General features: G+C 44.4%; 1 protein-coding gene and 1 pseudogene across 2 annotated transcripts; one reads left to right on the top strand and one right to left on the bottom strand.

Moving 5' to 3' along the window:
* Positions 1–51,226: 51,226 nt before the first annotated feature.
* PLEKHS1 (pleckstrin homology domain containing S1) lies at positions 51,227–115,528 on the bottom strand. Of its 2 annotated transcripts, none has more exons than XM_086922862.1 (17): positions 115,296–115,528; positions 108,267–108,325; positions 106,810–106,895; positions 106,600–106,718; positions 103,834–103,968; positions 99,604–99,676; positions 91,307–91,408; positions 87,700–87,783; positions 87,060–87,167; positions 85,790–85,861; positions 82,215–82,330; positions 80,901–80,975; positions 79,125–79,334; positions 72,379–72,477; positions 68,708–68,843; positions 64,352–64,431; positions 51,227–52,654 (listed from the first exon to the last, which is right to left on the bottom strand). In XM_086922862.1, the coding sequence occupies exons 2-16, from the start codon at positions 108,304–108,306 to the stop codon at positions 64,363–64,365; spliced, it is 1,524 nt and encodes a 507-aa protein (XP_086778988.1). In that variant the 5' UTR covers positions 108,307–108,325; positions 115,296–115,528; the 3' UTR covers positions 51,227–52,654; positions 64,352–64,362. The 2 variants fall into 2 exon arrangements, with proteins under 2 accessions (XP_086778988.1, XP_086778987.1); XM_086922861.1 differs by having other exon boundaries at positions 106,600–106,736; positions 115,296–115,526.
* Positions 59,499–60,234, top strand: LOC147712096 (ubiquitin-conjugating enzyme E2 E2 pseudogene; annotated as a pseudogene).
* Positions 115,529–144,179: the final 28,651 nt, after the last annotated feature.

Here is a 144,179-nt window from a genome sequence, read left to right as displayed (position 1 = left end):
CAGCTGCATTTTTGGGGTTGGAGAGAACAGGCACAGACTCTCAGTCAGTCCTGGAGCGCACATCATTGGCGCTCAGGCCAATCCTGAAGCTGCTCTCATGTGAGAGCAGCTTCAGGATTGGCCGCAGGGCAGGCTGGGAGCCTATAGTAGCAAAGAACCAACGGCGAACTCCAGGAGCCGCACCTCTTAGCTGTGTTCCCTTATTAGTTTGTAACAGTGTAATAGACGGTGTGCGCAACCACGATGTATGACGTTACAACGCATACCATTACAACGCATTTTTTACAACGCAACATCCATTACAACGCATTCCATTACAACGCATGCCATTACAATGAATTTTTTAAAACTACCTTTACCACGCATTCTATTACAACGCATACTACCTTTACAACGCATGCCATTACAACGCATACCGTTAAATTGCATGTATGGTAAGTATTGGATAGTGTAGGGGTAAAAATTACTATTCTAACTCCAGGGGGTGCAACAGTAGGGTAAGTGTTGGATAGTGTAGGGGTAAAAATTACTATTCTAACTCCAGGGGGTGCAACAGTAGGGTAAGTGTTGGATAGTGTAAGGGTAATGGTGTGCATTGTAATGGTATGCAGGGTAATGACTGCGTTGTAATGACATGCGTTGTAGTGGTATGCATTGTAGTGTCATGCGCTGTAATGGTTGCGTTGTAATGGCATGCGTTGTAATGGATGTTGCGTTGTAAAAGTTTTGTTGTAATGGTAGTGCATTGTAAAAGTTGTGTTGTAAAGGTTGTTTCCCCAATCAGCTTCTGCACCTGCTGTTGAGAGATGCAAACTGCTGGGCAGTTGCCTGCCTGGAGCTGCAGAGAGGAGTGGAAGAGCAAGAGGCCATGCTGGAGGGCAGCAGGTAAGTTTTCTTTTTTCTTTTATTGTATTCTTTGTCCCCCTCAGCCCCTCACCCACCTCTTTTGTACATTTTTTTTAATTTCCGTTGTCCCACGTTAAGTCCCTCCCCGGTCCCGCCTCTTTTCCCCAATACCAGCCGCTCCTGAGCAAATTCGGATTTATTTCCAAGAAGTGTTCTTTGTTTGATTTGCCTCCGTACTCCTCACAGATGAGACAATGTCATGGAACATCTTCCTGAGCTTCATCAAGTCGGAGAGCAAAACAAAACTAGAGAAGCGGACGAGCACAGTGCGGGCGCCCAGGAGCAACCAGTGTTCATAGAGCGGCTTTTCTAGCTATGTTCATCTATCTCTACATAACATATATTTGTAAAGTGCACGTTCAGCCAGAAGGGTATGTTGGAGCTGAATAGCAGAGGTCTAATGTTGCACAACTCAATGGTACTCATTTTATCGACTTCAGACAGATGAAAGGATGGGTAGACCTGCCTGGATTTTGAACCTGTGACCATGAGGTTAAACACAGGCCCCTACAGTAGACGGAATAGATCACTAAGCCAACAGACCCAGCTGTACATGTATTTATGCATCTTTCCTCTCCTAACTCTTGTGCTCTGTCTCTCTTACACCTTTTTACTCTTTCTCGTCTTCCCCATCTCACCCTCTTTTCCTTTTTCATTCTTCCTATCTCTCTGCATTAGTCTCCACTTTTATCGCTCCCTCGTTTTCTCTCTCTTTCTCTTTCCTGCTCTCTCTTTCTCTATCTCTCTCTCTCTCTGGTTTGTTGCCTGCCCTTCCCTTCTCTGATTCTCTCTCATGATGTCTACCTCCTTCTATATATCTGTATCTGCCTCTCTCGCTACCTCCCTCCATGTTTACTTTAAATTGTCTTTTTGCCTCGTACCCTTCCCTTTCTTTCTCTGTAGATCCTTACCTTCTGTCGCTTCCTATTTCCACCCTTTCACCACTTTCTTTCCCTCCAATTTAATTTCTCTTTCTTTGTCTCACTCTGTTCCTGCTTGTAACTCTGTAAAATGGTGCTGCCATTCTAAGCACAATACATCTTATGCTCTACTTGTCATCACTGGACTATGCAGCGCCAGGGGCGAGGGCTGCACAAAAGGCTGCCAGTGGGAGGGCTGCACTGGTGAGCTGCATAAGGGAGGAACAGCGAGCGAACACACACGTGGGTAGCTGCAAGCAACCCCCCTGGCTAGATGGCTGTTACCAGCCAGGCCTGTATCTTTACGTCAACGACAGGAAAAACAGGTAAAATCAGTGACATGTGCCATTTCTTCCCATTACAAATATGAATCTAAAAAAACAAACACAGAAAGAATTCACTTAAGAATAATTTGAAAGCTGTCGCAGCTGTATATGATTGATTGTTAAAGCAAAGCGAGGGATAGTTGTCATGTTTTTAAAAGAATACCAAGTATTTTACACAAATTCTTACTACCTCTTGGCCATTGCAGAATTGCAAAAGGTAAACACAGGACGGAATTGTTTTCTGAGAAAGGTGGCTATCCCCCCACTGACAAAACACTTTCAACCTGTCCCAGGTCTTTCAAAGCACTTTGATTGCTGGTATTTTTTAACACAACATTTATGAGGGTAAAAGAGAAACAAGAGGTGCTAGAATACAAAGTGCTACTGGTGCAAACCAGACATTTTCTGCAGAGTCACATATGACGTGGGACACTTGGCAGCTATGTTTGTGGAATCTGTTGAGGTTTGTGCACTCGAGGTGATACTAACTTTCTCTAAACTTTCTGTAACTAAGAATCACCCAGCAGGCTCCGTGCACGTGCAGTTGCTAGCTTACGTACTCCCGGTAAGGGAATATAGAACTCCACATTTACTTCTGGAGCTGTTGCATAGAGAAGAACAGAGTCCCATTGGAAGAGCTCCCCTTCCCATGATCCCCCTCTTTAAAACTTAAAGGAGACATGGCGTTGGTCTTCGCACCCGATATCCCAACATGCTGCAGCCTCCGCAAGCACCAACCCATTGCAAATGATTCCCGTGCTGGCAAATAGTGCCCCTGTGACACGTCAGATGTCTGAAAGAAAGCAATACGTCCTGTGTGCTGTGGTGGGGGTTACCCAGCCTTTGAGGCACATGTCTGATTGCCGAACTGAAACGCACCTTCCGTCATCCAAGCAAGTTCACTGGTGCAGGCTTAATTGACAACGCTCACAGTGGTCGCAAGCTTAAACAGAGACACACAGAGGAAACCTCTGGCCACCCCTAAATGACGTTCATGGACATACGCACCCTGTAAGCTAAGCTTGCCAACTATGTAGTGCTACAGGAGCACGCTGGGGCAAACGGAAATAAAAAATCTTAAAACATTTAATTATTACAAGGTTGTGGCAGATTTTTGCAGCACAGCTCCCAGGCCCGAAAATACACCTGGGGTCCACCAGCAGAGGAAGGCCAGGATGGACTACTGACACAAATCCTTGTATTTCCCTGTTCTGTCTCTGATGCACTCCAGTCCATTGAAACACACCAAAGCCTGGAGCCTGCAGGCCATGGGTATTCATGCTGGTGGAACATGGGGCCTGGGAGTCCTTGGAGGGAGCCTGATAGGCCACAGTTTACTTGATGGGACAAACCGAAACAATTTCAAGTTTGAATTGTGACTGTCCCCGGCGACAACAGCTTGGAGCAACAGCTGGTGCACAGAGGGCAGACAGAAATATCCCAAGGCTATTTTTATTTTATAACATAAAAATGGTGCTTGTTGTGCAACGTGGGGACCGAGGTCGCAAGGAGAGTGCCATGAGAAACGAGATAAACTAGTGGAGTCACAGCTGCGACACCTGGCGACCCTTAACTGAGATCCATGTAAATGTCTGAAGGAAATTCAAACCCTGCATTATGAACTTGTTCACATCTCTAGCATGATGTGGTACTAATAAAATAACACAACTAATAAAATCGAATTCAAAGTCAACATGTGCCACCACCGTGTACCTTTTTCTAAATACCGCTACTTATACCCAAAGCTATATAGGAAAATAGTTTTATTTTACTTTTCCAACCCATAATCCTGTCTTGTCGGTGGCAGTCAGTCTTTTCCTCTCTCCAAGTCTTTTTTTTCTCCACAGGTAGCTTGGCAGAAAAGTTTGCCATTGAATCTAATAATATTAATGATGAAAAATGCTAGGAAATAAAATTGATTTTGTTTTTAAACATATAATTACATTTAAATGCTTCACTTGCTGCTAACAGGAGCATGGAGTCATGCATGGTATCAGTACTGCCCTTAGATGGGGTGGGGTTGGTGGGGGGTCACGGGTTGTACGTCCTTAGCAGTCATTAGAGAAATTCTGCCTGGATTAATTTGTAAGTTTTTGCCCACTCTATGCCATTTTTAAAGCAAAATAGTGTTAACATTCAATTCATACAGCATAAACAAGGAAACATATATGGCACACTTGTGTCCTGTCAAGAAAGATCTCGGTATAGTCCACTATAGCCTTATTGCCCGCCGTAGTGGGCTATACTGGCCAGTAAAGGCCTGAGCTGAAGCAAGGGCCTTTAAAAAGGGAGCAGGACTTTAATGCCGGTGTGGCCCAGCTACTGAGGGCTATAAGGCTATTAAAACATGTTAGCACTAGAGGGCACAATGTTCTAACACAGTGTTTCCCAAACCTGGGTCCACGGACCCCTAGGGGTCCGTGACACATTCCCAGGGGGTCCATAAGTAGCAGTTTTAAAAGCACAGCAAAGTTTCTTGTATAATTAGCTGTTTTGGAGAAACAATAAAAGTGTCAAGAGAATGCCAGTGATTCATGTACCTGCTAGAGAGAGAGGAGAGTTTTTCTCAGTGGCAGATTTGATTTAACTAATGTAGCACAGAGGGTTAATGTGCCTACTGCAAAGAACGTGTAACATGAATTATAAAAAACAGTATTTTATGTTCATAGGTCCGTGGTTACTGCTTTTGTCACAGGTCACTGCTTTTGTCACACAGATTCTTTTGTTACTGTGCACTTCATAAGTGACAATTGTAAACTAACAGAGGGACCTATCAACTGTCATCAAAGAGCTGCTTGCAAACTGCATGGTACCAGTTAGTAACTTATGTTTTTTTCCCAGTCATTCATTATCCTGATGCTGCTAAAAAGATTTATTTGGGTGGAAATACATTTTTAATGTTAAAGTCAGTGCTAGCCACTGTGTTATGTTCTGAATCCCGAGTTTGTGCTTTTCCAGACCAAGCACTCTCTAAAAATGCCTACCAGTATGAATGACATGTGAATACTACACCTTGTAGTCCCCTTTACCTTATGTAACATTTTCTATACACTGATTTACATGTATGTTTCGTTGTCTGTATATGTGTGTGATGTAAAGTGGTCTGACATCCTACAAAGGTATGAGAGATGCTATAAACAAATGAAATACATGTGCCAGAGGGGCTATTCCTTCAATATAAAATACTAAGGGCCAGATGTACGACCCGTTTTTATATGCGCAAACGGGTTCGCAAATCTGTTTGCGCATGCAAAAACCTATTGGGCCATGTACATAGCCTATTTTGCGAGTCCTACATTTTTTGCGACTCACTAAATAGGTTTTGCAACTTGCTATTTGGAAAGGGCATTCCCTTACAAATAGCGAGTCTCAAAACCCTGTACCAATGTTTTGCGACGGCAATTGCGGTCTCAAAACACTCGCAATTACCACCTAATGCATTCACAAATGGGAAGGACCCCTTACTCTTTGCAAATGCATGCAAAATAATTTTTTAAGGGCAGGCAGTGGTACCAGGGACCACTGCCTGCTCTTAAAAAATGAAACAAAAACGTTTCATTTTCTTTTTTTTTAAATGCATGGAAAACGGGCTGCATTTAAAAAAAACGGCTTTTTTTAAAAGCAGTCCCAGACATGGTGGTCTACTGAGCCCAGCAGGCCACCATCCCTGGAAGGGCTGGTATTCCCAATGGGCTCACAAATTGCGAGAGGCTCATTAATATTAATGAGCCTTGCAATTTACGACTCCATTGGGAATCCCAAACAGTGTTAAAAACACTGTTGTACATTTCATTTAGCAACTTGCAATTTGCCACTCGCAATGGGTCGCCAATTGCGAGGTGCTAAATGAAATGGTCGTACATCTAGCCCCAAAAACCTTAGTACTTTGAGTATTTGTTTTGTGTGCACATGTGTGTTTTTTTTCAAATTACTGTTTTAATATTTGAAATTTAACTCATACAAATTGCTTCGGGGTCCCCGGCTTCCAGTGGTGACTCAATGGGGGACCTCAGGAGTCAAAAGTTTGGGAACCATTGTCTAACAAATAAAACAAAGGCCTCACAGAGCCCAAGGGGATTGAAATACCCTTGAGCTCCAGTGTTAAAATGTACAAGGCAGCGTTAAGCCAAGTTAAGTGGCTTAACGCTGCCTTGTACATAAAGCAAGGCCCCTATAGCCACGAGAACTACACAAAAAGTGATGTTCCCGTGACGATAGGGACTTTTATATATGCCCCCAAGTGCAGTTCCTTGTAGACGCGAAGACCAGGAGTACACACATGGCCAGGAAGCCTATTAGGAGTAGCTCCTTGAAGCTGAGAGCTGAGTCTCTAACATCCTGTTCCTATCTGGAATTTTACTTTGGCACATCTCTCTTGACATTGTCCATGTGTTCTGCTACCGACCGGTCATAAAACTGCCAGTCTAAAAAGAAATCCTTGGTGGGGGATTGCCCATGAATTGGTACTGGTTTAAATAGTCTGCCAAACTTCATATGTTGGATTTTCACTTTTTCTGCTTTTGCTCTCCTCTGATGGATTGTGCAACTTTATTATGCACTGCTGACACGTGGTTCCACTCGTTGCAAAGACTCTTTTCTAAAGCTCCCACAAAACTGATCTACTGCCATGGAACTCCCCGTTTCAACCACTTATAATGACCCACTGAACTGGGTGAAGATCTGTGAAAGTCGCAGCAGAAAATCAGTGTTAGAAAAACCGTTTATCCTATGGCAACCAAGTGTTCTACTTTATTCATTGCAGGTTTGTTTATTGCATTTGAGGTTTTTACTGTTGACCAAAGCACTTAATTATAACCAGCAATTCCTCCTGTCTGATGCCATGTTGAAGTTTGCCTTGTGACAATCGTGAATTCACTCTGTTCATCACCACCCCCTTTTCTGAATCGTTTTTGGCCACTATAGGTGTGGCAGGGTATACTCAGACATGAGTCCCTTTCTCACTGCACCATCAGGATTCAAGCAAGCCGGGCCGAAGAAGGCTGAAATGCCAGAAACCGGTCCCTGGTAGCTTGTCTCCTTTCTGGTGATGAATTGGCTTGGTAGTTTAGTCTGCCCTGTTCCCATGATGCACTGGGCCAGGGACAGACTGATTTGCATATAGCCAGGTTCTGAGCTGGGATGGTGCAGTGAGATAAATAACGGTGATGGATCAAGCCCTGATCTTTGGACTGGGTAAGAGTGGTCTGCTTAATTCAGACACTCTGTTCATCACCACCCCCTTTTCTGAATCGTGAATTCATAGGGCTGTGCTTCAATAAACATGTTGACTGCAAAGTATGTTTTGCACTGGACACAAGTCCCAGTGCATGCCATCCTTGTGGCTCCTGGCATAATTGTTTCACTAAACACAGGTTTTGTGGTAATGAGAATTTCTATGGTAATGGATGACCCTTCTGATTTTATTTGATCATTGTTTATTTGTAATACCAAGGCAAGTCGTAGGCCAATGCAATCAAGGAGGACGGTTGACTTGTAATGATTGGGACAAGAACGAATAGGGGTAAGAGTAATGAAGATTTCCACTAAGTCATCAGACATTACCTTTATGTCCCTCATCCAAGTCATTATTAAAAAATCACACACATAAGCGACTGTCACTAATGCAGGACACCAAAAGACCTTTAATGAACAACACACATTGCAAAAGGATGAATAACCACAGCAAAGTTCTTCCCATCACAATCCCATCTCTAAATCCTCTAGAGGAGGACACACGTGTAAGATGAGGCCTAGGTAGCAGGTTTGCAAATCTCAGCTAATTGAACACCCAAAACCACTTTGCAAAAAGCAGTCAAGCCCCACGAGATCTGCTTTGAAAGCCCTGTGGCAGAGGAACCTCAGAGAGAGAACAATCCAAATCAGTGGTGGACGAGATCCACCAACCGATGGTCATAAAGGAGGCTTTTCTACTTTGACCCACTGCCCCTCAGATCACAAACAAATGATCCACCTGATAAAAGGGACAGGATTATCCCAGATAGATCAACAGAGAGATTCTCACATTTAATAATGTTAACAACTCCTGCCAGGAGGCCAGGGAAGGGCAAATAGCAAGCATCACCACCTCCTGATTCCTATCTAAAGCAGAAGTGACCTTTGGAAGGAAACTGGGATCAGCTGAAATGACCAGCCCACTATACAGGACAAACAAGAAGGGCACCTGACTGACACCCAGTTCCCCAACCTTGCAAGCAGAACTGAACCACAACAATTACACCACCTTCATCTTTAGAATTTCACTACCCATTGAGGGCAAAGACTTAAAGGGTTGAACCTGAAACGCTTGAAACAACAAAAGCTGCTCCCAAGCAAAGTAGATGGGTCACATGACAAGACAAAAATAATCTCTCCAAGCCTCAAATTGCCAAAACCTTTCCATTACTCAAGCTGCCCAAATAGCAGCCTACTGAGCCCTTAGACTGGAGTTACAGAGATTCAGCTCAAAATCATCCCACAGGAAGTGACAAACAAATAGGGAATTGCAGTCCAAGGGAGACATGAAGTGTACTGATCACCACCTCTGGGATGCCTAGGAAGTACTCTTATCACTTCAAGATGGAAGACCTAGGGCAACTCTGAAGGTTTCAGCTTAATAAGGGGTAAGACTCTTGGGGGCATATGTATTTTAGAGAATCGCTATTTGGGAATCGCAAAACGAGATGTAATTAAAAGGTAGCAAATATTTTGCGATTCCTTTGCATTCCTTAATTGGAACTCGCAAATTGTGAGTCGCAATTAAGGAATGGCTTCCCATTCATTTCTACGGGCCAAGAGGTTCATAGAAATTAATGGGAATTGCATGCCCAATTTGCGAGTACCCAATAGGTACTTGCAAATTGTGTATGCAATTTTAGGGTGCAAGGATTCCTGTTGCACCCCTGAAATGTGCATGTGTGCACATGTGGCATGTATGTGTGCCACAAAGCACTTTGAAAAAAGCAAAAAAGTGCTTTTTTCAAAGAAATCGCAATTTACCACCAACTTGAAGTTGGTGGTAATTTGCGATTTCTTGTGACAAAGTCGCACAACTTGGGTGCTTCATGCATTGCATTTAAGGAATCGCAATTTGCGAATCCTTAAATACAATCGCAACATAGGGAGTCGCAAATTTTGCGATTCCCTATTTTGCGATGGCCTTTTGGGAAGGTACATCCCAAAGGGCCATTTCCCATTCGCAAACGGGCCGATTCTGAGAATCGGCCCATTAGCGCACGGGAAAAGGGCTTGATACATATGCCCCTTGGTCTGCAAATCTCCTTTTTATCTAAATCAAAAGGAGCCTCTTGTCAGAATGTGCTGCTGAACAGGCCACCATTCAACAAGGGCTGTGACCTACCTGTTGTGGTTGTAGCATGTACCACTCTCCCTTGCACTCACTCTGCCCTCACCAGATGCTAATAAACACAATGGTGTCGGCTGAACATAAGGGGAAGGAGTGAGGAATAAACAAACTAAAACAAATGGCTAAAATAAGAAACTAAAACAAGTAATTAAAATAACAAATGTACTGGAGAAGGTTCTTCAAGTGGTCCCCAAGGAACCTAACTGGTTAGTAGCGAGCCTCTGAATATTTACAGACGGCAAGGTAGTGTATCTGCCAAGTCAGACACTGTCATTTGCTACCTTACTGTCGCGCCCAGCCCAGGTTACGGCACTTGGAATAAAGGACATTCCTGTGTTATTAGGTCACACATATCTGGGCCGTGCAGCAGCATGGCACAGTATAACATAACATAACATAACATAACATGCAATATATATTGAGTGTTTCTAACGGATACCTCCTCTCTATTGATACGCCCAGGAATAGAGGCCAGTAACACCTTATTCATAAAATTACAGAACTCCCATGTAGTCCTATCGTAAAGCAAAAATCAAACACTTTACATGTTGTCTTGTCATAACCACAGGATAGTAAACATGACACATAAAAGAGTATCTTACAGCCTATTGTTGTCTCTGAAAATATTCGCTTGAGGCATCCTATAACAATAGCCCACGTCCCTTTCTAGTCTAAAGGTTCGTAGAGACAAGTCGGCCAGATAGTTACGACCCCAGCCTCCGTGGTTGACTAGTAGGCCTAGAACCAGTGCGGTGCCCATGAATCAAATAGTAGGTGTGTCCTTATCACAATAGTCCTTGCAGGCCTCCAGAGATACCATAATGAGAGATTTCCAGGAGAGTTTCATGAGCAGATCCATTGTGCCTGGGTTCCTTGATGCAAAGCATCGAGAGTTCAAGAACCCGGGTATGAATAGCCTGAGGATTAAAGATGGTTGCCGAGACAGGAAGTCTCGCGGGAGTTCAGCCGGTAGCCTACAAGGTGTGCTGGAGCCTTTGCCTTCACTGAAAATGGCTCCAATGGTCTGGGACAAGGAGTCAAGCGATTGTGCTGAATAGTGTGAAGTCATAAAGAAAGATGAACAGTCCACAGCATATGGGTTACGAATTATACTTCTATAACACCTAGTTATCCGTGGGTCTCTCAGGCTTCACCGAAACCTTAAAGAGCTATGACACAAGCAAAAGAACTCTCAATCATTCATTGCGGAGAGTCCTTAAAAAAGGATGGAATCCCATCACCCACCGAGGTGGTATGCTTCATCATCTGGGATTTCTCCTCTTAGCTGCAATGCCTAATGCAGCCAAGGGCTACAACCCACAGTAGGCTGAGCATGCCTGTGCAAAACTTAGTCACAAATCTCCATCCTGATCCTCCTCAATGACGGAATCCATGAAAGAAGCTGAGCTGAGTATAGCTGCCTCGGACTGGTTTGCTCATCATGAAGCCAGTGGAAAAGCCCATAAGACAAAATATGACAAAGGCTGACACCACCATACCCAGCAGGAGGCTTAATTCAGATAGCACGGCCCCCAGCATTTGGTCAAGTCCCAACACAGCCATACATTAATTCTCAGGCTCCCTCATTGCACCGCAAACTCACAGGGGAGAATACTGGAGACAAAAGTGAGGTCCTAAGCAGAGCAGGATCCCAACCCTCATCTTGGTCAGAAACAGGAAGATGCTTGGAAGGTCAGTGCTCACTTAGGGGTGCTGCAGTAGAATCATTTTCCTGGACTTTTCCTGACTTCAGGTGGGATACACCTCATAAGTAAAGACTGGTTGGAGATAATACTACAGCTGCTAAACATTTAACAACTTAGGGCCTTAGGGCTGATCTCTCATCTTGCTTGTAGGGAGTGGGTGCTGTGTTCCCCATCTTCGTGAGGCTTTCTGCTGTAGGCTCAAGGAAGTAGGAAGCACAGTTGTAAATAAACCATGAAAACACCCAGGAATGTGCGTGACTCTTATTGTAGATTGAGGAAATGAGTGCCGCTAGATCCATGTAGTCAGACTGCATTTCATCTGACAGGGGAGTGGAGAGAGTGGCAGCCAAACCTTTTCTGTTTCCATGGAGTGAGTCAGAGAACCAGGTAAGTGCAATGTGGCTTCTCTTCTTATCTTTGGTGAATGGCTGGAGATGCTCAGAAAGGCATGACAGCGAACGATGTATTCAATCTTCATGTACATTATAAATGCACATTTCAGATTTTTTAAATCCAGCTCAGTTTGCACGATATTTTCCAGGATTCATGTTCACACAGGCTAGTAATAATTATGCAAAAACAGGTAAAGATGGTGAAAACGGTGTCAATTGCTTTTTTGAGGGATGAGGGGTTTAAGCAATAACACTTTTCATAGAACATTTTTCTCTGTGATGGTGCAAAATCCCTTTAGAAAATGAACTCCAGATTAGGGATGAAATAAGTGGTCTCCTCAGCTCGAGTACCTACTTTTGAATTGGTGTAAATCCACTGTTATGACTTATCCTCGGATACCTAATAAGAATGCTACAGCATCAGCATCCCCTACCTGGGCTGTGGCATAGGATAAAGCAAGGCAGAGGTGGCCAAGGTGATGTTGGGTCTAGATCTTGCGAATAGCCTCTCCATCACACTGACTACAAAACTAAAGAGCAACCTACAAAGAATCCAGAACGCACAAGCCAGACAAATCCTTAAGTGAAATAGACAGGACAGGATCAGAGCGCCTTGAGACCCTTACGGGTGAGTAGTCGCGCTTTAACAAACTCCTGATTGATCCTGATTGACCCTTGCTATAAAACCATTCCGCCGTTTACCAGGGGTAACACGACAAGCGTTGCAGGGAATAACACTAATCTTTTTACAAGCTAGACTCAGATTATGCAGCCGAAATAAACACTTCTAATCAGGAATGGTCCAATTCCTAATATTTACCCCTTAAAAAAAACACACTTTGCTTCTCTGTCCAGGTATGCAAGCTGAGGAACACACTCTCAAAGAGAATAAAGGCAACCTCTGAGAATTCAGAAGAGCAGTAAAGGCTTGGCTTTTCTCAAAACCAGGACCTGGGCGACTCTCGGAGCACAGCTCTGACCTTTCTCTATATAGAACTTGTAAAGCTATCCTCACATCCCTTTGTGCTGCCACCACATGCACAAGACGCTCTTGCATGCCGCTGTGACAAGTTTCCAGGCCTCATCTACGACACCTAAACCAAAACTTAACATGAATAGATTGATGGACCTTCAGCCAGCACCCTTCTCCCCCAAGTAAAAGTTGGAATTAATAATCTGGTCTTGAAAGTGCTTTGAGGTCTCGATAAGGGGTAGGAATGAAATGCTACGGCAAAATTAATGGACTGATCTGCAATCTAGAGTCACTCTGGAGCTGGAAAGGTTTGAATGATCTGCCATGTTAAATTTGTGGGTCTGCAAATTGAAAAAGTGGGCGAAAAGGTACTGTACAAACATACAATTGCTGCCGCACCTGTTTTTGCCAGGGTATAGTAGATGTAATTTAGCGAAAACAATTTTGTGGTGGGATTACGTAAATTAGTAGAAGCGCCTAAGACATGTTGAACCAAAAGAAAAGTTAATATGGAAATTTTTGAAGGACTGTGAATACCGTTCCTTTTAATTAATCTTCACCAAACTTTCTAGAATAAGTGTTTGGGTAACTAAAATGCCTATTAAAAGTTGATCAAATGTTGTCCAAAAGAAATCCACATGTATAACATCCTGGGAGAGTATTGCTGGTATATATTTTTACTTTAAACATGCTACATCTGTGCTCTTATTTTACCTTTCTTAGGGAATTTTTTATAACTTCAAATTTCCATTATTATGAAATTAACACACACACATGTAAATATAGTTAATTATTGGCACTGCATCTCTACTTACATTGGAATCTAGACCACAGTGTAGGCTGCATTGTCTTCCTTTAAGAAGTGTTACAGATGCATGGCGGCAAAAAGGATGGGACGACATGTTGTGTAATTTGTGTAAGAGTGATGTACAAATGTTAGATCTTATTTTATTTGTTTGTCCTGCTTCAAAACACCCCAGATGTATATTTTTAAAACGTCATTTTTATAAAATGTGGTATTAATTCAGCTAGAGCAGCAACTCAGATGCTTTACTATCCAGCAAATGAAATGATGTGTTTCAAAGTCTTTGTTTTTTTAATGCTTTTGCAAAATGTACTACGTTTTGACTTGTGTATGTCAAATTAATGTTGATCTCTTTGTAGATCTAAATCTTTAATAACAATCTTGAAATGTATTAACTATTGTTTGCCCTTGCACTCTCTACATGGTCACTACCAAATGTTTAGCCTTACCCCTCCATTTTTTGCTGAGGTTGTTTCGCAGACGCAGCGACCCAGGCTGTGCAGACTACTCGCTACCTTTCTTTTATCAAAGTTGAGCTGATTAATAGCTTTTAAAGCGGTCTTCCGCATTTAGCGCTGTGTGTATTTTTACATTATTGTTATTTTAAATTACGAAGTGGTTTCTGATTTCGTGATTAGTGAGAGTTCTCACCTGCCTCCTCACGCTCTAGACCCCGGTCCGCCCCGGCTGAGTGCCGTTTGCGCGGAGGGTCGCCTTGGAGCGCCATTCACCCGCCTCCTTTCTCCACTTCCGCCCTGCCTCATACAGCGCAGGTTAGCGGTCTAGTGGTTGTTGATTGATTAGTATAAATCACTGAGTCTTGCGGGTCACAATTGACAGACGCAGCGACCCAGGCTGTGCAGACTACTCGCTACCTTTCTTCTATCAAAGTTGAGCTGATTAATAGCTTTTAAAGCGGTCTTCCGCATTTAGCGCTGTGTGTATTTTTACATTATTGTTATTTTAAATTACGAAGTGGTTTCTGATTTCGTGATTAGTGAGAGTTCTCACCTGCCTCCTCACGCTCTAGACCCCGGTCCGCCCCGGCTGAGTGCCGTTTGCGCGGAGGGTCGCCTTGCAGAGCGCCATTCACCCGCCTCCTTTCTCCACTTCCGCCCTGCCTCATACAGCGCAGGTTAGCGGTCTAGTGGTTAAACGCCCCTACATAAAATGGCGGCTTGGCGGAAGCGCAGCGGACGAGCGCAGCGGGAGCGCCGACTTCGCGCCGAAGTCAAGCCAAAGTCCTGCCCGTCTGCGCCCGTCCGCGGCCGGTCGCGCCCTGCGGCCTCTCACCCTGCCCCAACGCTCCGCTACTCGTCAGCGGACTTATGTTCTCTACAACATTCAGTTCCACTGCCCCCTGAGGCCATTAGGAGGGCCCAGGAGTGCGGGATTTTTACCTTTCCTTGCACGGTGATCCCTCCCTCGCCAGGACCTGTTCCCTCCCCCGTCCCCGCTGACTCCCCTTCTCCTATACCTGCCACAGGGAACCCTTAAGATCCTTTACCTCAACACGCGCTCCATGGTTAAACACCAACTTGAGATCTACCGCCTATTAGACGATACCAATGTAGATATTCTCTTTCTGTCGGAGACTTGGCTGACAGAAGATTCAGTACCCGATATCCTAGCCGCTCTTCCCAACGGCTACTATATCCTACATGTCAACCGTCCTGGAGGGCAAGTTGGTGGTGGAGTCGCAGCCATTATCCGTAAAGAACACGTTTTTTCCATCTTAGACTGCACTGCTATCCCCAACTCCCAAACCCTTGTCATCCAGCTCCGCTCAATTACTACCTCCCTCATCTGTGTTCTCATGTACAGACCCCCCACCTACATGCCTTCCTTTGCTCTTTCAGTCGGGGAACTTCTTTCCCAGCTTCTTATAAATCACTCTAGAATTCTCTTCCTGGGCGATTTCAATTACTGGCCCTCCGACCCCCAAGAAAGCCGACTGTCTGAACTATTCACTGAAACCCTTACTAGTTTGAACTGTCAGCAACTGATTTCTACTTCCACTCACTGTAAGGGTCATATACTTGACCAGGTCTGGGTAGCCAATCTTGACTTTTCGCCTCCACTGATCACCCCTTGTACCTGGTCAGACCATTACCTTATCTCCCTTTCTGTTGACCTTCCCAGTTTTCACCGCCCTTTGCGCCCTGCTGGCATTACGGCCCGCAACTGGAAAAACGCCAATATGACTACACTTCATTCTCTTCTGGCAGCCTCAATTCCTCCAGCTTCTGAATCTGTTTCTCACCAAGCCTCCACTCTTGTGCTCTGGCTGAAGGTAGCTGCCGATGTTGTAGCTCCTCTAAAGACTATCAAAATCTCACGCCCCCATGACGCCCAGCGATGGTTTACTGACCAGCTGAAACTTGATAAGCTAGCCCTCCGACAGGCTGAACGTCGCTGGCGCCAGAAGTACGATCCCGCACTCAAGATTGTATTTACGACCTTACTAAATAAATATAAATCTTCCATTCTAGAGGCTAAGACTTCCTACTTTTCACGCAAAATCCTGGAGTCGGCTTCAAAAGCCAAGGACATCTTTTTAATTGTCAATGAGCTCTCCCTTCCCGATCGCATTACCCTCCCGCCCGTTCCCACCCAGGCCTTGTGTGATGAGCTCAATGCCTTTTTTCAGGACAAGATTTCCACAATTAAAAACAATATCTCACCTCCTTCTCCGTCCAAATCATTTCCCCTCCCTTCTGAAAACGCCCATAAATTCCACACCTTCCCTCCCATTTCCATTACTGAATTTCACAGCCTCCTCCATAAAGCCAGTTCTGGCTCCCCTAGGGACTGCTGTCCTCCACATATCTTCAAAGAAATCTTTAGGCTCTGCCCCGACCCCGCCCTGGCCCTTCTCAACTCCTCCTTAACATCAGGAGTTGTTCCAGAGACTTTTAAGCAGGCCATAGTTCTACCTATTTTGAAAAAGCCCAGCGCAGACCCTCTTGTGATGAGTAATTACAGACCTATTTCTCTCCTCCCTTTCTTAGGAAAGATCTTGGAGACATATGTAACCAAGTGTCTGAGTACCTTTATGGAAACTTCCTCCTTCCTTGACCCTCATCAGGCTGGTTTTCGCCCACTACATTCCACAGAGATGGTGATTGCGGCAGTAATGGACACTCTTAGAACTGGTGCCGACAATAATATCCCCCAAGCCCTTGTACTGTTAGATCTGTCGGCGGCTTTTGACACGGTCGATCATACCATCCTGATCGACCGTGTCAGCAACGCCGGCATCCGCGGCGTCGCCCTTGATTGGGTCCGATCCTTCTTGCAAGGCCGTTCCCAGGCAGTCCACCTCTCCACCTTCTTTGCCCCTTTTACCCCCCTCACTTGTGGTGTTCCCCAGGGTTCAGCTCTTTCCCCTCTGCTCTTCAACCTATATATGCAACCACTCATGGCATCCCTTCGTCACTCCCCAGCTACAATATATAATTATGCAGACGATTTGCAATTGATTTTCCCTCTGGACACCTCACCCTCTTCTTTTCTTAACACCCAAACCACTATGCTACTCATCTCCGATTGGATGGCTCATAGCCAACTCAAGTTGAATCCGTCTAAAACGGAACTTGTTCTGGTGGGCGGCCCTACCAACCCGTGGGATGACAACTTTTGGCCCCCTTCCCTTGGCTCCCCCCCTCGCCCGGTCAGCATTGTGAAAAGCCTAGGAGTGATCATCTCTGAGGATCTATCTATGAAACCTCAGATCTCAGCAGTAACATCATCCTGCTTTTTCCAGCTGCGCAGGATCCGCAAGATCTGTAGATTTCTAACCAGAGAGGCACTCATACTAGCTATATTGGCTTTGGTCATCTCCAGGGTTGACTTCGCTAACATTTTGTATGCTGGGATCCCTGCCTACCAACTTCAAAAACTTCAGCTAATTCAGAACCAGGCTGCTCGCCTGGTGTTTCACCAACCCAAACACCAGCATGTTTCCCCCCTCCTGAGGAGCCTTCATTGGCTCCCGGTGGCTAAACGGTGCTCCTTTAAACTCGGATGCACCTTATTTAAATCCCTTCACAATCACGCCCCGAGTTCATTTCCTCTAAACTCAAGCGTTACCTCCCATCTCGCAATCTTCGATCCTCTGCTGACAATCTTTTATGCATTCCATTGAACCGCCGCAAAAAACACGGCGGCCTTCGTTTTTCTTTTTTAGGCCCCACCTTCTGGAATTCCCTCCCTTCTTCCTTTCGTCACTGTCCCACCTACGAACTGTTCCGAAAAACCTTGAAAACTTACCTCTTTAAGTCAGCCTTTGAGTAATACTTCCTGCCCCGGTTCGTCATGTCTGTTAGGAGCGCCAAGAAACCGTCTCGGTGTACGTGCGCGGTACAAATTTTTTAACATAACATAACATAACATAACCTTTTAACTCTGCACACTTTACCACTGCTAACCAGTGCAAACTTTCTTCTTAAAACATGGTAGAATTCGCTTATACCCAGTTGGCATATATAATTTACTTATAAGTCTCTAGTAAAGTTGCACATGTGCCCAGCGCCTGCAGCACTGATTGTGGCACCCCCTTAAGTAGCACTTTAAACATGTCTCAGGCCTGCTATCGCACCTGTGTGTGTGTGCAATTTTAAACTGTTATTTTGGCCTGGCAAAGTAAACCTTTTGCCAAGCCCAAACCTTCCTTTTTAGTACAAACAAATCATCCCTAGAGTAGGCCATGGACAGCACAGGGGGCAGTGTATTTAAAACGTTTGACACATTCTTTTAAGTTTTACATGTCCTGGTTATGAAAAACTCTTAAATTAGTTGTTTACTATTGCAAGGCCCATCTCTCCCATAGGATAACATTGGAGTTACCTTGTTACATATTTAAGTGTATTTTCCAAATATGAATAGGTAGCCAGTTCCTGTTTAGTTTCTCTGGAATCCTAATTTAAATTCCCAATTTATGCTGAAGTCGGATTTTAAATAACAGTTTCAAAAATGCCAATTTTAGAAAGCTGGAATTTTTCTGTCTTAGCAATTTAGTGCCTGTAGCCTGTCTCTGGTCACATCACTTGGTGTAGCTGACAGTTGAGCTTTGTGTGTTCCGCCTAGACAGCCACACAAAATAGGGAGCTAAGGTGTGTTTGGATTGGCCATCACTGGCAGGATGGGAGGGAGGAGCTTGACACAGCCCCACTTACACTTGAATAGACTGTTTCCTACCTTCACACAAAGGGCTGGATACGTCCTGTAGACAGTCTGGAGGCAGGGTAGCAAAGGCAAGATGTCAGGGGATTTCAAAGGGAAATCTCTAGATCCAACTCTTCCATTTGAAAGGCACAACTGCGTAGAAATGCTGGATCTCAGACTTCAGTACACTTTTGGACCTGTGGATACTCTGCCAGGAGGAAGAACAGCTGTGCTGCCACAAGGACTGACACTGCTAGATTGCTGTTCTAAAGCAGCTGCTGACCTGCTGACCTCTTGCTTGGGGAATGAGAACTGGATTTGAAACTTCATCTTGGACTCAGGACCCCAGAGTGACCCCAAGGGCCAGTCTGCTGGCCTCCTGATCTGAGCCTCTGGACATAAACGGCTCCCTAATACCCTGAATTAGCCCCTGGACCCAGCTTAAATGAGTTCCTAACCCCTGAGTGGTGCCTCTCTGGTCCTGGACCCTTGGTCTTGCTTGCAGGCGGTGAAATCAAGCTTTTGGGCTCTTCACGAACTGGCCCGCTCGTACAGGGATCTTGTCGCTCTCACCACCAATCGGCTCGAAGCTGCCACAGCCTGACTCTTCTCACTGCAGCATTGACTGCTCATGGGCACCGACACCTTCTGGCTCCTTGTGCTTCGTCGACAGCATCCCATGACACTCTCCCAGCGCCCCTCTGCAACGCAAATGGAACTCTTGGCATGAACTTCAAAAGGTAAATCTTCAACGGGACTAACATAGGACTGTATCTAACCTGTGCTCTATTGCAGTCAGCCAGACATTTTTAATCTGACCGGTCCAGCCCTGAATGGGCCCTTTGTGCTTTTTGCCACTATATTGACTATATTCTTTAAAAATGTACGTCTCCGATTTTACTGATTGGAATTTTGGTCTTGTTTTATTTACTACATTTTGCTCTATGTCTCCAACCTGATTTGGGAACTTTTTGTGTGGTGTTTTCACAGTTTTGCTGTTTGAAGTGTTACACAACTACTAGTAGGTTGAGCACATGGTAATTTGAGGTTTGCTTACGTCTTACCCTGACAAGGATGGGGGTGGGGGTTTCTGCTTGACCAGGGCTTACACCCAAGTCCACCAGTAACCCTATTTCTCACAATTATTTGTATTTATGTTTAGATTGATTTTAGCTAATATAGGCCTGAATTTTAAAATGGCTAACATTGGTTGCCATCTTGCTTTGTAATGCATTAATATTTTACTTCTATGTGAAACTGGAGGCCTAACTATCAAAAAGAATGCTATTCTGCTTTCATTCTCATGGTAAGAAATGTTTTCTTTTTTCTTTTCTTAGGTATAATCTTGAAATGTATTAATGTGTTTTACTGTGTAGTGCATTTGCAAAGATAATTGGAGGTTACAGGCTGTTCCCTGTATCTCATTGTTTGTCAGGGAGAACCCCTAAATTCTTACACCTAAAAAAACCTCCTCAATCATATGTCTATAATAATAATAATAATAAGGTAGTTTATAGAGCACCTGGTGACGCCTTCCCGGCGTGTCCCCGCGCTGTGGAGAACAAGTATTCAAAGCTAAGACATCCCCGCTCCCATCGTCTGTTTAGCTGCTTATAGATTAAATAAGTATGTTTTTAGCATAGTTCTGAATTTAGTTTCCGATTCTTCCAGTCTTAGGGGTGTAGGGAGAGCGTTCCAGTTTTTTGCCACTACCGCCTTAAAGGAGCGACCACCGAGTTTCGCTCTTCTTACCCGGGGGATCGTAAGCAGACCCATCCCCTCTGAGCGTAAGGTTCTGGTCGGCTCATACCTAAGTACTAGATCTTGTAGATAGGGAGGGGCTTTGTGTTGGATTATCCTATGGCACATTAATAGAGCTTTGAACATCACTCTTTTTTTCACCGGTAGCCAGTGTAGGGCCGCTAATGCTGGTTTGGATGCTGCTCTCCTGGGGAGTCGTAGAACCAGACGAGCTGCTGTGTTTTGGAGGACTTGTAGGCATTCAAGACTGTGTTCTGTGGCACCCAAGAACAAGACATTCCCGTATGGTGGATAGGACGATGTTAGTGAACTCAATTTCATGAAACACTGTGTCCCAAGACAGAGCACCACACAGCATATCAAAAATACTGTCAATTATGTAATGGCAGACTTAATAAGTGAGTCCTAGGGCAGAATTGTAAAATTTAGAAAAATTAATTACAAAAATTCAAACCGTACAATAAAAAAAATTGTAGGGGACAATGCATAAAGTAAATTGCATGAAAGCTCACAGTAAATAGGCATTACAGAAAGATATATAATCTATAAATACACAGAAACCTGGGTGTCTAACGTGAAACCAAATGTGTTTCAGGGACCATATACTGTATACGGTCTGCAAAATGTATGACTAAATAACAGAATGATCCTTATATAAGGTTTAACAATCCAACGCATGTGCCTACCAGCAAGCGTAGGTGAGACCCAAGATCCAGAGATGGATTACCATCAAAATCTTGTTGGTGATCTGATTTTTCTCATCTGGTCATCCACAGGGCCGGGCTGGTGTGTCTCTAGATCAGTGAGACTACCTCCAGGACCGCCTGGTAGGACTGGGGTCAAGCCCACAATCGCTTGTTTCACCATGCGTGGGATCACCAAATGGAACAAAAATGCAGTGCAAGGGGTGAAAGTGTAGAGAAAAGTGAAGTTAAAAAGGAATAGAGGACTCACAGAAAGGGAACTTTAATAGCTGTAGGCCTCTTTCTATTTAAAAACCAGAACAGCGCAAAACAACAGTATAAACAAATGACTGCTTAGGGGCCAACATGTTTCTGCCAAACGGGGGGAACTCTGGGCATGTTATTTTCGATCTTCTACTTACTTTTTTCGATCTTCTACTTGAACAGAAACAGGACAATATACCTCATGTCCTCCCGCATACTTCACTCTAGACTACAACTCCCATCTTTTGTAGTTCCCTGTCCGATGGTCCGCTTGACCCCAGTCCTACCAGGCGGATGCTGTTTTCATGTGTGCGGCACAAGGCAGCACACCTGAAAACAGCAAACGTTGTGCCAGAGTAAGACCAGTTTTCCCTGGTCTCAATTCTGGCACTGCCCCTATTTACACCTCCCTTGTAAATAGGGGGCAGTATCAGAATCAAAGGGTGTTGCAGTGGAACGTCCACCGCAACACCCATTGCCCTCCCCTTTCACCCTAAACATAGCATGAAAGGGGGCCTTATTTACAAGGCAGGGTTAAACCCTGTTAAGTGGCTTAATGCTGCCTTGTAAATAAGGTAAAGCCCCTATCGCCACTGGAACGTCGTAAAAAGTGACGTTCCCATGGCGTTAGGGACTTGTAAATATGCCCCCTAGTGTTTCCAGCCACCACTTGTTTGTCCAAGCAGCAGAAGAACCAACAATGGCTTCCGTTTTATTTTTGTTGAGGAGCAAAAAGCTAGAATTCTACCACATGGATACCTCATTGAGGCAGGTGCAGAGATTTAGAGCAGTCACTCTTAAATTTCTATCCAACCAGACAATCAGCTGAGTCATCAGCATAAGCATGGAAAGTGAAGCTAAAGGAGTTAATGAGTGGAGCCACCTAGAAATGAAAGAGCGGAAGACTCCAAATGGAGCCCATCGGCACCCCAGTGGGAATTTTCTCAGCAAAACATCTGTAATTGGCTGAAGGCTCTAATTGTATACAATCTTGCAGAAATTAGATCAACTATTTGTGAACTGTACCCATGATACCTATGATGTCACAAAATTGAGCAAGAGATTGTGTTAAAAGTCGCAAACAAATTTCAGTCTGCCATTCTTCTGTCATCCAAGATTAAACGGATATCATCTAAAGCTTTGACCAGGACGGTCTTCATGAAATATAGAAAAATGATAGGCATAACAGTTTCCCGCCCTAATACTAGGACCACTTCAGGTATGCTCGGAGTAACATATGTGAGAGTGAACAGGGAGTCTATCTACCCATGAATCTCTCTTATATACTTCAATTTCTACGGATACTTTGAACGGAGAAAGACTATAATTTACATCATTCAATGCAATCCAGCACGTGGCCATCTGATGTCACGGGTTGTATGCTGCAACTGCACTTAAGGCGTGACGAGAATCCAGCCACATGTTAAATAGGGAGCTCTGCGGTCTACGCTATCTGGCGGGGCAGATGTGTTTAAAAATAAGGTGCAGCAGGCGACCCTGAACAATGGGAGGGCGGGCGCGCTCTTGTTAAAATTATCGCCATTTTATCAGCAGGAAACTGCCGATAAAACGGCTATAATGGGCTTGATAATACGCCCTTGTTAATTCCCATGGAAGCCCATGTTCTGATGTTATCATGGGCTTCTATGGGAATTAACAAGGGCGTATTATCTAGCCCATTATCGCCGTTTTATCTGCAGTTTTCTGCCGATAAAACGGCGATAATTTTAACACCGGTCCTTGATAATATGCCCCTATGATTCTAGATAGTCGGACCTCGACGGAGGTATTTTACCGGAGGAGGATATTTAAAAAAACACAACAACAAAAAAACCCACACAAGATGAACTAAGGCGAAATTATGAGCACGTGATGAAAGTTCAGGATATGGAGCAATACTGAACGAGTGTGAATTTAGTAAACATCATGCTGTAAACAAAGAAGCTTGCAAACATTTAAGGTGACAAAGAAACGGCGTTCGTGGCATTCAGCTGAGTTTGGTGTGCATGTCTGTTGTGTGAACGGGCGGTCATGTCACCAGACATTATAGGACTGTCAAATGCTTGCCCTGAGTGTCGGCCCATTTTACCAAGAGCTTGCCAACATATTACTTTAAAATGTGCATGAATACCAAGTATAAACTAATTGTAACAATTACTTCATGAGTTCACTTCTCCCTCCGCATGCCTGAACACAAAGAAACGCCCCACGCCTGACATATACTTGATTTAGTGGTTCAGGTTGTTCTTGCGCAATGATCACCTCGTTACCAAAGGTTCCAGGTGTGCTGCGGTACCAGCCCTAATGCAGACTTACACACGAGGAGAATATCAATAAATGACATTTTCATCATGAATATACTTCTTATTTTAAATGTTTGACTACAAGGAAGTGCCCCCCCCCCCCCTTCCCCCCATATGCCGATGAGCTGGGACCCAGAAACCCAAGTAGGGTGAGTTATGCCATTAATAATGTACACACATGGTTTAATCTACATTCTATACATATACACCTGCACTTATAGCATTGTGCATTTACTCTTATATCTACCTTTTGGATGTTATATATATTTTATTACCACTATAGTATGTGTGCTTTGCCGTGATCACAAATGTGGTGTGCAACGATAAAGAAGGTGACAATATAACAGCACAAAAGTGTAAAACATATACATCCTCATTAATGAGGCTTTGTATCACTTTTACGCTGCCGGTGCGTCACTTTTTGTGACGTACCAGTGGCGTAAAAAATGCACCTTGTTGCGCCATATTTACAAAGTGACGTATCTAGGTAGATGCGTCACTTTGTAAACCCTTGCACCACATTTTACCTGCACCAGGTATAATGTATGCAAGGGGGGCGTTTTGATGCAAGAAAGGGTCATGGAAGTGACGCAGTGAAATCTATGAGATTTCACTGCGCCACTTCTAGGACTCAAATGCGTCAAAATCTTACGCCTGCCTCACAGCAGGTGTAAGACTGACTTTTGTGACACACTCCAGCAATGCATTACTTTTACGCCTACAGATACGTCAGAAATACTGACGTATCTGTAACTCCTTGCGACATGATGCGTCATACTGTAAATATGACGCATCATTGGCGTCGCAAGGAGGGCGCAATGAAAAGTGACGCATCGCTGCGTGAAAACAGCGATGCGTCACTTTTCATTGCGCCCTCCTTGCGACACCAATGATGCGTCATATTTACAGTATGACTTTTCATAAATGAGGCCCATAATGTTTTTTGTCTACTTCACAGGTTCCAATGCATAGTAGCAATATAGTCATGAGAGCATTAGGCCTCTACTGTACGACTGCACATGGGCAGAGATTATATTGGCACTGAATAAAGTCGAAGACCCGTTTGGGCTTATTAAATTTGGCTGAAACACGTGGGCAAGCAGTTTTGGATGGGTACTTATGTAATAAAAATGAAATCTTGGGGGTTTACCTATAGGCATTTTTAGAAAAACGGGATCCTCTGACTTATCCAGAACAACATCTTATATCATGAGTTCCCAAACAGTGGTTGAGCCCACTTGAGTAGTTCTAACTTAGTTGAATGAGGAGAAGGCACCCGTGATGGACCATGCCACTAATAATTGTGGGTGAGGGGTCTTCTTATATAAATATATGCCAATGAACTGGTAGGGTATGCCAGAGTTAGGTAACCCCTTTCACAAGCCCATGCACCCTTGTGTGTTAAAGTGTATGTGATGGAGAGAATGTGTGATAGCGCAACTCTTTCACTCCCGATTGGTGTGCATACGATTTCATTAGTAGCAAGCATATTCTAGGTTACCAGCAGTCATCACTTCTGTGCATCAGGTAATGTTGCTAGCATTAACGTAAAAAATGCTTTGTCGACGAGTAATGTCTATGCATTGGTAATACATATCAGCCATAGCTGCAATTCCCTTGGCACTAAGGTAATAATATATAGAATTATATTTTGGCAACAGTGAATTACGGGGATGTTTTTCACCAAGGTGTTCTGAGTGACATTAAATAGACGAGAGCAAAGCTCAAGTTCACTATGATGTCACTCAGAACGAGAGGCAAAAAACATCCCAGTAATTCACTTTTTATCCATCTATAGTTTTATGGTATGCATGGCCTCCAAAATCACCTGTATCAGCTTTCAACTGCTTCACAGTGACAGAGGAGTAATGAGGGACCTGTACACAACAAGGCCTCTGTTATGTATCCCTGTCCCAAAGGTTAAAAAAAGAAAAAAAACTTATTTGCCATCCTAGACCAACTCACTTTATGCTCCGCCTTCTTTTCCCCTCGTGCAGCTCAACGTTCTACTTTCAATCAAAGCAGACGAGCAGAGCTGCTCAGAGAGCCCTGTCAGCATAGACTGGAGGTCTTTATGACATCATCAAAGTGGGTAACCAGTTTAGTTATCAAATGTTATAATGTTATAGCTGTGGATTATGACATTTAGAAACTGAAATGAACGCTGTAGGCTCTCTAGGAGAGCCAGACATAACATTAGTCTCTCAAACGCCCCATGATTTGTCACTCAGATATCAGCTTTAAATATATGTTGGAAATTCAACTGTTTTTCTCCAAACATCAACCTGTAACTTCTGAAAATTAATAAATCTTCATCTAAAATACACACTTTTCAATTTTGGCATACATATAATAATTAAGGTAAGCAAAATCATCTCATTTAGTAGGCTTGGGTGCACACAGAATAGCTTCTTACAGTTAGCTGGAGTCTAGTAGCTTGCTGGCTACCCATTGGAGAGGCCTGTTCTAGAGGCTGTTTAGAACAGGTTGCCACTACAGACCAGGGCCGGACTGGCCATTGCGGGCAACGGGCAATCCCCCGGTGCGCCGCACGGGTGGGGGGCCGGTTTTGGCCCCTGGGGTCTGTTTTTGTAACAGGGCCGTTTTTGCAGCATAGCTGCAAAATCGGCCCTGTAACAAAATCGGCCGAAAACCGGCCCTGACAAACAGCTCGGCGGCACCCACAAACCCCCGTAGGGGGAGGGGGGGCCGGCCGGGCACTTTGCCAGGGTCGGTTTTGGTTCCCAGTCCGGCCCTGCTACAGACTCAGGGCCTGATTTAGATCTCGGCGGACGGGTTACTCTGTCACAACGGTGACGGATATCCCGTCCGCTGAAATTATAAATCTAAAAGGATAAAATGTGATTTATATTTCCACAGAGGGGATATCTGTCACCGTTGTGATGGAGTAACCCATTCGCCAATATCTATATCAAGCCCTCTGCCCGCAGCCAAACCCCTGAAGGGTGCTTCGAGGAAGCATGTGACCACTGGAAATGTAATGTTCTCAAGGTTTCAAGTCACTACTTCTAGCGGCTTTTCACCTATACCTTTCTCTCCTGAGTCTCTGTAACAAAGAAAGATGGGGTAAATTAAAAATCTTACAATCTTCTGTAGCAGCAGGAAGAGACAGGCTGGCTAATGCCTGCTGCCGCCAGACTGATGGTAATAGGTTTTTGAGAGAGCGCAAACTGACCAAAATGTATGAGTACACCACACTTACATGTAGTAAGCACAAGTCATGAGAGAAATGCCATGAGTGCTGATATTATATTCACCTATATTCTGAAATGTGTAGTTAATCTAGGGATTTTATATAGAAGTGGAACTAATGCAGAAATGTGTGAAAATGTATAACCTTATTAGGAGTGATTAATCCTGATCCATATTATGTAGCTGCTAATGAAGGAATGGCAAGCACAGAACGGAATAGGCCTCATGGCCAGAGCTGAAAGAGTTGGGAAAGGGGTCCACTGACATTAATATGGATTGCACTAATGTTATTTAGTAATTCTGTTTCAATAGATTTATATTCTATAGATGTGTTTACATAATCATAAAGCAGAGTATTAACATGATATTGATTAATGAAAGGTTTGAAGAATATAATCATTATGAGAAATGTTGTAGGCCTGAAATGTTTTAAGACTCTGATTTACACGTATTAGTCTGTGCCGAGAAATAATGTTGCAAACTTCTGTTAGAAGTTTATGGGAATTGGGATCCTAGCTGCAGATGTCTGTCTGCAAGTGAGAGGGGGGATCCAATTATACATCGAATGAATAGAGGGTTGTTCAGGAGACTGGCACAGACACGGAGGAGGATTCAGGAATGTTTAAGGGGTATCGGCGGGCCGGAGAAGAGTCTGAGAAGCAAGGTCAACTCTAACGCACGAGGCCCGAATGAAGAACATCATGGAAAAAGCCAGTAGCAACACCACGTGAGGGGCGTCTCACGAGGGGCGTCTCAAATGTTATTGTGTGTTTGGTATTAGGGACAGCACCCCTGGGTGGAGTGAGAGCAGATGCCTGAGGACCCTTTAGAGAGCGGATGGGTAGGCAGAGAGGGGTCATGACTGGAGATCATAGGTTTTCACCTAGAGACTAAGAGTGGGTGATCTTCCTTGGAAGTCATTCACCGCTGACACCTTTTGTTAGGCTGGGATTCTGTTAAGTAGGGATACCATCCAGAGCAGGGTAGGGACAGCCTAACCTGAAACTTTTATTCCGGCTGTAAATGACTGAGAGATCACAATACGTGTCTATGCTTGCAGCTCTTTTAATTTTGGAATTAGTCCTTGTAGTTTTCTTTGCTCGTCTGAGGGCTTTCAGAGAGCATATGTATGTAGTTGGGCCCGTATATCTTGTGAATCTCATTTTGAGATGCCTGTATCTGCAATTAATCCTGATAGCGATCAAAATCCCGCCCCCGCAGTTGGTAGCTATAGAGGATGGTTGCCTTCTTGAGGAAGGTGATCTAGGCCAGGTTAGATTACCCCAAGGCCCCTAGAGATCGATGATCAGAAGAACCGCCCGCCGAAGAAGGTCCGGATGACGTGAGACAGAAAAGCAGCAGTATCGGTCGAGAGTGAGTATAAAGGGTCATCCGTGTTAGATTGCGGTGTTTTTGTATTGTATCTATGTTGTAATGTCTGGCGGAGTTGAATGCCTGTAGAGTGACTGTGGAACAGGTTGTGAGCGCGCGCAACCGGTGGAAATCTTTAAGTTCAAGGAGAGCTTAAGTGGTTCGGGTGTATCGGACATCCAGAGTAATTGTCAACCAGTGTGAAGGGGGTCATGAGGTACCATTGATCGCCCGCAGGACCGAGATAGGGGGAACGTAAGAGTGAGTGCGTGAGTAACGGACGCTGGTCGGAAGTTACTGTGTGTGTAAGCAACCTATCAGAGAGACGATAGACATTTCGTCAGTTGTGGTGACAATTACAGATAGACTGAGGACGTACAGTCGAGAGAAGTGACCGCTTGGTCGGAAGTAGTCATTTTTTTCAGTGTATGAATGGGACGCATGCATGACCGGGAGACGAGCTGAGAAAGGAGGGGTGCTGCTGCGAAGCGGGGATCAGTGACGTCAGAAAGTGCCGCGCTGGGATTGGCCGGCCGGAGTAAGACCGCACTGTGATAGGCCAGCTAGCAAAGCCGCGCTAGGATTGGTGGATTGTCATCAGGAAGTAAACAGAATAGCGAGGCTGGAAATTGTGCGTGTAATCATGAAATGTTTTAAATGGTTAAGAGCGGCTTTTAAAAGAGAGAGGCGGAGATCTTATGAAGGGGAAGAAGCCCCGCCGGAGGGTACGCCGGCTTATTATATGGCGGTGAATGTGGGGCTACACACAATAATGTGGATCTCAGAGTGGAGTAAGATTACAGAAGGAAATGAGGAACTGACGTTTCCGAAGTACGGGACGTTCAGATTAGAGGTGTTACACCGATTAAAAGCAGTTATGACCTCAATGAGACCCATGCCTAGACCGACCCAGTTTGATGCTCTCAATGCCTGGATTAGGGCAGCGCACGAAAGGAACCTGAATAGACGACAGGAGAGGGTGAAACGATCGGTAAGAGCAGTGCAGGATGCAAAATGGGATGCGGATGCTAAAAGATGGAGAGTGCATAACATTGAAGTAAATAAACTGTACCCAGTGTTAGAAGCGCCCGGAAACAAAAGCCCACTAGAAGAAGATGATGAGAGCGAGACAGAGGACAGCCTGATAAATAGGTTACTAACAGATAGGCCACCCCCGTACAACAAAGAGTCAGGTAAAGATGAGCCAAATCGAGAAGGGGGGGCTAGCATAGGGGAGTATGGACCGCTTCCCATTACTGATTGGGATCCCACTGCAAAGAAAGAACTGTCCCAGCCTAGTCCGGTGCAACAGGTGGTCGGAAGGTTCGTGGTGCAAAGGGTGCCAGAAACGGAGTGTGCCACATCCTACGCACTGCCAGATGCCCTGCAAGTACCTGTGACTATAGGCCCTATAGTATCGATTTATGACCCGGAGAGAGCGAGATGGGAGGAACAGGTACGAAGGGACAGGGAGAGAGCAGAGATGGCAAGGAGGAATGATACCATCACTTCCTCAAGTCAGTTGCCCAGACCGAGAGATTGGAGCACCCCAGTACACACAGCTGTAGATCCAACAGGAGATCAGGGGGGCCCCAGATGGCCGATGGATCTAAGGGGGGCAAGACCGCCATCCTTCCAGGAGTTAAATGAGTACATGAAGAAGTGGGACGAGGCAGTAGAGGCTCACAAGAGCATCATAGCTGCGGAACCTGGAAGGGAAAGCCAGGACAGCAGGACCTGGACTCACTGCGGGGCTGATGAAAGCAGTCCGGAGTGGGACGGGAGGGGTCAGGACAGAAGGGGGGACACCCATCATGACAGGAGTGGAGGTAGACCAGACCTGGAAAACAGGAACCCTGAGTGTGGGGGGGTGTCCCGCCCGATACACAGTGAAGGAGACAGGAGAACGCAGGAGTACCGAGACAGCTTTAAGTGTACCCACTATGTGCCTGGCAATGGTGAACAGAGTGGGAGTTGCGAGAGGCCTCGCCATACCCCCTGTGATTACGGACAAGAACGCAGTCCAGGGGATATGGGGAACCGAGAAGGATCTTACCAGGTACTGAGTGACACTAGACAGAGAGAGAATGGCGACCGGAGGGAGAATAGCAGGGAATCCTACCGGGGAGAGAGAGAAGAAAGAGAGAGTGGACAAAATAAGATTGGGGGTAACAGGCCCGTGTTCCATCACCTTCCAAGATCGGATGGCCGAGCATGGGACCTAGAGAGATGGGAACAAGGGAGAACTCTCCTTAACTCTCCTGAGCCCAAGCGTAGGACTCGGAGTTGGGATGGTAGAGAGACCAGTGATCCCCCTTCGAAAGACATACTGCGAGCTGAGATAAAAGCCAAGAGACTTGATGTCGCCAGCTTAAAGTCAGATCTGGATGACATGGTGGATGGTACCTTGCCTCTAGAAAGAATGGAGATGTATGAGCAGGATGAAATACTGTTCATGGCAAAGGACATCACTCGAAAGGCGAGAACAATCCATGAGAAGTTAGTTGAACTGGCAGGCAAATATATGGTGGACCTATCAAGGACCAAAGCATTACAGGGTAACCACAGGCTACATTATACAGATCGAGACTTGGATGAGAGAAGAACAATAGGGTTAAAAACACACATAAGGGAACTGATCACAGGAATAAGGACATGGAGGGCACTAGATAAATGGGAAGAAAGGTGGTCCAAGAAAGGGACCGTCAGGAGAAGCATGCTTGGTATGACACCAGGAGGATTGCAGAGAATAGAGGCATACCCTTTGCGTGAGGTTGCAAACGGGAACTATGTGCATGTGCCATGGAGTAGGGGGGATTTAGCAGCCTTTACTAATTCCTTCCCCAAATTGAGTGAGAACCCAGTCGAGTGGTATAAGCAAGTGGAGAGGTTTGTAAAAATCTCCAAGGTCTTATGGATAGATCTGAACACCCTGTTTGACATTGTGGTACCAGGAGATTTGTGGACCGCATGTAAGGTTAGTGCCGAGTGGCCCACAGCAGAACCAGAGAGAGATGCACGGACTAATGGCCCGTCCGAGACAGTCATGGTAAAATATGAGAGAGTGATGACGTGGCTAAAAGACAAGGTGCCAATGCAGGACATAGACTGGGTCAAAATAGATCGAACTAGACAGGAACCCAAAGAAACAGTTCATGAATATTATGAGAGATTGCTGAAAGCGTTTAAACAGTATAGCGGGTTGGACGTAATGGACCCAAAAGACATAGGGCAGTTTGTGTCTAAATTTGTATTGGGTCTAAGACCGGATATTAGTTTGATGATTCAGCAACATTCGATTTGTTGGCAAAGTAAACCGCTGGACGAAATCCTGCGATATGCTAGGTATTGCTGGGATGAGATTGACTCAAAGGCAAAGAAGCTAAAGGAGAAATTGATGGTGGTGCAGATGCAGTCAGCTGGCAAGGGTGGACAACAGCAACAGCAACAGGGAACAGGAACTGGGGGAAAGAAACAGTATAGTCAGAACAAGGGCAATGAGGAGAATTCCACCTTTAGACCTAGGGTAGACATAGCCACATTGAAAAAGACGACCCGGTGCCACCAGTGTAACGAGGTGGGGCATTGGAAACGCGAGTGTCCCTACAACGTGGAAATTGGAGAACAAGAAGTAGAGGAGGAAGAGGTTCAAAGCACTCCAGGAAGGGGGGTAACGCCATACCCAGGAAAGGTGCTCAAAGGGGGGACCCCACCTCCACGAGCCCAGTTCCCTCAGCCACCCAGAGTAGGGACCATGGGAAAGACATATAGACAGATGCCCCTGTTTGTAGGAGGAGAGGAATGCTATTACGTTGATCCACTGACTGGACAGAGAGTGGAAAGGGAAGACTGTACCCTCGGGGCAGCCTTAGAAGTGGACCAAAGGGGACCCTATGTTGAGGCCGAAGTGGCAGGGTGCCCCACGACATTCCTAGTGGACACAGAAGCCACTCGATCCACGATCAGATCAGCCGCAGTTCCAGGCTTGCCCATGTCGGGGGAGACAATACAAGTGGTGGGGGTCGCAAACAGGAGAATAACTAGCCCATTGACCGAACCAGTACAGGTGAAAATAGGGAAATACAGCGATGAGCATCAGTTTGTGGTTTGCGATTCTAGTCCTGTATGTCTGCTAGGAAGAGACCTTTTGTGCAAATTAAATTGTACAATATACTGCACACCACAGGGAGTGGAGGTATTGACCAATGACGACGATGCTGACTTCAAAGTCGCAAATTCGAGAATATGTGTAGAGCTGTATCCCACTTTGACCGTAGATGAGCTTCCTTGGGATCTAAGAGAGACCGTGGCACCAGAAGTGTGGGATTTCACTGGGGAGGAGATTGGACTGGTCAAGGGGGTGGACCCAGTGAAAATCGTAGTGAAACCGCATGCTGAGTTTCCAAGAACACCCCAATATAAATTAACTCCAGAAACGATTGCAGGTATAAAACCCGTGATCGAGTCTATGATTAAGCAGGGAATACTGAAGGAAATCGTGGGTAGTCCATGTAACTCCCCGATAATGGGTTTGCAGAAACCAAATGGGAAATTCAGGATAGTGCAGGACCTCCGAAAGATTAATAACATAGTTGTCTCATGTTGTCCAGTGGTACCGAATCCATCAGTGATACTGTTTCAGATACCGTTTCAAGCCGAATGGTTCACTGTGATAGATCTTTGCCAGGCTTTCTTTTCGATCCCTCTGGACGAGGAGAGCCATTTTCTTTTTGCATTTAAGCTGGAAGGTCGCGTACTAACATGGTGTCGTATTCCCCAGGGGTATACAGAGAGCCCATCGATCTTCAACCAGCTTCTGAAGAAAAATCTTGAAAGTTTAGTGCTGCCCCAGAAGTCAGTTCTGGTCCAGTACATAGACGACCTACTTGTGGCGTCAGAAACAGAGGAGGCTTGCAGGGAGGACTCCATTGCCTTGCTAAATCACCTAGCTGAGAATGGGCACAAGGTGTCCCCGGGAAAATTGCAGTACTGCCTGACAGAGGTGCAGTACTTGGGGCACAGAATTGAGAAAGGCAAACGAAAAGTGTCCCCAGACAGGATAGAGGCGATCATGAAAATGAATGCGCCTAAAACACAGAGAGAAGTCAGGATGTTTCTAGGGATGGTGGGTTATTGCCGACAGTGGATCGCAAACTTTTCACTGAAAGCAAAACCCTTGCAAAAACTGACGCACAAGGAGGTGAGCGATCCGATACCATGGGACAAGGACTGTTTGATGGCGTTCTTGCAGCTGAGAGAGGACCTGTGTCGTGCTCCTGCTCTGGGAATGCCTGATTACGATAAAATATTCTTGCTTTACTGTTGTTAAAGAGAGGGTTGTGCTTTGTCTGTGTTGGTCCAGATCCATGGGAATGCCCGTAGACCAGTTGCCTATTTCTCGGCTACTTTAGACCCAGTAGCCGCAGCGTTGCCCGGATGTCTCAAGTCCGTTGCTGCAACAGGTGTCAGTATTGAGCGCTGTGAAAACATCGTAATGGGGCACCCGTTAGAGGTATACGTGCCCCATTCTGTTGAACTGTTGATGACCAGGACCAAAACACAGCATCTGACCAATAGCAGGCTCACGCGCTATGAGCAAGTCATTCTTGCTGCAGAAAACGTGACCCTCAAGAGATGCTCTGTTTTGAATCCTGCTACCTTGATGCCACTCCCAAGTGATATCGATGATGATGAATGTACAGACCATGACTGCCTTGATGTGACTGAACTATGCACCTAACCGAGACCCGACATCGTGGATGAGCCACTGACTGACCCCGATGAAGTTTTCTTTGTCGATGGCTCATGTGTAAGAGACGAAGTTGGGCAATTAAGAGCAGCTTACGCTGTTTGTACAATTTCTGGAGTTGTGGAAGCCGGATGCCTGGAAGGAGTACACTCCGCGCAGGTAGCCGAGATTATTGCATTGACGCGTGCCTGCCTGGCAAGCAACCAAATTTGAGTCACCATATACACCGACAGCCAATATGGTTACGGGGTAGTTCATGATTACGGGCAGTTATGGTCTCAAAGAGGTTACATGACATCCTCAGGCTCTCCTATTCGCAATGGAGAGTTTGTGCGTTTGCTGTTAGAGGCTTTGCAATGTCCAGCAGGTATTGCAGTTGTAAAATGTACCACACATACTAGAAACATGGACTTCGTGTCACAAGGCAATAGATATGCCGACGAAGTCGCGAGGTATTGTGCGGAACAAGGGTACTCTTTCACAGAGGTGGAAGTGGGCGGAATAAATGTAAGAACTGAATTAGCCATGATATTGGAAACTGTCGACTCTTGGGATGAGCTGAAATTCATGCAAGAGAACGCACCCGATTTTGAAAAGCAAACATGGGTAAAGGCCGGATGTGTGGTGGGTGAGGCTCATTTCTGGGTTTCGGCGGATGGAAGGGCAGTGTTACCCAATGAGATGGTGAGCCCAATGGCTAGACAAATCCATGGTCCAGTACACTTAGGGAGGGACGCTATGCTGAGGGTATTCAGACAAACCTGGTATAATCCTAAGTTCAGAGTAGCAGCCGAAGCAGTGTGCCAGCGTTGTGTGACATGTCAGCAGTTGAATGTAGGGAAAAGAACACCAGTTGCATTGAGCCACATAGGGAGGTCTGGAGGTCCATTCAATAGAATGCAGTTAGACTTTATTGAACTGCCAAGGTGCAACCGCCTTCGTTATGTCTTGGTGGTTGTTTGCGTATTTTCCAGATGGGTCGAGGCATACCCTACACGTAGGTGTGACACCCTCACAGTAGCCAAGTTACTGCTTAGGGAACTCATCCCAAGATTCGGGGTGCCGGCCTCTTTGGAATCAGATAGGGGAACGCATTTCAACAGCGAGCTTGTGAAGATGATCTGCGCGGCCCTGAATATAGACCAGAAATTGCATTGTAGTTACCGACCAGAAGCATCAGGAATTGTGGAGCAGATAAATAGTACCATTAAGGCCCGAATAGCAAAGATGTGTTCATCAACGTCCCTGAGTTGGCCTGATGCTCTGCCATTGGTCCTTATGAGCATCCGTAGTACCCCAGACAGAAGAACGGGACTATCACCGCACGAGGTGTTAATGGGGAGAGCAATGAGGTTGCCGTCTGTACCAACTGCTGCACTGTTAAACATCACAGATGATATGATCCTGGACTATTGTAAGGGGCTGTCTGACGCCATTCATTCTGTGTCCCTTCAGGTGCAGGCTGCCGAGGTTCCGTCGTGCCAGGATCTGTGCCATGACCTGTGCCCTGGTGATTGGGTGCTTGTGCGAAAGCACGTAAGAAGAAGCTGCCTGGATGTTCGTTGGCGTGGGCCCTACCAGATCATTCTGATCACGAACACTGCAGTGAAGGTGGGAGGCCTGCCCAATTGGATCCACGCATCCCATACGCGGAGGGTTCCAGCACCTCTGGAAGAAACAGCTCCTCTCTCGGATAGAAGTCCAGCTGTGGACCGAGAAGCCATAGAGGGGGCCAGCCAAGCTGTAGAGGTGCCAGAAGAAGCAGGGAACGAGTCTGACCAGCCTGAGGACGGTCAGTACAACAGCGAAACGGACGACGCTACTGAAGGAGAAAGCAGCTGGGAGTACGAATCAGACACTGACCAGGCTGAAAGAGAGCGAGAGCAAAGCAGAAGGACAAGGAGCAGAAGGGTAAGACGTGGAGAAGCCAGCTGGCCTCAAAGAAGGAGTTCAAGCCTGAGGTCGACTCCGGAGAGAACCCTTCCTCCAATATCCGAAGACTCAGACCTGGAAGAAGGTGCTCAGGGCGCTGAAGCACCAGATCTAAGAAGGTCAAGAAGAGTGCGTGTGCCTAATAGAAGATACGCCACCCCTGAGTGGACATATCTGGCGACAGATGTCTTGGGAACGAGCGACAGGGAGGATCAGAGCGGTGCTGGTGTCCAGCTCTGAACCCATCATCACAGTGGAAGTACAGCTGTTAGTGCCCGGAGTCGAAGCAGAAGGGTCACTAACGTTCACACTCCCCAACCCTCCCCGCCTCAGCAAGTTAAAGCACATGTTTTTCACAGAATTGCAATTCCCCGACTTTGGAACAAAGATAACTAGCCATGAAGAGCACGTTCTTCGGTTGGAAATATTGAACTATGCTGTCCAAGCCGCAGGCTCAAGCCTTATAGTAGATGCTTAAAGACTTTGTAAATAAGCAAGAAAAAGAAGATTACCTAGCGCCTAGGAAGCAGAGAATCTTAGGGACCTTCCTATAAGTTGACGGAGAAGGGCTAGGGTTGTCTGTGTTAAAGCTCTAAAAGGACTTTTTCAAAGGAGGTTGTCAGCTTCCAGTTGTGGGGTTCTAAAGACTGAAGGAACAAAAAGACTGTAAAGGAACGAGAAGAAAAGAACTTGTGTTGAAAGAAAAAAGAGAATCCTACTGTCTGACGAAATGGAAGCCGGCACCCTGAATCGTAGAGCCAAATGTATAATAGGCACACTAATAGTAGGAGTGATACTTCTAATAGCTTTAGTAGTTACAGTATCGTATGTTATGGGACATGAGAGTGAGGCAAAGGTAACCGATGAAAAACCTGTAGTGACACCGAAACCCACTGTTGCTGGTGAGAAAGGAGAAAACAAATAGGAGAAGGCGCTATTAGCAGCAGAAGCCCGTAGGTTACACATGGATGAGTCCCAAGGCGACTATAGGTCAAATGCTTATGCTAAACTTTTGTATGAATACGTGGATGCCATGGAGGTTAAGGACTGCTATGTCTGCATGCAGTTGCCGGCGTCTGTAGATGAAGGCATTAGATATCATCACCTCCCGCTGACATATGGCATTACATGTAGCTTATTGCTTAGTATATTTTATGGGAGAGATAGTTTTGAATACTATTTCTCCAATTATGATTCAGTGTTACCAGAAGTCCCAAATTACAAGCAGATGAACAAATGGGACTACTGGAAGAGTGAAGACAGATTGGCCAAGTTCTTCATTCCTTGGATTACCTTAGATACTTCACATGCCCGCAGAAATAACCTGACATGCAAGGTGTCAGAAGTCGAGAAGAAGTTTATAGGGCAAGTGGATGATCGATACAGGAGGCAAAAGATTTTGAAAAAATCAGGACAATGGAAAACAGATTGGACCGAGGAAGAGAAGGCACACAAGAGAAAGGGTAGTAGTGGTCCAATAGCTTTGGATAAAACGCAGAGAGGAAAGTTATGTCTTCACAGAGCCAAAACGTATTACGAAAATGTATACGTAGGAGAAGTCAGTTGTGAACATGCTTTCAATTTAGAATATTATACAAAAGCAAGTGATTCCAAACGTATATTTTGTGTGTGGAAGAAATGCTTACGTGAGATTGCCTGACAACTGGTATGGATCATGTTACTTGGCAATCATCTTCCCCAAGATATATCATGCCCAAGACTTAGAGATCATCGAGGGCAAGGCTTCAGCGAGGGGGAGAAGAGACCTAGGAGATGCAGAAATGGTCGGAGATGTATTTGGAGCTGTTTTTCCTCTTTTGGGACTGATCCTCAATGATGTCAAAATTAGGCGACTGGCAACAGTCGTAGACAGATTGTCTGCCAGCACTGCTAGGTCCTTAATGCTGGTGGAAGGAGAGATGCAATCGATAAGGGCCATGGTGCTTCAGAACCGTCTTGCATTAGACGTCCTGCTAGCAAAAGAGGGCGGAGTCTGTAAGGCTTTGAAGGTCCAGGAATGTTGCACTTACATTCCAGACAATTCAAAGCCCCTGGAGAAAGTTATCATGAACATAACTAATATCCACAAAGAGATCGAAGACCTGAGTAGAGAAAATGTGTGGGAAAAAGTGGGCCATGGAATGGGTGAAGTTGGAGGTTGGTTCACCACCTTAGGAAAGAGCTTCGTGTGGTATGTGCTGAAACCTATCATCATAATATTGATCTGTGTGATCATGTTGTGGGGATTGGTGAGGGCATACAGATGGTATAGATCAAGGAGATTTGAAAGAGCCCAGAGAGAACAGCTACAGAGATTAGCTGCCATACAAGACAATCAGTACAGGAGCCTGAGGGCTCTAGAAACGCAGAAACGAGGTACACTAGCAATCACTTCAGTTTAAATGTTAGTGATGACCCCGAGAGGTCATCAAAGGGGGGAACTGAGAGAGCGCAAACTGACCAAAATGTATGAGTACACCACACTTACATGTAGTAAGCACAAGTCATGAGAGAAATGCCATGAGTGCTGATATTATATTCACTTATATTCTGAAATGTGTAGTTAATCTAGGGATTTTATATAGAAGTGGAACTAATGCAGAAATGTGTGAAAATGTATAACCTTATTAGGAGTGATTAATCCTGATCCATATTATGTAGCTGCTTATGAAGGAATGGCAAGCACAGAACGGAATAGGCCTCATGGCCAGAGCTGAAAGAGTTGGGAAAGGGGTCCACTGACATTAATATGGATTGCACTAATGTTATTTAGTAATTCTGTTTCAATAGATTTATATTCTATAGATGTGTTTACATAATCATAAAGCAGAGTATTAACATGATATTGATTAATGAAAGGTTTGAAGAATATAATCATTATGAGAAATGTTGTAGGCCTGAAATGTTTTAAGACTCTGATTTACACGTATTAGTCTGTGCCGAGAAATAATGTTGCAAACTTCTGTTAGAAGTTTATGGGAATTGGGATCCTAGCTGCAGATGTCTGTCTGCAAGTGAGAGGGGGGATCCAATTATACATCGAATGAATAGAGGGTTGTTCAGGAGACTGGCACAGACACGGAGGAGGATTCAGGAATGTTTAAGGGGTATCGGCGGGCCGGAGAAGAGTCTGAGAAGCAAGGTCAACTCTAACGCACGAGGCCCGAATGAAGAACATCATGGAAAAAGCCAGTAGCAACACCACGTGAGGGGCGTCTCACGAGGGGCGTCTCAAATGTTATTGTGTGTTTGGTATTAGGGACAGCACCCCTGGGTGGAGTGAGAGCAGATGCCTGAGGACCCTTTAGAGAGCGGATGGGTAGGCAGAGAGGGGTCATGACTGGAGATCATAGGTTTTCACCTAGAGACTAAGAGTGGGTGATCTTCCTTGGAAGTCATTCACCGCTGACACCTTTTGTTAGGCTGGGATTCTGTTAAGTAGGGATACCATCCAGAGCAGGGTAGGGACAGCCTAACCTGAAACTTTTATTCCGGCTGTAAATGACTGAGAGATCACAATACGTGTCTATGCTTGCAGCTCTTTTAATTTTGAAATTAGTCCTTGTAGTTTTCTTTGCTCGTCTGAGGGCTTTCAGAGAGCATATGTATGTAGTTTGGCCCGTATATCTTGTGAATCTCATTTTGAGATGCCTGTATCTGCAATTAATCCTGACTTTATAATAAACCTTTGAAAGCTAGAAGTGGTTTGTGGTCTTTCCGAGCTGGGTCCATTATTGATTGAACTAATCTGGTAAGAGATGCACTTTCTTTCCTCAATGACAGGAAATAAAGGTTCAGTCGACCAGAACGGGTTTAGATCAAGGGTGATAAGATAGCGATCAAAATCCCGCCCCCGCATTTTCATGGCAAATGCTGGCTCAGTCCCAAAAGACTCAATGGTGGGGAAAGGAACATGATCGATAGGGGAACAGTACTACTAGTAAATCAATCATTTTTGCCCGTGAGTTCCTTTTACGTGATTGTATAAAATGGAAATCCCCTTTCCAATGTAGAGAAACCAGAGTATGGTCCACAGAAATGAAGCGGTAAATGATCTTTTACCTCACCTTAAACCAACATAAGGATAGTCAGCCTAAGCTTGCGATACACTGCACTCAAACAAATACAACTAAGGCAAAGGACATGTCACACACTGAATGTGTGATCCAGATACCGGCGTTTGCAAATTGTTTCTTGTGAATGAAGCATTTTCATTTACATGAAGCCTTTGGATTTTCGAACTATATTTTTTAAATGCGAATATTTTCCATTTTAGAAGGGCTACTGGATTGCAAGAGAAAAGGAGAGAACACAGTTCTCCTTTTCCTCCCCTCCCAAAGTTGTGAGCAACCCTTATCTATCTAATCTGTAATTTACTGCTTTGTTTTTCAGAGAACTGTTAACTCCGAACTTTTTATAATACATGGGAGCCTGCAATGCCTTTATAAATATATTTAAAAAGTCTCTAATTTCCTTCGGGCTTTTCACATCTCCAGTTGCCAGCAATAAAGAAATGGCACAACTACTCAACTGTGTTAAATTATTACAGTTGAGCTCTGATGTCTCAATGCCAGCTGCCAGAGCCAGCAGCCAGGAAGGTCACTGGGCATATTTACAACTACAGTTCAAACAAGGACAATGGGAACTAGTTTTTCCCTCTCATTTATTTTTCTAAGACAGGAGATACTTATGGCAGCATGTTTGTTTTTCCCATGCTGAAGGTCATTGCAGGTAGATAGAACGTCTGCCTGTGTCTACACAATTTAAGGCACTGATTTGTTTTTTAACCAGATTACGTTCAACTGACTCTAATATCTTTTTGCAAAAAATATTAACTGCTTTTTTGTTGTGTATAATTCAACAGTAGAGATTCTGCTTTTATTATTTTTGCTTGCAGTAAACATGAAAGAGCATGAAGCCAAAGACTGAAGTGTTTTTTGGGAAAAATGAATGTATGACCATTTAAGCTACCTCAGAGTACCTTGGCCTTTGGCCTGATTCCTGTATTTGGTCATTGAACTCCTCAGTGACTTGCAATATTCCCATAATGCATGCCAGGGGGTATTCTATCCTTATATAATGATGAAATGTACATAACAACTCTCGGAATAATGTTGAAAGGATTATAATTGAAACTAAATCTTACTGAATTTGAGTTCCTCTCCTACCAGGATAACACTACACCTCACATATTTTGAATGGTTTGAACATTTTAAAAGGTAATAGTAATGTACTTGTTTCCATGGGAACCACCACTTGTGCAGGAAAACAGAGAAGGGCTGTTTCCATTCCAGTGAAATACATACCTACCATCTGGGTTAACAAAGTAAATGAGATGTTCTTCTATGAAATCTAATAAATATTCCAGAAATATGCTAAAGATTAATTCAAATTGTGATTAAAGCAGAGTCAAGTTGTAATAGAATGCTGGAAGTAGGAATTAATTCAAATACAAAGTGTGATTGAATGAGGCTTCCAGTTACTGGGCTAGATTTTATATTTTGGGGAACATGGACATTGATTTATCATAAATGGGTGTAGCAGAAGTTACACCACACACCCTTTAACCTCAGTGACAGTACAGAACCTGTAATCAGATGACCTGTGAACCTGAATCTTCCCAGAAAATGATTTCATATGAACGTAACCCACCCTGATATCACTGTAACTGACGTTGTTAAAGTTCCATTATAATTGCATGATTGATATATCATATATAAATGTGTATTTTAAATATGCCTATATTTTAATTTGGGTGCTGACATAAAATGCTAAGGGAGTATTACTCATTTCTTTTTTTGTCTTGTCATGAAAAATTGTGTTTGTTTCAAGAGTAGGATGCAGTGCCACAATACACAGCACAACATTTGGAAACTTAATTTATCACAAAAAGTCACAATATATTGGTTCCACTAGTGCAGAGGTCTTCAATCTGTGGGGCGCGACCCAAAGTGCAGCTATGGAGTCATGGGATGGGGGCGCGCATTATTCAGGCTCACTTCTGCCTGGAATCCAAAAAATGAAAAAGACAACGTCCCAGACGGGTGATTTTGACAGTGAGAATGTTTCAGCTGGGGTGTGATTCAAGGAGTCTCCTGTGCTGTAAACCTGAAGCAAGGTAGACAGCTAATTACACAATTCTGCTAGTGTGCAGCTTGCATGAAAGAAATTCAAATGTGCACAGTGAGTTAATCTACAAATGTAAAGGATGCTGGGAGTGGTACTCGCTTTAATTGATGGAATCATTTGAAGCTTTGTGATGACAAAGATGTCTTGTTTTTGAGTGGTAGTGTAAAGAGGTAACAACTGAGTTGTGAAGTGCTTGCTTTTAACTGTCATTCTATTTACATAGCGCTTACTATTCCTGAGCAGGTGCTGAAGGGACAGTTATGTAAAACAAATTGACTTACCCATGGTCTGGATATTTACTAAAATCTATATTTTGGAAGCACCATTGTATCCTTTGCGCATTTTGTAGTAGTCTATTTTATACTGTGTGTAATGCAAGTATAAAATATTGGCTTACATATTCATAGTGCTTTCTGTCACAGGCTGTGACCGCTTAGCACTAAAAATGTATAAGCCATTATTTTCCACTGCACCAACCAAGAATTATTTCTGTGGCTCTCTAGTTACACACAGATCTTTGGAGTGCATTATTTAATAGAGGTTTCATAAAGCACTATAGTGCATTTCCCTCTAACAACTTTTTTTTTTCATTTAAGCTGCCTGTTATTTTATATGTAGCTAACTGGTGGTGAAAGACCCAAAAACATACCGAATATTTTTAGCTGCACCTTTGACCCTGCTCACATGTTCAGGCTTTCCAGCCCTTTTCAAACATGACTGAAGTCAACAACAGCAGCAAACGAATATAACCTGGAGTCTGTTTTTGCTAAAATAGAAACGTCTGTTTTCATAATGTTAAAAATAAAACCTTTTTAGAAACACGGCATTAAAGAAGATTAAGGGGACTATCATCTTGAAACCTGGTAGACCCCCTAATGTCTGCAGCTCGTATAGACCACTGTCCCTACTGAATGTGGACGCCAAACTCTACGCTAAAGTTTTAGCCACTCGACTAGCTCTTATTGCACCTGAAGTGGTGGCCCCGGAACAGTCTGGCTTTGTGCCTGGAAGGAACCTGACCTACAACATATGTACAGTGTTGGGTACCTTGCAACACGTGAGGCAGGACGCGAAGGCTGTCGCCATCTTTTTAGATATGGAGAAGGCCTTTGACTCCGTAGAATGGCCATTCATGCTGAGGGTTTTGCGCAGGCTGGGATTGGGGGAGCCATTCCTGCAAATGATCGGTGCCTTGTACTGGAGGCCATCGGCCAGGGTGCGCCTGGGGGACCGTGTTTCAGAACCATTTGTCATCAGTAGAGGCACGAGGCAGGGCTGCCCACTTTCCCCGTTGCTGTAAGCACTCGTTGCTGAGCCACTGGCCTGCGCGTTACGGGAGTACCACTGGCACGGGGGAGTCAGCTTCCCGACATACAAGATAGTCATCTCGACCTATGCTGATGATACGCTACTCTATGTGCGTAATCCGGAGACGAACCTGACCCCAGTATTACGGGAGGTGGTGCGTTTTGGTGCTCTCTCCAGACTTAAGATTAATTGGGAGAAATCAGTGGTGTTCCCGCTGACTCCGGTGACCAACCACTTTGACATGGAATATCCTCTGCATTGGTCGACGGACCCGGTGCGATACCTAGGTATAATGATTCACACGGACGCCGAGGTGTTGTTCCGCGAGAACTATGGCGTGGCATTCAGTAAATGCGAAGACGATGTGGAGAAGTGGTGCAGATTCCCACTGTCGCTGATGGGTCGAATAGCCATCATGAAGATGGTGATTTTACCGCGGTTCCTCTTCCTGTTCAATACTTTGCCGCTCATACTCTCGAAGGCCTTCTTCGGGAACTTGACGAAACTTATGGTCCACTTGGCCTGGGGTGGTAAGCAGCCAAGGGTGAAATGGAGCACGCTCACGCTCCCGTATGAGTTAGGTGGCCTTGGCGCTCCAGATCTTGAACGTTACTATAGGGTGGCTCAGGCTGCCCACTTGCACACGTGGATTCACGGTGAGAGGAACATCCCGCATGTGAGGATGGAACAACTCTTTGCAGACCCTCTTCGGCTTCCTGCCACGGTCTGCACTCCTGTGGATTGTAGAATAGGAGTGCTGGACTCGATTACTGCTACAAAACGTGCCTGGAACTCGTTGCTGAGGGCCAGGGGAGGCGGTTTGATCTACTCCCCCTTATGGCAGTGGAATGGATGCAGTGGCTACCGCCTATCGAGGAGAGGGGTGTTATCCGTGCTTTGCATGAGCTGGGAATTGAGACTGCGGGTGCGCTGTTCACTGAAGGGAAAGTTAAAACTTGGGACCAGGTAGCCCAGGCAGTGGATGGTCCATCGCTGCTACAGCGGTTTCAATTTCACAGAGTCCGAAGTGCCTTAAAGGAAGTTTAGGGCCCAGACTTAGAGGAGCCGCCAGAGCTCCCAGAACTCTCCCATGTTATAGGCACGAAACCTTCACGTAACATGACAGCGCACCTATACAAGGCCATTACTTCACATAGGGCGCAGGAACCCTCTAAGGCCCGACTTGCCTGGCAGAGGGATCTACAGATCACAATAGATGACTCCATGTGGAAATACTGCTGTGTTAACACTAGAAAGCTGTCGTTGATGGACGTCACCGATTAATCCATTTTAAATTCTTGCAGAGGGTGTACTACACCCCGGAGCGGCTGCACCGATATGGCCTTCGGCAATCCCCAGAGTATGAGCAATGCCATGCACCTGTTGCCGATTTCCTCCACTTGGCGTGGGGATGCCACAGGATATATGAGTTCTGAGTGGCGGTAATAGCGGAGTTGGGTGAAATACTAAACTACGAACTTCCTATCGACCCGGCCTTAGCGCTGCTGGGACATTCAAAGTCATTGCGAGTGGCTTTCAGATGATTGACAGACATGGGCCTGTTATTGGCCAGACGGACAGTAGCACAGTGCTGGATGAGGGGTCCGACACCAACCAAGAAAAGGTGGGCCAGAGACATGGTATACTGCTGCACCCAATCGGAACACTACAGCGAGCTTCTTACCCCCACGAGCCGCCCGAAGAACTTCTGGGGTCTCTACAACACCTTTAGGACTACTAGAGAAGACACTGCGGATGCACAGCAGGAAGGGATGGAGGAAGCACAGTAATTTGCACACTGGTTAAGGATCTCCTCAGCACACATAGTGGGAGGCATTAGATGGTGATCTGTGGGGACTAGCTGTGGTCGTGTGGAGCACTGATACTCAGCCCACCGCAGTATGACGACAGCTGTGGTATTCCTTGGTCACCTAAGTGGGGGAAGTATGAGGGCACTCAGGACACGCCAGGGCGAACACACACACAGGATGCGGGGACACGAAAACAGGAGTGTTACGTAGCGAGGCAGTTAGCAGCATGTAGGCCAGCGAACCGGTTGCCTAGTTGGGGGGGGGGCTTCAGTAGTTTCAGTATATAGAGGGAGGGGGGAGTTTATCTTAGGGGGGTCTTTTTTTTTTTGGTCTTTTTATATTTTTCTTTTTCATAGCTTGAAATGACCCTAAAAAAAAATGCACCTTCACTGCTTGTTTCTGAGAATAAGGTTCACACAGACCTACCGTACCATTGATGTGAACTTCTGCACAATGCTCTGACATGGTTCCAACTGTTAAATGCGGCTGTAATATCTTCTTTCAGGAACCCGTGCGCCGCCGTACCCCATGGTTGACGGCAAATGGCTGTGTATCATTATTTGAATAATTGCTCGAACTGTATGAACCGTGGCTTTGCCGGCCCTAGGGGGTTGTAGGCAGCAAGCCGTGTATGTACCTGAATATACCAATAAAGGTGTTTTAAAAAAAAAAAAAAAAAAGAAGATTAAGGGGCCACTTTCTCCCCTGGAATTAAAGAAAGCATCATATTTGGACCTAATAGTTCATCATTAATGATTGTAAATGGTATGTTTTAATTATAATGAATGATGTTCAGCAACAACCAGTTCCATGCAGCTGTAAAATCCAAGCCTTCAGCATCCCATAAAATATAATACGGTTCTCCTCTGATGCCATGCACTAAAGTTGCAGCCCATGCATTACAGCCATTATACTCAAGACCACTGGAAAAATGCGAGCGTGTGGCGATTTTAGCATAATTATAGATTTGACACATTTGCCACATTGTCTGCTGCATAATCTGTTGATTTTAACAAAAAACATATTTTTTACTACTCAAACATGCAAAAGTTGCTAAAAAGCAATGATGCATGTTGCCACACAGTAGAAGGACCTCTGCAAAGCTGGCCTGGTCACCTTTTTGTTGATTAGTGCTATATTTTGGAGATAACTGGTACTAATGAGATACAACCACAGACTGATTGTTTCTCTAGAGAAAAACGGGCACACCCATCACATTAGTTGCGAAAGGTGTTATCATCCAAATAAGTATTGTCAAATTATGTTTTGTTTATGACAAAGAAATTGCCATTGTGCATTTTTGGATAATTCTTTTTGGATAATCTTTGTTCGAACTGTGCGGTAAGCCTCTGACACCGATCCACAGTCACCCACAAACCTTTGTTTTGCTAAACACTGTTTAATATTATTTTGTCACCGTAAAAATGATTTGCCAGGGGGTCCTTACGCCTAAAGACTTTTGACATGGGGGTCTCGACATAAAAACATTTGAAGACCTCTAAACTAGTTTATGCCTCAATGAGAAATGTTTGATAAATCACAGGGGGTGGTAAAATGTAAATTAAAAAAACATAGTAGCTATGTTCACCTGAATTAATTAATTTTGACAACAGCCTATTCACAAATGTAAATTCATTTTCACATGTATGTTTGCAAGGGAATTTACCTCACTGATGCCTGCCAGGAATTCACAAAATAATTCCTGGCAGATACAAGCCCTTTTATGGGTGTGGATATTTCCATTACAAGTGCGAATTTCTCCGGTGCCATAAATCCAACTCACGTGGTGGGATTGAGGGCAGTCCTGCTTGTTCTGAGTGGTTTTCCTTGAAAGTATGTGAACACACATAAGCTAGAATTTTCTATGCATTCATAATTGTTAAGACTTTTATTTGATAACCTGGAAAGGTTAATATTTTTACTCCAGAAAAGTGCTGGCGTAAAACCCTTTTCCAGGACTGGCAGATAGCATAAAAGTACATTTGCAAAGAGGAATCCATTCACACTTTGGGAAGTCATGGTGACTTCCATACAGGCACAGTGGATTCCAAGCTAGGACATCATGGGCCACATGTAGGTAGAACTTATTTACCGATCCTTAATTACCGAATTTTACCGATTCGGTAATTAAGAATCGGTAAATAAGAAGGGGGGTATGTAGGAACATCCAGATGTTCCATTTACCGAATCGGTAATTATCTGTATTTACCGATTCGGTAAATACCGACCGGTAATGCTCCATTCATTCCTATGGGCTTTGAAGCCCATAGGAATGAATGGGGCATTACTGGTCGGTATTTACCAAATCGGTAAATACCGATTTTGACAAGGGTGCAGAGGTGTCACTTTGACACCCTCTAGCACCCCCACAAAAGGTTCGGGGGCCATGTGGCAGGCATACCTGCCCTAAGGGCAGGTCTGCCTGTCATATGGCACAGGTGTGCATGCACACATGTGCATGCACACCGGAATCGGTATTTTACCATCAAATATATTTGATGGTAAAATACCGATTCGGTAAGGGTTGTGGGACTCAGAAGAGTCCCACCTACATATCAATTTTACCGAATCGGTAAAAATACCGATTCGGTATTTTACAGAATCGGTAAATTTACCGATCGGTAAATTTACCGATTCTGTAAAATACAGGGCCCTACATCTCAAATTGCATTTACCGGTCGGTAACGGCCGAATTCGGCCGTTACCGACCGGTAAATGCCTACCTACATCTGGCCCCATATGAGTTATCACGGAATCTGCTGTCAAACCTATGCTAAGTGCAGCTTTCTATGCTGATCCCAGTCAGCATTCAGGAATTCCAAGTAGTAGTAAAACTACACTCTGCTTTGAAGCCCATAGGAATGAATGGGGCATTACCGGTCGGTATTTACCAAATCGGTAAATACCGATTTTGACAAGGGTGCAGAGGTGTCACTTTGACACCCTCTAGCACCCCCACAAAAGGTTCGGGGGCCATATGGCAGGCATACCTGCCCTAATGGCAGGTCTGCCTGTCATATGGCACAGGTGTGCATGCACACATGTGCATGCACACCGGAATCGGTATTTTACCATCAAATATATTTGATGGTAAAATACCGATTCGGTAAGGGTTGTGGGACTCAGAAGAGTCCCACCTACATATCAATTTTACCGAATCGGTAAAAATACCGATTCGGTATTTTACAGAATCGGTAAATTTACCGATCGGTAAATTTACCGATTCAGTAAAATACAGGGCCCTACATCTCAAATTGCACTTACCGGTCGGTAACGGCCGAATTCGGCCGTTACCGACCGGTAAATGCCTACCTACATCTGGCCCCATATGAGTTATCACGGAATCTGCTGTCAAACCTATGCTAAGTGCAGCTTTCCATGCTGATCCCAGTCAGCATTCAGGAATTCCAAGTAGTAGTAAAACTACACTCTGATGTAGGTTTAAAAATAAGAGTGCAGTTTTACTGCTATTTTTTGGAATCAAACTCCATAAATGTATTAACTGAGCTATTAGTTTAAATGATTCCTTATTATTAAGTAAAGTTTGATTTGTGATGGCAGATTAACCCACTATCACACCTGAGAAGTACGTAGAGGAAGATTTTGTTCACACATGCCACTTTTCATTTATGTACAATACCGAAACATGGCAATTAGTTGTTTAAAAAAGTTCTTTTTGCTTATTTAATTTTTTTATTAATTATGAGTGTGCTTTGCACTACTGAATTTAATAATTTTACATCAAAGAATGGATTGTACCGGCACCGAACAGTTGCTGCAGAAAATAAATAATGCCCCTTAGAACACTGTTAAAATTCTGCCGTTGGCACTGCCTTTGCCATTTCTGATGTCGGGGGTTCCATTGGTCGTACAGGACAAGTCAGACTCCTAAATCACGTCCATGTTCGGAAAGAATGTTTTATCAGATTTGGCATAGGCATGTGTAAGGAGAGGAGCGATAAAAAAAAAATATGAATATTTGGTACCAAATTTAACACTGGTAATGTTTTTTAAAGATAATTTTATATAAATTGCGGTTTAACTTTGGACCAGATTTTAATACATTATTTTTTAATTTTGCTTCAGCTTGTGCAGTGTGTTCCATCTAAAGTGTCAATATGTTTTAAATAAAATAATTTGGTCTATGAATTGCCCAAACAAAACAATAGAATTTAACTGAGTCTCCATAAGTCTGATCCTCCTCCAAACTAATGTATCAATAAAATCACATTGCGACATGTATTTCTTTCATAATGCTACTTAAAACCATGTGGGCAGGATGCTGATAAGACTAAAGTAAGAGGAGAAGTGGCATAAGAGGACACACATACACAATGCACACACAAACAACATACTTCTGCCACAATCACCACACAACTTACGATCTATGATGACCAACCCCTTACCTGAGCCTTCCTATGCATACATCCCAACACATAACCATAGGCATATTGTGCAATCTCCTGCCTCAGAGGTTATCAAATAGAGCAGTGATTCGCAAACTGGGGTCCGCGGACCCCCAGGGGTCCGTGACACATTCCTAGGGGGTATGCAGGCAGTAGTTTTAAAAGCTCTGCAAAGTTCCTTGTATAATCAGCAGTTTTTGGGCAGCAATAAAAGTGTCAAGATAACTCAGATGATTAATGTACATGCTGGAGAGAGATGGAGGTTTTGTCCATTGGCAGCTTTGACTCATCTAAGGAAGCGCAGATGGTTAATATGCATGCTGCGAAGAATGTCAACCATGCATTAAAAAAAAAAGTATTTTGTTTTGTGCATAGCTCAGTGGGTTCCTGCTTTTGCCACAGAGAATATTTTTGTTATTGTGAAGTTCACAAGATTCGAACGGAATCTAGCACAGTGAGCTACAAACTGACATCAAAGAGCTGCATGCAAACTGCATGGTACAAGTTAGTAATGTATTATTTTTCCCAGTCTTTCATTATTCCGATGCTACTAAAAATGGTTTGTTTGGGTAGATATCCATCCTTATTATTAAAGTCAACACTAACCCCTATGTTATGTTCTGAATCCTGAGTTTGTGCTTATCCAGACCAAGCACTCTTAAAAAATGCCTACCAGTATGGAAGACATGTGAATCCTACACCTTGTAGTCCCCTTTGCTGTATGTAACATTTTGTATTCACTGATCTACACATGTATGATTAATTGTCATTATATTTGTATGATGTAAAGTGCTCTGACACCCTACAGTGGTATGAGAGATGCTATAAAATAAATTAAATACATGTGACAGTGGGGCTATGGAGAGATGAGAGGCACTGTTGGAGGGTCGTAGTGAGGGAACCATTGAAGATTGTCAATCATTGAAGATTGATTGACACCAGATTGTTGTATCCTTGTGCATAGTAAGGTAATTTTTTACTATGCTTTAAAAGCTAATACAATTCAATATATAATGTCAAATATGTTGTAAAATGCACCATTTCTCCCAAATTGTCTTAGGGAGAGCCCCCCAAAGCCCCCTTTGTAGTGGTCTGGCTCACTCGCTAAACTTGGTGTGCACTGTACAGGGACTGGTCTGACAACATTTGCCAGAGCAGCTTTAGGTTTCCAGTCAAGCCTTGGCAGGTGGAGGAGCCTCGGGCAGTGAAATAAAACCAAACGATGAAAAGTTAGTCGCGAGATATAGCACCAACCTTCTCATAAAGATGTTTCGATTTTTGAAAATATTTTTAATATAAAAATACTAAAATCTTTAGTAATTCAAGTCTAGTTTTTGTTTGATGTGTACACGTGTTTGTTCATTTTTTCATATGACAGTTTTAATGTTTGACATTGAAATCATACAAATTGCATGGGGGTCCCTGGCTTCCAGTAGTGACTCAATGAGGGTCCTCAGGAGTGAGAAGTTTGGGAACCACTGGAGTAAAGCATATGTAAGATTCTATATATAACAATTGCACAGAGAGTAAATCAATAAAAATGCATGATCCCAATGGATCTGTGTCTCTTTCGTGGATACCATATACATTCTGGATTGGTACATAACATATGTAATTGTACTGGTATGGCGTCTGTCTGTTTGACATCCGTATATTTTAAGTGAATGTGCATTGCTTGGTCACAGAGGGAATTCACTACTTGCAGTTTTCTACTAAATATGTGAACTACCATTCAGAAGTTTATTTGTAAATCACAGATTTATTGATGAATTGCTGCAGATCACAATCCCTAGTATTAGAATCTCAGTCTTAGTGCACACTCTGCAAAGCCTGCCTTTAGTAGCACATGGAGATCAAACATAAGAACGTAGCTTATATACAACATTTTCATATAAATAATTGACTATTAATAAACATTACATTAGTACATAAGTACCTACTCATGAATACTACACAACGTACCTCTACTACTAGTGTGCCTGGTTCATAAAGCATACATATGTGCTGCATACATGCCTCAGGATAAGCAAACTGAGAATTCAGTTCAGTAGAGTACCATATTTTGATCATCACTGACATAGATACTTCATCCCATAGGGATTGCCTGTCTACTTACAATCTGGACGGAGGATGCCTATAACACACACAATGGCTCCTCCATCAATTGACTTAAAGCTTGATACCATGAAATTTACTAAGCCTAATAGTTGTTCAAAATAGACCACCATGGAATGTTTAAGCCCATTCTTGGCTAGTGGGCCCAGTCATTAGTTATCTGACACCAGCTGAAATTTTAAATCTTGAGAGGCCTGCAGGTTTCAAATTGTAGAGGTTACCACACTCATGTATCATGAATTTCATTAGTCACTCACCATGCCCACAGAAAGGGGTCATTTAGATTTAATCAGAAGTTAGGGATGTTACCTGGGGGCCCCTCCACTCTATGAGTGTGTATCAAAATGAATTGCCTGGTTTAGAGTGCAGCGCATAAGACTACAAGATTGTCTATAAAAATCGGTGGATTTAAGTTTTTGTTTCCCACGATGTTACTGAGTGACCCGGAAAATGTAGCCTCATCTTGAGTCCATTAAACCGTCAGTAAATGGCTCCTGACTGTTAGCCCTTTGGGTGGTAGCAATGCAAGTGTTTTTTCATTTTCCCAACAGTGGATTCAATTCTCCCACCTTACAAAGCTCACGGAAATAGTCTTGTGATGATGTATCCTTCTTCATTATCCTTTATCATCATCTTTTCTTCTTACGGATTGTAAAGTGCTGATCAGCCAAAGGGCACTCCTATGGCCCTTCATGAATGAGGGCAGAGTTATTACCTTAAAGTGTTCTGTAATATACAAGGACACAGAGGAAATTAGTTCCCCAATGTGTAATATACACATACAATATACACATGTACGTCGCGGTTTCCTACACAATATTGACTATCTGTATAGAAAATTAGCCGCCTTCTCAAATTGTCAGAGAAGTCCATTGGGTGTCATCATCATAGAGAACATGCCCTATTGTGTGGACATATGGTGATGGAGAGATTTTCTTAAAGATGCAAATGATGACTCCAATCGTTGGTGTGATCCACTCATGCAGTTTCTTCTGTTTCTTGAACTTAGACATTTTCCTCCTTGACAATATTTCTGCCTTGAGTGTAATTATCTGAAAAATCAAAGTGCAAGACATCAGTATTGTTATGGGCATTTCACAAAAATATGTCCTGCTAGCAGAAACCTGTACCCAAAGTGAATGCATTTAGGGATTACTTGGGTAAACATAACACAGTGCTCAGTTTCTTATGGCCAATGGAACACCCTCATGAGTTGGCCTGATTTAAGGTTGAGTGGTCCAACAGTAGAATTTCCTCCACCACCTGGATAGTATGATGTAGGAAATTTGGAAGGTGGATTCTCCTCCAGCTTTACCTTTCCCTCCAGAAATTGGAAGATGTTCTCTTGAAAGTCAACTCTAAATCTAGTCCTTGATTCCTTATGATTGATACTACCAGGCAAATCCTTCAATTGAAAATCTAGCTAGATTCCTACCACACTCGCACTACTGGTACTCCTCACCAAACCCGCTCTGTCTGCATTGCACATTCATTATAGTCACAATTGTTTTTTATGGATTGCAGCTTGAGTCAAAATGTTGATACTTTATCCCCTTTCAATATCATATTCCAAATGATCATTTTGCAAACATCTGCCCTGCTTCCACTGTTAGTGAGGTGGTACATTGCAGTTAGTCTTAAATCGCTGTAAATGTTCTGATTACTTACTGGTAAATGTTGTTCCTCCTAATTCTAGTCTTCCTGGTCTAGGCCCTGTCGATTTGAGGATGCATGTTTCCAAGAGACATATTAACCCTTAAACTAAAAACTGGGAAGAATGTGTTGTATATTCCTGAAATAGTCCTACTCTACCTATTGTATAATCCCTTATATTGCCCATAAATACAGCCCTTAACTTCTGATAGAGAACCCACACTGGATCTTAGATGGTAAAGGGGCACGGATAAGGAAGACTGGCAGTAGGAGTAATAAAGTTTACAGGTAATCAATTGAAGCATTACTTTCATGTCTGTCTTTCCCATGCCAGTCCTTACTGATTTGCGGATGTACAAATTTCAACTAATGATACAAACACCACAGAACCTGAGACACAGAAAAACAAGATGTTACTGTAATCAAACAAAAACCAATGGTTTGTTATGCCATATTATAAAAATGACCTTTTCCCATTCAAGACGGCAATGTGTGACAAAAGTATGTTTATGATGCCAAATGGCAGTGCTACAAATCTTAGGCAAGGTAACTCCTTTAGCATCAGCCGAGGAGGAAGCCACTTATTTTGTGTGCCTTTCTTGAATACCCTAAGGAATTTGTTTGGCCAGGGAAGAATACACATGAGAATTGGATAACCTATCCCAGTGACACAGTGTGGCAGGAGTTGTTTCTTACCACAATTATCTGCACCAAGACAAAACACAAGGACTATGCAGACCAACACTCCTTTGTCCAGTTCATATAGATGAACTAGCATCCGCGTTCATGTAAAGTATAAAGAGAGCCTATTTTGTGATCCCCATAAGGCAAAAAGACTGGTAAAAATCTGCTGGGAAGTATGCAATTGGGAAAGAATTTTAGGAGTAATCTCAGGCCCAGTTCTAAATAACAGCTTATTTGTGTGACTCTGGCGATAGAGGGATGCAGTCAGCAAGAATCTAAGTTCACCCATTCTTCGAATAAATACAATATTGAAAAAGAATGTAACCCTTGCAGTATGCCAAGACAATGGGGCAGAAGATGGATGTTTAAATGGAGGACCTTGTAAACCCCTTTAAACAGTGGTCAACTACCAGGGAGAAATAGGGGAAGGCACTATACATCATCATTTATTTCGGAAACTCATTAGAACTTGATTTGACTAAAGGAGAGATGGAAGCGGTTGAACTCTATTCTCTAAAGAATCAAATAGTAACCCAATGGCTTCAAAAATAAGGGCACACTTTTCAGAAATCCAACCCTGAGGATGCACCACAAGGATGCTTTAGTTCTTGATTGTCTTTAACGTCTTCCTAGAACATCCTAGTTGCGAGACCCTCCACCTCTTAACTTCCAAGAGATGAGAGGAAGACGGCAAATAGATTGAGACCCAGAAACTGGAGAGGAGAAGGAAAGAGAGGCAGGTGAAATAAGGGAAACACAGGCAACCACACAATGATTTTAAACTATGGGCGGCATGACCAAAAGGGAGCAAACAGAATCACAGTTCCTGCTTCCCTTCTAATCTCTACAGCAATCTCAGAATAAGGGAATCAAAAGGAAGGCATTCAAAAGTCCTGGGTGCCAGGCTAGAGCTCATGCATCCACTCCCCCTACTCCCTGACCTACTTTCTATGCCCAGAACTGGTTAAGAATACCATTATTTAGGAAGGCAAAGAGGTCTACCCAGGGATGACCCAACTGATCTATTCCCTTCAGAAATGGTTCCTGAAATGAATGATGTCACAATGATGAAGGAAAATTCTGCTAAGGTGATCTGCCTTCCGGTTTTCCCTACCTGGGAGGTAAGAGACTTGTCGCGTTAGGCAATTGGTCTCTGCCCAAGAGCAACTCCCCAGAGCTCCCAGAGCCACCTGATTGTCCATTCGAACTAGAACATCCAGTCCTGGAATAAGAGAATCAACCCTTTGGCTCCAAGAATTGAGGGGAGCAGATAATGAACCAAATGTCTAAGGAAGGGAAAGTCACAAACCTGTGCAACTGAAGAGAAGTTATTAGTGAGATAATGCCTTTGTGAAGACTCTGGAAGCAGATCAGAGGCTGAAAGGAAGGACAGAACATTGGTAATAAAATTGGCCCATTGCAAACCACAGAACCCCCTTACTGTGTGGTTGAGTTGGAATATGAAAATTATTGCCTTTCAGATGCAGTGATACTAAGAAGTCTCATAGCGTCCAGTCTGAAGTGTAGTAACCTTGAAAGATATGTGTTTCACAAAATTGTTGACTCATCTAAAATCCATATAGGTGAAAGTCTCAGTCTGGTTGTGGTACATGAATAGAATGGAGTAAACTCCTAATCCTCATTGAGAGTGAGAAACAGGAATGATAGCTAATTCGAAAGAAGAATGTCAATCCATCTTATCAGTGCTCTTTTGTGAATTGAAAGATATTGGAAGAGGAATGACTCTGAGGGCTGTTCTGGAGGATAAAGGAACTTAATAAAATATCACATTTTTACAATGTTCAGAACTAAACCATCCTGGACTAGAAGATTCCAGGAGACAAGAAAATGTCTAACCTGTCCCCTCCTAGCCTCAGAGACGTATAATCATGCTTTAGGAGGTTCCCTCTATTTTTGTTTGACTTTAACTGGACTGAGATTAATTTGATAGTACAATCCGTGAGCCACGGACCCAGTCTTAAAAGAGATGATGTCCTTTAGTAGCCATGTGTGATGTCTGCTGTGATAGCAGTGATATCGAATAAAATCTCCCTGTAAATGGATGCAGGATCTCAGTAGGTAAAGTCATTTCATTCTGACCCAAAATGCTTTGTACAAAGGAATGGCAAATGACTGATAAGGGCTTATTGACCTCCTTCTACTTTCCTTACTCCCTTCTACTGGTGACCACTAGCTGAAAGTGATGCGATAGATAGACCCTCCAGGATATCGCGATTTCGCGGTTTGCCGCGAAATCGGCACTTTTGTAAAAATGCAGCGATTTTACAAAAGTGCCCGCGAAATCGGCACTTTTGTAGAAATCGCGCAGCATTTTTACAAAAGCCACTATATCCTGGGGGGTCTGTTTATTGTGTTAATAAATAACTGTTGGCTGTGGCTAAGACAGACAGAGACGGCCAGAGAGATCCCTCTTGGGTGCTGTGGCACATTTCCATTTCAAACACATCATTCGTGTGCGTATACTATTTAAAAAGTGTAAATGTACGCAGCGTTTCTATTTTCTTTCCGAAGGTTTGATTATATAAATGTTTCAGCACTCGTGTTAGAAGCGGGAGACATTATTCAGTGTCAGGCATATTTAAACTCATGTGTCCTCGTAATTTCGGCAGTCTTCTCTTCTGCCTCTGGGTGCTGGCCTTTTCCCAGCATTTCTCGGCTGCTCGCCTCCTAGCAAAACAATTATGGGTTACAACCGATGCAGGGACTGAGGAACCCCGTGCGACCTGTGACGAATCTGTTTAAAGAGGAATGACACTCTGTTTGCTTCTGTTTGCTTCATGAGTACATTGATGTCTGCGAAGTATTGTCTCTAGTTTTTATTTGGCTAGATTTCTGATTTTGTTTTTCAAATACATTTCTGTACTGTACGAAAAAAACAACGTGAGGTGTTGGCCTTAATAAAGAACAAGCATTTGGAAGTCCACTTTGCTAAATGAAAATCCGGAAAATTAACCCGCTCAGTGGGTGTCCTGGCCCCCTTGCCCAAAGGAAGCCTCGCTGTATTGGCGGGTGGGTAGGATAGCAGGGTTGACACTGAAACCAAGCCCTGGGACCTTTAACATACTACGCAAGCCGTGCTTTAAAAAAAGAGTCAAAAATTAAGGTATAATAAAAAGAGGAGGAAGACACTTGATTTGTAATAATCAGCTCATACAATTCCGATTGTTGGATAATATGTCACTCCTAAAGGGTAATTCAATTATACTGCTGTCAGATAACACTTGTTGGATTGTAATGTTTTTTTTTTTGGATGAAAAGCGATGGCTTAACCATTGTCAGACTGGTGAGTACGCAGGGGTGCCCACATATTGCGCGAACAGGAACTCGCACCACAGAGCAAGGTCAACAGGAATTGACAAAGTCCACAGGTTGGGCCACTTTGTACTCTGGTTTTAAAAGCTTTACTAAAGTAAGGAGGGGCAGATTTAAAGGTCACTTGTGCCTCCTTTACGCTGCCGTTGGGTCACTTTTGTGACACAGCCGTGGCGCAAAGCCATCGCCATGCTGCTGGATATTTACAACGTGACGCACCTGGGAGATGCATCACGTTGTAAAGCCCTGCGCCACATGTAGGCGTTCCGGCGCAGGGGGGGGGGGCGTTCCGGCGCAGGGACGCCTCCTAAAAGTGGCTGAGTGAATGTAATTGGGCAGGCCACGAGCATTGCTGGAGTTGCGTCGCGTTTGCGACACAACTCCGGCAATGCGCCACCCTTCTGAAAGGAGATGCGTCATGCTTCTGTTTATCCTTGCGCCATGATGCGCCGCATTGTAAATGCAGCGCATCTGTGGTGGCGCATGGGTAAACTTGCATGACACATCTCATCTGGCACATCTCTGCTGATTTGCAGGGATGCGCCAATCGTCATAAATCTGCCCCCTGGGCTTTGAATTCAACAAGCAACTATCATTTCACACTCAAATCAACTCTGTGGTGGGCATGGGCTTTGCCATCCTTCGTGTCCTTAGAACATTCTTACCTCTCCTCTCAGGCTAGAAAACAGGCGACCAAGGCCTTGATAACCTCAAGACTCAACTACGGAAATAGCCTGTACGCAGGTTTTACCAAATAAAGGAACGTGTTGGTTCTATAAAGTAACACTGGAAAATGTTTTTTCTACCAAATAGAGCAGTTTTCCGCAGTAAAGAACAAAATGCTATCTGAAACAATAATGCCTAGAAAGTCAGGAGGGGCAACATCTTGACCACGTGCCACCTGTCGCCCATTCTAAACTTCCATCAGCTGGAGAGTGCTGTCCTGCAGACTTGCACCTCCCTCAGGGCTGCACTTCTGGACATGGTGGGAGACGGGTGGGAGCTGAGGGGGGAGGGATTGATCCACACGTGACGGCCAGACACACACGTAGCCTCAATTTCGAGAATGGCGAGCTATCTTTAGCCTACGACCCGAGTGATGTCATTTAATGGTCATGGAAACGCTAGCGGCAGCCAGACATGAAACCTACCGTAGCTGTGAGCCTTCACCCACCGCAGCAGGAGAGCTTCATGTTGTTAAATAACTAAAAAAACTAAGATATCTGTGTTTGTTGTAGGAAAAATGGCCACATAAAATGCCGCAAAATTGCCGCTAAATTTCCATATTTGGGCCGCTAAATTTCCATTTTTGTGCCGCTAAATTTGCTAATCCATGCAGCTATATCCTGGGGGTCTGGATAGAGACAGTAGTATAGGACCAAATTAGATCAGAAGTGAAATCTGGAAAAAACAGCCATGAGCGCCATTGTTCATAGAACAGAAGAAGGATCCTTCCTTTCCTGAATACACTCAAAAAGACCTTTAAGATTTCTGAACGACATATGCAGCCAAGTTCCAGCTCTAATTACAAAGAAAGTTTGAAGCTACATACGAATTTTCATGTACCTATTCTACTAGGCCACCCATCCAGGCAGAAAAGCATTTTCCAAGGCCAATCAGCAAGACCATGCCATATTTGCAGGACCAGACCGGCCTTTCATTTCAACAGACATTTCTCTGGTTGGCTGGAGAATTTGGGAGCCACTTTTTTGACTCCTAGGATTGCTGCTAATGTCATTCTTTCGTAGCAGACAGAGCTGGACATCAGCAAAGAGGCAGATGGATCAGACAGACAGAGAGAGAAGGAGAGCGAGAGAGGATGAAGAGAGATGTGAGATAAGGAGCGAGACAGAAGATGGAAGAAAACCAAGTGAATTGGAAAGGTATGGGGGGCTAGTCTGAACATTTTTACGAGGGCTGTTTTTGGTTCCAAAAGTCAATATCAAATTGACCTCAGCAATTTGTTAATATTCCTCCCCAAAGTGAGTCAGTTGGCAGCCTTTAAACAAAAAGAGACAAACATTTAAGATCTGTCCACATCCTTCCATCTCTTTCAAACAAATGCCCTAATTATTTCCCGCTGCTGCTGTCCACACGCCGGGGGCTGCCTCCTGGTGCGCGAGCCGCTGCTCTCTCGCTCAGTGTCTCGCGGCGGGGGCGGTGCGCGCGCAGAGGAACTAGTGGCAAAGCAGGCGCCCTTCTTCGCACCCCAACCCGCAGGAGGAAGGCAAGGAAGGAACCTCAGCAGGTGGTGCTGCAGGAGCTTCTGCCCACAGCAGGGTCCCAAGCCCATGCACAGCCAGTGAAGGAAGCCTGAGCTGCAGCACCTCGAGGAGGGAATAGCACCGCCAGCCACTCAGCCCAGGATGTCCGCCGAAGGGCAGCGAGTGGACGACAGCCCCAGCACCAGCGGCAGTAGCTCAGATGGTGACCAGCGGGACGGTGTCCAGCCGGAGCCGGAACGCGAGCAGGAGCAGGAGCTGGAGCGGGAACAGGTGTAACCCAAGAAAAAGGAAGCAAAAATCTCCAGCAAGACGGAGGCCAAGCTGTCGACGAGCGCCAAGAGGATTCAGAAAGAACTGGCTGAAATCACCCTGGACCCCCCACCAAACTGCAGTGCCTGTCCCAAGGGAGATAACATCTACGAATGGCGCTCCACGATCCTGGGGCCCCCAGGCTCTGTCTACGAGGGCGGGGTCTTCTTCCTTGACATCGCCTTCTCCCCAGACTACCCCTTCAAGCCTCCAAAGGTCACGTTCCGGACGCGGATCTACCACTGTAACATCAACAGCCAGGGGGTGATCTGCCTGGACATCCTGAAGGACAACTGGAGCCCGGCCCTGAGGTGCTGCTGTCCATCTGCTCGCTGCTCACTAACTGCAACCCAGCAGACCCGCTGGTTGGGAGTATCGTGACACAGTACATGACCAACCGAGCCGAGCATGACCGAATGGCCAGGTAGTGAGATAGGCCACATAGGAAGCGAATTAGACATTAGACAAGCTGGACCTGCGCAAGCACACTCACTAAGTGCATCCAGAGCCCTTCGTTTGTTTATTATTTTTTTCCTTCGAACGGTTGTGACACAAAGTTGTCATTTTCTTTAATAAATTTGATAACATAACTTGAACATATTTTTTCCCCACATTAAAGGGGATTTCTTTGTTTGTTTGATGATGATGCGGAGAATGTTCAATCTGTTCTAGCCTAGGGCTTTGTCACAAAGCTTTGTAGCATTGTGGGTAATATTTTCTTACATGGTTATATTGTTTTTGTTGGGGGGAAGGAGGGTAAAGAATAAACAAATTCAGAATTGAATCTCATTTATACTTAAAGGTTGCATTAAGGGTTAATTTTTTTGTACTGAAGTTTTTTTCGTGGTTGGTGCGTGCATGCTGCCGGAAAACAGAATTTTTGTACAGAAACCTCTGATCGACAGTCACTACGCATTTACCCAAGACTGTAAGAATTGCACACCTTGCATCCCCACCACAAGAGACTTCCCAGTTTGAACAAAGTAAATGTGTATTTTCACCTTCTTCATAACAAAGCCAAGTACTTGTAAGTTTCTTAAGCGATCTGCACCACCTTTGACTGTAGATCAGTTGTTGTTCACTTGTGTTTACTGAGAGCACGCAATAAAACACTGGCTTGTGGAAAAAAAAAACGGCAACAAATATGCAGTGGGAGTTTAAAATTGGGGTAAACCTGCCTAATACTGGTAATGTAGGTTCCTAGAAACCCAATTTTTCCCGATCAAGCATAATCACTTCCTTTTGCATTGCCCCTGGATTTATTTTCCTTTTGGAAACAGAATAAATAAATCAGCAACAAATATTTCAAAGGGTCCTTCAAGATTTCCAAGACATTCCAGCGCAATTTGATGATCAGACCCAGCTCTAAGCTTTTCTCTCATGACCTTTAAAGATGCACATGTCTTGGTGGTTGAAGTTGTTTAACTTCATTCCAGAGATATCAGCACCACCCACTGCAGCCTCCAGCACAGAACATTTTGAGTTCTTATTGCCTGTAATTGGTTTACTAAGCAAATTATTTTATGCTTTTCTTTCTTTCTTTCTTTCTTTCTTTCTTTCTTTCTTTCTTTCTTTCTTTCTTTCTTTCTTTCTTTCTTTCTAACTTCCTTTCCTTCTTTCTTTCCCTATCTCTCTCTCTCTCTCTCTTTCTCTCTCTCTCTATATATATATATATATATAGATAGATAGATAGATATAGGTGTTTATGTGTGTGTGTGTGTGTACATGCAAAGGTGGCTGTGATATTATCAACAATGTCATAGAAGAGGTCAAGAGTAATGTAATATGTGAGGTAAAGCAGGCGGGCCGCCCTAGGGTCCCTGCAGCCCTAGCCCGTTTCGCAGATGCTGCATGAGCTGGAATTGATCCTGCTAAGTGGGAGCTGCTGTTTTTGTTTGCTCCCACCAGGTGAAAGCACTGTGTGTAAATGAGAGCAGATATGGCTTCCCTGGCCGCAATCCTGCGGGCAGGGAAAGCATGTCTGCTCCCATCCAGCTAGAGCTTTAAAAATGCTCCTGCCGAGTGGGAGCAGTAATATTTTCCCGCCCACGCTAATGCGGACAGGGAAACTACTGTGTGCCAGACGTGGGCTCCCCGGGACACAGTAATTCAGCCAGGATGGGGTCCCCTGTGCTTTTCCAGGCTCAGGCATGGCTCTCTCTCCTTTTCTGGCACATTCAGCACTAGAGGATGGTGCCCTCCTTAGAAAGGTGGACCACACTGCCACTCTGCCCTTTTAACTGGCATTTGCCATGAGGGATGGGGCCCCCGGCACCTCTTAAGGCTTAAGGAGGAAGGCTGGATGCCTCCCCCATCCTTAGTACTGGCATTCAGCCTGGGAATGGGGTCCCGGGCCTTTTAATGTTCAGAGAGGGGGGCACATGCCCTCCTCTCACCATTTTCAATAACAACCCAAAGATGGGGTCCCCGGGCCCTCCCTAAGACTTGGGGAAGGGGTGTCCTGCGCCACCCTCCCCCAAAGTTACTTTTCAGGACATTCCTGCCTTGCCCCACCCCGGGGGAGGGGGGTATGAATAATGTGGGAGCCTGTGCTATTTATTTTTTTCCTGCAGATATGCGGGTCCTCTGCACATTTGTGGCAATTTTTCCAAAATTAGTTTGACCCCCCCATCATCACCAGGCCTAGGGGATCAGGGGATCCCTACCATGCCCACTTATGTGTTATTAAAAATAAATCTTTTTATAGTGCTTAGATGGCAGCCGCCACATTCTTGTTGATGTGGTGGCAGCCAATCAAATCTCAGCATGAGATCTGTCAGACCCCAAATCCTCCTTGGTATGAAATATACAAAGTTGTTGAGCATTAAGTACTTAAAAACTACTGAATTAATTTATGCCAAATCACAAAAAGCACTCTTTCTGGACCAAGACTTAGCTTGCTGCCAAATTTGATGTAAATCCGTTAAGTTGCTTGGGCTGTCGCTGGGTCTAAAGTTCCTATGGAGAAATGAATGTGGGAATTGTGTTTTGCCCCCCTCACACGCTCTTTCCTGCCCCCACATGACAGATCTTCCCCACAGAATTTTTCTATGCTCAAACTAGGCAAAAAAAGAGCACTTTTTGGAAAGTTTTGCTAAGATTTATCCATGGCACTAAAGTTATTAGTAACACAAAAAAGGCATTTCCTATGAAACATACCATTTTAAACTAACAGAACCACTTAAATGTACCAGTTATAATTATCTGAAGTTAACTAAAACTCATGGTCATTAGTAACTATAACTCACACCCGTGTCCCACACTGCTAATTACGTCTCATATTACATCACACATGTCATATTCTATTATATCATTGATAACATTTCTGCAATATCTGAAATTAGATTGTTGATGGCAAGACTGCACAAGGCAGGGGCGGAAGTTATAGTTATTTTATGAGAACCATGGAGTCAGAGGAGCAGAGCAGGGGGGCACACAGGGAGAGAGGGAGACACCATCACTGACTGCCAAGGAATTATATGGTGCACCATAGAACCTTACAGGCTACCTACATCCAGGTGTACCCAGCCCAGGAGTGTCCAACTCCCATCTACCAAAGCGCTCTTCTGCACACAACTTTCAGTTGGGGGTTAAGGTGGGAGATGCGAGGCAACTCATAAAGGCATACTACAACTATGTGGATTTACTATGGGGTTCAGTTAAAAAGGACTGTCCTCTACTTCTATCACCAAAGCTTGAAACATACCGTAGGAGAGTCATGGCTTGGACATGGGATGATAGTCACCCCTGTCAAAAGGAGTATCTCTATGGGTGGACCCCATCACACAACAGTCTAGCATTCAGTTTCGGAACAACATGCCTACATCAAGTAGAGCACTTATGAGAAACTGGCCTGCCAACATGATAAAATGAGGAGCAGTTTGTCACATGGACACAGAGGAGGGACCTTCAGCCTAAAGATGCAATTCACAGCTCAATGTAGACAGGGCCGGACTGGGAACCACAACCGGCCCTGGCAAAGTGCTCGAACACCCCCCCCTGCACTCGGGGTGGGTGTGGGGGGGGGGGGGAGGTTTGGGTGTCTGAGGTGCCGCCGAGCTCTTTGCCGGGGCCGGAGTTTTGGCCGATTTTTGTTAAAGGGACAATTTTGCAGCTACGCTGCAAAAACGGCCCTGTAACAAAAACGCACCCCCAGGGGCCCAAAACCGGCCCCCACCCGTGCGGTGCACGAGGGGATTGCCCAGTGCCCGCTACGGCTAGTCCGGCCCTGAATGTAGATGGAAAGCAGCCTGACTTTGGTACTAAGTGCTGTATACAGGGGACACTAAGCAAATGAATTCCTTCACAATACTATCCCTATGATATTTCTTGTTACTTAGAAGAATTGCACTTTAACTCACTATTTATATTCCAGTAAAGGTGCTTAATGGATTTTTTTCAGTACAAAAAAAATGTGTCCTTTAGATCGGGGTGGGGACTGTTTTAACACCAAGTAGTTCAGTGGCTGCAGCAGAAAAGCTGTTGTTTGCACCACGCGCATCAAGGATTAACCACCCGTGCTAACAAGAGCTTCAATTCACCCACCTGGTTGAACACTAGGGGCACCTGCATCCTTCGACATGCAGAACTTCAGAGTTGGGTACCCGAAGTACGGTAATCTTCACCTAAAAAAACAAAAGATAGACATAGAGTTTTCTTAATATTTCCAATCCTGCCAAACAGCACATTTATATGGGTACCAGGTAATTCCTTCAACCTTTTCTGATGCAATTTTTTACTCAGTTTTGTATTCTCTGAGACTTGTATTTAAAGGCGTCCAAGAGTTTCTATTTTATTCACAATACTGTGTGAGCTTAGAACTCTTTCTGTAGTTTCTTCTAAGCAGTTTTGAGTTCTGACACTATTTTATCCATGCTGCTCCAAGTGTTCTTGCTCCTACACTATCACACTCCTGAACCCAGGATGCTCTTGTGTTCTTGCACCCACAATTCAGTATGCTTCTGAAACACGCTGCTTGTGCCTGTACTGCTTCTTCTCATCCTTGCACCAGACTGCTCTGTGGTGTCCCTGCACCCCACTTGTTTGCAAACAAGCTGCTGTCTAATGCTCTTCCATGCACAATAGGCATTTGTGATCATATTCACATGCTGCTCTCATGCTCTTGCACACATGATTCTAACTCAAACTTCTGCCCCAAACCATTCTCATATGTGCTCTTGATCTGCTGCTCTCTCACTGTTTTCACAGTTCTCTTCCAAGATGTTGAACTAATGCAACTCTCTCATGCTTATGTACCCAGGCAACTTTTTCGGCCACTTGCTTCCATGGTGCTCTCTTATCTCCTTGCTCCGTCGCTGCTTGTCTGAGCTCTTGGCTGTATGGCTCATGTGAGCTCATGCAACCATGTTATCTCCCACCCTTGTACTCATGTTGTTCGCTTGTTATCTTGTTTCCACACCTCTGTCCTGTGCAATAGCACCCATGCTGCTACTTCATACTCTTGCACCACAATGCTCACTTGTGCTGCTGCACCCATGTTGTTCTTTTCTGCTCTTCTACCGAGCTCTCCATGCCTCTGGAGTCAGGCTAGCCTGACTGATGAGGGGTGAAACACCGAAACCGTTCCCAGGATGCCTGTTTCTGGTGCTGGGCTGTTCCCAATGGGAAAACGGTCAAGACTGATTTGCAGATGGCTGGGTTTAAACTGGAATGGTACAGGGAGCAAAAAAACAATGAATTTAGGCCCAGATCTCTGTACTGGGGTGAATGTATGAGATTGTTCAACATTCTGTCCCTTCAATTGTTCTTTTTGCTTTTGTCACCCGGAGTGGGATGGGTATGCCCAGACGTGGGTCCTGTGCTCTTGATGCCACTGGAGTCAAGCTAGCCTGGCGGATGAAGGGTGAAACCCTGAAACCAGTCCCATGATGCTTGTTGCCGATGCAGGGAGGACCTGTTCTGGCAGTTCAGAGTAGACTGTTCCCATGGGTAACAGGGTCAAGAATGATTTGCATATGGCTGGGTTTAAACTGGAATGGCATTAAAAGCACAAAAAGATGGATTTAGGCCCAGATCTCCATACTGGGGTGAATGTTTGACAGTGTTCAACCTTCAGTCCATCAATTTTTCTGTTTGCATTTGTCACCCGGAGTGGTACAGGTATGCCAAGACGTGGGTCCCATGCTCTGGATGCCACTGGAGTCAAGCTAGCCTGGCTGATGAGGGGTGAAACCCTGAAACCAGTCCAAGGATGCTTGTTGCTGGTGCAGGGAGGACCTGTTCTGGCAGTTCAGCGTGGACTGTTCCCATGGGTAACAGGGTCAAGACTGATTTGCATATGGCTGGGTTTAAACTGGAATGGCATTAAAAGCACAAAAAGATGGATTTAGGCACAGATCTCTGTGCTGTGGTGAGTGTTTGACATTGTTCAACATTCGGTCCATCAATTGTTCTTTTTCATTTGTCACCCCGAGTGGGACAGGTATGCCCAGATGTGGGTTCCACGCTCTCCATGCCATTGGAGTCAAGCTAGCCTGGATGATGAGGGGAGAAACCCCAAAATTGGTCCCAAGGTGCTTGTTTCCGGTCCAAGGAAAACCTGGCATGGCAGATCGGGCTGGACTGTTCCCATAGGGAACATGGTTAAGACTGATTTGCATATGGCTGGGTTTAAACTGGAATGGCATGGGGAGCAAAACAATTATGGATTTAGGCCCAGATCTCCATACTGGGGTGAATGTTTGACATTGTTCAACATTCTGTCCATCAATTGTTATTTTTGCTTCTTATAATGTGTTCTTTCATGCACTTATATTAACGCTGCAGTTTTTCTACCTAAGCTGCCTTTGCACCTAACGGCACCTAACGCCACATTGTTCGTGTGTGCGCTTGCATGCACCCCACATTGTTCATCTGTGCCCTTGCATGCGTCCCACATTGTGCTTTTGTGCCCTTGCATGCACCTCACATTGTTCTTCCATGCCCTTGCATGCATCCCACATTGTTCTTCTGTGCCCTTGCATGCACCTCACATTGTTCATCTTATTCGGCCTAGCATGTGTCCCATATTGTGCTTTTTTGCCCTTGCATGCAGCACACATTGTTCTTTTGTGCCCTCGCACTCATACTGCTATTTCTTGCTCTTCTTCCCACTCCGTTCTCTCACACTTAGGCACATAGGCAGCACTCTTGTGCTCATGCGCCCATGCTGTTACCTCAAACTTCTGCACCACACTGCTCTCATGCTTTTCTTTTCTTGCTGGTCTCTTTAACTCCCTCCCACACTCCTGCTCTTGCCTCACGCCTCTGTCATGTGCATTTGTTCCTACATTATTATATTGTGTCTTTCACCAATTGTTCGCCCTCACATTTGTGCACCCTCTTTTGGCTCTTCCTTCTGTACTTCCTTCTTGTACTCTAGCTCCCACGTTGCTTTCTCGTGTACTTGTGCCCTGCCCATGCTTTACTCTCTCTCTTTCTCAGTCTTTTAATTCCTCGCTGTCTTCTAGTGCTCTCGCACCCCCACTTCTTTCTTGCGCATTTTGTCATACCACTGACCTCCAGGCCTTGCATCCATTCAGGTGTCTTACACAGTTGCACCTAAACTCACACCTTATGCTCCCACACTTACCAGCAAGCTGTCTTGTGACCTCTCGTTCCTTTGCGACCATGACGGCTCTCATACTCTCGCATCCATGACAACCTCTTGTTCTTTTTCTCTTACATTCATGACAACCTCTCGTACTCTTGCATCCATGATGATCTCTCGTACTCTTGCATCTATGACGACCTCTTGTTCTCTTTCTCTTGCATCCATGATGACCTCTCGTACTCTTGCATCCATGATGACTTCTCGTACTCTTGCATTCATGACGACCTCTTGTTCTCTTTCTCTTGCATCCATGATGACCTCTCGTACTCTTGCATCCATGATGACCTCTCGTACTCTTACATCCATGACGACCTCTCATACTCTTGCTTCCATGACGACCTCTTGTTCTCTTTCTCTTGCATCCATGATGACCTCTCGTACTCTTGCATCCATGATGACCTCTCGTACTCTTGCATACGTGATGACCTCTCGTACTCTTGCATTCATGACGACCTCTTGTTCTCTTTCTCTTGCATCCATGATGACCTCTCGTACTCTTGCATCCATGATGACCTCTCGTACTCTTGCATCCATGACGACCTCTTGTTCTCTTTCTCTTGCGTCTGGTACTCTTGCATCCGTGATGACCTCTCATACTCTTGCTTCCATGACGACCTCTTGTTCTCTTTCTCTTGCATCCATGATGACCTCTCGTACTCTTGCATCCATGATGACCTCTCGTACTCTTGCATACGTGATGACCTCTCGTACTCTTGCATCCATGACGACCTTTTGTTCTCTTTCTCTTGCATCCATGATGACCTCTCGTACTCTTGCATTCATGATGACCTCTCGTACTCTTGCATCCATGATGACCTCTCGTACTCTTGCATCCATGATGACCTCTCGTACTCTTGCATCCATGACGACCTCTTGTTCTCTTTCTCTTGCATCCATGATGACCTTTCGTACTCTTGCATCCATGACGACCTCTCGTACTCTTGCATCCATGCTGATGACCTCTCGTACTCTTGAATCCATGACGACCTCTTGTTCTCTTTCTCTTGCATCCATGATGACCTCTCGTATTCTTGCATGCATGATGACCTCTTGTACTCTTGCATCCATGATGACCTCTCGTACTCTTGCATCCATGATGACCGCTCGTACTCTTGCATCCATGATGACCGCTCGTACTCTTGCATCCATGATGACCTTTCGTACTCTTGCATTCATGACGACCTCTCATACTCTTGCTCTCACATCCATGACAACCTCTCGTACTCTTACACACAAGATGCTCTCTCGCACGCGGTGTTCGTGGATGAACAAGCTGCAGCCTTCCTCACCTTCTCACTCCTGGCCATGGTGATGCTTCTGAAGACGTCTTCCTTGCTCTGAACACCAATTTCGTTAACAGCCACTATGTGGTCTCCGAAGCGGAATGGACATGTCATGTGCTCCGGCCCTTTCCACTGTGACACACTGTCAGGGTGAGAAGACCATAGATGAACATGAAGCATACATCTCCAGCTGTACACTACATGTGGTTGGCAAGGACATGTCATGTGTGTGGCTGATGATAGATACTGAGAGAAGTTACGAGGCAGCTTGACAGAAATGCAATATCTTACCCATTCAATAGAACTTCAGCAATGTGTGATATAGAACAAAGTTGTGGAATGGACTGGGTTTGTCAATTCAAGAAAATAGTAAACTCTAAAACGACCAAGACATAATCATTGTTGATATTGTGAAATCGAACTGAATTTTTCTTTAGGTGGCTGAACACGTCCAACCTCCCTCTGGCATGCATACCACCCTGCAGCCTTTAGACAGATGATTTCACACTCCGTGAAGACGCAAGTGGAATGTATGCACACCTCTAGGCTCAAAGGATTCCAAAAGATCGTTCGGAACAGAGTTATAATGTAAAGGCTGTAAGTCTATGAAGACTATAAGCGTGAATTTACAGCCAGCAATGCAAACGGCAGTCCGTTCGCAAAGATGAATAACAGATATCTTTTGACCTTAGCAGATTTATTTCATTTTTGAATAAATGATCACAAAACTAGGATTCCGAACAGAAAATTATATGTATGCAAATTATTATATTCATATAGGTATGCTCCTGATCAAAAAAAAGAGGGAGGGAGTGGGACCATAAGACAAGACTAAGGAACAAACAGGCCAATGAAACCAGTGGAATATTAATATATCCATAACTCAAGCACTAAAACAAATCCATTAAAACTAAAATAATTCAGTGGTAGAACAGAGGAGCAGGAGGGTCGGATGCCTGGCTCCTATGAGCAAACCATTACGTTAATACTATCATGTGCTTCATGGGCGCTTACTATTGTAGGCAGTAGTTGCAGATAGTGGGCATGGCATCGGAATTCGTTTTTGGTGACAGGGATTCAGTCAAATATCTTTCTTTGTCATCAACATACTTTGGCCCAGATCAACCGAGATAAATGCAGTAAAGGGAGAAAGAAAATTATAGGAAAACAGCGTCAGTGACAAAGGGAGAAAACTTTGACTAAAAAGACCCTGCAAGAGTGATATACAGAAACAAGGCGATGGGAGAAAGAGGCATGAGGTGGAATCACATCTCGTCAACGGTGGTGTTCGGTAACACTGGCATTCAAAAGGGCCAGCAGCGGGCACCAAAACTTTGAGCCTCTGCGCTCATATTTTTTCATCCTTTTTTACAAATGAAATACTAAGGGCCTCATTTACAAGCCCATTGCGCTGCCGGTGCATCACTTTTTTAGGGGAAACAGTTGGAACACCGCAGTCTCAACCATGCATGTTCCGACCACGCAAGCTAGATCACACTTGCCTTAACCACGCATATGCGTGGTTAAGCAAGTGCGCAGTCTAGCTACTGGGGACGGAAGCAGGAAGACCACGCCAGGAAGAGATCTGAGGTGAGGTAAGGGAGGCTGGGGTGTTGTTTTCTGGGCTGGATGTTGGGGTAGTTTTCTGGGTTATGGTAGATTTCTGGGCTGGGGGTCGGGTCATTTTCTGGGCTAGGTAAGGGGTTTGGGTAGTTTTCTGGGCTGGGGAGGGTCAGGGGTAGTTTTCTGGCCTGGTGGGTCGGGGTAGTTTCCTTGCCTGGGGGTTCAGGGTAGTTTTCTGGGTTGGGGGTTCGGACTAGTTTTCAGGGCTAGGGGGGGTCAGAGTTCACTTTTAGGGCTGGGGGTCGGGCTAGTTTTCAGGGCAATAGGGTTGGAGGTAGTTTACAGGGCTGGGGGTTTGAGCTAGTTTCAGGGTGGGGGATGGAGGGAGTTTCCATGACTGGGAGCTGTCTGGGTAGTTTTCGGGGGGGTCAGAGGTAGTTTACATGGCAGGGAGGTGTTGGGTCGTTTTCAGGGCTTTTGGTGTTGGGGTAGTTTTCAGGGCTGGGGGAGGGTTAGAGTACTTTTCAGGGCTGGGGGAGGGTTGAGTCATTTTTTTAAAATTAGGGGTTAGGGTATTAAGCCTAAGGGCTGTGAAAAGGGTTGGGTAGTTTTAGGGAGAGCGTGCGGAGTGGGAGGGGGTTGGGATAGTGTTTGTAAAGGAACAGAGTTTTAGGCCTCAGGGCAGTGTGAGGGGAATGGGTAGTCGGGGTAATTTTTACAGCTTAGGGTCGGGCGCAGTTGTTTTTACTTCTGGGGAGTCTGATAGTTTTTCAAAATGGGGGGTTGAGTTTTAGGCCTAAGGGCAGTAGAAGTGGTTGGGGTAGTTGTAGGGACAGCGCAAGGAGATGGGAGGCGGTCGAGGTAGTGTTTAAGGATTAGGGACAGCATGGGGGTCGGGTGTTTTGACCTCAGGGCACAGGGAGAGGTGCCGGGAGTTTGCAGCCTTGGTCGCGGGTAGGGGTGTTGTGACCTTAGCCACACATATCCCTTCACCATTCATACCTTTTCCACAAAATGACATGACAAAGGAATGCGTGGTTAAGACGCATTAGTGGTTTAGGCTGCGTGGTACAGGCACACATGGTTTATCCAGTCGTGCCTTTATCATACAACCCTTTTTTAGACACACCGGTGACGCAGTGTGCCGACCCATATTTACAAGGCCACGTAAAGTGACCCTGTGTGACTTTTTATGGTAAATATGGACCCCTTTCATGCATTACCCTGCTTGAAAGGGGCATTCCATGGGTGTTGCTGTAGGTGTTCCCACGCACCATCCATGGAAGCTGACACATACCCAGATTTTCAAAGTGTCGTAAACCTGAGAATGTGTCAGAATCCTACACCTCCCCAGCGGAGGCATAGGAGTGTCGCCACGAGGAGAAGTACTTTTGTTCTTCTTCATTTTCTGGTCTTTCTATGTGTGCTGCATTGTGCAGTACACATAAAAGTAGCAAAATGCCATTAATGGTAGTTTTTGTGCAGGAAGGTGTCCCTACCTGTACAACAAGAAATCATTCCTGCAACACAGGCACCCTTGCACCATGATGCAACGTTGTCTTCAGGGACACCATCACTGAATTTAACGCAGATGTAATTAGGATAGTAAATAAATAATCGTTTTTGCTTATTGATAAGATTAGATTCAATGACGTGTGATTGGAATAATGCTTCTTCAGTAACAACCTTTTAGGTGTAACTATCACAGTATGCTTTTGAAAATAGCAAATCAGTTATGTAATGTACATTTATATATTTTGCCACATAACAATAACATTGGTCCTTAATTTAAAAGCGTAGTTAAGCAACAAGCAATGAAGTAACATTTGCAGTTGATAGCTGCTGTCATATTGCCTTATCTCTGTAGATGGTCAGGCGCCCTACAAAAGCTATGTGCCCCAAAAACTGACCTATTGTAAAAGCCACGTTGCTCAGCAGGTATGGCATACAGTGACCCGACCTGCCATATATTGTATGGAGCTCTCATTAGTCAATCACCCCAGCTGCCCATCTTGTCTCCTTTGCAGGGGGCAGTATTGTGCCAAAAGTTTAACCTCTTTGCTGCAACTTGGTTGACCTCAGTTCACATGTTTGCCCATAACAGCTATACCTACCATATTTTCTTTTCAACTTCCATGAGCTCCAGGTATGTACTGAGGCCTTCTTTGGGCAAAGAAATGTTCTCTTCGAAGAACAGACGTGGGTCTTCGGAGCTGTAAGAAATAGATGCCACATTTTTTATCTGGATTCACATAATGCACATTTTCTTATGTATATCTTAGAGTCATTCTACGGAGACACTGTGCTGCTGCTCACATTATCCTTTGCTTATCCTTTAAATGGCACACACTCTCAGTGGCACCACTAGAAGCCTAGCTTGCAGAAAAACTGTGGAATGCACATATCTTAGTGAATGGCTGAGTTGTGTTCAATTGACTCGCAGCCTGCGTTGGTTCCCCAGTGCAAGGTGAGGTGACCACCATCTGAATTGCAGAACCTGTGATTGCAATGGGACAAAGATCATTGTTTCTGACAGGCTTCATTACTGTGATACCATTATCGACAGCTGCATGACCTACTTATTTTATCAGCATGACTAAACTGGTTTTCACATATTGTTAAGGAATCTGGCAACACCAACTGAACTAATCAGCAATATCGTTGGGTTCCTAGTACATGTGATTAGAAAACCTTCCTCTAAGGTCTGAAGTGCACAGTGTTTTGTTGTCAAAAACGGTTGTTAGAAATGGGGTCTCTCGTTCGCAGAGGTTTACACCCTGTCAAAGTAGAGACACAATCCTAGTCAGGGTGCGCTAGACACAGACTTTAAAAGAAAGTGTGCTCACATCCAGGAGCTTGGCACAGAGCAGGCAGGTTTACCTTAAGAGACAATGTGTAAAGTGTTGTGCAACTGACACACACGAACACAGTAACACAATGAAAACACCACAAAAAGACTCCACACAGGTTTAGAAAAATAGAGAATACTGTTATGAGAAAGTCAGGCCCAAAACAACAAAAATCCAATAAGTATAACCAGAGTTATGAATTTGTAAAGAATAAACCAAAATAGTGCTCAGAAGTTAATAGTGCTGAAAGGTTGCTCTAGACCGAGGTAAATCCAAAGTTCAAGCCAAAGGTGATGAAGAGCAGGCTGGCTACAGGACTCAGACAGATCCCGCTGACAAAGTACCTTGGATGGAGCAAGCGTTGATGTTGAAGTCTCGATGGAAGGGGTCGAGGAGGCGCTGCTTCGTCGTCCGTCCTGTTTATGGAGGCGAGGCATTTGTGCAGTCGATGCAAGCTTCAGTATCGAACACCTTTACGATGAAAGTACTGCATAGAAGTTGAGCCACTCTATCAATTGAGGAGATGTCGTTGGCCGGCTCTGACGTCAAAGGGCAATGTGTGAGTTCCAATCGGCGCAAAGTTGTCACTGTGTTGATTTTGGAACAAAAACAGCTGCAGAACTCACATTGTAGGCCCAGGACTGGAGGGGTCACCTTAGGCAAAGGTTGGACTTACAGATGCAGAGACCAGCAGCACCAGCAAAATTGCAGGAAGTACTGTATGACCCTGAGACTTCAGAAAACAAAAGGCAAGCCAGCAAGCCCTTGGAGTAATGCTGGGTTCCAGTGAGATGGGTCCAGTCCTTGTCCACAGCAGGGCAGAGATCAGCAGGTAGCAGGGGCAGGGCCAGCTCAGCACAGAGGTGAATATGTTCCTTAGAATAGTTAGTCAAGCAGAGTGACAATCCTTATAGCACAGTAGTCCTCAATTCTGGCAGAGTTCTTCACAGGTCCAGTAGTGCGCTGTCATAGTAGGGGTCAGAACCCAAGTGCTTATACCCAAAAGTGCCTTTGAAGTGAGAGGGTGACTTCAAAGCAGCTCCTTGTAGCGTACAGGTTCCCTTTCATCCCAGCCCTGTCTAACAGGCTGTCTGTGTGTGTGTGTGGGGGGGGGTATTCAGCCGTTCATGTGAGACACAGGACACTGCCTATTTAGATGTGTCAGCTCCCACTCCACCTTTCTACCCAGGGAGGCTATCAAAATGCAGCTAAATGTAGATGAGTCCTCTGTCACACCCTCTCTTCTTGTGTTTGTGGCTGTTTAGAGGGAATGAATAAAGTGTCGCTTTCACCCACCCCAGACATGTATTGGAGACAGGCTGCCAGCACACAGAGCTAAGTTAAAACCAGAGAAAAGCCCATCTTTTAAAAGTGGCATTCCTAAAATAGTCATGTTAAATCCAACCTTAGCACTAAAGAGGATTTATCATTACCAATCCAAAGACATGAAACATGGTTTAGTTACTCTGTTCTACTCGGCAATTGCAGCTTAAAAGTGTTTAAGGAATTCCCAATGCTAGCCTATGAGAGGAGTAGGCCTCAAAGTAGTGATAAACAAATTCAGCTGTTTGTCACTACAGGGACATGTATATCTCAAAAGTATATGCCCTACCTTTTACTTACACAGCATCCTGCCCTTGGGACTACCTAAGGCTTCTCTTAGGGGTGACCTATGTGTAATAAACAGGAGTTTAAAGCTTGACAAGTGGTTTTAACTGCCAAGTCGAAGTGGCTATAAGCTGCACACACAGGCCCTGCAATGGCAGGCCTGAGACAGGTTTGAAAGGGTAATTGTGTGGGTGGCACAACCAGTGCTGCAGGCCCACTAGTAGCTTTTAGATTACAGGACCTGGGTATATAGTATACCACTTTACAAGGGACCTACAGGTAAATTAAATATGTCAATTAGGCATACAGCAATGTTGCAATGTTTAGGAGAGAAGCGCATGCACTTAAGCACTGATTAGCAGTGGTAAAGTGCTCAGAGTCCTATGGCCAACAAAAAGATACAGCAACAAGTGGAGGTAAGCAGTAAAACGTTGGGGGAAGACCACCCCGAGGATGGCAGGTCTACTAATGGTTAACTATCAAAATTCACAAGGCTTCGCTGCACCTATTATTATGACTCTGATCCTTCATGTATGCATTCATGATATTCTACTGACACCAACTGCAGTTTTAGTGTTGATTGGGGAACACACTCATTTGCTTTTAGTGAAGGTTGAACTTGACATCATCTTATTGATATATCCAGAGATCACCCTTCTATAGAATGTAGATGTTTATTTTTCTGTACCTCGCTGGCTGTCAGTGCACTGATTACTGTCCAGTATTATACAATCTATCATACTGTATCATAACTACATTTGCAGAGCATGTGAGGATACAGCTAGGGTAATTACACATGTGTTGGTGTTCGAGCATTGTTATTATTGTGTCACCTGGGAAAAAAGCTTCAGAAAAGGGGGTGGTGATGAACAGAGTGTCTGAATTAAGCAGACCACTCTTACCCAGTCCAAGGATCAGGGCTTGGTCCATCACCGTTTTTTAGCTCACTGCACCACCCCAGCTCAGAACTTGGCTATATGCAAATTAGTCTGACCCTGGCCCAGTGCATCATGGGAACAGGGCAGACCAAACTATCAAGCCAATTCTTATACTGGAAAGGAAACAAGCTACCGGGGACCGGTTTCTGGCATTTCAGCCGTCTTCGGCCCGGCTTGCTTGAATCCTGATGGTGCAATGAGCTAGGGACTCACATCTGAGTATACCCTTCCACGCTTATGGTGGACAAAAATGATTCAGAAAAGGGGGTGGTGATGAACAGAGTGTCTGAATTAAGCAGACCACTCTTACCCAGTCCAAGGATCAGGGCTTGGTCCATCACCGTTTTTTAGCTCACTGCACCATCCCAGCTCAGAACTTGGCTATATGTAAATTAGTCTGACCCTGGCCCAGGTTCTGAGCTGGGATTGTGCAGTGAGCTAAATAACGGTGATGGATCAAGCCCTGATCTTTGGACTGGGTAAGAGTGGTCTGCTTAATTCAGACATTCTGTTCATCACCACCCCCTTTTCTGAATCGTTTTTGGCCACTATAGGCGTGGCAGGGTATACTCAGACATGAGTCCCTTGCTCACTGCACCATCAGGATTCAAGCAAGCCGGGCCGACGATGGCTGAAATGCCAGAAACCGGTCCCCGGAAGCTTGTCTCCTTTCTGGTGAAGAATTGGCTTGGTAGTTTAGTCTGCCCTGTTCCCATGATGCACTGGGCCAGGGACAGACTGATTTGAATATTGCCAGGTTCTGAGCTGGGATTGTGCAGTGAGCTAAATAACGGTGATGGATCAAGCCCTGATCTTTGGACTGGGTAAGAGTGGTCTGCTTAATTCAGACACTCTGTTCATCACCACCCCCTTTTCTGAATCGTTTTTGGCCACTATAGGTGTGGCAGGGTATACTCAGACATGAGTCCCTTGCTCACTGCACCATCAGGATTCAAGCAAGCCGGGCCGACGACGGCTGAAATGCCAGAAACCGGTCCCCGAAAGCTTGTCTCCTTTCTGGTGAAGAATTGGCTTGGTAGTTTAGTCTGCCCTGTTCCCATGATGCACTGGGCCAGGGACGGACTGATTTGCATATTGCCAGGTTCTGAGCTGGGATTGTGCAGTGAGCTAAATAACGGTGATGGATCAAGCCCTGATCTTTGGACTGGGTAAGAGTGGTCTGCTTAATTCAGACACTCTGTTCATCACCACCCCCTTTTCTGAATCACCTGGGATAAAAGCAGCAGAGTTCTATAATAAAAGAAATTAACAATATGACAGGAAGTAACTCCGTCTATCAAATGTCCTTCCTTTGCCAAAGGTGTCCTTCCTTTGTTTTGCATGCACAGTAACGTGTCCAGTGCCGGCAATAGCGGCACATTGACATATACTTTTTCAATTGTTCATTTTATTAAAAACAAATTAACACATAAAATAGCACATTACATGCTGCATTCGGCAACCCTCCACATAAAATGCATACCCCCGCTGGGTTAGAAGATATCACAAGACATCAGACAGGTTAGCATTACTCAGTGTCCAAAATTGGTAGGTTTCTCGGCGGCTCACAGATATCTCCCCTGTAAGTGTTCCATTTCTGCCACACTTGCAACCATTTGTTAGGGCAGCCTCTTGAAATATACACAGTTTTCTCTGTGAACATACAATGGTCCACATCATTTTCCCAAAGCCTCAGGGACGTTTTTTCTCTTGCGCCCCACAGCTTTGCAATATTGCGTTTGGCGATTATCATTCCCAATGACCCCCATATCTTATCCTTGACGTTTAGGTCTGTAGGGCCGCAGATGTTTAAAAGACATAATTTAATATTGCAATTAGTGGTTCCCCCCATGACTTCTGTCATTCAGTTTGTGACCCTTTCCCAGTACCTCGGAATTAATGGACACTCAGAGTGTATGAGTGAATGTACCATCCAGCCCACAGCCTCTGATACAAACTGCGCCTTCCCTAAAACCCATCTTTATAAATGTTAATCCCGAATAATATACCCTATGTAATATTTTGAGTTGAACAAACCCCAGTCTGGATGAGACTGCAGTTTCTTTGGGGGATGCTAGCGCTTCTAGCCACTCCCCATCATCCCCATGGACATATTTGATACCAGGGCCGGACTGGGAACAGAAACCGGCCCTGGCAAACTGCTCAGCCGGACACCCCCTGGGGTGAGGGTGGCTGCAGCCGAGCAGTTTGCAAGGCCCGGTCTCAGCTAATTTTGTTGGAGGGGCCGATATTGCCGACCCCCGGTAACAAAACCGGCCCTTAAGGGGCCCAAAACCGGCCCCCACCCTAGTGGCCCATTGGGGAAACGCCTGGGGCCCGCTACGGTCAGTCCGGCCCTGTTTGATACGAATGGCTACTCTGACATCTTGAAACCATATTTTCGCCATGTGCTAAAAACAGAAATACTGTTGTTTCCATTGTACTATCTCTATCGAGTACTGTGGCAGAAACTAATTCTGTGAGAATGTCAGAAGCTAGCAGAGTGCATGTATGGGTGAAGCTTGCCAGTGCGAACCCCCTGGCCCACCTTCCTTCCCACCACTCTCCAGTGGTCCATTCAGTATCATGGCGCTCTATGTAGCTCGCCTGTTTCCCAGAATGCCTTACATTCGGTGCCCTGTCGTGTCCTACTTAGCCCTTTTCCATTCCTACACCGTCTACCACATTAATGTTGCATGGACTCGACACACATCTACCTCACCTCAACTCAAGCCATCTGCCCTCCCTCCCTCGCGAGCACACGTCCACCTGCTTTTGGCCTGACGTACAGCACCCTGAAAACGCCAGTTTAAGGAGTGTTGCCGATCCCTGCTCCTCCCTCGTGCATTATTGCACGGTATTATCAGCGATCGGGCCTCTACCACCCTAGGGCGAGGAGGGGTGCATTCTCTACCCGCTGCAGTGACAGAGATGCGACAGGCTTCAGTCGCCACGTGACGTCACACAAGGAAGCGTGCTGTCTTCAGCTGCATGACGCATCCTTGGTACTGCCTGTCGATGCTGAAGGAGAAAGGGTTCGAGAGGGAAGCCGCAGCACGCCCGTTTCTGCTGTTCAGTCCACCTAATGTTCTCGACTAGCCCTGTAGGTAGCGAGCTGCTGCAATGGTCGTGTGAGATAAAAAAATATACTGCCTAGTAAAAAAGGTAGAGACGCACAAAAAAAACAATAGAGGCAATGTAATGATGGTAACCTCACGTGGACCTAACTGCCATCCAACCTTGGACCAAATAGCGCACTGTAAAACTTGCATCAAATGTGCACTCGGGCACTGTAAACTGGTGTTACAACCTATGCTTAACTGGGTACGGCCCTTTAAAAACATAGCTGCTGCCATTCTGTACTATTGCAAAACTTGATAAAACCCTTTTCCCTATAAAAACAAAATCTGAATTACAGACACTGCCAATTTTTACACTCTAATTAAGAACAAGAACATATCTCACATGAACAGTCGCCGCAGGGATGGTGTGCTCCTTCGCTTTTTGCAGTTTCTTCTCTCTATGCTGCATCTCTGCTTCAAGGGTGTGCCCTCTGTCGCGTGACCTTCATCACACCTGCTGCTTTCATCCGAGCCAGGAACGGACACAGTGATAACGTCATAAGTGGATTCTGGGAATTCCAGCTCTGTATTTCGGTTCCTCTCAACAGGGGAGCTGTGCAGAAAAAGCAACAACAAAAAACCACAAAGACCTCTGGTTAGAAGTCGCAAGATGCAGCCTTACTGACAGTGACTTTTAAGGCTCAACAGAGCCACAAACGCTATTGAGTCCCAAACGACACTGCATAAACATACTGTACAGTGTGAAGACTCTGTCGGTGCAGCAAAAGATGCAAACCAGCACAGCCAGACTATTCTCAGATGGGAATCCCGAGCGGTGCAGCAAAAGGCACATTTACCACTCACAACTGGCTCTCCGTCAAACAAGCGATCTTCCATAGAGCTGTCGACATTTGAAATGTGCAAATCGTGCTCAAATCCATGATGCAAAAACCCACCCACACGCAATAAAAAAAGAATTAATAGCTATTTACAATTCGAGTTCCCTACAAATGATATAATCTACTTTTTGGTGATTGCTTGAGGGGGATTAGAAAACATGTTACAAGTTCCCTTGATTGCAGAATAACACGCAGATGCAGAAATACCGTGTCTAATTTCATATACATGTACCATCTGCTTCAGTAGGTGGTAATTGAGTGTAAGGGCTATATAGGGGCTTGTGGGGAGGGCAGAGCAGGTGAGAGAGAGAGATGTGGGGAGCGTTTGATGACCCCACTATTGTGCAGGTGAAGCATGTAGCTAAACATAGGTTTACTTTACTTAGCGCAACATATATGCCATGACTATATATATATATATATATATATATATATATATATATATATATATATATATATCCTTGACTTCTCGCTTTTACTCCCACTCATGCAGAACAAACGAGCGTGGACCCGGTGATTATCGTGCTTTTCTTTATTCAGCCATTGCTATATATATATATATATATATATCCTTGACTTCTCGATTTTACTCCCACTCATGCAGAACAAACGAGCGTGGACCCGGTGATTATCGTGCTTTTCTTTATTCAGCCATTGCTATATATATATATATATATATATATATCCTTGACTTCTCGCTTTTACTCCCACTCATGCAGAACAAACGAGCGTGGACCCAGTGATTATCGTGCTTTTCTTTATTCAGCCATTGCTATATATATATATATATATATATATATATATATATATATATATATATATATATATATATATATATATATATATATATATATATATATATATCGATCAGTGGATAAAACAAAGGTAAAAGTGATGCAATAGATAGATGAAAAATGATAGACAAAAAACGCCATTTTAAACCTGCAAAACCTATGAAATTCACTAGTTGTAGTTACCACCAGTAACTGTAACTCGTGCTCTAAGGTGGCTAGAATTCACATCCCTATCAGTGATATCAATGATGTAATAGAAGAAGATGTTATGATTATGTCATAGAAACCTATTGAGATGGCATCAGGTTTTGCTTGTAAAATGTGTCACTTATCTAAAGCATCACCAGTTTAACTCCGAAGACAATTTGAACCTATTGGGAATGGTCAATAAGATCATAGTGGTTTCAAGATATGGACAACCATTTTTCTTGTAAAGAAGCTGTTAGAAATTGCACTTGTACTTTAATAAATTAAGGAGCTACTTACACAAGAGGGTCTTGAGAGCTGGATGCCGTTGCTGTGTAATCCATTTTGCTGAAAGCACTTTGAACTAACTGTGGTCTTAAAGAAATGAGAATGTGTATTAATTACTAGACAAATGTACTAAGTCAAGCCATACAAGTGGATGGATATTTTACAAAAGTGTCAGCTCTCGCTGCTTTCACATCCCAGGTAAATATAGAATCTTGAGTTTTAATGACTACTATTAACATCTGCTAAGGATAGGGTTTCAATACAAATGGCTCTACAGCTACAACCTGCAAGCTTGGGAGAAGCTCTGTAGAGAGATGACTTCCCATAAGCCCACTTCCGTTATTTCTAGTCTTTCTTCTCTTTCCTTCTTTTGGTTGGGACTGCTGTGGATGGGTGTTTGTGCATCTTTTACCACTCTGAGTGTAAGAGAAGCTCAGGTTCGGACACCTGTTTGATTTCTAGAATGTACAATGGCACACCAAGGGATGATTTTTCAGATTTATTCAAATGTTGCAGAATTTATAGGAATGGAAATTGGTGCAAAAGAGTACAAACAAACAAAGGAGCATAGAGCTGACAAGTAAATGGAAGGACAGGATCTAGCAAATGATTAGGTATCTTAAATTTCATATTTGTAATTCACAGTGTCGCCTTTTTGACAGCTGTATAAAGAGTTTTAGCCTTGTCAATGTACTACAAAAATAGTAATAGCCCTGACTGATATTAACACATCTGCTCTCAGTGTTTGTCATAGCACTTCCCTCTGCGCAGATTTAAGCGAGAATATCATTACGTAGTATTACAGACTTTACTTATGGTTACAACAAATTGATATACTTGGTTTCTGAAGTGCATTAAACATTTATTGATCAAAAACCTCTGGCAAGTTCCAGCACTGCAATAGTGCAGAATAAGCCAGAAGGTCTGCTGTACCTCGGACAAGCTCCTGCATTTACTGAAATGGTCAGGTACAGTCATCAGTAAAGTTAGTGCTTGCGTTCCTAGCAGTGCCTGGAATTCTTCATATGTTACTTTAAATTTGAATTATGTGTAGCTTTTCTGTGATCAGCTTTGGGAAAAGTAGATCACAAGCCGTACTTTAGATTATATTGCCTCCATGTTTAAGGTCAGCTTTTGGTGCATGGACACCGCAGGGGTCCTGTTGCTGAGAGCATAGCTGGTTGCCAGGGTATGTTACTTTGTTACTGATACTGTATGCTTCAGTTTCAGACCATTTGAAACTGACATGGTCTTGACATTGTTCTCTAAACATAATTATTGTATTATGTCCATTGTAACCATAGAGCTGCTATGAGATATACTTACATACTTCTCATATACACATAATGATCCTCCTTTTCTTTATTTTCGTCATCATCCTCACTTTCATCTGGCTGCTCAGAGGCAGGGAGGTCAGCGAACTCCTTGAGGTCTCGCTTGACCTGCCAAATTTGGAAAAAGTTAAAAAAGTTGCGTCACTGGGATAAATATAAATCAAATAGTTATACCTAGGCAGCATATCTTAGAAACGACCTTGTATTTGGGCGCAGCTAATAAGGTACTAGTTTTAACTGCCTGAATGGTATATTTTTATAGCAGTCTCACTGCAGGGCTTCTGCCCTATCACCTTCGGGTTACACACAAAGATCTGTGCAGTAATCACATGAATGCAGTGAGCTATCTCACATGGGAATTAAGGCAACAGGTCAATGCCATGAAGTGCCAGAACTCTTAGTGGAGAAGTGTGGCTCAATGGTTAGAGCGGTAGAGCCTGATGCAGAGGTTTAGCCCCGGACCAGAGTTCAATTCCCCGCCTCGGTGGGTCTTGGGCTCAATAATTCCACGGACCTGATAATTCTCGCCTCGGTACCTATTCCAATCATGGAGTCCCACTCTGCAACTCTGGGCAATAGCTCGCTTAATCTCCACAAAGGCCCCCACAACGCTAAGGATGCCTGGCCTCCACCTTGGGGGTGCCCAGGAGTGGACGCCTCACAGGGAAAGCCAGGATGGGTTCCACAGCGGTATTCGTACAAGTGCCTTGAGACCCTTGCGGGTGAGTAGTGCGCTATACAAGTATCAATTTACATTTAATAAAGTGTGGGCCTATCTGGCAAGCTCCAAAGAAAAACTCTTAAACCAATGCAACAATGTTCCTGCCACAATCCCAGCTGTTCATAGCTCATAACATGTTCGTCTTAGTGTAGTATGGTATGTTGGATGAAATTTTCTAGCGTACTATGTTCACCCAGACCTTCTAAATGTATGCTGGGGGCTGCATTGCGCAAAGTGTTCTAGGGGCAAAACGGCTGTGTGCACAGGCTTTGTGTACCCACGAGGCACTATAGTATTACAGAATGGGCTCCCATATGTAGTACTGACATCACTGGCACACATGTAGAACCAGTGCTATTCTGCTATTGTGAGAGGGTTGCCCTTGTTTTCATGGGGATGTGGCCCCAAGCAAATGAGGAAATCCCTTTGCCTCTGTGTTCGTGCCCTAATTTGGACGCGAGCGCAGAATCGAACAGACATTAGAAGTCACATGTAAAGTACAACATTAAAAGGTGGCGAGCTCATAGTGTGTCCCCTGGGGGCAGCCCTCTAGAGGGGGTAAGTGAACAAAAGTATGGCAAATTGGGCGACAAGCTCGTTCATTCTTTTTTTGCACAATGAATACTTAAATTAGTCACTGTTGTATATATTTGATTATATAAAATACATTATTTCACTCTTTTGCAGTGTTGTAGCCTTTACTCTTGGTACTGGCAGCTGGAGTGTGTCTTTAAAAGTAACATTTAAACATACAAATAAACACAAAAACGAAATTAAAAAAAAAAGTGGCAGCAATCGTCGATCTTTTTCTTACAATAACCTAAAATGTAGTAAATAGAAAAACATTTGGTCTTCCAGTCAGTTTGAGTGGTGTGGCTGCACTCCTTATTTAATAGGCAGCCCACAGAGGAGGTAACCCTTTAGGGGTATCAAATGTGCCCAAATTATTATTTGGTAGTTTTAATGTTTGATGGCTCCTCCAAAGATGATGTTGATGCGTTTCAACCCTTGTACCCGTGAGCCTCCTCTGGACAGTGGAAGAAAAGAATACCTTGCACGCAATGGCATGTAATGATATTGTAAGGGTATCTAGGGGTGGAAGTTGCTTGAACAAGAGCAGCACATCTGGTTGCAAATGTGTTCATCCACTCGGGCTGAAGCCAGACAGCTGCCAGGGAGATAAGCTTGTCGAGGGCGCTGCTTGGGGCAGCAACCTACCTGGGGGAAGAATACTAAACACTGGGGGTGTGGGGTTGCCAGCAAAGTCATTCATCCGCTTGGAGGTTCATCGCTCGTTGCTTGTGCAAGGGGCTTACTGAAATGAGCTCTTACAACCCCTTTGATGCTAGTTGGTGCGGCTGAGTGCTCTGTCTGCTGGAGGTAGGGGCTGAGTCGCAGGCGATGTGCAGGCTGCATTGCAAAAGTCATGCTGCCTAACTCTGTTGTTCTTAGAGCTGTCAGGGGCCAAAGAGGTCCCATGGATTCCCAGACACCCCCTTGCAGGCAGGTGCAGTCACTCATCGCACCATCCCGCAGAAGGATCACTGTTCCTTCTTTAAAGTTTAGGACGAGTGCCGTCTGTACTGTTAAACACAAGCCGCTTGGCTGAGTTTGCTACGGCTGAGGGGTCAGTGCATCCATCATAAAAGGGCCCACTATCCCTGTCTACGCCAGGAGCACTTTTTGAAAGGTGCGCCATGGCGCAAACATGGACCATATGTATAATATGGGCCAGGTGGTTAGTGATCCAGCTTTCAAAACACACAAGTTTTCAATAAATTTGCTTTCTACAATCTTAATAAAGTTAACTCTTACGCAAAGTGATGATAGTGTGGAAATGCCAGTCTTTGTCGCTGTGTTTCCTGTCACCTAGGCATTTTCTTTGAAGCTTTTCATGCAAATTTGTATAACCCTTGTGGAACTGCTGCCTAGTAATTACACTAGAGTTCCAGTAATCTTTCTTCATGTACTGTGGTGCCATCTAGTCTGTTAGGGGTGATAACGCAAGAATGCCACTCCGGCACACACCACAAACAATACTGGGGCATATTATCTAGGGGGTTTATCTCCGCTTTTTTGGCTTTGAAAGCCAAGAAAGCGGAGATAAAATTATCTCCCTATTACCTAGCTGTCGCTAACACCAGTTAGCGACAGCTAGTAGGAGATAGCGACCATCTTGGGCCCCGCTTTGCATGTCAGTGATATTTATCACTAATGACATGCAAAGTGGGCGTGCCAAGATGTTAGCGACTGAAAACAGTCGCTAACATCGCTATCTCCTATTACCAACTTTTGGAGAAATTCGCGCTAAGCGCGAATATCTCCAAAAGCTAACACCTGCCCCTGAGCAGTTCTTAGCCATGTTATCCAATGGGAGGTGGATAACATGGCTAAGAGCATTAGCTCGGTAATGCATGAATATCACTGACTTTTCAGCGATATTCATGCATTGCGGCCGATTTTTATCGCATTTGCGATAAACCTTGGTAATACCAAGGTTTATCTGCGATAAAAATCGCTGCAGCTCAGCGGTAAATTTTTGTCTCTGACCAAGCAATAGCGATAATTATCGCTATTGCTTGGTAATATGCCCCACTGTTTGTTATTCAGTAACATGATAGGTGTCATCACCCAGGGACTGAAACTCATTTTATCACCCTCATCATGGTGACTGACCGAGCTGTCTCCACCAGTGCAGATCTGACCTATGTGCAGACGTGCAGGGCAGGTAATAAACATGGTGAGAAAGGGTACAGGTTGAGTTCCAGCAATAGATATGAGCAAAGTTGAACCTTGAACATGTAAAAGCATTTCCATCCTCCAATGGATTTCTGCATTGGTATTACCTGAGTGAGGGGGTGCGTGCATTTTGGGGAACTTGAAGGTCCCGTGGCCAAGCCGTCCTCATTGCTACAGTACTAGATAAAAAAACAAAAGCACATACGTGTTGAGCACGCCTTGCAATACATATGAGGCAATGACAGGATTATGTTGCAGAGTGAGGGACTGAAACTGATTCTCTTTAGGTGTTGACTTTTATCATTATTCCCCTTTCCCTTGGAGATAAGGATCTGATCAGAAGAGAGAATGTTTTCCTCAAATGAAGTTTCTAATGTCAATGTAACTCCTTGAACAGCACTTACAGAGATGGACAATATATGACACTCAAATGTCCTCCCCTGCACAGGCACCTCCAGTTCGTGTGGAATCCTTCTATGGAGGATTATTTGGACTAGTCAAAGTGCCAGTACACCCCTTTCTGGTGAAGAATTGGCTTGGTAGTTTAGTCTGCCCTGTTCCCATGATGCACTGGGCCAGGGACAGACTGATTTGCATATAGCCAGGTTCTGAGCTGGGATGGTGCAGTGAGATAAATAACGGTGATGGATCAAGCCCTGATCTTTGGACTGGGTAAGAGTGGTCTGCTTAATTCAGACACTCTGTTCATCACCACCCCCTTTTCTGAATCGTACACCCCTTTAGCATGTGTCCTTAAAGCTAGAATGGGGCATCTCACATATTGTGACCTATGAGTATCATTAGCAGGGCACCCTCTGCCCTCTGGCGCTTTGTGTAGCTCAAGACACACCCCATCTTCGTCCACCTCTTATCCTCTTACATTTCTTGAACCCCATCTTGACTTGACTTCCCGGTCTACACTGTTGGACCACCCCTATGCATTCATTTCTAACTCTTCATACAGGCAGCTGTAACTTATATGACCTGTTGTGTATATTCCTCATCTATGTGCAGCATCCTACTTCCCTCCTGAGCTATGGACATGCTAAATATTAATCTCATAAAATTAAAATTAAATTTTTTTAAGCAAATGGCATAATACCTCAAGTTTACCATCCTGTGTACTTATTGTCTAGTGTTTTGTTTCCTTTTTGCTTCCTGCACACACCTATGGCAATATTTAGCATTGCAGAGGCTGGCTCCCACACTTTATAGAAATTCCCATACCATTTAATACTATTCTACTTTAACATAAGTCTACAATGACGTTGAATTAATATTTGAGGGATTTCCTTTTAGCTCTAAAAACATTTTGTGGGGTTCCCCCTAGTTAAAAAGTTCTTGACTGCATGGAGTTGGTACATCAGTTTGACTTACTATGCATCTTAGTATTTTCCTTGGGGTATCATAGATGCCTTCATCGGGTGAGGTATTCCCTTGATCGCTTTCTTCGGTCTTTGAGTGACTGTTATAATCTGAGTAGCGCTGTCAGAAGAAAACAAGAATATTTTATGAAACAAATCTACAAGCATTGTCTAAAAGCATGAAATCTAGCATCAAAGTTAAGTGAGCTTTTTGGTTAAGCTAGGCCCTAAGAAATGCAGCTTTTGCCCCCTGGGGCGGAATCAGATTTCTATTCTCCTTCGTAGAGAAAACGACTCTCGGATTATAGAAGCCCCACATAGTGTCAGCTGGGCCACAGGAAGAATCCTTTTTTCAGTGGGGAACTGTCTTAATTTCAGCTTACCACTTCCATTGTGATCAAGAGACAACACATTCTAACAGCAGGTCAATCATTGGGGCAAGAATCGGACATATCTAACAACACCAACAGTTTTCAGCATAGTCTTATATGGAGGAATAAGTCTGTTTAGTAATTTCACACACACAACACTACAGATGTTCCCTACGGAAGCGCCCTAAGAGTAGAATCAATTGGCCACAACAAGAAGCACCAACAAACGATCAGTTTCCGCATCACCGCATGATCATTAGACAACAAAAGAGACATACTCACTGCCAATGGAGGAGTTGTTGTTTCACTGCTACTGTAATAATTGTAGGGATCCGAATATGGCCTTGGAGCACTGAGTTGAGTCCCCTGAGGGTAGAAAGATTAAAAACCTCTATTGGTATGGTTCCTGACAACACACCTACATCGTGTCCCTTTCATGAGTGGTCCTCTGCACTGGAAGAGACCTAGTGACAAAACTTGGGTAATGATTTCGGATAAAGACTGGGGGAAAGTAGAAGCAATCAATGCAACAGAGACACATAATTAAGTCATTTTCGAAAGTTTTTTGTAAACTACTTCATTAGTTGTATGAGTCCCTTTCTCATCATGAAGAGCAGTAATCAAACCCGCACAGGACCCATGTGTGTTAATTAAATGTCCAGAACAAGACTTGGAACAGTCACCTGGCATTAATCAAATTCCTTCCATCCTGGGCCACCAGCTCTCAATCCAACCACTCCACTTTATAATGTCTGTACTGCAGTGTTTACTGCATGATTACCTTCGTTGCCACTGCATTCTGCTCCCTTCTAACCTATTTACACCTGTACACGCGCAATACTATCCACTTTTCAAAGGCATTATAAATAAGGCTCCACGTTTTTTATATTTACTATTTGTTTACACTTTAATTCAGATAGAAAGCAACGTCTTTGTCAGTCTGTATCTATTTTTTAAAGCGGAATATACAGACATCTGATCTTTTTTTGTGTTTCTCTCCAAGGTGTCAATCAAGAAGCATAGTCCAAAAGGGGGGCATACTGCGAGCATATGGAGTTAAAAAGTGATTAAAAGTTCCTTATGCAGCTTTAATAGCTTCAGGTGAGTACATGTTCTAATAGTCCACGCTAACGCTTTATGGTGAGCGCGTTGTTTTATTGTAAAAAATAGAGTGAACTGAGTGTACCTTTATCAGTTAAATGAATGTCAAAGTATACTAGTTGCCACTTGATTTTTGTAGGACGAAAAATAAATATGGATAAATACCAAAAAATGAGATGAAAATGAGATGAAAGTAAAAATGGACTGACGGAAATATAAAAAAATAAATACCATGAAACTAGAAGTCCTAATTCTAACTACTTGTAATTCTGTAGAACACACTAGAAATGATTGCCTGTGGCACCTTACCTATCAAGCACCTTTGCACTTTCATGAAGAAAATGTTTATGGCTCTGAGGATGGGTGAATGGCCCTTCTTAAAGCACTTACCCGAATGGTGCCGTTCAAGTGATAACATCAAGTGCAGGGTGTGCGGCTATCACTCAGAATCAATAAAGCATGTTGCCTGTAAGCATGGGCGAATTTTGCGGATCTCGCGTTCGCGAATTTTGCGGATTTGCGGATTCGCAATCCGCAAAATCCGCGAATTTGCGGATTTTTTTTTTTGTGTTCGCCCGTGTTTCTGCCAGTTCGCGAGGGTTTTTACAATTTCGCAATTTGCGAACTTACCTGTCGGGTCGCAAGTTTTGCGAACTTGTTGTTTCTACGTGTCCAGCCTGTTTGGGACACTCTTCTTCATCACTGCCACTCTCTGTCACCACTGCCACTCTCTGACTACTCATGCCACCCTCTGGCCCACCCATGCCACCCTCTGTTTCATCACCACACCCTCTGGTTGTCCAGTGTACATTATTTTCGGCAAAGCAAAGCACACCTTCCCTGCCTCAAGTGACCTGAATTAATTTGGGGCTGATTAATGTGTCACAGAATATTTTTTTAGCTGGCACCTGCTTCCTTAGTGCGCCCTGATTAGTGATCTTTTGCACTTGCTAAGTGCTTTCATTGTTGCAAAATTAGTTACAACACCTGCCCTGCCCCAACTGACAATAATGAATTAGGGGCTGATTAATGGATTTTAACTTCCAGCCTGGCTCCTGCTTGTCTCCCTTAGCTGTAATTCAGGACCTTTGTGGCATATGTGTAACTATTCTGAGGTTCAGAGCAGGGTCACATAATAGTTTCAACTGGCAACTGAACTCTGGAGGGGCCCCTCAGGAAGCACTACAGGAAATGGCTACTAATGATGAGCCTGAACTTTTGAACCTGGTAAGTAGTTACTTTCAGTTTTGCTAAGATCGTATTTCTGCAATTTTGCACTTATTCGCGGGGCGCGAACTCACGCGAACAGTGCGAGCAGTGCGAGCAAAATCCGCTGCTCGCGGATTTGCGGATTTTGCGGGAGATTCGCAAATCTCGCGGATTGCGAATTTCCCGAAAATTCGCAAAATCCGCGAGCGGAACGGATTTTCCGCCCATACTTAGTTGCCTGTGCATGTCCCGTATTGCTCAATGACAGAAGTATCCTGTTGTGGAGCAAATGGAACAAACTCGGAGCCCGATCATGCCAACAAGCTATTATAGCCACTATGAATCCAGAAAACATGATGCTCAACATCTAGGGATATTCTGTTCTAATGAATTTTTAGTAATTTCATCATATTTTTCAAACTATTATGTGTTAAGGATTCACTTTTAACTCTTTTGTATACATAATGTACCTCTTTTAATTGGCATGATTTTAAGTAATCAAACAATAAAGAATTATAACTGAACTGATTGCCTGTGGCTTTTTTCTGTTTACAATCTTGGTGTCATGCGTATGGATGTATAGATGGAAAGAGTTCCAAAATCAATGTAAATGGCTCGTAGTACAGAAAATATTCGTAGTTGTATGGACCCTGAATATTCAGTGCAGCATATCAGGTCCACTTATATCATAGACAAAATATCAAGGGCCAAAATATCGAAAGGTAATTATGTATACATTTTCGATACCTAACTCCACATTTCTGTACCTTCAAGCTATGCCCATCTTCAAGGTACATATATGGGGCGTTAAGATTGGTAAATCTATACACTTACCTTTCGATATTATGTCTCTTGATATTGTGTACCACAATATTCTTGTACTCGATACTCCAAAGTACAATTGTTCATAATAACAATCATTTCGAGAGAGCACTAAAATGCAGGCGCGGCCGGCACAGGTAAGAGTGGTGAGGCTGGGCGGTGGGGAAGTCAACAGATGACAGGATAGGTAAAATTAAATACAAAAATATATAAAACCACTAACCTTACGCTCGCTGCGTCACCGAGTTGGCGATGCGGTGAGCGCAAGGTAAGTGGATTTTTTATTTCTTTTTCACCTATCCCGTCGTCTGCCAAATCCCCCCCTCTTCCCTGTGCCGGTCTCGCCTGGTAAAATGATACGCTATATGTGGATTGTGTCCTAATGCAAGCATAGATAGAGGACATCCTAACACCAGTTGGGTAGGAAAAGAGACATATTTGGGGGGGCAGTGGACATATCACACCCCTCTGCCTCGATGCTACTGCACCAGCTGCACTAATAACAGCTAAGCCTCTGGTTCTTTCAGAAAAATAAGAGCTCACATTACATAAGGTACAGATGATGTATTTAGGATGCAAGAGGTAAATCATTTCGTAGCAGCGGATAGGTGAATGGTTAGTTTATATTTTCTCTTTGTTTTCTACTTTAAAGACTGGGTAACCAGAATGCGGGTCATATATGTAGAGGATTTTTCTTCAATCACATTGCTTATTTTTTCATTAAGGAAGTATGCAACAAATGTGAAATTAACCTTACCACAGCCTTATCTATAGTCATGGCACTGCTCAAAAATGGATCCGAACTGGAAGAGCATACTGGCAAGGAAATTGTTCGAAGTCTTGAGTCTTCTCTTGGAGTCTAATAACGAAATTACAGAATAACTCAAAAATACATTCTTAAAAAAGTCTAACAAAACAAATGTGTGTGTTGTAAGAAATAATTAGTGCTTAAAACAAGAATCTAAACAATAGATTAAGCCCAGAAACCAAATAAGTAACCGCTTTGTAACATTCCAGTCAACAATCACTTTCTGGCCCCAATACAAGGTTGATTTCCATAACAACCAAAGTATTTTTTTCGTTTTTTTGAGCGATTGTACGTTTACTCGATAATAAATCCTCTTATTAATCTGTAGCAATACATCACTCATTTACGTTTTTTGTCCCAGAGACACATTTCGTTTATGTTTCATTCACATCACAGAGGAGGATTCCAACCTGCATGCACCAATTTACGGGACTGATGTCTATGTTTTTGGGCGGGGCCTGTAGAACAAGGTGGCTGCAGATGCCTGCAGGCCTGTTCTGTAGTGTCCACTGTGCCTTATAATGTCAAGGGCCGCCTCCTTATTTGCATATGTGTGGCCCTATCCAATGAAACAAGGCCCCAGCAGCCGCACTGCATTCACCTGGCGGGCACACAATCAAGTAGGTGCTTATGATGCATGGATTATGAATAATAATTTCAGAAGAGAAAAGGCTGCAAACCATTTGAATTCGAATGGAAGCGTTTTTAGATGGAAATAGGAATACGACTTTAAGCATCTGATTAGGAGCAGAGAGGTATGTACATATATCCTGTAGGCTATTTTTATTTCCAAGTTTAGATTTTTTGTTTTATTTACCATTATAAAAGCTATGCAAGCCTATTTATGTTAAGATAAGGGCTAACGGAAATATTTTGAAATTGTTACTAAACGCGGTTTAGTAAAATCGGAAAGATAGGCCAGATTTTAATTCTAGCAGGTCGACTCGGCCTAACATCCTTCTGAGATGTATACACTGAGTGGGGTAATAATAGCACCTGTTATTTAAGCACCTTTTGATATTTGGGTTAGTGCAATGTAAATTACTAATATTACTGCTGAATTTATAGCAAGCTCTATCTTGTTTAATAAACCAAATTTAAAATGGACGGCAGTTTGTACTGGTGAGCCTTTGAATTAGTAATTGCATTTATATTTGGGAAGGGAAAGTACCACAGTTACAGAAGATGGTAAATGAGCCTGATAAATTTGCGCAATTTGCATGTGCTTAATTACACAAACGTTTGGAAAATGTATGCGAAATTATGTGCCATTCCTATTAATAAAAATCCGTCATTCAACTCTGTATTTCAGCACCAAATGCGTGGCCGTGCCGATCTTTGACACGAGAACACCTTTCGGATTAAAAAATAGCAAGAAAAACACACATGGCGCGAGCAACAGCCTCTCCCATTCCGGCCATTGGCATTATTCTTGCGCGCTCACTGTAAAATATTACTGTGAATAACACATAATTCTGCAATATGGCATACCCGCATCATTTCAGCAATTCTGTGTAACAAATAATTACTGAAATTACGCAAATTAGACTGGCATAATTCCAAATTTCGCTGGGGCCTAGATTTCCCATGACGTCTTCAACAAGCAGCTCCCGTTAAGCAATGGAAGAACCGGAGCTGGGAAGGGAGGGACACCAATAGAGGGCATTAACCTGCATTGCTGGGCGGGGAAAAATGACTTTCTGGCCTTACGTCCATCCCTCATGCCTTTGCCTCCATGCTAAAGCTGTTGCCTTGCCGGACATGTTTCTCATAACTCAGTCATTGGGTATGTATAAAAGGAAAGAGCAAGTCCAAGATGCGAAGTGACAAAGACCAGAAGAGCAGACCTCTGTAAGTTTCAGACTTTGTGGGGGGCGGAGGGGGAATCCACAGGAACTCAGTTTGATAAGTCTGTACAACGTTTGCACAGGATATTGAGCAACCCATTGACAGGCATTTGTCATAGTAGTATTGTCTGTTTAGCTGAAAGCCTAGCAAATGGTAGCTATCTGGGTGTACTGGCAAGAGGCGGAAGGTTGATTCTATGTCTGTCTTTGCCAATCGGGCCCCCCTCCCCGCCTGCCTTATCAGGTGCACCGTGTCGTCCACCGATGCATAGGCTACTGAGCAACTTCCCTGGTCAAGCCAGTCATTCACTGAGTCACTGTGGGGGTGTGACAGATGATGTTTTAATCAGAACTTGTCTACCTCCTTTTTGGGCACCACGCCCAGAGGGATACCACCAAGTCCTCTAGTGGGGGGAGGGGGTGTGAAGGGCCGGTCACCCACCCCAGCTGAACTTACTTCTCTACCTTTTGTCAGGCCACTCCTGGGTTGGGTCTCATTGATTTTAGGGTCCGGCTTTCCCGGGCACCCTTGGGTCCCTGGTAAGGGATTGGAAAACCTTGTGTGAAACCTTCTGTTAACCTTCGCTTGTCTGTCGCCTTGGGATAATGACCTAATAGATATAATAGCCTACTTGTTTTTATGGGGGTAGGTAGCGGCTGTCCCCCACCCGCACCCCAGTTGCCCCAGACTGGGGGGCCTGCTCCTCACTCTTTAGTGCCTGCCTTCTCCTTGTTTGCCCTGTTCCTTGGGCCTGCCTGCAGCGAATGGCAGGGTGGCCCCACCCGCAGGACCCACATGCGTGCTTAAACCTGCATGCAGTCCCCCACTTACAATCGTCTTTGTCGAACTTCCAGCATGATTTTCCTGATTTGTAAAAAATGTGTTCTCCTGTGCTGACCCCTTCTCTGGCAGCCACCATGTGTGTCGGGAACCCTTCCATGTCGTAGCAGTCCCATTCAGTCACTGGCCATGTTTGCATCTTTTCCCTGAAGCCATCATCGTATCTCAACCATGCATCCCTTTGATATTTTTGTTATGCATCATGTACCTTTTGCTCATTTAAAATAAGTGCTGCGGCACTCTGGGGGAGCGTTTCGATGAAAACACAGGCCAAGGCCCTGAATGCTCTCAGCCAATTTTCTAGTGACCGCTCTACCCTGGGCTTGCATCTTTCCCTCCTGTCATTGTCTTTCTTGTCTTGCGCCGTCAGGACCAAGCCTGCCAGGCGCAATTCTAGCAAGGAAAAATGTCTATAAATTCCTTCCTCCATATTCTTTCCTTAACTGTTAGTGGGATGAGATTGGCCAACCCCAGGAGTTTTGTTGTGGTGGGAGCGTCTCTCGGGGAAGGGCGCAGGTATTCGCTGGCCGGCTTCCCCGGCATTCCCCTGGTCGGTCTCCTCAGCATGGTTGAAAAGGAGTCTATGTGTATTTTGTTCCAGGGTCTGCATAGTCTTAACTCCTTCAAGGGATTTTGTCGGGTAGGTATGCCCAATATTTGACATTTTAGGACATAGTGGTTCGACCATAGGACTGGGGCTGGTTGGTCGGCCTTCACTTGGAGAGAGTCAGTAAATAAAAGATCTAAGGTGTGCCCAGCAGTATGCCGGGGACCAGTTACCTGTTGGTCAGGGCCAAGAGTGTTAAGGCTGGAGACCAGATAGTTTGAGTGAGGATCTGAAGCAATGTCAGTGGGGTAATTAAAATCCCCCAGAAGGAGGAAGTTGTCGGCAGCCAGGACATGTGGTGCAATTACCTCTGTTAGATGTCTGGTAAAGTGACTTTTGTTGCCAGGGGTCGATAGGGTAGGGCCCCTCTCCAGGTCTCTTCCCTGATACAGTTTATTTTAAAAATGCAGATTTCTCCCCAGTCCATTTGGATAGAGTCAATAACGTGTATATTCATGTTAGTCTTGAAAGCTATGCCTATGCCCCCTCCTATTTTCCCATTAATGTCTAGTCTGGTCAGCTGATAGTCTTGAGGGAGGGCTGAGGAAAATCGGGTTGCGAGAACTTGAAGAGCCATGTTTCAGTGACAAAAAATAGGTCTGGTTTCTCTGAGTCCAATAGGGACCAGATTTCCAGAGCGTGTTTTGGGAGAGAGCGAGCATTGCAGTATAAACCTGTTAGGTTGGTGTGGGTGGGTTTCCTAGGACATGGACCAGGTGTTGAGGTAAATAGGGGAGTGTTTGTGATTAGTGGAACTCTTAGTCTTAGTCCCTGTCATTCTGATGGGGGTAGTACCTGCCGCCAGAGAGGAAGGTGCTGTTGGAAAGGGAGGTGGTCTATTGAGTGCGCAAAGCTCTTGACTAGGGTATCATATCATAGCCACTGTGGAGCTGGGAGGAAGGTAAACGAAATAACGGGCAGGGTGTCTGGCATCGTTCAGGCGCTGACGGACTTGCCTTTGGGGCACCTTTGGGGCACCGCTGCGCGCGTCCGCTTGGCGCACTTCCTCAAGTGATACAGGAAGGGGCGGTACTGCAGCAGCGTGAAGGGCGAATGGAGCGCTGTTCTCTAGTGCTCTGAGGTGCGGTGATTTTTTTAAAAAGTGGTGCACGTACCCTCTGCTCAAATGGCTATGCCGCGACAGACCAGGGTAGAACAATGTGGTTCAGGTGAGCAGCGCGGTGCGCTATTAAAAACAAATTTACACTCAGACTCTAGCACAAATGCAAGACAAGTTCAGGATATCTGAAAAAGTTTGTTTTTTAAATCCTTCTGAAATGTTCATCTACCAAGGATTAGACATAATCTTAACGTGGAGTGCATTCCAATGCAAAGCCACCCTAAAGGCAAAGGCGCAGCAACCTCGCCTTGAACCTTCGATTAATGGAATGCAACACAAGGTCATTTACCAAGAGAAAGGGTGCGCTGGAACATAGTGCTAGAAACAATGTTCAATAGCGGAGGGTCTGATGCTGTGAATGACTTTCAAGAACATACAAAGGCTTCTAGACAGAATCTGTTTTTAAACGGGAAGCCAGTCTAAAGCTTTAAGCTGGTACGAGATTGAGGCTGTTTGGGGCATTTTAAGTAAGAGTCTGCCAGAGACATTTTGGACTATTTGTCGAAGATGAGTAGTAGAAGTGTAGAAGCCTAGGTAAAAGTAATCCGTGTAATCACATCTTGTCTCTAAAATGGAATGGATTGCAATTAAATGTGCATCTTGGGAAAGCAATGGGAATACCTTTCTTGAAATGTGCAGGTGTAACTAACACAAGTAAGCCACTATATTGATGTAGGGTTTAAAGGATAAAGTTCTATCAAAGCAGTACCTGAGTTTTTTTCTCCCCACTGGGGCAGAGACCCAAAGAATTCTGTCACTGGGCTGCAGTCAAGACATAAGGGGGAGAACTATGGGGCATATTATCAAAGACCGGTGTTAAAATTATCGCTGTTTTATATGCAGGAAACTGCCGATAAAACGGCGATAATGGGCTTGATAATACGCCCTTGTTAATTCCCATAGAAGCCCATGTTCTGATGTTAACATGGGCTTAATACGCCCTTGTTAATTCCCATAGAAGCCCATGTTCTGATGTTAACATGGGCTTCTACGGAAATTAACAAGGGCGTATTATCAAGCCCATTATCGCCGTTTTATCGGCAGTTTCCTGCCGATAAAACAGCGATAATTTTAACACCGGTCCTGGATAATATGCCCCTATGTCCTCTACTTCGGTCTTGTCAGGAGTGAACTTCAGACAGTTGTCATTCATCTACTCTGTCGCTTCTGGCAAGTAAGTCCAGGAGCTGTATGAGAGTAGGCATCAAATCTGAGGATGAATTGCATGCCATCCATATAGCACATTAAAGAGAGACCAAAAAAAACAATCTGGCCAAAGGTGTCAAGTAGATGTTAAAAAGCGTTGGGATTAGTGAGGAGCCAAGAGGATGGAGAAAGGCTTCTTCTGCGTCCAGTGAGAAAAGAGGAGATCTGGCCCAGCGCCTCATCACCGATATCCAATACACAGTCTGTCTATCAATATACGCTACGAAAAAAGTGTTCACCACCCCCCTGCCAATCAAGAATCGTACAAAACTCATTCTGCGCTGTGAGGAGGCTGAAAGCTGACATGGAAGCAATCCAAGAGAACTTTAGTAACACTGAAGGAGGAAACTTGAACTTTTCCCTCTTTTTCTGCAAGTTTGCCAAGGAACAGCAATAAAGTGATATGACAATAGTTGTTCTAAGCACTGTCATCCAGAGAAGGTTAAAAAAAAAATAGGAATAATACCGGCATGCTTCTATTCTCTGGGAACAAGAGAGGCTGAGAAAGGGGTGTTAATAACTTCCTGAAAACACAGAGTTTAAGACTCGTCAGGTTTTGCAGGATTCTTGTGCAACATGGGCCCTCTGGTGAGCCTGACTGAACTGACTTATTGAATTACAGTGCACGCTTGAATAAAATGGGTGCACTGGGTTGAAATAAAGTGCCACCCTGTTGCAGAAAGGAACTACACACAGAAGTAGAAAACTTGTGGCAATCAGAGATGAAAGGTTTCATACATATTCTGAATCCTAATTTTAAACAAGGACTGGAAATGCCAGTAGGCCTGGATTTAAAGTAAGGGTGTATGGTAAGTTGAAGCATTTCAAGTATATAGCATGGACACAGATATGTATTTGTGTGGAAGCAAAAAATTGTAGAATACTATTGGTGTAGGTTAAATGGTCAGGTGATAGTTGCACTGTCAAGCCAGCCCTAATATCCATGTAGGTTAACGGCTGCCCTCTTCCCACCTGTGCTGATGCCAGAGAATAAAGCACCATAAATAATCTTGTTATCTAAGAAGCTTTAATAGCTTTACAATGTCATGTGTGGGCTGCTGAAAGTTCAAGCTCGGGCAGCTTAATAAATAAACATAATGATCACAGTGGTGTGGAGGGCAAGATCTTTTTTGTGGAAATACACAACATCTGCCCAATCAAAACATGTACTCCTGGCCCCAACATGTGGGCAAAGCCAAACACCCCTTGCTAGTGATTCTCACATAAAGGTCTGATGACAGCTGTGTAAGATCATAAAAACACAGAAAAAGGGCTTGTACCATAACCATACAACATGCGCAGTTATGACTCAAACTATAGGCAGCATTCAAAGCTTTCCAAGATAAGGGAACTGAACAGTACAGGGACAAAGTGATTTGATTTCCATTTCACTATTTGATGAAAAATAGAAAAAACTGTGATTAAGTCTCCTTATTTCACTGCTGACAATTTAGGGGTTCAATCAAGGCAAGAAGTGGATTTTACCTTGGACTCTGAACAGCAGTTTGCTGCCTTTCTGGTAGATTCATGCTATAGAAATGCAATATGAATACATACATTGCATCTAGGAAGTAATTCAGTAGCTCACTCAGTCCAAATTATTATGTGACATTCCTGATATCTTTGGTACTGAATTTATAGTGGTACTAATAAGGCTACAAATACCAGAATGCAGGGAACCTGGACTGGATTCATGGAATTGGGTAAACACGAGAACTCTGCACTAAGCTGAATAACGACAGAATGGACTGACTAGTCTGAAGAAAACAAACAAGGAGAATGAGTCTAGTCTTCCTATTGGAAGCTGATTCTATCAGATAAACATGGCGTAAGATCTCCAATTCGCAAGATACTGCCCCGGTCAAACAACGTAAACGCACCTGCTAAATTCAGAGACATCAATTGATACAATTCTCACCTTGAAGAAAGGTATTTATATCACAATACATGGTTGAGCATTTCTAACATACTGGGTGGTCCTCTGTAGATGTCTCACCAGGATACAAACCTTGATCCAGTTTGGGGTGGGTCCTCACTATTTTCTTTCACTCTTTCCCTACCATTTTACTACCACATACTGGTAAAGTGTGTGTTATGTAAATTAAATTGAAGTTAATTTGTATTCCTATCTGGAACACCTGGAGCATGCAGGTTAGGATCACTTAGCCCCTTTGAATCTCATGACGAGCTCAGCTCGTCATGAGCCACGGTGCTCGTGTGCTCATGACGGGCTGAGCTCGTCATGACCTTTAGAACGCTCGCACGCTGGGCTAATTCCCCTGCTGTGCGAACGTTCTAAAGGAAACAGGTGTGGTCATAACGAGCTCAGCTCGTCATGAGCACACGACCACCGTGGCTCATGACGAGCTGATCTCGGCATGAGCACAGGGGTGCTCTGCGCCCCCCCCCCCCCCAGCACAGCATGGGAATTTGCCCAGCTGCTAAGGGGTTAAAAGCATAAACACAACAGTGTTTCAGATACACATATGCAATTGTTTTTCCCACTGTTTTCTGCATGCTGACAAAAAGGTTGATTAGTAGGTGTTAACACATAGGCACTGATTTTCTATAAACAGTAAGGGCAGGGAGTGATTCTTGTGTGGGTAGAAAACAAAAATGGTGTACCTGTGTTTCAATGTCCTTCCACGTCTCTTCTCTTGCTTGCCGAATGGCCTCAAGCCACTCCTTGACCTGATCTCTGTGGGAGACAAAGAAAAGACAAAAGCAGGGCTTTAAGTGGGCCGGATCTCACCGGGTCTGAGCACCAGCAGTTTTTTAAAGGGGGGCTCGAAGCGGGTCTCTATCGGGCTCTGTTTTGTGCCCTGGCACAGGCGGTCCGTTTTTTTTCCGGACTGCAGTGACAGCAGGCACATGGATGTGCTTGTGCTCCCATTGTTCACTTCTAATTATTGGTGAAGTTACTGCATGACGCCATGCCATGTGAGCGTTGTAGGGGAGGGAAATCTTTCAAAGAGAGTCATTTTCTCTCTGGATTTCCTTTCTCTTTTTGAAACTCAGAAGCAGCAACATTGTCATGGTCACCAGAGCTTTAAATGGAAGCGTTTTCAATATTATATGCAAGCTACAGTTGCTGCTTATTTATCTTATGCAACTAACAACCATTGACAAAGCCAATAGACCTGACTTGTTATAGGTATTATGTTACTCGTTGTCTCATATATCTGGATGCAATGACAGACCAGCAAAATACAAGTCAGGCGGCTCACTTTGCTAATCACAGATTTTTGGCTTACGTGTTTTAGGCCACGCCCTTAATTACATTGGCCTCGCCCCTTTGAGAGACCCCCCCGTTTTTTTACCCCACCAAAAGCCACTGAAATTCACTGAAAACGAAACAGGCGAAGAGGTTGAAGTTAACAGCTATTCTTAGTAAAACTAGAAATATTTAAAGAAAAGCCCTAAGGATTTTTAGAACTGAAAAAAATTACGTATTTGTAATCACTTAAAGAGGACATAGCCAGAGCCTACATGCTACTATGAGACTGAACCCTAATTTGATATCCTGATATTCGAAGAGCCGGTGTTGAAGCTACTAGCTCAAATTAAGCACCAAGTTTACAGAAATGCAACATGTGTGATATAAACTGATAAAAAGGTACCACAAGATAAGAAGTTCACTTTTTAGGCCTGAATTTTGAAACAGCTTTAGCTGTCTCACCAGACTATTTTTCCTGAAATAAATCCATTAAATGTATATATGCACAGATGGGCGTTTCATCAGCAGCCTTCATTAACAGGTCTAATGAATTGTCATTTACATTTTGCATTTGCCACCACAGAATAAAGCGTGAGGCAGTGCGTCAACCCATTTTACCCACTGACTTCATTTGCTTTGACTGACTACACAAAGCTTGTCCACGTTGTTTATATCCACTTAATACTTGTTCAATGTGTGTTTTAAAAAAATATTATTATGTATATTATCTTTTTAAAAAACTGCTATTTATTTAGCTTGCAATTCAGTTGCCCAATTAAATTGTGATTTATTTCCTGTCTCCTTTTTAGGTTGAGCCTACAGCGCTTATGCTGCAGGATGATCTGTTCTATGTACTTTGTGGGCTCTTGAGTATTGCCACAGCACTTGTCTGCTTCCGCTTTTTACTTTCTGCTTAGGGACTTTTTTCACTGTGTTTTGAGTAGCTACGTGTGTACCTTTTTTGCTGTGTGCTACACATTACTTTTCACTGCCTCGCCCCTCCTCCCGCTCTCTGATTCACAACTCTCTCCCCGTCCCCCTTTTCCTTCTCTGCCTCACCTGCTTTACTCACTGCCTCACATTCACAGATGTCAACTATGCTATTAAAGTCATCTGTATGTGATTGAAGTGTAAACTGCTGTTTTACTCATTTAACAGTGGAATGTACATTACAATAAATGTGCACCTAGTGTGTATGTTTCTCTTGAATAAAAGTGGGTCTCTAAAGGAAAATTGCCCTTAACAAGGATATTTCCATGTTTTTAATGCAAGTTCGTAAGAGAACTTTTATTATGCAGTATTCTTGTTTGCTATGATATATTTCTTTTAATATGCCTACACATTCTATTATACATGCATCAAAACACTTCCTTTAGTGAGAATCTGTTTAGCTTTGGACATTAATTTGTGAGATGTTCTGTACTTTTAACATGGCCACCACCGGCAGTCGTTCATGTGAGGAATTATGACTAAGGGGCCTCTTTCTATGTTAATGACTTTAGTATTTAACCAAGGACTGAAACACGAACACCTGTTTTCGGTGTTCCTGGTATTGTGTATGTGCCCTGAACGTGTATCCTGACCTCAGGGGTAACTATTATACCTTCATGTTTTTATGTTGCATTGGTAATCCTTTTTGGATATTTTGATATGCACAGTTTTGATTCAGTGAAATTTGAGGACTAGCAGTGTTTTCATCATGTTTTTTTTAGTTTTGGGGACTGTAATTTTGCGCACAGCGACTTGTGATGCTAATGGGATTCTACTTTATATTAATAGCACCTCGCTTGGACATGGATTTTCGAACAACAGCTGCCTATGGCGGCCTAAAAGCAGCACAATAATGTGCTGATTAGTGTCAAAGCTTCCATGTTAAAGAACAGTAGATGTTGCAGCACCCAGGATAATGTGCTACATGGCTAAATATTTATAAGGTCCCTAAGGCAAGACCGATTGCATTGCAAATGCTTGTTATAGTTGCTGTTTCAAAGTGTTTAAGTGACAACAGCTGTCTGCAATTTAGGTGGTGATTTTTTCTTGTTGCCTCTAGAAAAAATTACCGTAGAATGCATGGATCAATTTCAAAAGCTTGCTTTTTATCCCACATTTTTTTTTAACATTGCTAGCAAAACTGAGTGAATTTTTTTTTTAAACATTTTTATTGCAAGCATAGGTTGGCTATATTTATGTGGTGTTTGCTTTTTTTTTATTCTCTCTTTTTGTGGCATATACTTTCAATAAAAAAATTAACAAAAGAAACGTAACCATTGCACCAGCTTGCCAAGACCAGACTTGTTACGTTTGTCAAAGCTTCTTGTGAGAGGAAATCATTTACTTGCCTAAATATCTAGGGCCTCATTTATGAGAAATGACGTATCGCTGCGTGAAAGCAGCGATGCGTCACCTCTCAGTGCGCACTCCTTGCGACATTCCTGATGCGTCATATTTAATGTATGACACATCATGTCGCAAGGAGTTACAGATACGTCAGTATTTCTGACGTATCTGTAAGCGCAAAAGTGACGCATTGCTGGAGTGTGTCAAAAAAGTAACGCAACTCCAGCAATGCGTCTTTTCACATGGGGCAAGCCCCATGTGAAAGGGCCTGCGTCAGTCTTACGCCTGCTGTGAGGCAGGCGCACGATTTTGACGCAACGGCGTCCCAAAAGTGACGCAGTGAAATCTCATAGATTTCACTGCATCACTTCTACGACCCTTCCTTACGTCAATACGCCCCCCTTGCATACATTATACCTGGCGCAGGTATAATGTGGCGCAGGGGTTTACAAAGTGACGCATCTACCTAGATGCTTCACTTTGTAAATATGGCGCAACAAGTCGCATTTTTTATGCCACTGGTGCGTCACAAAAAGTGACGCACCGGTGGCGTAAAAGTGACGCACAGCCTCATAAATGAGGCCCCTGTAATCTTCCTAGTGTTTTTTTTTACATCTAAGTAATTCCAAGCTTAAAAATGTGGGGCTAAATTACTTTTATAAAAAAACAGGTCAGTGTGGCAGCCTACTCCTTTCCGTTTTAAAAATCGGAGATTAAAAGACAGAGCAGTCAGTTGGGTTTGTAAGAGTCCTATCTGGACCCAAGGAACAGATGGAGGACTAAGGAAGGCATTCAAAGCAGACAAAATAGCAGGTCTACCAGCATCGAATGGCTTCACCAGCTCCACCGCTAGAACGGATGATCTGAGCGGACTCCATTTGTAGAAGTCTTTAATTCATGATTCCTATTCTTGAAGTGATGGGCATTTTTGTGCTTAAATATATCCACACTTAAATTATCATTCAATAAAATGGGTTCGCCCCCACATCCCCTGCTTGTGCATTGGTTAAGGAGTTTTAGAGGTCTGGGTAGGCAGTCAAGGTTTGTTTTGAACTTTAGCGAGAAAGTTGTTCTAAAAATTCACCAGTAACAAAGTTTTAAATCACCCAGTCGTGAAGCTACCAAAAGCCATTGTATTCAACTTCTGTTATATATGGGGAGAATATACATGCTGCCGCCGGACACATGTATACACATGTATATATATGTTACTCTTAATCAGCCCATAAGGTGTCCAGAGCATGCACACAGGTACCAAGACATATTTGTGGATAGATAAACATTTTAAAACCAAGACTCACTCTTCATTTCCAATAAGGTAGTAGTCCCGTTGGTTCGTTGAGATGGTTATAACATGCTCAGGGGAACATTTGAACATCTTATGAACAGCTGCCATTTTGTCCCAGTTCTTAATCCCATGACTTACACTTTGAACTCTGTTGGAGAGGGATGTGAGATGAACATGTTAAGTATGTGCTTTTTGACTCAGTTCGAGGTACACAAATGCCACTCAAACAAATATCAAATCAGTTCATACATTTATGGCATGAATTCACATACACGCACACGCTTTCCATGCACTTCTGCTTTTGACATTTCAGTGTTTTCAGTGCAGCGGAGTTTAAGAATTGATATTTGTTAATATCCTGTCCTATATATGTGTTTGTATCTGTATCTAATCGATTGAATATTACAGTACTGCATGAGTTCCAAGCGCTGTAGAGCTGTATAGAAAAGTAAGCCGAATACTAGAATTCATAAATGAGGACACCATTCTTTGGTATGAATATTGTCACTACCTCCTTAGGAGTGGGCAAATCACTCCTCCCCTGTACTCTAAGCAGAGCAGCACCACCCATCCGCCCGCCCTCCCACAACGCAGATGGACATGAAACATAATATGATAATAACTTGTTTATTATAATTTTATATTTTTAAAGCTGGCACTGCTGTGAAACAGGGGAGCGATGGTCCTACGCCATAGCGGAGGAGCCGCCACTGCAAACACCACCACATCATTCATAGAAGGTGTTGCTTCTCTGGCTTTGATGCAACATATTTAACCTTCTGTGTTCTATGACTTTTTTAAAATAATTTTTATTGGTATAACAATAAAGTACCAAAGTTAACAGAAAAACATAGGATGGAACAGTAGAGTGATAAAACATATATCATCCAAATATATTATAGCAAGGAACAATCTGATACAGAGATAATGAGAAAAAGGGGTAAAGAAACCATTTTATGAAGGAGAAAATGAGTAGGAATAGTTATGGCTACATATTAAAACAGGTGGTAATGGAATAAACCATTTTAAAAATAAGGAGTAAGGAGAAAGAACAATGGGGAGAAGAGAGAAGAAAACAAGAAAAGAAAAGGAGATAAGAGGGGAGGGGGAAAGATGAGATAAGTAATTAATGTATGGAAGGGTTGGAAGATAGGAAAGTAGTAAAGGGAATCCAGAATAAGTCAGACTTGTTTTTCTGAGATAACGATGATGAGACAGTAGAGATTCTATGTTCATTGCAAATAAGGTTCCACCACATTAACGTACAAACTTTAGAATTATCTTTCCAACAAGTTAAAATAACTTTAAATGCAAGTGAAAGGAAAGAGTCAAACAGTTCTATGACTTTTGATTACAAATGTTTCAGAATGACATTCCCTGCAAGCGTGTACTGAATCTGGACAAAGGCTAGACCAAATAGTTTGTTTTGAACAGACATTGTGATCTTTTGTGAAAGATGGCCTCCCTCTGTAATTTACTCAATGCTTAGGAAACACAAGGCACAATATTCATAACATAAAAATGTAATCTCTAAATCCAAAATATACTTATGACGTACCAGGGACCTTAACAATTATAATGGGTCCACCATTAGACCCAACTGCCCTGTTTTTCAAGCACTCGCGGACTGGGCTGGTGGGGGACGTCATGTCAGCCTCTCAGCGTGACCAGCCTTCTTGAAAGTTTAGATAAACGCACAAGCTGCAGGGAATGCTGGGTAATGTTTTGAAGCCGAGCAAATGGTAGCCCTGTGAAGCAGCCGCCGCATTCAGGTTCTCAAAAATGCTATCAATTTCTTCTAGTCAGATCTAGAGGTTTGAATGTGTGCTTAGTTTTGGCCTTGCAACTCTTTTTGGTTTAATGTCTCAATAATGATAGGGATGAAAAGATAATATATTTTACCTTTCTTCAGCTTGTTGTAAAATTAGTTCCATGTCACATTTTTTTACCTCGTTGGTTTTCTAGATCATGTACGCCAATCTGTTCCAACCAATCTGCTTCACACAGGTGGCAGGTTGATGGAAGCCAGTTTTGAAAAGTGATTGGTTGAGATATGTCCTTTTGAAATAAAAATGTTACTCGTCTGTTTTCTAGCTCCAGGAGATACGTAGAATTTCTGAAAGCCACCTCCATAGCAAAGCCACATAACATAGCCCGGCTGTGCTTGTTTCTTTTCCTCTGGGAGAGGTAAGGATATTGTAAGCGAATGAGTGGATTCTGGCCGGATAAAAACAATGCCCTTGTACGGCCTGATTCACAGTTAAATCCACATTCCTGGACTTAGGATGGCCAGGGTTATTGTGACTCAAGAGCCAGGAGTTTTGGGAGGTGTACAGTCCACGTGTGTTTGATTGGATCAAAAGTTTTGGCAAACTGCTACACTGGTTCTCATGCACTCACCAATCAACAGGGATCCCAAGGGAACACCAACACATTCTTTCTTATAGCGCATAGGAAATTATTAACAATATTATGTGCCACCACAGACAAATCATGTGACCTTAGCATCATGATACATTAAGGTCAATGATGCTCTACTGAAGTGTTGCTATACAGTCCCATTGCTAGCAACGTCTTGTAACACACTTGGTGATCCTTCACGAATTTAACAGGTTTCATAGTAGTTATCATCGCTGATTGGATCAATGACAAAGAAACCATCACTAAAAGTGCTATAGCTCATGATAATCAAATCATCAGCCGGCACAATGTCTCATTGGCATCTAACTTTAAGTACATTACACTGCACAGATAGAGCTGGCCAGTGGCGAATACTTACTCATCCAATCTGATCGCCCCCTTGCACTGGTTCTTTAAATTTTGGGATGCATAGTACTGAAGGGAGTAGGCATTCCTGCTCATTTTAATCAAAAGAAAGTATCTTCTTTTCCAAGACGACTGTGGGTAAAAGAAAGTCTTGAGGTTATGACATAGCACCATAAGGCATCTCAAATGCTAACTCAGCAGTAACTCGGTGGATTCTCAATACCTGTTTAGCGAAAAGTTCGGCTGGGGGAGATTTCGTAAGGAATCCGTGTTTGATGACCTCCCCGCTGTAAAAATGTGTACTGTCTCCTAAACAAAAGACAAAGTATGCGGTTAGATCACAAAAGCAGGAGTTTTGACTACTTGCCCTTTTTGGTCACCGATGGCCAGATGATGGTCCACACCCATTATCCACTACCTATCTCTGGCAGTTCTCCTTCCTGAATAATGCTCCACCCCACATCCCCAATCCTTTCTATTTGGATTGCTTCACATCGTATGAGGTTCACTTTCGACATCTCCTATCACATCTCTTTTGCTACTTCCCTCTATGATGTTCCACATGACACATCCCAAGTTTCTGGTCTTGTGATCTTTTAGAGCCAAACCTCTTAATCTCAGTGTGTATGTGGGGCTCCTCCCCATTGAAAGGCGCGTGCCACCATCTCCCAATCACAGCTACCTAGACACGATCCAATTACGCTATATGTTGCTCTACAGAGGCATAACCAACCCAATCACCAGTGCAGGCGACCCCACATAATTCTGTAGACTCAGGCTCTTCGGTCTTAGGACTGTCTGTTTTGTACTATTGCCCCCTATTTATGTGATGCAGCTTATAACGCACAGCATACTCCCCTGGGTTTTTCCACCCTAGCTTCTCAAATGCCTGGAAAGGCAGAGGGCAACTGAGGGCCTCGCTATTCTAGGGAAAAGACCCATGTTCATGTTTTGAGGAAGGAAGGCAGGCAGATTGTCAGGCAACGGGATCTTGTGCTGTGATGTTTCTCAGGCCGAAGCACGCCTCCTAGGGCCGGACGACCCCTGAGATATTGGACACCCAACTTTATCAACCTTAGCAAGCCTAAAAAACACACTATAAAGAAGATGAACGCATGACAATTTCTTATTAAAACGCATTGAGCACAGTTGCTACTTAGAAATTGGCCATTTTCATCTCCTACTTTAGATTTTAACTACTGATTAGAATCATTTTTTTCAGAGAGAGCCTATGCCATAGTTCATCTATTTACCCTGTAAACAAATACTTTGCTATGACACTGATTGGACACCTCTTTATTTAAAGGGGCGGTCTGGACACTGGCGTCCGGTCACCCCTCTCTTTATCCCCTCAACCATATCGGCCCAATCGAGCGAAACAAATGCCTGGTGCAGGGTGCCTGCAAGCGAGCCAGCGGTGACAGCTGAGTGGAGGGGAGAAAGGGGTAGATCCAAGCTCCCAGGCTGGGACTGGGGGACTAGATAGAGCAAGGGATCCTCCTAGGAGCAGACAATACAAACACAAACAATGATCACATGCTTGATGTGACTGAATGTCCCCCTAGTCTACCACAATCTACAGGGAAGCCTCCTAATGTTGTTTTACCGGGTTGGTTGCATTCCCTGCACTCTGGGTCTGACTGTAGCACCACAGCATCAACATTTGGAATAGTTACTTACTGACGCCGTCAGAGCTCCTTCTTCGGTCATTCGAACGCATGGCGACCGCTCCTCCTCACCTGCGGGTTGATGGAAAGAGAAGGGTCAGTCAGCTGATGGCAAAAACAGGAGGGTGTGCAAGCAGCAGAACAACTGTTATGTTAAAACTGAGCAGGTGTCTGCAAAGGTCTCATCCGAAGAGACCTACAGATCCTGCTATGTCCTGCTATGGGGCTGCTTCAGGAGCATGTTACCCTGCTCTGTAGGCCTCATCTGCTGACCTGAGTTCAGGTCTGGAGCTCTCTTCTAGTGCATTGAAGCCTCCAGGTGGGCGCTGTATTAGTTCAGGAGCCTAGGTATTTATTTGTAAGAGCACAGTTTATGTTATTGAGCCTTGAAACATCCTGGAACCAGCTCTCCAACACGCTCCGAAGGCTGCGCGACATGAACAGGGCTTCTGGGATGTTCCAGAAGGTTATAACTAACTACTCTCTATAGGCCATTTCGTCTGTTGCAGGTTCTCTCATGTTCACAATTTCACTAAAACATCTAACGGGTGCATGCTCTTGGGCACTGAGGGCTTATGCATCTCCTGCAAAGCACATCATCAAACATGCAGATGCCAGATTTGTATGTTATAGCTAAGTGAGTTAACACAGATCCTTTTGTTTCTTGCAGTTCATAAAGTGTAATCATTCTAATATAGCACAGTGAGCTCTGAAGACCACGTGACTCCTACGCCTTGGAAGCCTCACGGTCTTATGTAACACATCCTGTACATTGATTTATACACATATGATTTATTGCCATTGCCAATGTAGAATGTGTAAGTGCTCTGACACACTGCATTGGGATGATTAGCGCTAACAAAGAAAAAAATTAATTTAGTGGTCTTTAAATTATTTGTGTAAATACTGGTTCGGGCCAAAACATCTGAAATTCTTACTGTGCATACCTCTTATGTACAGGGATTGAACAATGTAAAAAGGGTGCCTCTCTTAAGCATTTGTGAAGTGATTAAAAAGCTGTGTGCTTTGCTGCCCCTCCCTTGCATTTGCCTCTAGGAGTGAGGCTCAGTCCGCTTCCAGCCAGGACAGTGGAACACAAGGAGCCCTGATGGCCCCTTAAAATCTGCCTTTGCTATTGGCCAGCTGGAGTCTTATGAAGCCCCCTCCACGCCTGCAGTTGCTGCTCGAAAGGAAAGCAGACAAAGTGCAGGCGCTGCTGAATGTGTCCCGATGACTGAAAATTGCACCAAGACAAGTTCAGCATATATCAGTGGGGCCCACTTCTTGCAGGGTGGATGGTGTCCATCCTGTAACAATAGTGGGTGGACGCTGTGTACCTGCATGTTTCTCCGACTTGGACCGTGGATCCAGCTCTAAAAGCCTTGTGCAGAGTACAGCATCTAATGCTGACCTGGCCTGTTAGTCACTTTGGCAGTTGGGCCGGCTTGAAAGGGCCACTGTGTGGGTTTTTTTTTTGGCCCCATAAAACACACACATTGGCTCTTTCAAGGGCCAGAGTGCCGGACAGGCCAGTCCAACACTGATAGTTTCCAGTCACGGAGATGGCATGACAGGCACTGTGTCCAGATGGCGAGGTGCTCTTTTGGAGTACTGTGATTAGTTATGGATGCCTCCACCGAAAGATGTATCGGCGTCACCTGGGTCCTTGTATGCAGTTCCGGTGGTCCCGTGAGCAGGCAGCAGTGCAGGCCTGATCTTGGGTACTGTCCAGCTGTGGTGTCCTCGCCTGGAGTATTGTGCCTAGCAGGGAAGGCCACATCTCCAGGAGGAAAAGGACACAATGGAGAGCCTTTGAGAAGTCAAACACGCTGAAGGAAAGTACTGACACTTGGCATAGGACTCAAATATCCAGCAGACACAAAATGCGGCGGCACGCCTGCTCACTAACATCCCCTCCAGAATGTCCGCCAAGCCGGCCCTCAAAGCTCTGCACTGGCTCCCTGTGCGCCAAAGGGTGCAATTCAAAGCGATGTGTACGACACATAAGCTGATCAACGGATCTGGCCCGGCGATCCTCAGCAAAATGATCACCCCCTACACAGCAACCAGATCCCTACGATCCCAGAATGAGAACCTAGCTAGCATTCCTAGATTCGAAAGAACCCGCACAGGAGGACGACAATTCTCCGTTCAAGCCGCTACGGGATGGAACGCTCTTCCCCGCTCCCTCAGACTTGTACCTAGAATTCCGCAAGAAATTAAAGACTCATCTGTTTCCTAAATGAAGTCCCCTTGACTGTCTCCCCTCCCTCTCCTCCCCCTCAACAGGATCACAAATCTTATAGCGCGGGGATGCCCTTGGGTCACCAGGCGCTTTAGAAATCGTTATTAAATTAAATTAATTAAATACAGTGCAAGAAGGAGGCGGATTTTAGGTGAAGGCCACGCTGAGAGCTTTCAGTCCTAATACCCACACTGCTGGGGAGACTCGGGAGTAAAAATGGCGACTATGCTGGTTGCAGAAGGGGCGCGGGCTCTATAGAGCAGCCTCCAAGCAGCAGGACTGGAAGTTAAAATAGCAAGGGGGAGATTTATGAAGGGCTTGCGCCACGTTTACGCCGCCGTTGCGTGACGCAATGGCGCGGAAACGTGGCGCATCCCTGCACCCTATTTACAACGTGACGCATCTAGGAGATGCGTCACGTTGTACAGCACTGCGCCATGAGGAGGCGTTCCTGCGCAGGGGGGGGGCGTTCCTGCGCAGGAACGCCTACTGAAAGTGGCTGAGTGAAATCTATGAGATTTCACTCAGTCACTTTCAGGGCAATGCTGCGTCAAAACCCTGCGCCTGCTTGAAGCAGGCGTAAGGCTTGAGGCAGCATTGAAAGAATAGGCCCCCCCAGAGCATTGCTGGAGCTGCGTCGCGCTTGCGACGCAACTCCAGCAATGCGTCACTTTTACGGCACAGATGCGTGACTCATCTGTGCCGTTTTTTGCCCCATGGTGCGCCGCATCATAAATGCGGCGCACCATGGGTGGCGTAGCTGTGGCGCACTGTGGCGCATGTTAACTGGCGCATCCCTCGGGATGCGCCAGTTAACATAAATCTGCCCCCAAGTGCGTTACCGAGCATGGGAGGGATTAACTCAAAGCAGTGCAGGGGGGCACAAAAGAATGTAAAGTTGTCAAACTCGACTGGCCTATTCTGTAGTTTAGTCACAACATTGCACGTTTCCATGTGCGTCAGAGCTTTGGAGCTCACGGTCCTTCCTGACCCACCTGCCCTGGGAGGCTTTGAAGTCTTGTGCTAGGAAGGGTTGGCCGGCCCCTTTCCGAGGCCTCTCGACTGTTGAGCTGAAAGTTCAAGGGCAAGTAAACTGATTTGCCTTAAGGTAGATAGTGCGTCAGAGGGAACCCTGGGAATGGGACGTGCAGCTCCTGACATCAGCACCGGGTGCATGAGGTGCAAGTCTTCAGGAGACCGCCCCCCCCCCCCCCCCCCCTCGTTCCCCCTGCACGCGAATGTCAAACTTCAGAGACGGGATTAAACCAGCCAGGGCCTAAAGTCACACGAATGTCAAGTGTCAGACGCCGGATTCAAGCCAGGAGTGTAGGGAGGGGAGAGAGCTGGAGACAGTGAGGCGGAAAGAACAATGCTGTTTAATATAATAACCAAAATAAGGGAATGATGACTGGTTCCTCAACTGCACAGCCAATAAGACATCCCATCAAACAGTCTCAATTATGTTAGATGTTTTCTGATATTACACTGCCTACTAATGCATCATTTATTATTAATACCAGATTATTCGACACCACGTGAACATAATTTCACTGGGTGGATATATATGTTTTCACTAAGGTTGCAAACATGGTGCCGTTTGTAAGGCCCAAGTCTTTGCTTCCAGTTTGCTCCGTGCTGTCTGTGGAACCTAAAATGGTATTTTGTTGCAATAAGCACGTTGCATCCTCACACTTGAAGCTGTGCTTGAATGTTTTTTGCAGGCTAAAAGCTAAGACTGGTTGCAGGTGTGCTTACTGCAGCAAAAAACAAAGTACTGGAAGGAATACGTGAATGAATCTCAGCCAGTAGGGATCACTCTGCAGCATTCCATTCCGTAGTTTTTCACTCGCTGTGCTATTGTAGATAAAGACCAGTGCCATGCAAATACGCCTTGGCACTGCATCAATAGAAGCAGCGCATCCTGAACTACCAGGTCCCCTTCAACACGCTCTGCTTCCGCTTCTGTTCGGGGTTGGGATGGGAGTGTGCCAGGGAAGTGACAAAAACCAAATGCGGTGTGTTGGCATGAAGTCTTTTTTCAATCCAGGTTTACACTTCAAAAATCTATGAACAACGCCTACACAACAGGACTAAATACCAGTGATTGACCCTGCCTTGACTGACTAATTCTGTTCCACTGCCCAGTTTGGTCGTCTGCATATCTACTGTCGTTTTATGTTTAAAGACTGTAAGCCCCTTTTTTTAACTACCTCATTTCAATATACGGATTTCATTTTCAGAGGAAGAAGTGCTAAACCTTTCCACACTAGTGCAAGGAACAAACACTGAGCTGGGTAAACACATTAACATACCAAGGGCATGAAATGGCCCTGGGCTTCCTTCCTCTGTGCAGCACGTGTCTATTACACATGCACTTTCTTCTGTGTAGCACGTGTTCTAGTACACATGTACTAAAATATGAGGTATTCATGTAGCAGCCAGCCAGTACACCCCAGTGCAGCAGGTGCAGTGACCCGAGGCCCAGTGGTGTGAGACGCAACCTGCTCCCCATATGTTTTGTTAAATAGCCAGCTAGTCATAAGTAAGTACAAGTTCACTGGTTCCATTATAGTCCATGAACCCTTTTCTGCTCCATTGCAACTAACCTGAGGAAGAGAATAAAAAGAAGATTGCTAACCACCCCATGTCATCACCAGTACTAAAACACTGCTTGATTTCTATTTTACATCAATGTGAATGCCTGCATTTTTTTAACCAATGTTTTATGGAGAAAAGGGTGAATTTCCAAATAAGACATGCATGTGATAAAGTGCCATTCTTGCAAGGCTGTGTTTTTTAAGGTTTTTTATTTAAGACATGTTCCATCTAGCTAAAACGGTCGCCCCTTTCTGCAACATTGTTCGGTCTACAGCATACACCGTGCAAAATCATTTTCAGAAGCACCAAAGACTGAGCCAAGTGACCGAGATTCAACCTTGCCACAGCCCACACACAGGTGCAGCTAGTGCATTAACCCACTGAGGGTTCGCGTTTCAAGCACCATAACTAAATCTTCTGTTTTGTTGTGATTGTGAATAAGTTGTGAAACACCTGAGCTGCATTTTCAAAAAGGATTACTCTTTAGCCTTGAAAGGCGGCCCTTGCACTGCCCCCAGGAAGGCTGTCATTGTCCTCTCAGCACCACAGACTGCGCGTTGGCGTGCGCGGCACTCCTTTCATCGCATACCCGACTGCACCCGGGCCGGTGCTTGTTGCCCAGTGTTGTGGCAACACCGTGCTGAGCTTTGAGGAAGTGCCTACGCTATCTGCGAGACGTTATTGGCACCGCACACAGCACAATGATTCACGGCCATCAAATACACATTTACATAACGCAGGATTTGCAACTGCTAGCTCAGATTTGTTGTGCATGATAAATTGATTTACAGAGCCGCTGCTGCCAATCTGGCGCCCTGCAGGCATTTGATTGGCCAACGCAACGTTACTTATTTTATCAGCAGCGGAGGATGGGATGATGAGTTGGCCTGGAAGATGTGATCATCTGACCTGCTGGCACACACGAACCACAACTAGACGTACTCACCAAAGACATGAAGAAATGTTTAGGGTGCCGTCCACATCAGAGAAATAGTGCAGTGGGTCAATGCACCTGTCATAGAAATAAGCACTTGTGCACGGATTCCGTTGGGGGGGGGGGGGGGGGGGGGGGGGGTCGATTAGAAGGAGGCCAAATGGAAGACTCATCTAATAAGTACTGAAAAGCTGGAGATTCAGATCACCTTTTATTGCAGCACCACAAAGCGGCAAGATTGCGCACCAAGCACTACTTACCGCACGTGATTGGCACATTTCACTTACCATATTTCTGCATTTTTCACATTTTTAAAATGTTTTATTGACCTTGTTTCTGAATATGCTGTAGTTCATTTTATTTTGTTAGTAAACTGGCGAAATTCAACTATTAACCAAAAGCAAGTGTAAAAGCATTTAACAAATATGCATCCCCCCCCCCCCCCCCCCCCCCCCCCCCCATGTCGGAGAAAGACATCTGGGACAGCTGGAGGTTCTCTTAGCAGATAACATAAAATATACATCTGTGATATGGCATGGAAACAAAATCAAGCAAGGACGGGGATCAAAAAGTAAACGTTGACAATGAACTGCCTTGTTACCAGGGACCAGAAAAAACAAGAGGACGCGGTAAACCGGCTGCGAGAGTTTAGGATAGAAAGAAGAAATATGTAGACAAGAGCGAGAAAACCAAATATATAAAAGCGAGAAAGAAGTAACACTAATAAATATAAAGAGAGGGGAAACAAAAGAAAGACGAGTATAAGAGAATACCGGTAGGATCTAAGGAGGGCAGAGTAACACAAACAGGGAAACTAAAGAAGAAAAAGCAAAAGAAATATGTTAAAAGGAAAAAAGTAAAAGCATTATATGTATTAAGCAACGTGAAAAAGCAACAGAAACAGATATATGGGTTCATAACCATGACTGTAGATTTACAGCCCGGGACCCTTAAAATAAAACAAACGTTGGTAAAAGATCTAAGAAGACATGGAACGCGTTCTGCAGCCTGCCGGGCTGTGCTTTGCAACCAGCTTTATTTCAGCACCCTGCTTGCAACGGCTTGGAGGAAAGTAGTGCGCGGTCATATAACTTTTTCTGGAAATTGGTTCGGGAGCAACGTGTTCTGCTGCAGCCATTGAAGCCGTCTGGGACTAAATTAGCGCCAACATTTAGAATAAAACGCTTAAAAAACCTTTCAGTCTTTAAATGCTTCACATTTTACAGGCAGGCGCGTAAGCGCAGGTATTTAAGTGCAGCACTTACGGCTGACTCGGTGCTCCGGCGCAGGTTTCTCTCTGGAGGCAGCGCTCACAGCTCCTTGCACGCGGTCCGCACAGCTCCCTGCGTGCAGTACTCGCAGGCAGCTCAGGGCGGACGGTTCGTGCTGGTGGCTCACCCTGCTGCACCTGTCCCCGCTCCAGTCCTGCTCTGTTCAGCTCAGCTCGACCCAGCGCCTCCCACTAAGCTCAGCCCTCCCTCTCTGCTCCTCAGACTGCACTTCGCCTTTGGACACACTCAGATATACCTGCCCAGCTCTGAAATATGAGCCCTCTGGAAATTCCCCCGGTAGACGCAGGGCCGCCATTTTACCTCTGCCGGGAACTTTCCGCAAAAATACCACACATCCTTTGTTACAGAAAGGGGAAGTCCCGGGCCAATGTTTGTTTTATTCAATAGAATATTTGGATGCGTCTTAGTGTATAGTTTTCAATGGCAAGAAGGACTGCTGTATGTAGATCTTTTTGTATAACGGAAACCTATGGGGCGCCCTAGCATTCCAATAACAAATCTTGTTACATAGAAATAGTACACGTTTTATTGACTTTGGCGTTACCAGGCTCATTAACCCACGGAGCTACTGGTTTGATAGGAAGTATTCTTAAATACAGATATACATAAGAATCCTAAACCTGTTGTGAGCCCCCTATTGATCAGTCCACCCCCTGATTATGCATACATTGCATACCCAACCGTTCACAGACAGTCATTGCCAAAGCTGGCCCTGGCTGTCTGTACATCTTCTAGACTTGTGCATGGCCATGTCAAACGTATGAACCTGCCATACGGACAGTTCCTTCGTCTATGCTGCAATTGCAGCGACACAGCAAGGTACAAGTCCCAAGCCCAAGACCTAAGCAGAAAACTTAAACAAAGACAATACCCAGACAGGGTGATAAACAATGCAATGAAAAGGTCACGTAACAATACCCGAGAGGCGCTCCTTGAAGACAGAGCTCCAAAAGACAACACAGTTAACAGACTTGTATGTGTGACAACGTACAGCTCACTTTCCAACCAGGTTTCCAAACTGGGGAACAGACACTGGCGCATACTAACGAGTGGTACACTAGAATTGAAGAAACCTCTTTTTGCCCACAGGAGAGGAAAGAATCTCAAAGATATCCTTGTACATACGAGACCACAAACCCCGGTTAACCAACAACCACGGTTACAAGGGTTGCATGGACACCACCCACGCGGAAACTGCAACAGTTGCCAATTAACAAAGAAAAGTCAGACCTTAACGTCACTAGGTGGGAACAACGAGTGTTCACCAACTGCAACAGCAAGAACGTTGTCTACCTCATTACGTGCCCATGCAACATGGAGTACGTGGGCATGACTACCTGAGCAGTGAAGACCAGAATAAATGAGCATAAGAGCAACGTAAGGTGCAGGAAATCAACCACAAAAATCGCAGCACATTTTTTGGAGGCGCAACATTGTGTCAATGAACTACATCGAACAGCTACCCACAGACGTGGGCCTATTCGAGAAGGAGCAGAGGTGGGTCTTCCGTCTTGGCACGGATACCACTGGACTCAATGACTCCATCCCATGGGGCCAGTTGCGATGACCTACAGGCCAAAAAACCCCTTCTACTGACTACCGTAAGGGGGTGCACAGACATAATATCGGGTCCAAAATATCGTTTGGACAAAATATCGAGTATTTAATATAGACTGGACAAAATATCGACAGGACAGAATATAGACAACAAAAATATCGTTTTTAAGGTAAGTGAAGTAATATCGACTGTAAAAAATATAGATAGATAAAATATCGAAATATATAATATAGATAGTTAAAATATCGATTTTTTATTAATATATAATATTTTATAGTGTATTTTTATGTTATAATATGTGTGAAAAGTGTGTATTTATGTTATAAATAATGTTATTAAATGAAATTTGTTTTATGAATATTGCGTAATGTAATTCTGTAGCGGGTTGTGGGTTTATAGGGGAATAGGATGGGAAGTAATTTAATTATAATTAATTAAATATGTAAATGTATTTATTGATAGTAATTAGTAATTAATTGTAACTTAATTTATATTTGTTAATTAATTTAATTAGATTTTTCTAATCATTTATATTAATTGATTAATTGGTAATTATGTACATTTTCCTAATTTAATTTCTGTAGCGGGTTGTGGGTTTGTAGGGGAATAGGGTGGGAAGTAAATTCATTATAATTACATGAATAGGTAAATGTATTTATTGATATTAATTAGTAATTAATTGTTAATTAATTGATATTACTTTATTAATTTAATTATAATTATTAATTTATTTATATTAATTGATTAATTGGTAATTATGTAAATTTTACTAATTTATTTTCTGTAGTGGGTTGTGGGTTTATAGGTGCATAGGGTGCAAAGTAATTTTTTAATAATTAATTAAATAATAAAAAATAATTGAACGTTATTTATTTGGAAATAATTGTGAAATAATTTTTAAGTCTAAAAAAATAATTGTTAATGTATAATTAATTTGTATTAATAGGTGATTAATTACAATAATTATTGTTAAATAGTAATTATAAAATATTATTTATTCTATTAGATAACATTTTTATTTACTTTTTATTAATTATTAATAGATATTCATTGTTAGAATTTTGAATAATATATGAAATATTTACTTTCCCTAATGTTGTATTCTCTGGAGTGGGAATAGTCATTTTTACCCCTACCCTATCCAACGCTTTCCCTACTGTTGCACACACTGGAGTGAGAATAGTAATTTTAACCCCTACGCTATCCAACACTTTCCCTACTGTTGCACCCACTGGAGTGGGAATAGTAATTTTAACCCCTACGCTATCCAACGCTTTCCCTACTGTTGCACCCACTGGAGTTGGAATAGTAATTTTAACCCCTACGCTATCCAACGCTTTCCCTACTGTTGCACTCTTTGGAGTGGGAATAGTAATTTTAACCCCTACGCTATCCAACGCTTTCCCTACTGTTGCACCCACTGGAGTGGGAATAGTAATTTTAACCCCTACGCTATCCAACGCTTTCCCTACTGTTGCACCCACTGGAGTGGGAATAGTAATTTTAACCCCTATGCTACCCAACGCTTTCCCTACTGTTGCACTCTTTGAAGTGGGAATAGTAATTTTTACCCCTACGCTATCCAACGCCTTCCCTACTGTTGCACTCTTTGGAGTGGGAATAGTAATTTTAACCCCTACGCTATCCAACGCTTTCCCTACTGTTGCACCCACTGGAGTGGGAATAGTATTTTTAACCCCTACGCTATCCAACGCTTTCCCTACTGTTGCACTCTTTGGAGTGGGAATAGTAATTTATACCCTTACGCTATCCAACGCTTTCCCTACTGTTGTACTCACTGGAGTGGGAATAGTAATTTTAACCCCTACGCTATCCAACGCTTTCCCTACTGTTGCACTCTTTGGAGTGGGAATAGTAATTTTTACCCCTACGCTATCCAACGCTTTCCCTACTGTTGCACCCACTGGAGTGGGAATAGTAATTTAAACCCCTACGCTATCCAACGCTTTCCCTACTGTTGCACCCACTGGAGTGGGAATAGGTATTTTAACCCCTACGCTATCCAACGTTTTTCCTACTGTTGCACCCACTGGAGTGGGAATAGTAATTTTAACCCCTACGCTATCCAACGCTTTCCCTACTGTTGCACTCTTTGGAGTGGGAATAGTAATTTTTACCCCTACGCTATCCAACGCGTTCCCTACTGTTGCACTCTTTGGAGTGGGAATAGTAATTTTAACCCCTACGCTATCCAACGCTTTCCCTACTGTTGCACCCACTGGAGTGGGAATAGTAATTTTAACCCCTACGCTATCCAACGCTTTCCCTACTGTTGCACTCTTTGGAGTGGGAATAGTAATTTATACCCTTACGCTATCCAACGCTTTCCCTACTGTTGCACTCACTGGAGTGGGAATAGTAATTTTAACCCCTACGCTATCCAACGCTTTCCCTACTGTTGCAGCCACTGGAGTGGGAATAGTAATTTTAACCCCTACACTATCCAACGCTTACCCTATGCTTGCAGTCTTTGCAGTGGGAATAGTCATTTTTACACTTTTGTTATTGTACGTTAATAATATTGGCTATTATTTAATTATATTTTGGTACTCTATATATATGTTTTAAGAAATATGATTAAAAAAAATTTATTTTGACTTTCATTAATTATTTAATTATTATAAATTAATTTAAGTATTTTTAAATATATTTTAGTAATTAATTATTAATATTAATGTAATTTAACATTGTTTTTTATTAAAGTCGATATTTTTTACAACTATATTTTTGTAAATGATATTTAAAACTCGATATTTTTGTACTTACCTGTTAGTACATAGAAATTCGATATTTTGACAGTCTATATTTTGTCAACGATATTATTGCAACTCAATATTTTGGCAATTGATATTATTTCAGTGGTCCCCGTAAGGGCTCACTAGACTTGATTCCAACCAAGAACCCCTATTTTGGGCACTACCTAACCCTGACTTAACTAGTATATCACCCCCATGATTATATCGCTTTTCAAACCCATAAACAAGTGATATCCTCACAGTCTTGATTATATGCCCCTGTAAAATAACACCGACATACGTAAGGGCTTGCCACACTGCAACTCCCAGCGCAACATAAACTGAAGCAGCCCATACTCTGTGTGAAATTCCAATACCTGGAGGGTACTTTTGAGGTGGTTTATGGACTTATGTCATGTCTTTCACACACTCTATAACAGGGTTGAACCTCCGGACTTAGAATCTGTCCGCCGATTCTAATATACACCCTCCGTTTCTGCGCAATAATCGTGGGTTTCTCCCCTTTGCACATGCGCAGTCACATCGCGCACCATCACGCATGCACTAAACATTCAGGATAGTGTCTATATAGATTTCTCTACTCCACCGCACATGCCCACAGGAAGGGGAACGCCCACGACATCTGCGCAGAACCGCCAAAGCAGTCGAAGGTCACACTCCTTCTTTGGGCATGATCCGTTTCGAATTAAGCAGTAATTGAACCTATAATTCTTAGTATATAAGGGGGCAAGTCTCAGTCACACGGCATTACGTCGGAGCCGCGTTGAGGGGAAGGCAGCCTACCGGGTTTTGCAGAAACCGTGAGTTTGGTGCTTAGTGATCAAGGGAATGATGTCTATGTTACTCGTGAGTAGTACCAAAACAAACCTGAATTGAGCTTTCTGATATCCTTTAGGTTGCCGCATTGAGCTGGAAGACAACCCCCAATACCACACAAAGGCTCATGAGGCCATCTAGCCTTAGTTTATAAGTAAGCATTGTCAAAACCATTTTTCCTCCTGAAATCCAACTACTAAGGAGAAATATGGTCTATTCATTTAAATGTGTGTGTTTTTGTCTTCTTGTGTGTCCTTGTCTTTTTTCTTTTCAGGGTTCTAGACCACAACTGGTCCTATACTACCCACGTTTGTCTTGAACAGGTCATTTTTCCCTGGTCAAAAGCTACGACTATTGTGATGGTATGATTTATTCTGCTTTTTCTCCTTACAGGTCTTGTTCTATGAACGCCAATTAGGCGCAACAGACTACTATATTGAAACACTATTAGGAACATTACACCTATAGTTATTTTTAAATAATTTTTGTAGAGTTCATTTTTACACCTACACCACATGTGAGTAAGGTGAGGAGAGTTGTGCATATCCTCGTCCTGAAGAAGGAGTTTTTACACTCCGAAACATGTCAACGCACTTTCTGAGGTTGATGTACCTTAATACATAGTAGTAACCTCACTCTGCACCCTTTTTAACGATGCCAGCCGAGGGCTTAATAAATTTAATTTTTCATCCTACGAGCCAGGTATCTTTTAACCATCACATTTCACCACCTCACCACTCACACTCATTTTCCCTACACACACCAACACATAGTACACTTCAAGTGCTCCTACGTAGTCGTGAGTCGTAGCACGCCGCATCCCGTAGAGGGGTGCGAAGACCCCAATGATGAAGCATGACACCAAGGGGCCTGTTGGTGTGTGAGGGATATTCAAAACAACACTGTGTGCTCCCCACCATTGTAGGGACCACTACCACTACCTGAGTGGATTCCATTTTGTTTATGTAAATTGTCAGGGGAGATCGAATCCACTTTCCCTCTCCCTCCCTCCTTTGTTATACATTTAAACGTATGGACTCTTCCTACAGATTTTATCATCCTATAATCAGTGTCTTGAGTGTGTTGACACAGGAGGGGCGTATCTAAAAGGAGCTTGGCCAAAGAAGCTCAATTAGAAATTCTTCCTAAAAAGTGTGGCCTATATAAATATGTGCGTGTCTTAGACACGTAAACTAGAATCCTTTGTTTTACATGGGACGCCACCTGACTAGTATTTAGGTGCTAAAGTGCAGCTGTGAGTTTTCTCCTACCGACGTATTGCACTGCAACGAACATATGCGTAACACAAGCCAGAACTATTATAAACAAAACCTGCTGCCCACTAAATACAAAGTACAAGCACAAGAGATGTCTCAATGGACATAAAAGTTCAAATTTTCATGGACGAAGAAGGGGACCACCAGTGTTCCGGCTCCACTTTTATTGTTTACCGATTTGGCTGATACTGCTAACAATCACTGGCAAAGCCAATAGTTCTGGCTTGCAACAAATGCGGACAGGGTTTTTCGGTTGAGGGAAATACCGGGCGCACTGCTCACAGATAATGCGCAGGAGGTATGATGTTAGACAGAAGGTGCATGCAGGTGAGGGGCAAATCCCTATAACCTCTCAAAAGTGTGTTTTGGAGACACACCGTATGCAATATAAACAAAACCTGCTGCACACTAAATACAAAGTACAAGCACAAGAGATTTCTCAATGGACATAAAAGTTCAAATTTTCATGGATGAAGAAGGAGACCACCAGTGTTCCGGCTCCTCTTTTATTGTTCATACATAGCCAGCCGACACGTGTTTCGTCGCAAGAAAAAAACACACTATTTCCGCGACTCCTCAGGGCTGTGGGTAATGAATGTAGAACCACAGGTCGCAGTGCCGGTGATAATTCCGACCCGGCTCCGCTCGAGACCGGGTTGAGTCTTCGTCTTCGGTAATTATAATTGACACATATGTTACCATCTCTCTCTGCTCTCTGCAGAGAGGCCAAGGATTGCATGATCATGTAGCTTCAACATGTTCTGACCCACTAAGAGGCATTGAGAAAAAAAACGTTCTGCCTGCAGCCTCACTCCAGGAGCTTCAGTCATGCCCCGCCAAGAATACTAATTCACAATCTCAAAAGATCCCGTCACCAGAGGGAACTCCGTTCACAGTATGGACTATACAATAATCACATACAATAATCACGTATTGCATGAAAATAATCTACAGTAGCACATGTGGCAAGTGCCACTCAAATGTAAGAAGCATTGGTAAATTCAGTAGGTTTTGCCTATGTGATTAATAATAAGCTGTTTTTTGTTGTAAGTTGTAGCTTGCTGAGTAGTTGTACAATATAAGTTACAGAAAGTCTGTTAACTCCTTCGCTGTGGCGGCTATTCCGCCGCAGCGCTGATGGGGCAGGGGGCCGCGCTGCGCTCACAGGCTGGTGACGGAACTGCTCCGTCACCAGCCTCGGGTGAGCTGTGCTGATGACGGAGCGGTTCCGTCATGGCCCCGCCCGCTCAATAGATCGCACCGCGCAGGCGCAATCTCAGCGCCGCGTAGGCGTATCGGGCAGGCCATGACGGAACCGCTCCGTCATCAGCACAGCGCCACCGAGGCTGATGACGGAGCGGTTCCGTCATCAGCATCGATGTGGCTAAAATGTTATGAGTTGTTTATGTCTAAAAAGACCATATATTGTGCAGTTACTAGTAGTATAGTGTGGGGAAGTAATAGCAACATTTTGAAAAATGAAAGCGGGAAATAAGAGAATCAACTAATGTAATAGCAATATTTGGTGTTTAGAGTCGTTATTACAACTTTTTGCCCTGGTGTAACTGCACCTGCTGCACGATTCAAATCATGACCCTATTGCCTGCAAGGTAACTGCACCTGTGACTGCCTGTTTAGTAGTAAAGTATTGCAATATTTGGTGTTTAGAGGGGTTCCTAGAGCTTTTACCCCGGTGGAACTGCACCTGCTGCACCATAGAAATCATGCCCCGCTAGTGCCTGAAAGATATCTGGACTAGTGACTGCTTATTTAGTAGTTAAATATACCAATATGTGGTGTTTAGAGGAGTTATGACAACTTTTTGCAGCAGTGCCACTGCCCCTGCAGCACCATTGAAATCTTGGTCCTAGTGCCTGGAAGATAACTGTAATTGTGTCTGCCTGTATAGTAGTAAAATATAGCAATATTAGGTGTTTAGAGGAGTTGTGACAACGTCTTGGCCTGGTGCCACTGCACCTGCGACACCATTCAAATCATGTCCTTGTTGTCTGCAAGGTAACTGCACTTGTGACTGCCTGTTTAGTAATAAAATATAGCAATTTTAGGTGTTTAGTGGGGTGCCTAGAACATTTGGTCCTAGTGTCACTGCACATGCGGCACTATTGAAATCATGACCTTGTTGTCTGCAAGGTAATTGCACTTGTGACTGCCTGCTTAGTTTAAACTTTTAGCAATAATCTGGGTTTAGTGGGGTCTCTAAAGCTTTTGGTCCCAGTGCCACTGCACCTGCAGCACCATTCAAATCAAGTTCCTTTTAACTGCAAGGTAACTTCAATTGTGACTGCCTGTTAAGTAGTCAAATATAGCAATATTATGTATTTAGAGGAGTAGTGACAACTTTTGGGCCCGGGGCTACTGTACCTGCTGCATCATTCAAATCACAGTTACTGCAATTGTGGTTGCCTGTTTAACAATAAAATATAGCATAGCTCTTGTATATTAACTTTATTTTTAATGCACAATGTTTATTACAACATTTAGAATTTAATCATAATTACCAAATAAATTAAGTTGAAAAATCAATCTGATAATGCCTACAAAGTGCAAAGAAAGTTACTGAGGCATAAATAGGAAAGGCCGCAAATATTGCAAGGCTAAAGCATCTGTTTTACACAACTAAGTAACAAAAAGCAAGCATTCCAGCATATGGTTAGAAGCTGTATGCCTTTACTGTGGAAAGAAATATTATCTTGACAGTGAATGGGGCTTAAACAGTGTGAACAGCTTTAGTAGAAGTATCGTAAATGCGTGCGTACAGGGAAAGTTGAAAAAAGTTCCTCACAAAAGCAAATGAACACAGTGAATCAGTTTTAGGAATTGATAACAGCCGTTTTTAAGTTATATAAAATACAAGAGATTTCACAAGTGCAGCGCAAGCTGCAGGCGAAACCTAAAAAGGGATATCATCATGACATGGAATACAATAGGGGTTTTAGCAGTAGTTGTTGAGAAACCAATCAGTGTTTTTGCCTGTAAATTTAAGGACATGACTATAGAGCACGGGAGGGACCCGTTTCAAAGTTTTTAATTACTACCTGGTCTGAGAAGTGTCAGTACCTGGCCAGCTTAATGCCCAGAATATGACTGATAACATAAAAAGGTATCTTCTTACATTGCCCCTCAATTACTCCCTGACCAATCCTGTCCTCAACCTGGCAAATGTCTTCCTCACTTTTGTCCCCACAAAGTGCTTCGAACTAAGCGAATGAAAAGTGTAATATGCCACTTTCAAAATACTACCAAATAAATAATGACATGCAATAGAAGCATAAACATATAAAAGAAAATACAAAAATGTTTATTTTCATTTAGCAATACCTAAGGAAAGACGAATGACTAAAATTTGAGACATACGCAGCTTCCATCCTGTTAGTAAATAAAGGCTCTCAAAGGGCTGATATGGCCTTATGTGCTCCCAAAATTGGCATTTAACAGAAATGTCTCACAGGGAGAAAAAGTAATTTGCTTGCTTTGAAATAAAAACCACTAGTGGTCAGATAGAAGTGGGCGAGAAAGTAAAAGCTTTAGTGAGCTATAACTGAACATTCACAGTCCCCTTGTTCACTTATGGTCCTACAGAGTGGAGGACATCTCTTTAAGGTAGACTCTTCTTTTTATAGCTTAGCTGAGTTCAGGATTTCACCCTGAAAGAATTGTTGGGACCTTTGGTAATGAGAAACACATTTCAGAAGCATTACAGTTAAGAGACAAATGAAATAATATCCATGCAAGGGGTCTTTGAAAATTGCATGTGTTCCACTTGTTAATCACCAAAACATTGAGGCGGGCTTTGTGCGCGTGTTCATCAGGGCCAGACTGGCCATTGTGCCATTTCCCTGTAGGCTTCAGGTTATAGGTTGCTATTCCTCTTCTGGGCTTTAATTGGGCTGAGTCCTCACAAGCAGTTCTAAAAAGCAGTTGCTGAGAAGGGTCCCTATCAGGCTCCTAATTTTTGCCCTCACCCTCAGGGTGGGAAAAACAATCTTAACTCTGCACACTTCACTGCCTTTGATGCAACTTGAAAGAGACTAGTTATAGTTCTTCCACAGTCTCGTCATTTCAGAACTGAAGCATTTTCAATATTCTCTACAGCGAAGCCATAGTTGTTGCTAATTTATTTTCACAAATAACAACCATTGGCGAAGCCAATAGCCCTGACTTGTTGTATGTGTAATGTTACTTGTATTGTATGTCTGTATGCAATGACAGAAACAGCAAAATACCAGTCAGGCATCCCACTATGCTTCGTCTTATCAACGACATGGACGGCAGAGAGGACATTGATTTTCTCCTAACACTCGACGTGGAAGCGTTGTACACGAATATACCCCAACAGGCAACGCTCGAATCGGTGGAATCACTCCTCCGACAAGAGGAGTGGGTGTCCCCCACTCCAGTTTCCTTCATTATGGAATTGGCACATATCGCGCTTACCGAAAATTTTTTCAAATACGAGTCGAACTTGTACCACCAGATACGCGGGACATCTATGGGCTCGACCTTTGCGCCGAGCCTGGCCTGCATCTACATGGCATCGTTTGAGGAAAGATGCATCTACCCCCCAGAACACAATCCGTTCCGTGAGAATCTCACGTGCTGGCGTCGATACATTGACGATATTTTGGTGTTTTGGAAGGGGGACCGGATGACCTGTGAGGCGTTCTGTACTTGGATAAACCAACAAGACCCGTTTCTCAAGTTCACGGGCACCATTTCAAGTGAATCCATCCCTTATTTGGACCTTACCATAATACTGGAACCCACCACGATCAGCACCACTCTCTATAAAAAGGAGACTGACAGGAACAGTCTGTTGCCTTACAATAGCCACCATACGAGATCCCTGAGGGACAATCTACCATTCGGTCAATTTCTCCGCCTCCGGAGAAATTGCAGTTCAACCAATGACTACAAACGACAAGCACGCTCCCTACAAACCAAACTCCTGGAACGGGGGTATCCCACCCGCCTTTTGAAAGATTCTACCAAAAGAGCCCTCAATAATCACAGAGAGGCTTTGCTTGAGGTGCATCCCAAGGTACCAGACGACAAGATTACCTGTGTTACTTCATTTACCAGAAACTCTTCATTTATCAAAAAAACTGTCAACACACACTGGGGCATTCTCAACTCCGCAGGGATGGAGTTACCACGCCCACGTTTTGCTTTTAAGAGGACGGCAAACCTTAAAGACACCCTTATCCATACCCGTCCCAAGAAAACCTGCATCCAAACTGTCAATACACTCTGGGACCTGCCTCCAGTAACTGGACATTATCGCTGTGGTACTTGCGTCGTATGCCCACAGACCATCCAGGGCAAGACCATTGTACTTAATAACAATTTCACGTGGACTTTTAGCAAACACACGAACTGTAACAGCTCCAGGTGCATTTATGTTTTGATCTGCCCTTGTGAATTGTTATACATCGGGATGACCATGCGCCCCGTTAAGCAAAGGATTATGGAGCATAACAGCAACATTCGATGTCGTAAAACACACACTAAACTCTATGACCATTGCAAGGATAAGAACCACCCTCCAGAAAGCATTCGATGGACTGTTATTGAGTCCCTACCACATCTCAACCAACAAGCACTCTTCAAACATGAACAGAGATGGATACACCGATTGCAGTGCGAAACATTGGGATTAAATGATGGGGTGCCCTGGACGACACTCGCCAGATAGTCACGATTCTGGACCTGTTGTCCACTTTCACATGCCTGTGTATGCCTTACTAAGACATCTCAGTCCACTCCAAGATGGCGCCCGCTCTACTATGCCCGGCCTGCGCCGTCCTTAAGCAAATCCCTCTTCTCTGTTTACCTTTACCTTTGCGTGCCGTCACCTAGCAACTTGACGGACACACCCTCGCAGCGCGCGCGCCTTTCCCTTATCTAATCCGGACATTGCCTGACTACCGTGCCGGCTGTCCAGTTATCTGATTTCCTGTGGGAGGGGTAGGTGCAGAGAAGCCTGCCTGCAGCGACTTTTGAGGTAAGGTGTTGGGCCGTAATACCGCTCGCGAGCTGCCATTACACGCAGTCTTCCTCAAACTCTGATCGCGGTAGCCCGGTTGGCTGTACTTAAATATCCCGCGGGCTGCTCTCCTTTCCCCTCAGGATCTCCTCACTCGCTGCTGGCCCCACCTGGACAGCTCGTGAGGCTCCCATGAGGAAACAGCAAGGGTAAGTGCACCGCCGATTTGTAGAACTACCCCGCTCACGCTACCAGGTTTTTAAAGGGCACTTGTTTCTGGTTTCCCCGCCTCCCTCGCGATCGGAGTCGGATGCACACGCACCCCCCACGCGCGCTGGTTGATAAGAACTATGCACCAGCGTACGAAGTTACTTTTCAACAGAGTGTCAAACTACGATTTTTGGTTTGATCTGTATGGCACTTTACTGTCTATGGCTTAAAATTTGAGACCACTACTTTTGAAAACTGTTGTCACACGCCGCTTGATTACCCTGAGGTGTATGATTGACACTGATCATGCCACGTGATGACCTAATCCACCACGCATGCTGCATAGCCGAGATAACGGCAATTTTTCGGGCATGCAAGTTATAGCGAGCCAGAACGGCAGCATAACACAGTGCGAGTCGCTTACACGCACTGAATTGATTGTAATTTTATCCTCTCTCTCCCACAATAGCACCTTACGCTGTCACTTCTAAGACAGGGTCACCCACCGGGCACGCATGTTCTGACACTCTGAACATAGGCACGAACAAGATGTATCTAAAGTCAGATTAACGGTGCCATCATTTGTGTCTGTTTTGTTGTTTCTTTTCATTTTCTTTCAGTTCCCAGGAAGTCCCCTGCGTGGAACCATTTCTGTACGACACTTTCACAGGTCGTATACTGGTGTTCTCCTAACTTAGAGGATCCAAGCAATTCTATGAGCACATAGGTCCTGATGAATCGCCCTTAGGGCGTGAAACATGTCGACCGTTTTTTTCACTATAAGGGTTGAATAAGGGTTGGTCTCATTGCTTACCACCCCTTAATACCCCTGTAACTTTTAATCAAAGCAGTGAGCCTGACTATTAAAATAATCACCAACAGGACTCTACTGACTTTTTTTAACGACACCACCCTGCTCACGATTGCACTCCCTTAGGCCCCTCACACACACACACCCGCTGGCCCAGAATAGAAGATCTCCGCCAAAGTGCAGCTCCCATCGCTGCCCGACGGGCATTGCACCGCCAGCCTGCCGAAGGAGCAGGATACCGATGATGACGCTGGACGGTCATCGGCTGGGACTACAGTTGTGGTCCTGCCGGTAGCCTGTGTGAGGTATCCTTACATTCTGGAATAAGGGTCTACATCATGCACTCTAGCCCCTCACATCACCCCTTGTCTAATTGAGTGAGAGAGAGTACTGGCTGAGCTAAAGTTTTTAGCTCTCCTTGGGGAACTCTGTACACCGATTGTTGCTTACTTCATCCCACTATGCTTAGCATAGATTTTTACAGTGTGTATTTTTAAGCCATGCCCTTAATTACATTGGCCACATCCCTTTGAGAGACCCTCTAGTTTTTTCATTCCACTTAAATCCCTGGGGGGCTTGCATGGGTGTACAAGGAGGCAGGGTGTGCGGACAGGCTCCAGTAAGAGGAAAACAAAGGAGGTTGAAAAAAGGGGGTCTTTAACGCTTGAGGTTTCTTGTGGCAGAGCATCCGCGTGGGTATTCTGCAGTGAGGCGTTGAATGAAGAGTATGCTCTTTATTCCGTTCCTGCAGTGGGCGAGGGGGGGTGGCCAGCGGAACTCAGAGTGGATGGACTTTAATATGATGAATGCATTGCAGGAGATGCCATTGAACAGGACTTTTTCCTTCTTGCACTTTTCAACTCTTTCCTGGCAATACTCCACTATTGGGCGTTGCTTCGGGGGTTTTGAGCTGGATGCCAGGTAGGGTGCATGGACAAAGGATAAATCAGGATAAAAATGAGTTAAACAGTCCAACAGAAAGAGACAAAATGGCTCTAAATTGCTGGTTTATGAAGCCGAAAGTGCTATACACAGGTTTATAAAGATGCTAATTGCTGTCACAGGTCCTTGAGCAGTCGATGGTCCAGAGGGTTCTTGGATAATGTCTGTGCTTAGGATTTCTTTGGTTCATGCTGCCAGATGACCAGCCAGGTCCTGCTCAGTATTTGCCCTAGTGCCGGCCATGCTTTTTGCCTACTTCCCTCCTTGCAAGCAGCTCTTCAAGCTGATCCAGCTGTTCCTGTTCACTTCTTTAGTTGATTTGCAAAGCACTAGCTTGCGACATGCAGCTACTTCGTAGCACTAGGTTTTCATAGACAGAAATTCAATTTGCAGGTTTTATCCAGCTGAGTCAATGGCGGCCTCTCCCTCATAGGCAGGAGGGTGGGCAGTCTATGATAAGCAGATAGGGAATCCGGCTGCTCTGCTCTGGGACCCTTCCTACGGTGGTAGGGTTGCCTCAGTGATAAAAAGGGCCTTAGGGCACAAAACCCCTTATTTGGATGTGGGCCAACACCCATGAAGGTCCGACATGTGCATCTTACAGTAGCCATTTTGCTGGCTCATTCTGACCTGTTGACTGTTTTTGATTTCAAGCCACTAATCTTACCAACAAGGGGCTTCCCTTACATGGGTCAGGCTAAGTGCGGCACGGGGAAACCATCATCAAACTCAGTAAAAAGACCCTCCTGTAAACCAGTGTTAATTCTGGTACTCTGGCAGGAGAGTCTGGGCTATTGGAATTCAGGAGACTGAAGTGTGCTCCATCTGGACTCATAAACCATCAGAACAAAGGCAATCATGACAGTAGTTCAATGGTAAGGCTCCCCCCGCCTCGCCTGGCACATGGTTCCATCCATCCATCTGCGAGAAACAGAGTGAGCAGTGCTTTGGCTAAATGAAGCAGTACATAAGAGCCACAAAGGTCATGAAGGTTTATGAAACACCACAGATGCGCATGCATGACGCAGGGGAGCGCTTTACATAGAGCAGGAGAGCCACAGGATGTGAAGTGGGGTACATGGCGCAGTATTGAGTCTAGGGTCTGCTTGAGACGGTAATCCAAAAATCAGGAGGGCACAACAAAGGGGATGGGTGCATATATCATTTGGTGAGCCCTGGTCAGCACAGGCCAGTTTAATTGTACATGTTTACATTTTACGTCAGAGGGAGAGAAAGCGATTGTTTTCCAGAATCAAGTCACATGAAATTCTCCTAGCAGACTTAATAAACAAATATTTTGATATGCTCTGGCAAGGTTCCCACATCAGCCTCATCAGGTGAGTAAGAGAGAAAATCCGATGACTCACTAACAATATTTTTCCCCACCCTTTATTACCATGGACCCGTGAACTGAGCTCAAGGTTTACACTGAGGGACGTGCTAAACATGCGAGGATCAGCAATTCAACAAGAAAATCAGCTAATAGAGTAAAGACTACCATAACCAAACAGTTCTCAAAAAAGGAAAACACCTAAATAATAATCCAATGAGAATTGAAAGAAAAAAATATTAAAAGTAACAGACACAAAAATGGTTTTAAATTTCTAATGAATGTCATTGGGTGCAACCATTAACATGAGCTTCAATGAAAACCAGCACACGATTGGGATACAAGTACAAATGTTCAAAAAGTAACAACGCTCTCATTATGAGTGGCCTCCAAATTTCGACGGGAAGGTAACAAATGGGGAATCGGACAGGGAATTAATTTTTCCCCCAGTAATTCCTCATTTCTCAGTGGCTTTTCTTCGTTACCTCCGTAAACTCCTTTAACTCTACCCTTGGAGTTACTGATTCCCTGGTATTGGTAGCTCGGGTTGGGGGAGCAGAATAAACAGAAAACAAATCTGGACCACTGATAAAGAGGGTGTCGTTCTGTCTATCAAATGATTCAGTAGACAAAAGAGACCCAAATTCTGAAGGGAAGCTAGCTAAATAGTGTTGGTGGGTAGCGCCTGGTGAACAAGTTGCTTCTTTGAGTCTTGCAAATCAGGCAGGGATCTCTGGAGTATGTTGCTCAGAAGCATGCCGTTGCCGCTGCCAATTGCTGGAGCTGCCGAATACCAAAGCTGCCTGGTCTTGCTTACATATGGAGAAGTGTGGTTCAATGGTTAGAGCGGCAGACCCTGATGCAGAGGTCTAGCCCGGGACCAGGGTTCAATTCCTCGCCTCGGCGGGTCTTGGGCTAAAAATTCCACGGACCTGATAATTCTCGCCTCGGTGCCTATTCTAATCATGGAGTTTCACTCTGCAACTCTGGGCAATAGCTTGCTTAATCTCCACAACTACCCCCACACCGCTAAGGATGACTGGCCTTCACCCTGGGGGTGCCCGGGAGTGGACACCTCACAGGGAAAGCCAGGACGGGTTACACAGCAGTATTCGTACAAGTGCCTTGAGACCCTTGCGGGTGAGTAGTGCGCTATACAAGTATCAATTTACATTACATTTACACATCATCCCTCTTTTTCCGCCACCCTAAACTTCCCATGTCTTTATTACTTTCTGGAAAGTTCTTTTTCACCCACACTCTCTCTCTTTGTCTCTGTTTTCCATTGATTTTCTTCTTTCTTTTCTGCCTTTTTCGCTCCTATTCTGGGTCGAAATCCAAAAAGTAAGCCCTGGTCCCCAAAAAATGAGTGCGGAGGCCCACCACCAGGGGCGGCTCCTCCACTAGGGCAGAGAAGCATCGTCCACTGCTTTTTTACTGTGCGAGAAGTAACTGTGGGTGGAACTGGCGCTGTAAGACTACGCCGAGGTCCACGGAGCTGGGGGGAAACTCGCTCCGCCACCCCCGGCACAAAAAACAGTTAAGATTATTTTAAAATTAAATAAAAACACACTTACCTGAACTGCAGCGTCCCCGTCTTGCGAGAAGTGTGCATACACGCGCCCGCACAAATGCACAGTTCTCTCAAGATGTACCCCACATAGTTGAGAGGAGGAGGAGGGCAGCCAGGGACACCACATGACAGGTAAGTATGTATTTATGTAATTTTAAAATAATCTTTAACTGTTTTTCGGGGGGGGCGGGCTGGCTAACTCCGCTCCGCTGCGGAGTTGGAGTTTTGCCCTATACTCTGTGTTCCCAGCGGAATGCGGAGTAGGCAAATCTCCGCACACTCCGCTGGCGGAGCAGAGTATATCGCTCAGGGTTAGCGAGAAGCAGAAACATAAAATGGTAAAATTACCATTTTATTTTCATGCTTCTCTCAGTGCAAGAAAGCAGAAGGGTTTTGTTGGGGGCGGGTCTGCTCTAGGGCAGGGAGGAGTGGCTTTCCCACTGCTGAGGGCGCTGACTGTTTGGTCGGCCTTCTAGGGCTGACAGAACCAGCCTTGTGCACTCTGCCTTTTCTCCATGTAGGCTGCATGCAGTGAAGACGCAGGACCGAGGAAAGTAATTATTATTATTTTTAAAATTATTTAAACCCCCATCCTGCACGACCCCCCTTTCTTCGCGACCTCTCACCCGCCCCCCCGCCCGCCACCCTGCGAAGGCCCACCCACCCATGAACCATGCCGGCTGCGACAGCCCACCACCTGCAGCCACCTTCACAAACTAAGTACTGCAGGAGGAAAATTGGCTGTCAAACATACCAATGGCCACACAGTATCCGCTCAGCTATTCTCTTTAGGCCTCCATAATTAAAAGGTTAAATAGCCTTCCACTCTCTTTGGTACCATGATATCCAAGCAGCAAAGAAGGGAGCAAGGTACACCCCTGGTCCAAGGAGCATGCTTGGATGTTGCCATTTGTAACAGGTAGTTAAGCTCAAGGCAGTAGGGTTAGACATACAAGGTAGAAACCCCAACTTTTCTTCTTTCTCTCGAAATCAGGAACATCTAACTGATTTAGCACAGCCCCTAAGTAATGGGCCACAGAAAGCACTTCATAAGGATGAGCTACATTTCAGTTTTTGCAGTTTCAAACCTTAAAGTGCACCAAAAATAAGTTGCCTCTAAGTTAACCTAAATCTACATTTGTTACTATTGGGACAGAATTGTACTTGCATGGTCCACAGGAGCGTACCCTTCCCTTAGCGCCAGACTGCTTGAATCTCGTATTCTGACTTTTTGGTTTTGGTCCTGGCGTCAAACTAATCTAGTGTGTGCCAAAAGGTCTAGGCATCACCCTCACATGAGTAGGTCTTTGGCTTGACCTATGATCTGGAGAGGCACAGCAGTTGTGCCCTCAATTACTGACAGTAGTCCACTATCCATGCCATGGGAAAAGAACATAAATCTGTGTTTTTGAGCGTACCATAGTTGTGACCAGACCTTTTTATCTGCATAACTGGAGAGGAGGTCTGCTGGTCAATAAGCATAACGTTCCACTTCTATGCACTCAAGATAATAGGGCACAACACTGAGTAAGTGCACAGAGTCTTATTCAGTTCCTTGCGCTAACATCGAGCATGTGCTATGCATGTTGTGACCTGTGTGGTACATGCAAAGTGTGAATGAGTGAGCCAGAGTAATGGAGGTCAGTGAGATCCAGTTTGGATATATACCCCAGGCCTGGCTTTGCCCAAGATAGTGGTGCGGGTTGTGTTCCCAGACAGTGGAACTGTATTGTGTTAGTCCAGCAAATTCAGAACTGGACTGTTGCTCAGAATGGTCCACCTCCCGACATCCCCAACTCTATGAGCAGAAATAAACATAGAGTAGTGAAGAGGTCAAGCCAGGGATAAGTAAAAAGGAAGGGAACTGCTTGGATTTAGGAAGCTTTGGAAAAAACAACATGAGAGTAAGTTTAAAGGGTACACTACCACAATGTACTCTCTTTAAGTCTCACTAGCACCATAAAAGATCTACCTGAATATGTAGAAGCACGGTTCTTATGTGTTTTGTCACTCAGGTCTATAATCACCAATCCGTCCCTTCCCGTAGTTTCTATTAAGGGAAGAACACCAAAACAATGAACACAACTTTGCATGTGTTACACAAACACACAAATGTCTAGGGTGCTGCAACACTGGGTAGCCACCTTACATACCACACAAATGAGAAGGCACGACTTATTACAAAGCTTCCAGTCTTGTGTGCAGAAAATAAATCCCTGTGATCCTATACTTCAATTCACAACAAGAAGAAAGTGAAGAAAGTCAATAAGAACAGATTTTCCCTGGGGAAAAGGGGTCTTCATGTCACTTTGAATGCTAATCCAAATAGTTAGGCACACAAAAATACAAAAGATGATAGGATGCTAGAAACAAAGATAAGAGAGCCAGAAACAAAGGTTACATCACCTAAGCTTCCGATGAGCAACTACTGTAACTTAAACCATCCTTATCATCCGGAATGTAAAATGTTTAAAGCTCTGCACAGGACTAGTCTTTAGCTCTGAGGATAGTACACTGTGAGAAGTTGGCCTGATATGTAGTGCTCACTATTCTAGTGATCACTGTGTATCATTCCAAACAACCCTTATTGATGATTGGTTGTAAGTCAACCTTATAGACCAGCTATCCTAGTAGCATGGACAAGAGCAGTCTTTAGGCTAAACTCTAGAGGGCGTGTTAAGCCAGCTGTTATACCATCACATATACCCCTTGAACACCAAGTGAAAAGGACACCACACAAGTTTTTATGAAAATAAAGGGATATTTATTTATAACAAGTCTACCCTGATCTCTTTATGAGTCAGGGAGCAAAGCACACAACAAAACTCTTATGAAAATACTTTAAGTTGCACAATTTACACAAATGCCCGAGGGGCACGAAAAACCATATACACTAAAAGTGGAATGCGAAATACTAGCAGGTAAGTAACAAGATCCAGAGGCTTCAGGATCGCTAGGACTAGACTACTGAACCCTAAGGTTAGGAGCAGGAGGCCTAGGGAGATCGGGTGCAGAGTGTGCACTCTCACGCGGGATGCGGGACAAAGTCTATGGAGGCTAGTATTCACAAAGTTAGTGTTATCGGACGAATCCGACTAGATAGGCTGAAAACGAAAAAGGATCTGGACACTTAGATAGTGAACCTACGTTGGAGCACCGAAATGCTCAGGTTACCTAGCCCAGGGGCTGCGGCTGCATAGGGTTCAAAAGACGTCGGGAATCCTCGTTACAGTCTATGGAGCCTGAAAGAAGTTGTTGCTGGCAGGTGACCAGTGATGATGTTCGGAGTGATCCAAGCCTGGATCGATGATGGAGACGACCTGAAAGCAGAGGTGACTCAGTTCTTAATCACTAGCCAGTGATTAGTTGGGCACCAGGATGGCACCGGATGAAGTCACCTCGACCAGGTGAGTGGGCGCCGCTGGACTCTGCTGTCCCTCGGACCAGGAGGCGTTGTCGGCGACCAGGATGGAGGTGCGAGCTGTCCCACGAAGGTGTCTGCTATCGGCGATGCTGGACCCAGGATTGGCAAACGGAAGGAGTCAGGTCCTTGGCGAGACTGAGGGGGGGCTGGACTGTAATATAATGCAGAAAAATAGAGACTGCCCACACCTCATAGATTGAAATTAATTCAAAAAGAGAGTACAAGTGTAACTCAATGACACATGTATAGGTACTTTTATTTATACCCACTACTCATAATCTTTTATGTTTTTTTTTTAAAGTTTTAACCCCTTAGATGCGTGAAAACATCCCTTCCCAGTGCTGCGCTGTCCATTGGAATTAGTGCTGAATGGACGTCCAATGGTCGTGCGCAGCACTGGGGAGGTAGTGCTGCTGACGACCGTTGGCCGTCAGCAGCACTTAAGGGGTTAAAGAACAAGAAAAAGATATACCAACACAATCAACACAATAATTTTACAAATGTAAACAATTTTTGCAAAACAACAATTCATGAATTACGTAAAATACACAAGACAAAAAATATAAACACATTTAGTGATATATGGTTACAAATGAATTCCTGTTTTGAGACAACCAAAGCGAAGTGAAAAAGCAAGAGCTAATATAGACCCAGGATTGGGGCAACAAACCTTGGCAAAGTCAAGCCCACGTGGTGGAGTCAAGATGGCGTCTGGAGTGGACCAGGAGGGTCCGGGGTGCTCCTCTTTTGGAAGGGAGCAAGGGCCAGTCTGGAGCAACCAGACCAGCGACGTAATTGTCGTGGTTCGTCGTCAGGAGGGCCACTAGCCAGCGGCAAGTGACCGGACAACGTGGTGAGCAGCAAAGAGCAGAAGGGCCCCACGCAGATCTCGTGGATGCTGGGGGGCTGGACTTCGGTGCTGGAGCTGCTCAGGGTTAGGGATTCTCAAACCCCAAAGCACTCACTCAAGGATCCCTCGGCGGTCGTGCTGGGTAAGCGTTGTGCAGTTTTGAAGATGGCCGGTCCCTTCAGGTCTCGTCACACCCACAAATCTCAGCTGGGCTGATGATGCAGGTAGAGGTCAGAGATGCCAGGGAATCCAGGTCTCGTCGAGCTGGGCAGTCTTGATCCGGAGGATTGACGTGCAGCAAACCACAAGCGCTTAGATGGTGCCCGCTGGTGCAGGGTGGCTACTCCTTAGCCACAAGGGAGAGTCTTCAGAAATGTTCAAGAGTTCTTTCGTGGAAAGTAGTCAAGATTCAGAATTATCTAATTTGGGAAGGGGGCCCTCTCCTACCTTTATACTAAAGAAAGGGGCTGGCACGCGACTAGGTCCTGCCCATGGGTGGGACCAGGAAGGGGGGTGGTTACACCCCTCTCCCTTGTCCGGACTTTCCCCAGCTCAGGGGCTGGTGTGCCCCTTGAACTGGTTTAAGCCGGCATATGCACAGTGAGCACCGGGGTGCCACTTGCAGTCACCTTCCTCTCAGCCCTGCCTACCTGGGATACACAAAACCCTGTCTGGGATGGTGCTAGCACCGCCCCTGACAGGAAACCCTTTGTCCAAGCTCTCCTCGCTGGAAGGACTCCCAGCAGCAGGAGGTCAGACTTGTGTCTGTGGTGGCAGCATCCATTTTGTGATGCTGAGGCTCGAGTTAGCTTTAACCGGGGTTCACAGTTACATACATGTCGTGTCCCTCTAGAAGGGTGGAATGCTAACCCCATCACCAGAATTGGGGAGGGGTTAGTATTCCAATTCGTATGACACCTTACTCAACATGTTTTGATAAAGCGATACCAAAGTTGGCAAATAACCGCGAGGATTATAATGCACTTAAGAGTATATGGTACGCGTTATCATGGAACAGCTATTAGGACTTGGTTCCGCAAGCTGCAAACGGGCTCAGCTCATGCCAGAGCACCATCTCACATAATTCCAAGCACTCTGCCTTCAGGATTGTTAAGGCCTGCCATAGGAGTGACTGATAGGAATACATGTGTCCATTTTCGGGTTACATATAGGAATACTATCTCTAAAGCAAAGGGTGTTTACACCACCTTGCCCCAGCTGTCATGCAGCCAGTTGTGTCAGATTTGGATGGCCAGCCAGGGGTGGCATAATACATGCTGCAGCCCCTGGTAGGCCCTGGGTACACCTATGCCCTGGGTACCTAAGGTACACTGTACAGGGACTGATAAGGTGACTCAGTATCCAATTAGATATGTACCTAAGGTACATGGAATCCATTTTACAGAGAGAGCAGTAGGCCTGGGGCCCTGAATAGCAGGGTCCCAGGTCAACAAAGTCGAAAAACCAGCAAAACACCAGGCAAAAAGTTGGGGGTAACCATAGTCAGATATCCACCTTCCTACATACACCCCACCCTTTATACCTCTAAAGGCAGTCCTTGGGTAAATGTAACAGGAAAGCGGCGAAGACTCCTCCATCTTCAGTGCGCGGGTGCGCGCAAGCAGGACCTTTACCCACACGCCACGCTGTTCTCGCTGAAACACAGTCCCAGCCATGTTCTTGTCAGGGAAAAATGAACGAACTGCGGTGCAAGGAAGAACCCGCAATAAGCCGATGCGGTTCTCCAAAGTACGTGCGTCTCTGGTCTGTGGGACTACCGCATTGTAGGCGGGCGGTCCCAAATACGATACGATGGCGGAACGACTTAAGTCCGTCTGCCATCGTAATGACCCCCTTAGATACTGAAGTGAGGGGAGTGGAGACATGGACCTTTTAGATTGTCAATGAGACCTTTTGCTTAGCAAGGAGCTGCTGATTAGTTTTCCTGAATTCTGCTATTTGGTGGATGGTAAGATAGAGGGGTAGAACTACAGATTCTGTTTAGCAATTTGCGGCGGAGGGCCTCCCAATTCCTACATTGGTGGCGGTGCCTACCAGGCACCACCTTATGGATTAGGATGTCCCTCCCTGCCAGGCTTTCCATGGCGGTTCCCCCCCATGAAAAGGCTGGCGGGGATGGACATTGGGGCCCGTAGCGGGCCTGCCTTTCTTTCCCCCCTGGCATATTTTTTTTGGTGCCTGTCATGTAGTACAGGGATATGTAAAACATCCCTGTTTTACATTGCAGTGGGTACTGCAGCCAGCAGCACCTGCCGCAATGTAAAAGGTGGCCAATGCAACAGCCACAGCAGTCGCATCATTATTTGGCCTGTGGGACTACCGCATTGTAGGAGGGCGGTCCCAAATATGATACGATAGCACCAAATATGATACGATGGCGAACGGACTAAAGTTCGTCCGCCATCGTAATGACCCACTCAGATACTGAAGTGAGGGGAGTGGAGACATGGACCTTTTAGATTGCCAATGAGACCGATTGCCTAGCAAGAAGCAGCTGATTAGTTTTCCTAAATACTGCTATTTGGTGGATGGTAGGATAGAGGGGTAGAACTACGGATTCTGTTTAGCAATTTGAGGAATGCCTTAGGGTGTGCTTCTGTTTCTGTCTTTCTCTGATTAGTTCTTTAATGTGCTGAGTGCAAACACTGCTCACCACTTTGTACCTTTGTTGTTGATTTTTCATGTTTGAATTACCCTGCTGTGAGAAGCATCACTCTACACCAGTAGCGGTCAGTTGTGGGAGTGCTGGCGGGTGGTGACATGGGGCAGGGTGGAGGGAAGTAAACTACGGAATACGGCCAAATACAGGTAAGTGAACATAAAAATAAATAAAACTAATTTAGTTGCGCGCACTGCATCGCCAAATGCGATGCAGTGCGCGCAACGGAATTCGTTTTATTTATTTATTATTCCCACCACCGACCGCTACTGCTCTACACAAAAGCTTTGTCTGGTGAATGGCCTTGAAAGGACATTTGAAAGGAGAACCACCCCAAACTAGTTCTACAATTTCAGACAATGGATACACATCGACTTTCTCACACTTGTTTACTAAAGTGGGCTTCCATTTGTCGTTCCAATTTCAAGTCCCCTGTGGCCAAGGTAGTGAGTGACCTACAGAGTACATAGAGGACTCCTGTGCAACCAGGGCTGGTCTGCCTGGGAGCTAGTTTCCCAGAGGTAAGGGGACATCACCCAAGGTAGGGATCTTTTGCAGGAGGAGCTGTGTACCTACCCTGAAGCACGCAGAAGCCCTAAAGGCAAAGAGAGAAAAGGAGCCTGTCAACCCAGCAGGAGGAGAGGCTGTCAACCAAGGAGTGAGGTATAGCACATCGCTTGTGTGGGGTGCCCAAAAGAGAGGACTGTTGGACAGCAATCTGTTGAACCCAAGCATCCATGGGCCCTCAGACTCTCTGGGCTAGTTTCTGGAAGAAACTGGTAATACAGAGCTGCAATTCTCCAGGCCAGTTGGGTCTGTGGCGGTGTGTCAGGATCAGGTAGGGCACAGTTGCAACTGTCGGTTGTGATCAGCCTGCGCATGGCCACATCTGCCTGTTATGATTGACTTGTGCATGGCTGCAATGATAAGCTGCTTTCAGCTTGCGTGGAACTTGTGACTGCTGAAGATTGTTGGAACAATGAGTTGGAACTTTGGCTACCACTAGACATCACCACTTTTAAACAGCACTTAGGTAGCATTAAATCCGGCTCCCCTTGTGATCTACTTCCCATCTCAGTACTGCAACAGCTTGAGCTGCCTCCACTCACTATAATTATGGAGCTTCTCAATTCCTCCTTAAAAGAGGCAACAGTCCGCTCTGATTGGAAGCATGCAATGGTTTTACCTTTGCTAAAAAAGACTAACGTTGATCCCACTGTGTCAGCTAATTATCGGCTGATCTCTCCCCTCCCAGCGCTCTCTATAGTTTCAGAGAAACGCATCAATGGACAACTAGCCCAATTTGTTGCAACTCAAGATTTTCTCCACCCGTCACAATCTGGCTTTAGAGCCGGCTTTTCTACAGAAACAACTCTTCTCGGAGTTACAGAAGCGTAACGTCATCGTTTGGATATTGGAGATACAGTGGCACTTATATTACTCGACTTAAGCGCGGCCTTCGACACAGTGTCTCACATCATGTTACTGAAGGTCCTTTAATCTTTGGGGGTTGTTGGCCTAGCATTAAGTTGGTTAAAATCTTATCTCACAGACCATATGTTTCAAGTCTTTTCTCCAGTGGCCTCTTCTAATATCCACTCCTCTCCCTATGGGGTTCCCCAGGGGTTCATTCTTATTCAAACCCCTGGCAGTGATTGCAGAGGAAGCAGGGTTTTCTTATGCAGACGACACCCAGATTATTTTCTCTCTCTCTGCGTTGAAGGAGTTGGAGCCTTCCGTTCTTCAGGTGGGATTGTGCAAAATCTATTCCTGGATGCAAACTAATTTTCTTAAGGATAATGGTGAAAAGACTGAGGTCCTCATTTTGGGGGAAAAAAAAGATCTTTGGGGCCCCCACCATTGGTCCGCGTAAATGGGTGTTTTGCCCCAGCCCTCCCATCATGTTCGTACTCTTGGCTTTCTTTTTGACGACTCACTATCTATGCATCAACAAACCATCATGGTGGCTGCAATATGTTTCACCATACTGAAATGGCTTAAGAAAAGTGTCTCGATGCTGCCCAGCTCCACCCAGAGGACCCTAGTCCAAGCTCTTATAACATCTAGACTGGACTACGGCAACATCCTTTATCTGGGGGCCAATAAAGATGTGACGCGCAAACTACAACGGGTGCAGAACTCTGCTGCTAGACTGCTCTGCCAGGTCAATAGAGCTGCATCCATCTCAGGCTCTCAGAGAGACCTCCATTAGCTTAAGATCGAGAGCCACATCAAGTTTAAATCTTTGAACTACATGTTCAAAATTTAGCAGGGTACGGCTCCTCAGTATCTTCAAAATCTTGTTCATCCCTACTTGCCATCATGCACTCTGCGTTCCTCCACCCAGGCTAAATTCCAGGTGCCTAGGATTAGATTGTCCCGTATGGGAGGTCGCTCCTTTGCTTACCTGGGCCCTTCCTTGTGGAATACACTGCCTGTGGCTCTCCGAAAGGAGACTTTTTATGTGCATTTTCGCAAGTCACTAAAAACCTGGCTGTTTAATCAGTAACTTCTGGCCTCTCTGTTCCTCTCTGGCAGTGCTGGGAAACCCTTTTGGGTAGCTGTTGCACCTCATACAAATTTAATTAACATAACATAACATTGTTACTTACCCTTGCAGTGCTACATTTGCCAAGGTGTGTTAACCTATGAGGGAGCTGCAGCTGCTGAAGTTGGACCCAGCAAGTTCCAGCCATGTAGCAACTGAACTCTCATCAAGCCAGATAATGCACATCTACTAAAGTATTACCAGACTCTGACAGAGCTTCTCCAAGGACGTACTGGCCCAGACAAGGTCTCAATGCTGAGACTCTAAAGCCAGAGACATTTACAGTCAGTCTGGTCGAGAGCACATCTCACCAGAACTGTGTCTCCTGATCCTGCCACTGAAGACACCCAGAGAAAGCACAGTCGCAAGTGGGGCTGCAGAACAAAAGGTGGGAGAGGGAAAGAGCTTGTAGCTTTTGTGATGCCACTTAACCGGAATGTGTTCATGAGTGAGGGTAGGCAAGGACAGCCAGCGAGGACTGAATCCACTCAAGAGGTGGCGACAGAGTGAAGTGAGACTGTGCACACACATTATTCGGCAGTATCTAATCTGCACATCATCATACTACTGCTGTATTTCCCATAGAAGGGATGACCCACAGATCAAGAGAGAGAGCCTAAACCGGCAAGGGGTGGCGGGGGGCAATAAAAGGGCAGGAGAAGATGCAGCACTGACCCAGATAGCTCCCTGAAACACAGAATTTTCTGTGATTAGTAGTGTGTACCAGATAGCTCCCTGAGACACAACATTTTCTGTTAGTAGTGTTTCATATTCCAATCTAGTGTGCAATAATGTTTTCTTCTTATAATTATAAATAATGGGCTGGACATTCTCTTATTGCATTCTTAATTGATTGCCAAGCACACCGCACTACCTCCCTGAGAAGCTTGCGACTGCTCACCCTCACTACCACTGAGAGTCAAGTGCTTGTCTCAGTGTGCAGAACAATAGTAGGATGGACCATAGGAAATTGGAGGCAAAAAACTTGTCACCACTTTTAGAGCCCAATAACCCCTGCTTATCCCATGGTCCACCGAAATGGGCCAGGCACTTACAAAGTGTTTTCCTTAAAGTCTGTAATAGTTGGTTTTAGGGCTACAAAGTAATTGGTGATTTTCACTGAACTTCAAGATGACAGATGCAAAGACAAAGGTCTTTCTATTCTGGTCTCCTTACTTAAAAAGGAACATTGTGTGGATCATAATAAAAAGTAAGAACACCATGTTAGTCTTGGAATTTGCAAGGCTAATAGAGAAAAAAAAGTGTGCATGACCTGCATGCTTAAAGATTTATCTCACCAAAATCTCCTATTACTCCAGTGAGGTTTTAACCCTAGTACTTTGTTGACCTGGGCTGTGAGCCTACATGAGAGTAGCATCATAAAAAGTTAGTTTTGACTAAAATCAAAATTTCCATATGAAGAACATTAGACCATAGTGGTGCCAGGTACCACTTTACAAAGGTGATCTGCAGAACGTTACAGCCCGAGCTGCCGGCTTTGAAACCGGGGAACCAGGTTTGAGTCTCGGCATCGGCTAAACATCCTGTGAGTCTAGGCAAGTCACTTAGGGGCTTATTTTCAACGGCCAGCGATAATTATCGCTGGCCTTGCTTAGCGATAATTTTGTTATCGCAGGCTATCTCTGGAATTTATCGCCCTGGTAGTGCGTTATTAACAACGCGTTTCTCCAGGGCGATAAAAAAAATCCAGAGAAAGCAAGGTTATCTCCATAGTGCAGGGAACATCTCTGGTTTCCCAGAGATGTTCCCTGCAAAACGACGTTAACCTTGCTGATACGACCCACAGGCTCATATCAGCATAATCCACCCCAATGTTAGATAGGTAAGTCTGCATTTTAGCAGTCGTTAGTTTTTGGAGAAAACAGCAGTTTTCTCCAAAAAATAACGTGTGCTATATTGAGGGAACAACCTTGTAAATATAACGATGTAAACATCAGCGATATTTGCAAGGTACTCCATCCGGGGTATGGACTCATTAACTTTATTTGTTTTTTTTTCAATTTACAAAACCATAAATGTACATATATAAAAATACA

This window comes from Lissotriton vulgaris, chromosome 5, assembly GCF_964263255.1.
Source record: "Lissotriton vulgaris chromosome 5, aLisVul1.2, whole genome shotgun sequence".
Classification (NCBI taxonomy): Eukaryota; Metazoa; Chordata; class Amphibia; order Caudata; family Salamandridae; genus Lissotriton; species Lissotriton vulgaris.
The sequence above is the reverse complement of the archived record's forward strand: the minus strand, read 5'-3'. Positions and strand labels throughout refer to the sequence as shown.

Excerpts from the sequence above, each read along its gene's own strand:
- PLEKHS1 (XM_086922861.1), bottom strand. The coding sequence starts at position 108,306 with ATGCGTTCGAATGACCGAAGAAGGAGCTCTGACGGCGTCA. Across the intron at positions 99,677-103,833 it reads TACCTTATTGGAAATGAAGA|AGATCAGGTCAAGGAGTGGC; the intron begins GTGAGTCTTGGT and ends TGTCTCCCACAG. Across the intron at positions 80,976-82,214 it reads TATGTGTATATGAGAAGTAT|ACCACAGTTAGTTCAAAGTG; the intron begins GTAAGTATATCT and ends CATTTCTTTAAG.